Here is a 144,179-nt window from a genome sequence, read left to right on the forward strand (position 1 = left end):
TTATATTTATTGATGACCTACCCTCAGGATCGGTAATCAATATCAGATTGGTGGGGGTCTGACACCCGGCACTCCCGCCGATCAGCTGTTTGAAGAGAATATAACTTGAACAACCCCTTTAAGGGAGTGGGGTACTGTGGAGGTCACTGTTAAGGGGGCAAACCCCTGAGGAGGTCACTGTCAAGGGAGTGGGGTCCAATTTTAAAGTGGCGGGGCACTGTGTGAGGGGGTCAGTGTTAAGGGGTGGCGGACTGTGGAGTTCACTTTTAAAGGGAAATAGATGAAATATACCCATGCTTGCTGCCACCTTCTGGTGAACCAGGTAAATTACATGAACAAGAACAGTTACAGGAACTAGGAAATGCACATTTTAAAGGACCTGAAATAAATGCATAAGATGACATTGTATTAGCCCATAGGAGACGGTAGCGGGGTGCAGAAGTGGTAATGGCACTCCGGGACACCATTTTTCAGCACGGACCAGCTTGCAGCACGCACCATTCATGTCTTCTAAATCAGAGACTCATTCATTCTAATGAATGGGTCTGAAAGAAAAGGACATCTAGATACGTCCATTTTTTGCAGACGGAGATGGTAACGGCGGTCTGGACCCGGCAGGGCTATAATGCACACGTCTATATTCCCAGTATAAAGAGCCCTGAAATATGTTCATAGGAATAAAATAATTTCATAATAGATTATTTCACTGAAATATGTGTAATTGTGGATATCATGGTAGATATCAAACCCCAGATTATCTTTCAGGCAGTGAGACTATTGAGTGCAATATGAAATGTTGGCCACACGGTGACGCTGTGGTACACACAGGGCGCACGGCGCCGCCGCAGCCCGGACTGCTGGGTGTCATTCCGAGGTGCAGTGATCATAGCAGGAAGTGTGTGCGGCTCCCGCAGCAGGAAGCGGGGAGACTGCGAGCTGACACCGGGTGCATCCCATAGAAGAGCCCGGAGATGGAGCACATCCGGACCACCAAGGTACTGTGATGGATGCTGGGAGTTGTTGTGCAGTGTCACAGCGGGAGCGCTGCATTCACCACTATTCATGGATCTGGCTGCAGCCAATGCCAGGGCAGCACCCACCCGAGTGCCAGCCTTGGTTACTAAGTGTCATGTGCCAGGCTCAATGTACATCCTATAGATATAGGGGGGAGATTTATCAAAACTGGCTTAGTCGCCCTTAGTAACCAATCAGATTCCACCTTTCATTTTTCAGAGCCCCTTTGGAAAATGAAAGGTGAAAGCTGATTGGTTGCTATGGGCAACTAAGCTAGTTCTACTTTACACCAGTTTTGATAAACCTCCCCCGAGGTCTTTTCAGGGTAAACAATGGACCTAGTAATGTCCTCCACCCCTTTAGGCCTCATTCGCATTTCCGTGTCCGCTTGACATCCGTGAAAAAAATCAGTTTGTGTTTCATCTGTGTTTGGTACGCGTGTCTGATTTTCGCCCTCCGTGTGTCTGAAAATTAACTTCCAGAGCCTCTACTATCAGTGGTCAGCGAAAAACAGAGCAAACACGGGCGCCATCTGCGTGTCTGTCTTTTTTTCACGTCCCCATAGACCGCGCATGTCCACCCCATGGTCAAGTAAAAGAAATACTGATGTGTGAACAAACACATTAAAATCAATGGGTACGCGTGCTGTCAGCGGGAGGTGCAGCCATCACACCTCGGAGATGTGAACAAGGCCTTAGGGTTACCGTTCTGGTCCGGCTGATTGGCCCTGTGTATGGTCTTATGAGCCATGCTGTACCTTTAAGGGTCCGTTCACACGTCTGTATTGTATTGCAGATCCGGCCGGCACCCCCATAGAGCTGCCTATTCTTGTTTCAGGAGCCACGGACCGGAAGATTGGGGCCATGCTCCGGAAATGCGGATGCGGACAACACACCGTGTGCTGTCCGCCTCTCTTCCGGCCCCATAGAGAATGAACGGGTCCGGATTCGTTCCGCACCAATTCTACGGACGTGTGAATGGACCCTGAGGCCGTGTTCATACACTGGGGGTGGCAGGCCATAGCCCATTCTCGCTCCCAGAATGATGAATATTCATTATTGCCACTGATTCCAGGGTGAAAAGCTGTGATTTGCTTCCGTGGCGCCACAACGGGGGGTAATGACGGACCTGCTGGCCAATCTGTGATAGAAAGGCCTTAAATCCAAGCTGAATTTGCCTACAGTAAGGCACGGAGATTGTATGTTCCTTCACATGCTCCAGAAACATACGGGGGGGTTATCAAACTGGTGTAAAGTAGACCTGGCTTAGTTGCCCATAGCAACCAATCAGATTCCACCTTTTGAAGCTGTGCAAAATGACAGGAGCAATCTGATTGGTTGCTATGGGCAACTAAGCCAGGTCTACTTTACAACAGTTTGCTAAATCCCCCCCCACTGGTGCTCCCACCACAGACATGTATGTATCTTAGAGTCCCAAGGAAGCAATCGCAGGTTACATGCCAAAAAATGTCTCCAGGTCTGAGGACCTCCTGGGACTGGCTTGGTGAAGTGACTGCTGTATCCGTGCGTCTCTCTCTCCATTCACTTCTATGGGAGGTACAGAACAGCAGAGCCGCCTCGTCATCCACTCGGATTTCACCTGCTCATTATGGGGTATCAAGTGCAGAATGATGGGGAAATTATAATTTTAGCAAAAGGCGGAAAACGTGCCAAAATGTGAAATAACTGAAAGGGTCTGAAGAATTCTGGATGATTTGCTAGTAGCTTGCAGTAAAGGTACAGATGGGTGTTACCAGTTGTGGGTGTGTCCCTGCACCGTCTGACACTGGCAGCACTGATTGTGCAGAGTCAGACACACCCACTACTGGTAACACCCAGCAGTACCCTTACTGCAGACTTCTAGCAGGAATAATAGAGGAATGGCACAACATAGAGACATAAGAATAGATGCTCCAGAATTGTTATTACATGGGGGGATTCAAGTAGATACTAAAGCAGACACGTCAGGAGAGGGGACGGGTCCTCTTTAAACTTTGGAAACTGACCCGTGTTGAGGATTTTATGTCACTGCCAGTTCTGCGTCGGACCTTCCTGAGCTCTGACGTCTCAGTGGCGATGGTCTAGGAGGGTCCTCATGTAGCAGAGCTGCTGTTAGCTGCCCCTCTGATGAGTAAATCCATGAAGTGTCTCCACAGGCTCCGGTTCTCAGGGCAATGGACGGGGTTCCAGTTCCCCACAGCACCATCAGAGGGGAGCCTACATTTTAGAATCCCTCCTTAGGTCGTTGTCAGCCAGTGCCCGTATTGCGGCTCTCAAATAGCGGGTCCACAATATGTGGGCACCGTCCGTGTGCACCCTACATCACAGATGTGGAACCCACTCACTTGAATGGGTCCGCAATCCGGAAGGTCCTCATGTAATAACAGTTCTGGCGGATCTATTCTTATGACGCCTCTAAGATGTGCCATTCCTTTATTATTCCTGATGGAATTTATGAATGAATTACTGGCAGTTTGCAATCAAGGTGTTACCAGTTGGGGGGAGGGGGTCCCTATGCAGCACTGATTGGATGTTGTCAGACTGTGCAGGAACACATCTCCAACTGGTAACACCCATCTGGACCTTCATTGCAAACTGCTAGCAATTCATTCATAACTTCTAGCAGGAATAATAAAGGAAAGGCACAACAGAGAGACATAAGAATAGAAGCTCCAGAATTGTTATTATGTGGGGAATGCAAGTAGTTACTAAAACAGAGGTTACCGGTCTACTTGACAGTTTTACAGTCATCAATATCAGACCGGTGGCGGTCCGACACCTGACACCCCTACGATTAGTTGTTTTTGGTAGCTACCAGCGCCAGAAACACAACAGTACTTGAATTGGAGGTGAGCTGCAGTACTATGCCGTAGAAGGCTTCTGACTCCGCTCACTGTGTTATTACCAGCTGACTGTGGGGATGCCTAGTGTCGGCTAGGTCATCGCCGATCACGGACATTTAACCCCTCAGATGCTGTGGTCAATAAGACCACGACATCTGATGCGTATTTCCCAGGGAGCTCTGCACTTCCGGTGTCCAAACGGTTCCCCTACGTCAAGATCAAGGGAGCCGTTTGGTTGTTATGGTGACAGTTTTGGGCCTTCTGAAGGATCTGAAGCCTTCCACAGTGATGTTCTTATGGAGGCCCATCTGTCGCAGGGCTCTATAGGAACATTAGGCCGAATGCACACGGCAGTGTTCCGCGCTCCTGCTCTGAACAGGAATCCAGCCCGGCATACCACGGACCGCTCTCGGCCACGGAACACGGCCGTGTGCATTCGGCCTTAGTATGTTAAGGAGGACCTTTCAATCGCAGAGCTCACAGCCTGGGAGAAGGTGAGGTTTTTTTCTCCCAGGCTGTGAGCTCTGCGCTGCGATTGAACAGCGCTACAGCCAGGGAGAAGGAACGCCCCGGAGAAACAGGGCAGACTCCTCCCTGGTGAACCGATAGTAGCAATTACCATACAGCGCAGGAGAAGGTAATGGGGCCACAGCGGGTGAACGGAGCGGCGCCCAGGGATGATAGTAAGTGCAGTGAGATCCCTGGGCGCCGCTCTCCATGTCCATATACAATGTTCGGACTCATGAAAGGTCATCTTTAAGGTCTGAAAAATGAAAAAAGTAAAAAAAAAAAAAATTTAAATAAAAAAATATAAACATTCAAATCACTCTTTCCTCATATTAAAAAAATAAAAAATAAAGCTCATTGTAGTCATCGCATCCCAAATGCCCATACTATTAATATATAAATGTAAGAACGCTATAATTGGGGGAGGGGGAATGGCATTTGTTTCCGCCCCCTCGCCCAGTGAGACTTTTGAGGCTGTTGCTCTCAGGAGCTTGATAATCGCGCAGGCCGCAGATGAGATTTCTGGCGGCCGACAGGAAGAAGAACGGGGCATGTCTTGAAGGTAGAAGATAACGCGGCGAGGGGGCGGAACCGTTTGCCGCGGCTGTGGGAGGTTATTTCAGGATCAGGAGGTGTGCGGGCTGGGCACTGCAGGGGGGGCGTCACTGGGCTCCAGAGAGGAAAAAAAACGCCCCTCTGGGCACCTTGGAGCTTCATTAGCATATCAGAAAAAGAGCTTTTTTATCAAAATGACAAAACGAAATAAAGTAAGAAGAAGACTGCAGGAAATAAGGTACTTTAGTGAACATGGCGATGGTGACAGCTTAAAATGGTAAAAGCAGGTGACAGATTCCCTCTAAGTATTAGAAAAACCCATATAAATGTGGTATCGCCGTAATGGTACTGACTTGGAGAATGAAGAGCACAAGTCACGTTTTACCACATAGGGAACGCCGTAAAAAGGAAACCCATAAAACTATGATGGAATTGTGTAATTTTTCCAATTCCGCTCCATTTTGTATTTCTTTTCAGCTTTCCACTACATCATATGCAATATTAAATGGTGCCATTATAAAGTACAACTTCTCCCACAACAAACAAGCCCTCATAAGGCTAAGGGCTCATGCACACAAACGTATTTCCGTGGATCCGCAAAACACATACGGATGTGTGAATGGACCCTTATTCAGATGCGCAAAAACAGCAAGCTCTAGAATCAGAAGTTTCTTCCCTATTACAAAAACAGGTTATTATAAAGGTTCCAAAAGCCGAGAGGGGTCAGGGGGTTTACTCCTCCTTACTCCAAGTAGGAGGTTCAGAGCTATCTTCAATCTAAAAGAACTAAATCGTCTGGTCATTTACAAAAAGTTCAAAATGGAGTCTATAAAGTCGGCAGTGAACCTCCTTTTTCAAGATTATTACATGGTAACAGTCGATCTGGCGGATGCCTATTATCATGTTCCCATCCACAGAGAGAGTCAACAATTCCTCAGGTTCGCTGTCTACATAGAAGGAAAGCTAAATCACTTCCAGTATCAGGACTTGCCCTTCGGCCTCTCCAGTGCTCCACCTCTTTTTACAAAAATTATGGCCGACGTAGGTTTCCTCCATCTAAAGGGAATAATTGTTGTCTCTTATCTGGACGATCTTCTAATCGCTGCAGATACCTATTCTCATCTTCAGGATCACCTCAAAATAGTGGAGGAAACTCTGACTTCCTTAGGGTGGTTCATCAATCAAGAGAAGTCAAAGCTAGTTCCATGTCAGCAAAAACAATTTTTGGGTGTACTTCTGGACACCCATTGTCTATCTTCCTTTTTACCGCAGGAAAAGCTAACAAGCCTGATAGCTCAAGTGACAATCTTTTGTTCGGGCAGAACAGCATCTATAAGAGACGTCATGCGCTTACTGGGACTCAATACGTTTATGATTGGTGTCTAAGTATCGGTAGACCCTCTCATAAATAATCCTCAGTAGTCTCAAAATGTTTATAGGTTGTACTGAGTATGCCTTATTGTATTTAAATTAAGATTTAACTTTTAATTTCATATATATAAAATAAGTGAGACTGTGGAATCTAGTGAATTCCTGCCTGGTTAGGAAAAGAAGGATAGGTACTCTATTGGTAGGGTAGGGCCTGCTGGGGAGACTGAAGGGAATATTTGCTACATGTAGAAAGTGGGTCTGGGTGGACCAGTGAACTTTCCCTGTATGCTAACCCTACTTGGCCTAGTCTGGTCAATGAAATAGCCTCACTGGCTGTAGTCGGAGCACTCGTCCTGAAAAGGACGACCCCCAGCCTCATGAACCTCGCGCCTAGCGTAAATGTCCCTATGCTCTTACCTCCCTAATTGGTGTGATCTGTGTCCTCCTCCGACGCGTTTCACCAGGTAAGCACCTGGCTCTTCAGGGAGAGAAAAGGAAAAAATTCGGGCGCCTGGAGCAGTGGCTGTGCGCCTATTAGGATCAAGCGGCAGTGGCAATGTGGTAATGTAGTTCAGTCTTTTTATCTGCGTCTCGCTCCACCCCTAATCTAGTTGACCAATCGGTCAGGTTGTGGGCTGCGCGTTGTATAGTCGCCCTCCCTCCCAGTTACCTGTCAGATCGTGGCGGGGATACATACAGCTCGGTGCCGCTTACTTGCTTCGGCGGTCTCGCTGCTCTCCGCTGCTAGACGGAAGTGACATGGTGCTGGGGAGTGGCTAGTTGTCATGGGGATCTCACGCCGCGTCCCCGGCCGGCTCCCTGTGTTGCAAAATGCTGGTTCGCGCTGACTAAGTGTCATCTTGGGCTAAATGAAATTGAGAAGAGGTCATTAGTAATGATGCATACAGACATTATATCGTCCCTAGTTGATCTCAATCTAGTGTTATATTTCAGGACATTGTACTGTCTCCATTGGCATATTCTCCAGGGTAAATAAACCCTTGCATAGGAGAACATGTCGGAAGTGGATGGGTATATGTCAGACTACCATACAGGTGTCTATTCTAGATCATCAGAAATATATATTGTCTTTATATATTACTGGACAGTGGTGAATGTGGAGGTATATGGAGTTCATATGTGTGTGCACATACACGCGTACATGCATGTGGCAGGTGCCCAGGCACAGATACACGCATATATTCCATACATCATAGGAATGGTTTATAGGAAAGGTATTCGTTTAGACCGTTTGGAGTAACTGATTTCATTTTATATATCCACCTCGTTTCTGCCCTCAAGATCATTTTGTCCCAGTCTCCTCCCCTCCTGGGCTTGGGCACCTGTTGGATGCCTATGAATTTGAGGCAGTCAGAGTTTCCGCCATGACAGAGGTTGATATGACGTGCCACTGACGTATCTTTGTTGTTTTCAATGTCATTGTGGTGTTCTCTAATCCGTCGCCTGAACTCTCTTTTTGTTTTCCCTACATAGTCAAGGGGGCAGGAGCACTGTGCCAGGTATACTACACCCGTGGTTAGACAGTTCACATAGTCACGTATGACATACTCTCTGCCTGTACGTGAGCATGTGAAGGTCTTGGTCTTGAGCACCTGGCTACATGCCCTACATCTCCCACATTTGTAGGTACCCAGGGGTTTCCTTGACAGCCAGTTGCCAGGGTTGGTGGGAGGCTGGTAGTGGCTGTTGACTAGTCTGTCCTTGAGACTTCTTCCCTTTCTATAGGTGATCATAGGGTATGGCCCTATCATGTCCTCCAGATCTGGGTCCGTCCTAAGGATATCCCAGTGCTTAGAGAGTATCCTCCTGACCTCCTGATGAGCGTCATCAAAGGTCCCTATGATACGAGTCATTTTTGAGGGTATGATAGGTTCCAGTCTGCTTTTCTTGGGTATGAGGAGCATGTCTCTATTCTCCGCGCATGCTGCCTCATAAGCTACCCTGAGTACTCCGTCTGGGTATCCTCTTTCCCTAAATCTATACCGTAGGTCCTTAGCTGCACTTTTAAATTTGCTCATGGTGAAGCAATTACGCCTCAGTCTTAGGTACTGGCCTTTAGGTATGCCCTTACGTAAAGCATAGGGATGGGAGCTCTCCCAGCGAAGTAGACTGTTAGTAGCTGTCTCTTTGCGATAGACAGAGGTAACTATGTTATTGTTTTGGCCTCGCTCAATGAGTACATCTAAGAATGGTAGAGAATCGTGACTAGATTCAGATGTAAACCTTAGGCCTAAGGCATTATCATTAATTATCTCCATAAACTCCGCAAAAGAGTCTTCAGTCCCTCTCCACAGTACAAAGACATTGTCAATGAACCTCAGCCATAGAACTATTGTGTCTTGCCACTTCTCCATTTTCTCTGAGCCAATGACATTGGCCTCCCACCAGCCCAGGAGCAGATTAGCGTAAGAAGGCGCACAGGAACTTCCCATCGCCGTGCCGCTGAGCTGGTGGTAGTGGCGGTTGTCAAAGACAAAACAGTTCTTAGTGAGGCTGAAGTTCAGAAGTTCCAGTACAAATTGGTTGTGTCTGGATCGTCTTTTATCTCTCATGGATAGATAGCTTTCCACTGCCTTGAGGCCTAGCTCGTGTTTGATCGAGCTATATAGAGCCTCAACGTCAATGGACACAAACATGGTTTCGTTATCTATACATACACCACTCAGTCTCAGCAATAGGTCAGAGGTATCTCTTATATATGATGGCAGTGTTTCCACAAACGGTCTTAGGATTTTGTCCACATAAATGCCTATATTTTGCCCTAGGCTCCCTACCCCTGACACTATTGGACGCCCTTTAAGGGGTATAGTGCCCTTATGGATCTTGGGTGTGGAGTAGAAAGTGGCTGTGACCGGATATGTTGGAAGAAGGAAATCTAGTTCTGTCTGGTCAATTAGTTTTTCTCTCAGTCCCAGGTTTAATATCTCTCTCAGTTCTGAGAGAGAGAGTGGTCCAGGATCCTGTGATAGGATTTCATATGTTCCCCTATCCTGCAGGATGTCTAGACACATATTTTTGTATGCGCTTTGATCCATAATGACTAGATTTCCCCCTTTATCTGCCGGTTTCATTATTATATTGCGATCTTTTTCTAGACTGATTAGGGCTTGATATTCTTCATTGTTCATGTTTGATGCCCCCCTGGTGCTGTTTATTAGTTCAAGGTCCCTTGATACTAATTTGTAGAATATGGACACACTAGAGTCTGGTAGAGGTGGTGGCATCTGAGTACTTTTTAGTTTTAACTCAGTGAATGGACCCTCTGCTCTATCTTTATCTCCTTCTTCCATAAGTTCTACAAGGGTGCGTGTAGCTTCCAGCTCCCGGGGTTTCATATTAAGCTCTTCCAGTGTATTACGGTCTTGTAGGCAGAAATGTTTGTGCCAAAGTAGTTTACGTGTGAATAGAGCTAAGTCTTTGCTCCATTCAAACGTGTCATGTTTTACTGTGGGAACAAATGACAGGCCTTTGCTTAGGAGGGATATGTCACTGGAGGACATGTTATAGGATGAAAGATTGATTTGCGTCTTGTTTAATGTATTCACTGGGGGTCCCCCTACACTTTGTTTCTTAGTTGATAAGGCATCTGTGTGGGGGCCTGGGCCAAAAAAGTAGAGGATGATGCAGCTGAAGATGAGTGGGCAGGTATAGGTCCTGTAGTGTTGCATGTTTGATAGCTTTCCCCGTAGGTATTCCTAGCTATTCTGGGTCTCCCCCTGCCCCCTCTCCCTCTGTATCTCTGTCCTCTGCCTCCTCTTGTTCTACCTTGTTCACTTTCAGATCCCTCTGCTTCTGAGGAGGAAATCTCACTAGGTGTTTCTTTTTGTTGGGTTTTGCTCAGGAAAAGGTAAGCTCTGTTTTCTTTAAACTCTGTTGAGTCTCGTACGTATTGTTGGTGCTTACGTTCTCTAAAGGTAAAGTGAAACCTCTCAATAGTGTTTTGCAGAGTTTCCTCTTTGATGGCGAATTGGGCCTCGTCTTTAAATCTAAGAGCCTGCTCTCTCAGGTTATCCACCCTTTTCTGCTTGCAGTCAAGGTTCAGTTTTTCTTCCTCGAGAAGCAGGCGCATAAACCTGTGAGAGCTGGCTGTGGCTTCCTCCTCCCACTTTTTGATAAGGCTTGTATTTCTCAATCTATCTGCAGGGGTCAGGTTAATTCTTAGCCCTTTTGGAACAATGTTTTCTTTAAGGTAGTGGTCCAGAGATTGTATTTCCCACCATGATACAATTAGGTCTTTGTATGCTCCTGTTAGATCTTTGAACACGTTTTTAATGTTGGTAGTCGAGTGAGTCTGAATGTAGTCAGTGTCTGAAAACACGCTTTTAGCCTCTGTGGCCCACGCTTCCAGGTTTGGACTTGCAGACAGGAAGCCTGCCATTAGCGTTATATGGGTATTGTAAATATTCAATACGTTTATGATTGGTGTCTAAGTATCGGTAGACCCTCTCATAAATAATCCTCAGTAGTCTCAAAATGTTTATAGGTTGTACTGAGTATGCCTTATTGTATTTAAATTAAGATTTAACTTTTAATTTCATATATATAAAATAAGTGAGACTGTGGAATCTAGTGAATTCCTGCCTAGGAGTCCCCTGCCTACTGGGACTCCTAACATCAACAATATCCTCGGTGAGTTGGGCCCAGGCCCACACCAGGATCCTACAGTCTTTCATCCTGGGACGCAGAGTTCCTTAGGAAAGGGAATAAAGATTCCAAATCAGATAGAGAAATCCCTAGGTTGGTGGATGGTGGAGAAACATCTAAAAGCTGGGGTACAGTGGCGACCAAGGGATATAATTACAGTCACCACCGACGCCAGCAGCAACGGCTGGGGAGCTCATACTCAGCATCAGTAACACACGGGAGATGGAGCACGCAGATGTCTTCAGCCTCGTCAAATCTGAGAGAATTGGCAGCGGTCTTCCAAGCCTTCTTAGACTTGAAACCAGCTATCCAACACCACCACGTCAAGGTGTTGTCCGACAATGCAACAACAGTGGCGTATCTAAACCGGCAGCGGGGAACAAGGAGCAAATCCTTGGCGGCCATCTCAAGAAATATATTTATATGGGGAGAGGACAACCTAAAGTCTATTTCAGCAGTTCACTTAAGAGGAGAAGAAAACGTCTTAGCGGACTTTCTCAGCAGGCATTCTCTCAGAGAGGGGGGATGGTCGTTAAATCAGAGGATTTTCCATCAGATCACAGAAAAGTGTGGACTTCTGGTATTAGATCTGATCGCATCGAGACAGAACAGGAAGATTTCTACTCCATCTGCCCCAAGGAGAAGAAAAATCACGTGGATGCCCTCTCACTAACATGGCCCAGGGGACTTCTCTACGCCTTTCCACCATTCTCCCTGATTGCAAAGACCCTGATGAAAATACGAGAAGAAGGGGCACAAGTTAGGGATTGACCGATATTGATTTTTTAGGGCCGATACCGATAATTTGTGAACTTTCAGGCCGATAGCCGATAATTTATACCGATATTCTTGGAATTTTCATTTTTGAGAGAAAAAAAAAATTCCTACACAAATCTGCTGAAAATTAATATGTTTATTGTTAATGTGTTTTTTTTTTTGTAAATCTTTTTCATTTATACTTAATATTTTTGTGGGGTTTTTTTTACTAACTTTTAGCCCCCTTAGGGACTAGAACCCTTGTCCCATTCACCCTGATAGATCTCTATCAGGGTGAATAGGACATCACACTGTCCTTGCTGCTCTGTGCTTTGTGCACACAGCAGCATGGAGCTGAACATGGCAGCCAGGGCTTCAATAGCGTCCTGGCTGCCATGGTAACCGATCGGAGCCCCAATATATTGGGGCTCCGATTGGAGGAGGAGGGGATCCTGTGGCCACTGCCACCAATGATTACTGGGGGGGGGCGCACTGCGCCACCAATGTTTTTGCTATTGACTATTGGGATGGGGGTGGGGGGCGCACTGCGCCACCAATGATTAATACTGGGGGGCGCACTGCGCCACCAATGTTTTTACTATTGGGATGGGGGTGGGGGGCGCACTGCGCTACCAATGATTAATATGGGGGGGCGCACTGCGCCACCAATGAAGATAAGTCTCTCATTCATATACAGGAGGCGGGAGCTGGCTGCAGAATCACGTAGCCGGCTCCCGACCTCTATGAGCGGCAGCTGCGATCCGCGGCACCTGAGGGGTTAACTACCGCGGACCGCAGCTACCGCTCATAGAGGTCGGGAGCCGGCTATGTGATTCTGCAGCCAGCTCCCGCCTCCTGTATATGAATTAATGAAAGACTCATCTTCATTGGTGGAGCGGTGGCCACAGCCCCTCCCCTCCTCTTATCTTCTCTCCTCTCATTGGCGGCAGCAGCAGCACAGGGGGAGGAGACACTGCTTCCTTCTCCCCTGTGCTGCGGAGGGAACACAGAGAGCGATGACAGCAGCGCGTTCTGTTGTGTTCCCAATACGTTATCGGAATATCGGCAAAATAGATGCCGATACCGATAACTGTCAAAATCCTCAATATCGGCCGATAATATCGGCCAAACCGATAATCGGTCGATCCCTAGCACAAGTGATAATGATTGCTCCTTATTGGCCAAAAAGGTCTTGGTTTCTCTTGCTTCAAAACCTGGGGACAGATAAACCTTGGTTCCTACCCCAAAATCCAGACCTACTACATCAGGGTCCTGCCCTCTATCCCAATGTACAACATCTTCACCTAGCAAAATACATACGGTCGTGTGCATGAGCCCTAAGTGAATAGAAAAATAAAAAAGGTATGGTCCGGGAAGTAGGGAGTAAAAAGCAAAAGAAAAACTTTTTGACCATATAAACTTTTTTGTTCTGACCATATAAACTTCTACCAGTTTGGCTCCGTCTACAACATGGGGCTACCTGCATGGGGCTACATGCACACCTGACTAACTGGTCAGGTGTGCATGACTGCATGGAGATCGCCACGCCTCCAATATATACTGCAAAGAAAAAAGGTGGGTGATTCAGTCAGCACAACCCTGTATTATTGCTATTGCATTTGTGTTTTTGCGTTTGTATCTGTATTTCGCCATAGTGATGTGCACCTGCATACAGGGTTGTGCTGACTGAATCCCCCACATTTTTTCTTTGTAGTATATATTGGAGGCGTGGCGATCTCCTTGGAGTCATTGCACACCTGACCAGTCAATCTGTCCTGGAAGCTGGTTTTAAAGTCAGTATAAAACTGAGTCTGCTTATATAGCACCTACCAGTAGCCATTTGGCTCCAGGAGAAGTATATAGTGGGCTCAGCATGCATGTTGGTACTTGCATCCCTGCATCCAATGAAAGCTGTAATGGCACCGGACGGGGTTAAAAGCAGAGTGTGCTTGGCTTGCATGCTGTACCTGCACTCCCTGGACTTTGTGTGGCTGTCATGGCCCATAACAGGTAGGAACTAGTGTTAGGGACCACTCCATAGAGGCGACCTTGACGTGGTGAGTGGCTTATTACGCTTTGGCCAAAATGTACACCAATGCCTCATTCAACATCCAGCTCTATGCAGGGCAGAGTGCTGGTTGCAGAGTGCTATTGCATTTGTGTTTTTGCGTTTGTATATGTATTTCGCCATAGCGATGTGCACCTGCATACAGGGTTGTGCTGATTGAATCCCCCACATTACTTCTGGAACTTCCTTAGAAGTTAATGGAGAGCGCACAGCGCAAGCGCTGCCCCCTCTCCATTCACCTCTATGGCACTCCCATAGAAGTAAATGAAGGGTGTGCCCTCATTCACTTTGGGGGTCCAGTTATAGAGGTAGGTGAAGGTCCTACCTATCTGACATTGGTTGGATATCCTATGTGTGAGATGGGACAACCCCTTTAATATCAGCCAGCAGAATTAAAGGGGTTGTCTCATTTGAGTAAGTGGCATTTGTCATGTAGAGAAAGTTAATACAAGACTCTTACTAATATACTGTTATTATCCATATTGCATCCATCAGTGGTCGTGTTGCACACTATGAAAAAAAAAAAAACACCAGCCTCTCTGGTGGCCAGGACCATAGGAGTGCACATAGTCCAGCGCTTTTTCCTATAGTGTGCAAGCACGGCCACTGCTGCTGGATTGCAGGGTGGTGGTAAACATGGCAACGAGCAGTGTATAATGTGATGGAAAAAATGAATCCAGCCAGGAAAGCAATATGGACAATCACAATACATTAGTAAGTGTCCTGTATTAACTTTCTCTACATGATAAATACCTTGACTTGATGGGGTGAGACAACCCCTTTAAGGATGCAGCTGCTGATTACTGTACTACAGGCTGTAGCTCCGGATCGGTATGATCTGTAGATTACATCTACCTTGTGGTCATAGGTGAACCTGCACTGTGATGTGACTATAATAAACAGTGCCCCCGTGGATCCCGTTACATGGGGCGTTCCACCCTCCTTTACCTTTGTGCCTTGTGTCATATTTTATGTTATTTGATTGTGTCAATAAATTTCATGTATTTTATATGTTCTCTCATTCTTATGGGGTTATTGGTTTGTTTCGTTGTTTGGTTCAGTGTGTCACACTGCCATGACTTGTAATCCCCTGGCACGCTGTGAATGGCTCTGTGCACTTGGCATGGCCTCCTGCTTGTACGGTTGTGGCAGTGACCGCGTCTGTTGTTGGCCAATGCTTCCGCTTTCTTTGTTGTAATCTCAGCTGAATGTCCTCATTGTTGTCAGGGGGTGAGTTTTGTGAACAAATCGGCTGAAACAAGAGAAAGCTGGTCACGCTGGACCCGGGCACCTCGAACCCGATGGAGAGGCAACAGTTGGTTCTGATCATTATTACCAGTAAAAAATGGGCATAAAAATATGGTCAAAGGCAGTAAAGGTGTTAAAATGAAGTTATATTGACTGCAGGGGCGGACTGGCCATAGACCCTGCAGAGAAATTCCCCGGTGGGGACGTCCGAGCCCTCCTCATGGCCGCCAACTGTTTAATCAATGATTTCATGCTCTTAGCATTAGCTACTTATGCCCCTGGCCAGCAGCCGCAGGTCCCCCTCCTGAATTCAACTGTATCGCTGTCCTCAGAAGAGGGATACAATTGAATACTGCGATGCAGCGGTAGTATTTTATGCTGCACTGTGGTATTAGGTTCTGCTGGGGCGGTATTTTGTACTACTGGCCCCGCCTACTTGTGTTGGCCCTGCCTACATGTGTTGGTCCTGCCTACATGTGTTTTTTTTTTTTTTTAAGGGCCACTTTAAAGGGGTTATCCAACCCCTATAATTCCCCCCAAAATGGCCAGGCACCTCATACAGGTCATACTGCTCCCCGGCACCCGCATCACTCCTGTTGCCCGCACAGCCGCCGGTGCATGTTTTGATATGGGGGGGCAGCCAATAGCAGACCGTGACAGTGACTAGCCTCCCTACTGTCACCTGTGAGATGCAGCGGCGGCCGTGCAGGCATCAGGAGCTACGCAGGTGCCAGGGAGCAAGGTAAGTATAACCAGTGTGAGGGGCCCGGGCATTTCGGGGGGGGGGGGGGGCGCATTATAGGAGTTGGATAACCCCTTTAAGTTCCCAGTCCACTCTTAATTCACTGGTTCGAACCCCGCCACTGTAGCGCCATCACTGATTCTTCTCACTCTGCAGCCATCATGTTCATAATGTGCCTGTATACTAGTGGACATGACTGCTGCCACCAGTCACTGGCCTCAAGGGTATATGGCACGAGGCCACTGTGACCAGGTGACAGGAGTTACACAGGCACATCACTGCTGCAGCCATGTAAGCACATCGGGGTCAGGAGGACCAGAGACGGTTTCTTTAGTTTTTCCTTGCTCAGCAGTGCTCCTGACCTTTATTTCATTGGAGCTTACCCGTACAGCCGGTGAACAGGAGTGAATGCAGATGCCTGTACCGTCAGTGAGCCGGAGGACTAGAGGGTCCTAGAGGTTGAACCACCACCCTTAAGACTGTTGAAGCATGTCCTAGTGATATGTCTTAACTCAGGATGAGCAAGAGATCTTCACCTGTGAGGGGCCGATAAAGAATCTCACACCTGCTACTTGATTGATAGGGCCCGACATCTCGCGCCTGCACTGCTTTTCAGAGTAGCGCCACAAGCGCAGAGGCTCTGCTTCCACTACTGGAGCAGTGAGGGCACATGGACCGCTACACTTCCAGGTAGTAGCACATGAACAGTCGCTGCTCTGAAAGCAGAAGTAGAGCCGCTGCGCTTGCACCACTACTTGGAGAGGAGTCTGGCCTTGTCAATAGCAGCAGGTGGGCACTTCTTCACCTGTGGGGACAGCCCCTCACGATTTAGGGACTCCTGTAATGAGACAAAGCCCTAGTCATAACAGACAATATGAATGCATTTTTAAGAATAGAACATAGATTCATGTTCAGATGTAAGAACCATCCATAACAGAAAATGTATCATCAGAAAATGATAAGTCAGTCATTTTTTTTCTAGAATCTTTTTATTTTTAGTATTTTTGGTTTTCAAAATTGCCACCGGAGCATACCCAATGGGCTGACAATTCCAGTTTTCTGCTTCTCACTTTTCACTTTGCTGTGTAGACTGGGACAGAGTCTGCAGAGTTATTACATTAGAGGGTGAGATTATAAAAAGGTCCTGCCTCCTCTCCTGACATGTCTGTTTTAGTAACTGTCTGCAATAAAAGTTCATCTGGCTGTGTTCATGCACAGTCTGACATAGGCGGCACTGATTAGATATTGGCATCTTGCGAAGGGACCCCCCCCCCCCCCCAACTGGTAACACCCATCTGGATCTTTATCCCAAACTGTTAGCATTCATAGCTTCTAGCAGGAATTATAAAGTAATGGCACATTATACAGCAGACTAGATGCTCCAGAATTGTTATTACAATGCAGGTAGTTACTAAAACAGACATGTCAGGAGAGGTGACAGGTCCTCTTTAATGACAGATGGCGGCTTTATTGTACTGCAGGATAACACTTCACACTCATAAAAGGCTCTTTATAAAGCTCTCTCTGGCACGAGGGGGGGGGGGGGGTGCGTCCTATCTCTTCCTGAGGGTTGTATTATTCTTTGGGCACATTTGGCATATCAGTTCCTTTTCATTGCAGCTGCCATAAGGCAAACTTACTGCGGATCCGCACTTCTGCCCCGCAAAAAAATAGAACATGTCCTATTCTTGTCCGAAAGGCATTTTCTATGAGAGTGCCGGCAATGTGCGGTCCGCAAAACACATACGGACGTGTGAATGGACCCTAAGGCTCTGTTCACATTACATTGTAGCTCTACCTCTACCAGGAAAAGCTCCTGTTATATGTGCAAAACATGTCCTTAGGTCTCAATTCACCCGACGGAGGCTGGATCTCACACACACACACACACACATATACTATATATATAGTTTTAGCAGGGGAGTTGGGGCACAAGGTATCCTGTGTGCTATATGTCTGATGGAAGACTCTACCGCAGGGATGCCCAACCTGCAGCCCTCCAGCTGTTGCAAAACTACAACTCCCAGGATGCCTGGACAGCTTACAGCTTTTAAGGCATGCTGGGAGTTGTAGTTTTAAACCAGCTGGAGGGCTGCAGGTTGGGCATCCCTGCTCTACCATATGAGCAGAGTACCCGGCCTCGTCAGCTTTACCATCATCAGGCAGGTGCAAATATTTACCGTAATTTGTGCTGAATACATTATGTGTCAGTCATTTTTAGCCGCCATAACGATTGTTTTCAAATTGTTTTACCAGATGAAGCAGGGCAAACCAGGCTCCTGCATAGAGCCGCACGGTTCAGGGGCAGCCAGTAATTAGGCTTAGGCCTCATGCACACGACCGTTGTTCTGGTCCGCATCTGAGCCGCAGTTTCACTTCAATGGGGCCGCAAAAGATGCGGATAGCACTCCGTGTGTTGTGGCCCTGCAAAAAAAATATAACCTGTCCTATTCTTGTCCATTTTGCGGACAAGAATAGGCATTTCTACAATGGGCCGCCTGTTCTGTTCCGCAAATTGTGGAAGGCACACGGGCGGCTTCCGTGTTTTGCGGATCCGCAAAAAAACGGAACGGTTCTGTGCATGAGGTTTTAGGCCTCTTTCACACGGGCGTCATGTTTTTGGCCCAGATAGGATACGGGTGCGTTGTGGGAAAATGCGCAATTTTTCCGCGTGAGTGCAAAACATTGTAATGCGTTTTGCACGCGCGTGTTTGGTACCCAGACCCAAACCCGGACTTTTTCACAGAAGTTGGGGTTTTGGTTAGGTGTTGTGTAGATTTTATTATTTTCCCTTATAACATGGTTATAAGGGAAAATAATAGCATTCTGAATACAGAATGCATAGTACAATAGCGCTGGAGGGGTAATATTTAACTCACCTTAACCCACTTGTTCGCGCAGCCCGGCTTCTTTTCTGTCTTCTTCTTTGCTGTGCACAGGAAAAGGACCTGTGGTGACGTCACTGCGCTCATCACATGGTCCATCACATGATCGTTTACCATGGTGATGGATCATGTGACGGACCATGTGATGACCGCAGTGACGCCACCACAGGTCCCTTTCCTGTGCACAGCAAAGAAGAAGACAGAAGAGATGCCGGCTGCGCGATCAAGTGGATTAAGGTGAGTTATATTATTTTTTAATTTTTTTTAACCCCTCCAGCCCTGTTTTACTATGCATTCTGTATTAAGAATGCTATTTTTTTTTTTCCTTATAACCATGTTATAAGGGAAAATAATAATGATCGGGTCCCCATCCCGATCGTCTTCTAGCAACCGTGCGTGAAAATCGCACCGCATCCGCACTTGCTTGCGGATGCTTGCGATTTTCACGCAACCCCATTCACTTCTATGGGGCCTGCGTTGTGTGAAAAACGCACAAAGAGGAGCATGCTGGGATTTTCACGCAACGCACAAGTGATGAGTGAAAATCAACGCTCATGTGCACAGCCCCATAGAAATGAATGGGTCTGGATTCAGTGCGGGTGCAATGTGTTCACCTCACGCATCGCACCCGTGCGGAAATCTCGCCCGTGTCAAAGGGGCCTTAGAGTATTTTTCCTGAAGGGCTTCTCCAGAAGGGCTCATTCATTACGCCTGTTCAAACATGGGGGCAGATTTATCTTTTTGGCCATAGAATTAGACAGGCGTATTTCATTTGACTGTCTTTGTTTTGCCGAGTATTTATTAAAAGTCGCCCAGATTAGACTCGGCGTATTTTTATTAGTCTGACCTCCGGTGGTGGTTTTTCAGTAGGACAGGTTCATATTCACTTAGGGTCCATTCACTTGTACGTAGAATGGCTCTGCATCCGTTCCGCAAGGACCCATTCATTCTCTATGGGGCAGGAATGGATGCAGACAGCACACAGTGCGGCTCCGGAAAAAAATAGAACATGTCCTATTCTTGTCCGCAATTGCGGACAAGAATAGGCAGTTCTATGGGGGTGCCCGGCGGGTGTGTTGCGGATCCGCAATACACTACGGACGTGTGAATGGACCCTTAGACTGGTCTAATTTACTTATGCATGAAAAATGTCACATCTTTATGGCAAAAAATCGTATGTCTCACGGAAAGGGAGAGTTTTAATAAAAACGGACAAAGACAAGTAGGCCATCCCTGGGGTGAAGTCGAAATTAGACAAAATCAGGCGCAAAATAAGGTGCACCTTCATAATGATCAGAACAAAGTTAGACCAGAAAAAGTTAGAAAACATCTAAATTAGTAAAAAAAAAAAATCTAAATAGGTGAACGAGGCGCAAAAGTTTCAAAAACGTGCACAATTTCAGTAGTAAATGCGACTAAAAAAATAAGATTGTCCAAAACAACATTTTTAGACTAAAAACAGGTGCAAACACTTTAATAAACGTGCCCCGTGGCCTGTGCATCATTCTCGCTGCATTTTATTGAAAAAATGACAGAAAACATTAATACCACTTTAAAAAAAAATTGCTTCAAACCATTGGTGTCAAATAAGACGCCAGAAAAACCTCCCCCCGATTTACCTGCGCACAGTATTTGTTGTTAGGAAAGGTGACAACCCTAGGGCGAGGCCTTTGGCGGTTTTTTCCTGTACTTTGTGAGTATTTTCTGGTGCAGACGTAAAAGGTGTTGACTAAACCTCCCGTAACCAGCGTCTTAAGATTTACAAAGCAAAGAAAACAACTGCAACAATAAGAAAGTGTAAAGATCGATCTCTCTTACTTCCAGGGTGGAGCTGAGGTGCTGGCTCTCCTCAAGGCCTCATGCACACAAACGTATTTTCTTTCTGTGTCCATTCCAGTTTTTTTTGCGGACCGTATGCTTTTGCGGACTCCGTGTGCATTCTGTTTCCGTATGTCCGTTCCGCAAAGAAATAGAAGAGGAGGCGACGCTCCATGCGAGCTCTGCTTTCTGTTCATTACACTACACTGTAGAGACTTCCAAGATGGCGGGTAGTGTGATCATCAGGAAACAGCTGTGGCATGGAGCGCCGACAGATGATCGGTGGGGCTGCCGGGTGTCGGACTCCCACCAATCTGATATCTGCCAGTCGTCAAAATAAATGGCAGGACAACCCCATTAAAGAGACCAGTCCTGTATAGAGACTTAACATGTAGATTGTAAGCCCTCGCGGGCAGGGCCCTCTCTCCTTCTGTGCCAGTCTGTAACTCGTCTTGTTTATGATTAGTGCACTTGTCTGTATTATGTATGTGCACCCCTTATCATATGTACAGCGCTATGGAATGAATGGAGCTTTAATAATAAATAATAATTGGCAATGCTCCATGGGGAAACAATATGCAAAGAGGTATCTTCAATGGAAAGAGAACCATCTCACCAGCGCCACCTTGTGGAAGTGGCTCCCTATGAGTCACAATCCGACTTTTTAACAAGCCTTGGGACATGACAAGGGAAACCAGCTTAGGCTACTTTCACACTGGCGTTTTGGCTTTCCGTTTGTGAGATCCGTTCAGGGCTCTCGGAAGTGGTCCAAAATAGGGTTGGACGATATCAAAAATATTCAGACGATAACGATATTAAAAAATTTATCGCGATAACGATATATATCGCGATAAATACCCGTTTAAAAGAAAAAAAACACAAGGAGACGTTACACTGTATGGGGGCAGCCACAAGGAGACGTTATACTGTATGGGGGCAGCCACAAGGAGACGTTACACTGTATGGGGGCAGCCACAAGGAGACGTTACACTGTATGGGGGCAGCCACAAGGAGACGTTATACTGTATGGGGGCAGCCACAAGGAGACGTTATACTGTATGGGGCAGCCACAAGGAGACGTTATACTGTATGGGGGCAGCCACAAGGAGACGTTATACTGTATGGGGGCAGCCACAAGGAGACGTTATACTGTATGGGGGCAGCCACAAGGAGACGTTATACTGTATGGGGGCAGCCACAAGGAGACGTTACACTGTATGGGGCAGCCACAAGGAGACGTTACACTGTATGGGGGCAGCCACAAGGAGACGTTACACTGTATGGGGGCAGCCACAAGGAGACGTTACACTGTATGGGGGCAGCCACAAGGAGGCGTTATACTGTATGGGGGCAGCCACAAGGAGGCATTATACTGTATGGGGGCAGCCACAAGGAGGCGTTACACTGTATGGGGGGCCACAAGGAGGCGTTACACTGTATGGGGGGCCACAAGGAGGAGTTACACTGTATGGGGGGGCCACAAGGAGGAGTTACACTGTATGGGGGGGCCACAAGGAGGAGTTACACTGTATGGGGGGGCCACAAGGAGGAGTTACACTGTATGGGGGGGCCACAAGGAGGCGTTACACTGTATGGGGGGCCACAAGGAGGCGTTACACTGTATGGGGGGCCACAAGGAGGCGTTACACTGTATGGGGGGCCACAAGGAGGCGTTACACTGTATGGGGGGCCACAAGGAGGCGTTACACTGTATAAGGGGCCACAAGGAGGCGTTATAATAAGGTCTTGTGGCCACAGGCCACCATACATGCAGTAATACTTTGCGATATACTTTTCCCGCGGCTGCCTCGCTTGTGTGCTCTGATTCTGACATCAGATGCCGGTGGGCAGAGATTTGAATATGGGAGCAAGGAGGAGGGAGAGCCGGGGCGGCCGCTTGGGGAAGTAGTAAGTTTATAATTTGGTCACCAGAGCACAGACTAGTGAGGCAGCCGCAGGAAAAGTCTCTCCAGAGACACCAGTACTCACACAGGGGATCGATTCGCCACATATACAATAGAGACGGCACTGGTGGGTGACGACGGTGATGATGTCAGATGGTGGGTGGAGACTTGACTAAGGGAGGCGGAGCAAGAAGGAGCCAGGCCAGGAGCTAAAGGAAGTAATGTTACTCAGCGGCAGCGCTATGCAAGGTGCAGGGGCGGGCGGGCGCACGTTTAGAAGCGGTCAGCGCACAATGTGAGCTGACCGCTTTGATGACGTCACAAAATACTGCGGTATTTTGGAAACAGCGATATCGCCATATCGCCGTTTTTTTAATACCGCGGTATATCGTAATACCGGTATATCGCCCAACCCTAGTCCAAAACCGATCAGTTTTGCCCTAATGCCTACTGAATGGAAAAGGATCCGCTCAAAATACATCAGTTTGCCTCCGATCAGTCTCTATTCCGCTCTGCGTTTTGCTGTCCGCTTGACAAAACTGAGCCAAACGGATCTGTCCTGACACACAATGTAAGTCAATGGGGACGGATCCGTTTTCTCTGACACAATCTGGCACAATAGAAAACGGATCCGTCCTCCATTGACTTTTAATGGAGTTTATGACGGATCCGTATTGGCTATGTTACAGATAATACAAACAGATCCTTTCATGACGGATGCAGACCAGAGTACTGGCCTCCTTTAACCCCTTAGGGACTTAGGACGTACCGGTACACCATGTTAGCCGAGTCCTTAAGGACCCAGGACGTACCGGTACGTCCTAACTTTAAAACTGCATTGCGGCGCGGCGGGGGTTAATCGCAACAGGATGTCCACTGAAATCATTCAGCGGGCATCCTGTCACAACGCCTGGGGGACCCTGCGATTTGCGGTTTTACCTCTTATCCGGCGGGCGGCGGTGCCATCAGGTCCCCTTGCGTCTGTAGGGGGGACCCAATGGCATGGAAGGCAGCGCTGCCTTCCGGTGACGAGCCTGTGAGATCCAGCCCTCTGGATCTCACAGGCCGGAAGCTGTATGAGTAATACAAACTGTATTACTCATACAGCCAATGCATTCCAATACAGAAGTATTGGAATGCTTTGTAAAGGAGATTAGACCCCCAAAAGTTCAAGTCCTAAAGTGGGACAAAAAATAAAGTGAAAGAAAAAAGTTGAAAAAATAAAGTTTTCCCCCAAAAAAATTTAAAGTTTCAAGTAAAAATAAACAAAAACGTCATTTTCCCCGAATAAAGTAAAAAAAAAATTGGTAAAAAATAGGGGGTGGGGGGAATTTATACATATTGGGTATCGCCGTGTCCGTATCGATCGGCTCTATAAAAATATCACATGACCTAACCCCTCAGATGAACACCGTAAAAAAATAAAAATAAAAACTGTGTAAAAAATGCCATTTTTTTGTCACCTTACATCACAAAAAGTGTAATAGCAAGCGATCAAAAAGTCACACGCACCTTAAAATAGTGCCAATAAAACCGTCATCTCATCCCACAAAAATCATACCCTACCCAAGGTAATCGCCCAAAAACTGAAAAAATTTGGCTCTCAGACTATGGAAAAAGTATACATATTAGGTATCACAGCGTCCGTGACAACCTGGTCTATAAAAATATCACATGATCTAACCTGTCAGACGAATGTTGTAAATAACAAAAAATAAAAACGGTGCCAAAACAGCTATTTCTTGTTATCTTGCCTCACAAAAAGTGTAATATAGAGCAACCAAAAATCATATGTACCCTAAACTAGTACCAGCAATACTGCCACCCTATCCCGTAGTTTCTAAAATGGGGTCACTTTTTGGGAGTTTCTACTTCTACTCTAGGGGTGCATCAGGGGGGCTTTAAATGGGACATCGTGTCAAAAAAAACAGTCCAGCAAAACCTGCCTTCCAAAAACCGTATGGCATTCCTTTCCTTCTGCGCTCTGCCGTGTGCCCGTACAGCGGTTTACGACCACATATGGGGTGTTTCTGTAAACTACAGAATCAGGGCCATAAATATTGAGTTTGGTTTGGCTGTTAACCCTTGCTTTGTAACTGGAAAAAAATTATTAAAATGGAAAATCTGCCAAAAAAGTGAAATTTTGAAATTGAGGGGTGTAGTTTATAGAATGGTGTCATTTTTGGGTGGTTTCTATGATGTAAGCCTCGCAAAGTGACTTCAGACCTGGGTTTTTGAAAATTTCTGAAAAATTTCAAGATTTGCTTCTAAACTTCTAAGCCTTGTAACATCCCCAAAAAATAAAATATCATTCCCAAAATGATCCAAACATGAAGTAGACATATGGGGAATGTAAAGTAATTATTTTTGGAGGTATTACTATGTATTATAGAAGTAGAGAAATTGAAACTTGGAAATTTGCAATTATTTACAAATTTTTGGTAAATTTAGTATTTTTTTATAAATAAAAATTCAATTTTTTCTACTTAATTTTACCAGTGTCATGAAGTACAATATGTGACGAAAAAACAATCTCAGAATGGCCTGGATAAGTCAAAGCGTTTTAAAGTTATCAGCACTTAAAGTGACACTGGTCAGATTTGCAAAAAATGGCCAAGTCCTTAAGGTGAAATAGGGCTGAGTCCTTAAGGGGTTAAAAAAGCACCCCCACAAAATGTTTTATTCTCTGAGGTACGTGATTTAAATTGTAGTGAAGGTAATCTTCTCATCAGTTACTATATTTGTTATAACCTCCCTTCTGAGCCTCAGCTGTGTCATGTGACCAACTCTGTGATCTCTAACGGACGCAGGACAGGAAGTCCGTTACTTCCCTATTCATTCCTATGAGACTGACATTGAGGCTCCCATATGAATACGTAGAGAAACTGGCTTCCTGTCCACAAAGTTGCTGTGTTATTTGGAGATCAGAGTTTTGGTCACATGACACAGCTGAGGATTAGAAGGGAGGTTATAACTCACAACTACAGTCATTCCTTTCACTACAGTCATGTACCTTTCTAACAGGTCAGAGAATAACATCTTTTGTGGCAGTGCTTCTTTAAAGAGACCAGCCTGGAGCGGAGACTTACTGGAAGTGCTTCACAGTATGGAGACTTATTGGCAATGCTCCATGGGAAGACAATATAGAAAAAAGCATGTCCTGAGAAGAGCACTATCTTGCTGGCGCCACCTTGTGGAAGTGATTTCCTATGAGTCAAAATCCGACTTTTTAACAAGACTTGGGACAGGACAAGGGAAAATAGCCAGGTCAGATATCCATCCACGGACAGCTAAGTCTCCTTTCACACTGGCGTTTTGGCTTTCCGTTTGTAAGATCCGTTCAGGGCTCTCACAAGCGGTCCAAAACGGATCAGTTTTTCCCTAACGCATTCTGAATGGATAAAGGATCCGCTCATAATGCATCAGTTTGTCTCCGTTCCGTCTCCATTACGCTCTGGAGGCGGACACCAAGACGCTGCTTGACGAAACTGAGCCAAACGGATCCGTCCTGATACACAATGTAAGTCAATGGGGGCGAATCCGTTTTCACTGACACAATCTGGCACAATAGAAAACGGATCCGTCCTCCATTGACTTTCAATGGTGTTTAAGACGGATCCGTCTTGGCAATGTTACAGATAATACAAACTGATCCGTTCTCAACGGATGCAGACGGTTGTATTATCTGAACGGATGCGCCTGTGCAGATCCATGACGGATCCGCACCAAACGCGAGTGTGACAGTAGCTGCATCCCAGGCATCACACTCCTCCAGGCAGAACCCTACTCTGTACTGACGAGGGGGGAGCACCCCAAAACCGCTTCGGATGGATATTTGGCTTGGCAATTTTCCATTGTCATGTCCCAAGGCTTTTAAAAAGTCTTAAAAAGTATTTTCTTCTTATCCTTGACAGCACCTTCAACCCTGTGGGTAGTAATGTCAGTAAGCAGGGAGCGGCCGCACACAGCCACATGATGTTTCCAGGCTGTGCCTCCTGTAAAGTTCTACATAACAGCCTCGTCTTGTTTGTTCTTCTAGGTGGAGCAGGTGAAGCTATTGGATCGGTTTAGCCCAAGCAACAAGTCGACTTCTGGAACGTTGTACCTCACCGCCACTCACCTGCTGTTTATAGACTCGCAGCAGAAAGAGATCTGGGTATGTACCGCCAGTGTGGGTGCCGTGTGTGTGCGCCCGTCTTATCTCGCTCAAACACTCCCTTATTACAGACTGCTCACTGTTTAATTGCTCTGAATTGAAAATTAAAGGGGTCATCTCATCATGTCGTAGAGAGAGATCCCCCCCCCACTGAGGACCCGTGTCTGACCCAGTGTGCAGTCCGAATGAGCGGCTCTCACTATGGCAGACCTGACTTGTGCACGTGTTTCGGAAGCTGGAGCATTATGTGCCCTAAGTGATCGCTTGGTCGGCTACAGCGGGATAAGAGGCTGTCAAGGTGAAAAACTATTTTAACCCCTTCCCACAAAACCATTATGTCCTGATTATGGTGGTCTTAGGGGAGCAGAACAATGAAAGTAGTGGAAGAGCCGGATTTATGAGGATAGGTCATCAATACGAAAAAGCAGACAACCCCTTTAAGGCCTGCGCCAAGAGCTGACAGGAAAGGCACAGAAGACTGAGATACAAGGTGGAGCGGGTCCACATGCTGGGTGACAAGTGCTGATGGGGATGGTCACCGAGCTGTCCACAGATTCCAGATTGCCGGGTTTAATAAGGCCCTGCGCTGGGGATGGATCCATAACTTCGGCAGATCTACCGCTAGTCTAAATGTAAGACCGCTTCCTTGCTGTCTTACATTTAGACCAATTTCTACGCCTAAAACGCCTGTAGAAAATGGTAAATGAGATGGGCCTACCGTCCCGTCCCCACGCCCACTTTTTTAGACCTGGCGTGAGAGGGGAGAAGTCGCAGATTGTGGCGCAAAGGAGCTTTACACCGCCATCTGAGCCAGAGGTGTATTTCTGTTTTATAAATGACCCCCTGTGAGTCTAGATTGTTATGTGGCTGCATCTCCTCACTTCCCAAGTAAGAATTACTGAAGCTATGTAGTCCAAGCTTTATGTGCATGAATCAGGAGGATCAGGGTGAACAGTGCTATTTATTGTTCGTTGGTAGGGCTCTAGTAAACGATTATTTTATTGATTACTCGATTAATCATAAAAAATAATCTAATAAGAAAAAATGAATTAATAAACTGTTTTCCTTTATAAAAACTCATCAGACCCCCTGCCATCAGTCCCCAACACCCTTCGTGACCCCTGTGCGATCATCCCAAGTGCATCAGTTCCCCCAGTGCCTTCAGCTCCACTATCCCCCAGTGCCTTCAGCTCCCCCCACCCCAGTGCCATCAGCTTCGCTCCCCCAGTGCCTTCAGCTCCCCCCACCTCAGTGCCATCAGCTCCGTTCCCCCAGTGCCATCAGCCCCTCCATGCCATCCATTGCCATGTCCCCCACTCCCCCGTGCCATCAGATCAGCCCCTCCATGTCCCCCAATGCTATCAGATCAGCCCCTCCATGTCCCTCATGCCATCGGATCAGCCCCTCCATGTCCCCCAATGCCATCAGATCAGCCCCTCCATGTCCCTCATGCCATCGGATCAGCCCCTCCATGTCTCCCAGTGCCATCGGATCAGCCCCTCCATGTCTCCCAGTGCCATCGGATCAGCCCCTCCATGCCCCCCAATGCCATCGGATCAGCCCCTCCATGTCCCCCAGTGCCATCGGATCAGCCCCTCCATGTCCCCCAATGCCATCAGATCAGCCCCTCCATGTCTCCCAGTGCCATCAGATCAGCCCCTCCATGTCCCTCATGCCATCGGATCAGCCCCTCCATGTCTCCCAGTGCCATCGGATCAGCCCCTCCATGTCTCCCAGTGCCATCGGATCAGCCCCTCCATGTCCCCCAATGCCATCAGATCAGCCCCTCCATGTCCCCCACTGCCATCAGATCAGCCCCTACTCCCCCACTGCCATCGGATCAGCCCCTCCATGTCCCCCACTGCCATCAGATCAGCCCCTACTCCCCCAGTGCCATCGGATCAGCCCCTCCATGCCATCCATTGCCGGCTGTCCCCCTTCAGTGCCATGTCCCCAATAAAATACTTACCTTTCCTGTAGGGGCGCCTCTCCACAGCGCCTTCCTCTTCTTCTCCGCGCGCTGCACTGGATCCTGATGTCACACAGCGTTGGGTCATAGTCCGCGCTTACGTGCACTATGACCTGAAAATGTGTCAGGATCCAGTGCAGCGCAGTACGGGCCGGCGGGTGACCACGAAGCGGTAAGTAGTAGCAAGCGCTTCACTCCCACTCCGTGGTCACAAGACGCAAACGAATCCTCGATGCGAAAAATTTGCATCAATGATTTTTTGGTGTCAAATTACTCCATTCAATCGAGTAATCATTTCAGCCCTATTCGTAGGTAAGGGTGTGTTGTAGTGCATGGAATTATAGGAGGGCAGAGACCAAAAGTGACTGGAAATGACAGGGAAAATATAAAACCTCTTTCCGTGATTTTCCGTGCATATATATAAGGACGGTTTATGGAGGAAGTGTTCTTGGTTTGCATTAGATCTTACATCATCACATTGCTGCGGTGGAGAAGCTCGCCCTCACGACTACAGGCTGCCCCCTAGTGATCCAGTGCAAGAACTTCCGCGTGGTACATTTCATAGTTCCCAGGGAGCGAGACTGTCATGACATCTACAACTCTCTGCTCCAGCTATCCAGGCCAGGTAAGGCCAGATCCATGTCATACTGAACCTATAGGTCTGTGCCAGATTTTGGTTGTTACCGTTTTTCATTGAACCCCTGCACCCAAAATAGTAAAAGAAAATGCAGTCATTTTGCAAAATGAAAAATGTCAAGTTTCTCTGTATGTTCGCAATATATGCTCGGAAAGCTCCCATCATATACTTCAGATGTATCCATAGGCCCCTATTCAAGCGGCGGAAGTCAAAAGCATGTCCTATGAAAGGAAATGTCGTACATGGATAACAGCCGCCCATAGGTCACCCAGCTTTCCACGGTCACTGAATGGCATATAAATGTTCCCATTCTTTCTCTCCTTCTGCAGCTCTGCCTGCACGTGTCAGTCTTCACTGCAGTTCTGGCATTCTATTTATGAAAGGATGCTGGATGAACGTAAGCAATGCCTGTCATAATAGCTCTTAAAGTTTTTTTTATTTATTTAAAAAATACATTTGAAATACCATATCAGGGAATTCTGGGTTAAAGAAGTTTTCAAGTGTTTTATACCAATGACCTATCCTCAGGATAGGTTATCAGTATCTGATCGGTGGGGGTCTGACACCCGGGACCACTGCCGATCGACCACTATGCGCCATGGCCTCTTCGCAGCTCACCAAGCGCAGCATCATGACGTGACGTCGCTGGTCTAGGAAGAGGCCGCGACACTGACCACAATGGCCTCCTCAAACAACTGATCGGCAGGGGTGCCGGGTGCCAGACCTTCGCCAAACTGATACTGATGATCTATCCTGAGGATACTTAGAAAACCCATTTAATAGAGGGAGTCCATTGTTCGGGACCTCCATCAATTAGCCAAAGTGAAGAGTGGCTACAAATAGTGCCTCTCTGGAGGACCCCGCACAGCTAGACTGGAGAGCCGTACAATGGTATTTCCATCTGGGACATTGATGACCTATCGCTGGGATATGCTCTGTGTCAGATAAGTGCGGTGGCCATCTGTTGGACCCACTCCTATCTCCGCCAAAGTGTACAGAAACGGTGATTGGTGTCAGCCAATAGCAGGCGGTGACAGGGACGAGTGACGCTAGGGAGGCTCGTGCCGGGAAGTGAGGTAAGTACAACCTCTGTGAGGGGCCCGGGCATATAGAACTTGGATAACCCCTTTAATAAAAATGCAGTAGATCATGTCCCCGGTTCTGTCCTGAAGGAATTCATGTATCTAATAAATGTATCCAAAAAGCCTTTTTCAATACATTTATTAGATCCAAGAATTCCTTCAGATATGAACTGCAGACGTGATCTACTGTATTTTTATTAATGGGATCCTTTCTCCCTATTTATTCTTTAGAATGTTTATAATCCTGATAATATATGGTATCTACATACAACTCCATGCTAGCATCCAGTCATGGCGCTGCGAGCTTTAAACGTCCAGCCTTTGTAACGTGTCTTCGTACCACGATCACGCACTGTAGGTCAGCTGGACCTTGTTCTATGGATATTTTGATGCTTCTACATTTCATGAAGATTATATCCTTTTCCTTTTGGTCTATTTGGTGAACGCCGAGGCCGGGCGTGTGGATCCTGTCTTCAAGTGGCATGGGTGCGCTCCTATATGCACAACGTGGGGAGCTTTTTTTCGTTTGATTTGTTTCTGCAATAGTTGTAACGTGTCGTCAATTTTTTTAAAAAAACGTGCGTTTCCACGTTCCTGCGCTGCTACCCTACTCCTGTCGGCTTCTGGTCCGTGTATTACTATTACAGTCTGCTGTTTACTGATCTGAATTATTCCTTTTTCCTCTATTAGTCAGATACGAAGATCTCTACGCATTTTCCTACAACCCCAAACAGAAGGAGACGGAGCGGGTCCTCGGCTGGCAGTGCATCGACCTGAAAGACGAGTATAAGAGAATGGGGGTCCCTAATGCTTACTGGCAGCTCTCCGATGTGAACCGAGAGTATAAGGTAAATGGATCTGCGGGAAGCTCTCTGGTTATTGAGCTCTCCTCAGATGGAATCTTTTCAATAACTTTATATTGGGGAACTGCTATTTAAGGAATTCCTTAATAGTTTATTTCAGCGTTGTAGTTGTATCTGTATTTTCCCTTTCATTTACAGTGGGTCTTCCTTTCCATATTCTTTGCCTGAAAATTCCAAGTGGACAGAAGAAAATGTTTCACTCCTATCTCCATCTGGATTTTGGCAGGATATTTCTTATGTTTTTTAAAGGTATTATCCAGGCTACAGATGTTGATGACCGATCTCGCAGGATAGGTCATCAATATGAGATTGGTGGGGTCCAACACCCAGCACCCCACGATCAGCTGTTTCCTGCCGCCACTTCATCAGACAGTGTAGGGAGCTGAAGCAGAAAGCTATATACATTAGGTAGTTTCCGTCATGTCCACTGCGCCACGTACGGAGCCTTCTGCTTCAGCGCTGTACACTCTATATTTCTGCGCTTATCGGTGAGGGTGCAAGGTGTCCGACCCCCACCAATCTCATATTGATGACCTATCTAGAGGAATGTAGGGACGAATGTAAAACTAATGGTGCGGACCCCAAAAGTGTTCTCCGCTTTTGCTATATCCTCAGGATAGGTCATCAATATCAGATCAGCGGGGGTCTGACTGCCGGCACCCCCTTGATCAGCTGTATGAAGAGAACGCAGAGCTTGCACCAATGGAGCTGTAGGAGGGCTAGTTTTCTTGCAGGGTGAGCTCTAGTTTTTTTGTGCCATTGGGTTACAAATGACTTTTCGATCATTATTTTATAAAAAAAATGTGAGGACCATAAAAACAACATTTTTTTTTACGTCATTCATTTGATAAATGTGATATTTTAATATTTCTGGAGGCGGTGATGCCAATTATATTTATTTTTTATTTATCAATTTGATCAATGATCTTTTTTGTTTGTTTGTTTGTTTAAAATTGTTTTCTGACATTTAATACTGATGACTTATCCTCAGGATAGGTCATCAGTATCTGATCAGTGAGGGTCTGACACCGGGAGCCCCACCGATCAGCTGTTTTGAGAAGGCATCGGGGCTCCTGTGTGCGCTGCAGCCTTCTCTCAGTTTACCAAGCACAGCGCCGTCCATTGTATAGTGGCTGTGCTTGATAATGCACCCAGCTCCATTAACTTCTATGTAGAGTTGTTGCGATACCAAATATTTGATTCGGTTTCGATACCTTAAAAAAGTATTGCGATACTCGATACCATTCAATACCACGCAAAAAAATAAACCAAAAAAGACACGTGCATTCCGCATTTAAAAAAATGGCAAATCGTGCAGTTTTTATTTATTTTTTCTGTTCTGGCGTTCACCGCATAGATTTTTTTTAATAGTTTGGACTTTTCTGACGTGGCGATATGTAATATGTTTATTTATTGTTTATTCATTTTATATGTAAAATTGGGAAAGGGGGTGATTCATACTTAATATTTTGGTGTTTTTTTTCAAACTTTTTTTTTTTTTACACTTTTTATTTAAAGGGAACCGGCCGGCCGCGCGCAGTCCCGGTAGGACATCCGTATAAAAATGTTGGAAAACTCCTTTAATTTTTAATATATTTTTAATATTTAAGAGAAAAAAAACTTGAGTCTGCAGTTGGAGTATATAGAGATTTTACCAACAACCTATTATAGCCTAATAGAAGTTCTGGGGGGGGGGGGGGGGGGGGGGTTAAGGGGCTTCAGGAGGTCCCCAACTGCCATGACAACTTATTGGCTATCTGACCCGAACCCCCCCCCCCCCCCCCCCCGCTTTCCCGTGATTGCATTGCGGGGATGGTAGACCATTCCCACTGTCTAACCGTTGAGATGTCACACTTGTTATTGACCCCATGACATCTGAGGGGTTAAATGGAAATGAATTGTCACAGCATTTGGATGTATTTTGATTAAAAAAAATGAACTGGTTTTAATGACAAAACAGGAACTCTACCCAAAAGGTATTTTTGGGTGTATATTCATGAATATCATAGAACAAAGAGAAAGGTTGATTCCAGCTTCAGCATATAAAAAGTTTTCTTTATTCGGCTTGTAATAAAATCCAACAAAGATGTCACATGGAGAGACACAAGATTGTGACGCGTTTCGGGCTGTGGTATTAAGCCCTTCTTCAAGACAATACAAAAGTGTACTAAAAACAAATACTTTATATACCACACAAATGGGTTACTCCTCCCTCTTAGTTAATTGGAGACTGTGTCCCAGACCCAGGTGCTCCAAGATTAGGAGATCCTCCCTGGAGCACGTGGGTGGGGACGCAGTGCTTCACAGAATTACACACTCAGAGACCGCATATAAACATGTTGATGCACTACATATACTGCAGAGTTAAATCATGTTTTCTGTTCAAACCCTTTGGTATACAAGTGTCAAGAATGAACATCCAATATGTTTCCCTACTTAGAAGCTTCTGTTTGCGATCGCCTCCTCTGACAGGTGTGGAAACCACTTCCACTCCCTGTACAGAAAACGCAGAAATATCGCCCTTGTGAACAGTGGCAAAATGTCTCGTAGCCGCTGAGACATTACGGGACATAAAATGAGGGACATCGCTCAGATGTTTTCTTATACGCACCTTCAGTTCATTAGTGGTACAGCCCACGTATTGTAGGTTGCATATTTTGCATGTTATGACATAAACTACATGGTCTGTTTTACAATTTATATATTGCTTGAGTATGTGTTCTTTGTTATTGGCCCTAGATGTGACCTCTTTCGAGATGAGCATGTGTCGACAGCATATACATTTGTTGCTGCCGCATTTATAATTTCCGTTTGTTTTGGGCCAGCTGTTCATTCTGGGGAAATTCTCCCTATATAAACTGGGGCTGATTTTTTGCCCTACTGTGGGGGCTTTTTTTGCTACACATCTAATCCCTGTTGAAGCTATATTTTTCCATTCTTCATTGTAATTCAAAACATGAAGATGTTTGCGTATAATTTTGCAAATCTTAAAGTAGTCTCTACTATAATTAGTAGTAAAAGTGATGGGTTTTTCTTTATTAATAGTAGTGTCCTTAATCATGATATTTTTATTTTTATTCTTATTTTTATTTTTATTATCGTGTCCCCTGTCATTAATGTCTCCATCAGCATTTTTGTTCTCATTATCTATGTTCTTATTTTTATGATTTTTTGGAAAAATTAGGGTTTCTCTATCTTTTGATCTGGCAAAATTGATTCCTCTCTCAATATTGGTTTGGGTGTAACCCCTCACCTTAAGTCTGGCTGCAATATTTTTAGCTTCTCTTTCAAAGAGCTCTGGCATAAAAACTTTACATGGGTGACAGCAGATATCTCCTCATTATATACTAACATCCCCCACGAATCTGCTATTGTTGCTTTAAAATGGTTTCTGGAACATTATAGTAATTATACTCTAGAACTGCAGGAATTTTTATGTTTGGTTCTGGATTTTTTGATGAGACATAATTATTTTATGTTCAACAAAAAATATTACTTGCAGCAATCAGGAATCCCTATGGGAGCTAAATACTCACCGTTAATAGCAAATATATATATGGCGTGGTGGGAGAATAATTTTCTCTTTTCTGATAACAATCCCTATAGAGAAGATTTCAAATGGTACGGTCGTTATATCGACGATATGCTGTGGGTGTGGCAGGGGGACGCAGAGAGGATAGCTGACTGTATAGAATATCTAAATAATTGTACTACATCAATAAAACTCACCTTTTCCAGCGATCCAGGGAGAATTGTTTTTCTGGATTTATGTCTGGAAGGTGATAATAACACCAGCAGGGTGGTTACATACACCCATAGAAAGTCTACAGCTGGTAATACCATTCTCTCTGCCTCCTCCTGCCATCCACCACACGTCCTAAAAAATATCCCCAAGGGAGAAATGATAAGGGCGAAGAGAAATTGCTCTACCCCAGAGCTCTTTGAAAGAGAAGCTAAAAATATTGCAGCCAGACTTAAGGTGAGGGGTTACACCCAAACCAATATTGAGAGAGGAATCAATTTTGCCAGATCAAAAGATAGAGAAACCCTAATTTTTCCAAAAAATCATAAAAATAAGAACATAGATAATGAGAACAAAAATGCTGATGGAGACATTAATGACAGGGGACACGATAATAAAAATAAGAATAAAAATATCATGATTAAGGACACTACTATTAATAAAGAAAAACCCATCACTTTTACTACTAATTATAGTAGAGACTACTTTAAGATTTGCAAAATTATGCGCAAACATCTTCATGTTTTGAATTACAATGAAGAATGGAAAAATATAGCTTCAACAGGGATTAGATGTGTAGCAAAAAAAGCCCCCACAGTAGGGCAAAAAATCAGCCCCAGTTTATATAGGGAGAATTTCCCCAGAATGAACAGCTGGCCCAAAACAAACGGTAATTATAAATGCGGCAGCAACAAATGTATATGCTGTCGACACATGCTCATCTCGAAAGAGGTCACATCTAGGGCCAATAACAAAGAACACATACTCAAGCAATATATAAATTGTAAAACAGACCATGTAGTTTATGTCATAACATGCAAAATATGCAACCTACAATACGTGGGCTGTACCACTAATGAACTGAAGGTGCGTATAAGAAAACATCTGAGCGATGTCCCTCATTTTATGTCCCGTAATGTCTCAGCGGCTACGAGACATTTTGCCACTGTTCACAAGGGCGATATTTCTGCGTTTTCTGTACAGGGAGTGGAAGTGGTTTCCACACCTGTCAGAGGAGGCGATCGCAAACAGAAGCTTCTAAGTAGGGAAACATATTGGATGTTCATTCTTGACACTTGTATACCAAAGGGTTTGAACAGAAAACATGATTTAACTCTGCAGTATATGTAGTGCATCAACATGTTTATATGCGGTCTCTGAGTGTGTAATTCTGTGAAGCACTGCGTCCCCACCCACGTGCTCCAGGGAGGATCTCCTAATCTTGGAGCACCTGGGTCTGGGACACAGTCTCCAATTAACTAAGAGGGAGGAGTAACCCATTTGTGTGGTATATAAAGTATTTGTTTTTAGTACACTTTTGTATTGTCTTGAAGAAGGGCTTAATACCACAGCCCGAAACGCGTCACAATCTTGTGTCTCTCCATGTGACATCTTTGTTGGATTTTATTACAAGCCGAATAAAGAAAACTTTTTATATGCTGAAGCTGGAATCAACCTTTCTCTTTGTTCTTGGATTTATCAAGTGTGGCTAGGTTCAAGCCACTTCCCTTTCCGTGCTTCAGGCAGGTGACCAGAGGTGAGAGCTGCTAAAATCCTTTCCCTTATCATTCATGAATATCATGTATTGGCATTTGTATTTTTTTTTATTTTATTTATTTATCTTTGTTTTTTTTTAGGCTGGTGTGTTTGGAAACTGGAAGAGCAGCCATACTGGTTTTCACATCTGAACTGACTTCTTAGAAGCTGATGGTACCCAGTAATTCTCCCAGTGCGTTCCAGCAATAACAGATGGACAGTTTTATCACTTTAGGCTACTTTCACATTTGCGTTTTGGCTTTCCGTTTCTGAGATCCGTTCAGGAATCTCACAAGCGGTCCAAAACGGATCAGTTTTGCCCTAATGCTTTCTGAATGGAAAAGGATCCGCTCAGAATGCATCAGTTTGCCTCCGTTCAGTCTCCATTCCGCTCTGGAAGCGAACAGCAAGACGCTGCTTGTCTGATGAAACGGAGCCAAACTGATCCGTCCTGGCACACAATGTAAGGTCAATGGGGACGGATCAGTTTTCTCTGGCACAATAGAAAACGGATTTGTCTCCCATTGACTTTCAGTGGAGTTCATGACGGATCCGTCTTGTCTATGTTACAGATAATACAAACGGATCCGTTCATGACGGATGCATGCGGTTATATTCAGATTCATGATCTGCAAAAAATGCTAGTGTGAAAGTAGCCTTAATAATAAGTGCCATCTGAGGCGACAACCAATATGGCTGCATTTCCTCTTATCACTTTGGGGAAAAAATGGCCACCATGACAAAACAGAACAATGGGCCGCCACAACATCTAGTGTGAACATGGCCATCGCCCTAGAGGGAGTATTCTCAGCATTCTGATAGTTTGGTTGTGTTTTTCAGGTGTGCGAGACCTATCCTAGAGACTTGTACGTACCCCTTCCAGCCAGTAAGCCAATCATTGTCGGGAGCTCAAAGTTCAGAAGTAAAGGCAGGTTTCCAGTGCTGTCTTACTATCACCAGGAGACGCAGGTATCTCTTCACCTTCTAACGTAGAGCTCTCTGAAATGTATAAAACGTATGTTAAAGGGAATCTGTCACCAGAGACCTTCCTTATCCAACACATAGCTTTGGTTCTCCTGATTAAAACACTGTTCCTCTTACGTTGATCGGAGGCTCCGTTCCTGAATTATGATACTTTTTTTCTTGGTATGCAAATTAGGCCTTTGGTGCAATAAGGGAGTCATCATTGCTCTTGTTGCACCCAAGCTCCGCTCATTTTTGTGGCCAGCCCAGCCCTTCCCTTACTGCTTTGATTGACAGGGCCAGGCAGTGGCAAAGCAGACAGGGAGGTGCTGGCCACAGAAATGAGTGGAGCGTGGGTGCAACGGTGATGCCCTTCACTAGCTGCCAGTGATGGCGACGAATGAGAACATTTATCACCTCGCCTCTGCTCAATTCACTTGTGTGGGACTGCTGAGTACACCGTAAGACGTGCGCACCACCACTCCACACACAGAGGCCCCAGCGGTCGTACAGTTATTACATATCCTGTGGGTTGGGGATAAATGTTGCTAATGGAAACCCCCCTTTAAAGGGGTTTACCATCCACAGTATTTTATGATTTGTCAAAGGGAGTAGGGATCAGGTCTTTCGTATCTGGTGGTCTCCACTGAAGTGAATGGGAGCAGCGCTGCAGTAGCCTGGAGCTGTGTAGTCCTAATGTCAGAGCTAAACTCTGAAACGCCTGATCGGCGAGGGTGCGGGGTGTCAGAGCCCTGCCAATCGGATATTGATATTGATATTGAGGAAAAGTGGACAACCCCTTAAATTTTTTTTTACTATGAAGTAGGATTGGGCAATAAGGTCTAAAATTGAAATCTAATTTCTTTCCAACATAAGGATGATTCTGAATTCTAATATTAATTTTCTTGTATCTTTTTTTTCCTGCTCTCCACCAATCCTATAGTAAATGAATGGAGCAGCAGTGCACGTGTTTAACCCAACCCGTCTCCCCTCATTGGGACAGGGGAACAGGACTCGCATTCTGTGCCTCAGTGGAGGTCCTAGCAGTGCCCCGCTGATCATTTAGTCTTGCCCCATTCTGTGGATAGGGATCACTTTAATCCCTAAAGTACCGTTTTTGGCATTAAAGGGAACCTGTCATCAACTTGATGCTGACCTCACTGAGGGCAGTATAAAGTACTGACAGAAATGCTGATGTCAGCGGTGTGTCACACATCAGCTTAAAGTAAGTGGTTGCTGAGAACCAGCATCATAATCATTGCAGCCCGGGCCTGGAAAAGAGTCCAATCTACCTGAGAAGAGTCCTGGTTATTCATAATCTCCTGTTTTAAAGGGTATTTCAGTTGTTAGACGTTATTCCCTAGCCACAGGCGTTTTTCAGTACATTTGCATAATAATGGCGTCTCGTGCGAAGAAAAAAAAAGTCCCTGTTGCCGCATTCCAAGAGCCATAATGTATTCATTTTTGCATTGATGGAGCCGTATGCAGGCTTGTTTTTTTGCGGCAAGAAATATAGTTTTCATTTCTGCTTTTTAGGGCTCATTGGCTACCAATTATTTATTTTTTGAGGGGCGGGGACGGAATTGGGAAAAAAATATCAATTCCTTATTTTTATTTTTTTTGCTTATTTTTAAATTTTTAACATTGTGCCGTTTAAATAACATTATCTTTATTCTACAGGTTGTGACAAATGCAACTTACACCATATATGTGTGAATGGGATATTTGTACCACTTCTACAAAAATGGTTTTATTTTTTTTATTTTATTAACTTTTATTATTTTTTTATTTGGTCTCACTAGGGGACGTCTCAAAGCAATCATTTGATGTCTTTTATACTGCGTTGGTATACCTTGTAGACTGAGTTAGACTATAGTCTGTCTATTAGACCTGTGGCACAACCTAAGAAGTATACAGTCATGGCAGACCCCCAGCTGCCATGGCAGAGCATCATCACCCCACAATAGCATTCACCAGGGGGGGCAATGGGGACAGAGGTAGCCCCTCTCTAAGGCCGAATGCACACGGCCGTACAGCAGCGGCGGCGGCGTGAAGCGCACGGCGTCATAGCAACCAATGACGCCGTGCGCTCCTGCTCTGAACAGGAATCCAGCCCAGCATACCACGGACCGCTCTCGGCCGCGGAACACGGCCGTGTGCATTCGGCCTAACTGCTTAAATGCTGCAGTTGTTATTAGCCATGGCATCTTTAGTGTTGAACAGCCCGCATCGGAAATATCTTTGATCCCAGCCATTACAGCCGGACCCTGGCTTCAGTTACTCCAGTATTAGCCCCACATGTAAAGGCACGACTAATATCAATTTCATGATTCCGATCTCCAGAGTTGTGTTTCACTGCAATGGCGACTAATTGATTACAATAGATTTCACAGCTGTGAGGTTACCGGGGAAGACATTATCTGTGCCTTCCTAATAGATGTTACCAGTGATGTGTGTAGACAGACCTGCAGAGAAGATGTAGAGAATGCATGATGCCAAATTAACAAGCTGCATACACAGTGTCCAGTGTGGTCTTAAAAGGGTTAAAGAGATCTACAAACATGAATGATATCACGCACTGCAAATGGTTTCAAGAAGCAGAGGTCTGTTTTCCATTTACTTTTAGGTTCACAGTCCCTTTAAGAGAAGTGAGCAGTAAGGGGGTAATTGATTATACTGAATTACTCCTATATTAGGCGTATTTCAGGCGCAATCTATGACCTCTTCCCGCTCCTGCCGGGTCTAAAAAAAGTGGTCGGGGAAGGGGACAGGCCGGCAGGTCCGTCTCATTCATCATTTTCTATTCCTGGTTTAGGCTACTTTCACGCTTGTGTTTTACATTTTCCGGTATTGAGATCCGTCATAGGATCTCAATACCGGAGAAAAACGCTTCTCTTTTTGTCAATGGGGACAAAACGTAACTGAACAGAATGGAACACTCCAAAATGCATTCCGTTCCGTTTGGTTGCGTTCTCATACCGAAGAGCAAACCGCCGCAAGCTTCGGTTTTCTTTCTGTCATGGGATGCGGAGCAGAACGGAGACGGCATGACCCACAATGCAAGTCAATGGGGACGGATCAGTTTTCTCAGACACAATAGAAAACAGATCCGTTCCCCATTGCCTTTCATTGGTGTTCATGACGGATCAATCATTGCTATGTTAAAGATAATACAACCGGATCCGTTCATAACGGATGCAGACGGTTGTATTATCAGTTGCGGAAGCGTTTTTGCTGAACCCTGCCGGATCCATCAAGAACGCAAGTGTAAAAGTAGCCTAAGGTGTAGAAAATGGGCTAAATGTGAGACAGCAAGGAAGCTGGCTTAGATTTAGAAGCAGCGGTGGATATGTCGAAGTTATGTAGAGGCCAGCGCCTCTTCATAACTTCTACGATCCTCCGCCAGTGCAGGGGTTTTATTAAGCCCGGCGTCTAAAACGCTGGTCTTAATAAGTGACCCCCTTAGTGCAGGGGTCTAGTCATATGCGATTGCAGATTGAAGTGAGTTTCTGAAGCGGCCGATCAGTCATCCTCAGCTTGATGTGGCCTCCCTGGTTTCCTTCTGTGCAGGTGGTCATCTGCAGGTGCAGTCAGCCCCTGTCTGGTTTCAGTGCCCGGTGTCTGGAAGACGAGCATATGCTGCAGTCAGTCAGCAAAGCCAATCCTGAATGGCGGTCCATGTATGTGATGGACACCAGACCGAAGGTAAGTGCATAACTTCTCCATATTTGCTGTCACCTAATCCGCGTGATGTGTTCCATGAGAAAATATTCTGTCTCTTGGCAGTTGAACGCCATGGCGAACCGCGCGGCAGGCAAAGGCTACGAGAATGCAGACAATTACTCCAACATCAAGTTCCAGTTTGTTGGAATTGAGAACATTCATGTTATGAGGTCGAGCCTGCAGAAGCTGATGGAAGGTACGGGATGCATGATGTTGTGGATGATAGCGGTGTGTGGGGGGGTTCTCCAGTATATTGCACCTGTGCACCCCCCTATATCATCGAGGCTTCTGGGAACCTGCACTTGTATCAAAGATGCTCTATTGGGTTGAGATCTACTGTTGTTTTTCTTCGATTTGATTTCACCAAACGTTTAGTGATCGCCGATCACGATCATTCAGGATTTTTTTCCTGCCACATTTCTTCCTCGAATACGATGGGTCCCCACTATCCTTCTAGTTTTTAATAATGCATTGGACCGTTATTAACCCAATTTTAGTAGTTTCTGCAATCTCCTTTAGATGTTTTCTTTGCTTGATACATGCCAATGATTTGACCCTTCTCAAACAGATTAAGGCTACTTTCACACTTGCGTCTTTCTTTTCCGGCATAGAGTTCCGTCCTAGGGGCTCTATACCGGAAAAGAACTGATCAGGCATCAGGATGTCTTCAGTTCAGTCGTTTTGACTGATCAGGCAAAAGAGAAAACCGTAGCATGCTACGGTTTTATCTCCGGCGGAAAAAAACTGAAGACTTGCCTGAATGCCGGATCCGGCATTTTTTTCCATAGGAATGTATTAGTGCCGGATCCGGCATTCAAAATACCGGAATGCCGGATCCGTCCTTCCGGTCTGCACATGCGCAGCAGACCTTTAAAAATAAAAATAAAAATTCCGGATCCGTTTTGCCTGATGACACCGGAAAAACGGATCCGGTATTGCAATGCATTTTTCTGACTGATCAGGCATTTTTCAGACTGATCAGGATCCTGATCAGTCTGAAAAATGCCTGATCAGTCAGAAAAATGACATGCGTTTGCATACAGTTTGCCTGAACAGTCAGGCAGTTCAGGCAACGGAACTGCCTGCCGGAATCAAACAACGCAAGTGTGAAAGTACCCTTACATCTTTTCCGCGACCACGAGATGTGTCTTTCGACATGGTTGTTTAAGAAATGAGAAGCAACTCATTGCATCAGTTGGGGTTAAACAATTTGTTGCCAGCTGAAAGATAATCGCCCATGCAGTAATTATCCAATAGGAGGCTCATAACTATTTGCTTAGTTAAATCCAGGTGGCGACTTTTTGGACAGGCAGTGTATAAAACATCATTTTTCTCAGTAATGTGGGCACATACACTCACCTAAAGAATTATTAGGAACACCTGTTCTATTTCTCATTAATGCAATTATCTGGTCAACCAATCACATGGCAGTTGCTTCAATGCATTTAGGGGGGTGGTCCTGGTCAAGACAATCTCCTGAACTCCAAACTGAATGTCAGAATGGGAAACAAAGGTGATTTAAGCAATTTTGAGCGTGGCATGGTTGTTGGTGCCAGACGGGCCGGTCTGAGTATTTCACAATCTGCTCAGTTACTGGGATTTTCACGCACAACCATTGCTAGGGTTTACAAAGAATGGTGTGAAAAGGGAAAAACATCCAGTATGCGGCAGTCCTGTGGGCAAAAATGCCTTGGGGATGCTAGAGGTCAGAGGAGAATGGGCCGACTGATTCAAGCTGATAGAAGAGCAACGTTGACTGAAATAACCACTCGTTACAACCGAGGTATGCAGCAAAGCATTTGTGAAGCCACAACACGCACAACCTTGAGGCGGATGGGCTACAACAGCAGAAGACCCCACCGGGTACCACTCATCTCCACTACAAATAGGAAAAAGAGGCTACAATTTGCACGAGCTCACCAAAATTGGACTGTTGAAGACTGGAAAAATGTTGCCTGGTCTGATGAGTCTCAATTTCTGTTGAGACATTCAAATGGTAGAGTCCGAATTTGGCGTAAACAGAATGAGAACATGTATCCATCCTCTGATGGCTACTTCCAGCAGGATAATGCACCATGTCACAAAGCTCCAATCATTTCAAATTGGTTTCTTGAACATGACAATGAGTTCACTGTACTAAAATGGCCCCCACAGTCAACAGATCTCAACCCAATAGAGCATCTTTGGGATGTGGTGGAACGGGAGCTTCGTGCCCTGGATGTGCATCCCTCAAATCTCCATCAACTGCAAGATGCTATCCTATCAATATGGGCCAACATTTCTGAAGAATGCTATCAGCACCTTGTTAAATCAATGCCACGTAGAATTAATGTAGTTCTGAAGGCAAAAGTGGGTCCAACACCGTATTAGTATGGTGTTCCTAATAATTCTTTAGGTGAGTGTATGAACATGGAACCAACACAGAGGCCTTCAGTTCAGGTCAGCCAGTTTCATAGGGACAGATCAGAAAAATCTACAAAATCCCTTTAAAGAGCATCTAGGTTTTATTTCTTTGGGAAAGAAATAATACTTCCCAGCTAACTACTGCCCCCTCCCCCAATGCAAAAGGTACCTGTTTTCATAATGAGTTGATTATTATACAGAGCATTGCTGTATGTCCTATTTCATCCACTAGATGGCAGTATGCACCGCTGGTTACTTTATCTGTGCTGATAAGACATCATGGGCAGTCAGTAGAATTGTGTAGTATATAAAAAGGTTGTGTACATTGATAAGGTAATGGTTTTATTATACCATCCTGCCTTTAAAGGTTCCTACCATCAGATTTGGTGATTTGTAGCGGACTGACATTAGCGATGTGCTAGTGTCAGCACTACATAACCGTGTTCTTTGTTCACTTCTGTCTGCGGCCGTTCACCTAAAAAACGTACTTTTATCAATATGCTAATGAGCCTCTAGGTGCTATGTGGGCGTCGATTCAGCACCTAGAGGCTCTGTCTACTGACCATTTATGCCGCCCATGTCGACCGTCTAGCCCGCCACACTCCTCTTGACTGACGCCCAATTTCCCTGCACCTCAGTCTAAATCCCGCGCCAGCGCCGTCCGCTTCTGTATTCTGCACAGGCACAGTGAGGAAGCTGGCGCTAGGAGCGCGTCCGACAGTCACTGCGCCTGCGCCGAATACAGAAGCGGATGGCGCACTCGCGGGATTTAGACTGAGGTGCTGGGAAATTGGCCGTCAGTCAAGAGGAGCGTGGCGGGCTAGATGGGCGGCATAAATGGTCAGTAGACGGAGCCTCTAGGTGCTGAATCGACGCCCACATAGCACCTAGAGGCTCATTAGCATATTGATAAAAGTATGTTTTTTAGGTGAACGGCCGCAGACAGAAGTGAACAAAGAAGACGGTTATGTAGTGCTGACACTAGCACATCGCTAATGTCAGTCCGCTACATATCACCAAATCTGATGGTAGAAACCCTTTAAATATGGTCATTGTTAAATGTGTATTTTATTAAATTCAGAAACTCTACGTCTACCTTAACCAGTTCAAGACCAGGGCGTATTTGTCTTTGAAAGGCATATTTGTTTCTTCTGTTCAGTTATGTAACACATTTTTGGGGCTTTTTTCGTGATGCATGGGGCTGTTTTTTTTGTCATGTGGTGTCTTACAACATCTTTTGGGGACCGTTAACATTACAGTTATTTTTGTGTTGCTTATTTCTCCTGTAACTTGGGCTGACATTAGCCTCAGTGATGTTGGAGTACAGCCCCCAGACATTTTAGCAAGGCTGTTGAGCCTCACTGTGTAGCTAATCTGGGTCCGATAAGACCCAGGAGCTCATGCAGATACCCCTTCCCCCAGCTTTCTCATGATTGCTAGAACCGATGCGTTGCGGCTTCCTGACCTGTATATGCAGCGCTCATTGAGCATTTTGTATACAGTGTTTGAGAAGGTAAAACATATCCCTGCCCTCTCTCCGGAGAGCCCAGCTGTCAGTGGCAGCAGATTGCCCGCTCCTGCAGTTGGATGGTTCTCTGTGCAACTGCTGTCTCTGCAAGGATGTTCAGGTATGTCCTTGCTGAGAGAAGTGTGGACCACCCAGTAGTTTATAGACAGTTAAAAATCGACATTTGAATATTCAGGGATGCAGTGTGACCTTTTCGGGTGTAGTATAATGTACATGCCCTCGGGTGGTGGGTAACTTTATACATACGTTTCGGTTCTTACCATGCGCTGATCTGTAGTCTGGATTATAGTCCGAAGCGGCGGTCAGCATTCTACGAGTTGTCATTGGAAACAGTCAACAAGTAAAATCCCTCCCCAGCCCCATTTTCTACAATTTATACACTCTGCTCAGTGGAGATTTCTCTGCTCTCTTGATTTGGTAGAATATCACTGCCATAGTGTTCATTTATTTTTATCTTATTCTCTTTTTGTTACAGTTTGTGGATCAAAGAACTTATCTGTAAATGACTTTTTGAGTGGCCTAGAAAGCTGTGGATGGCTGCGCCACATCAAAGCCGTGCTGGACGCTTCTGTCTGGCTGGCAAAGGTACGAGAAGCCCATATTCTTCTACAGATTGACTTGGTGTTCCCATCTCGGACCCTGGTAGCATACCGCTAGGATATTTTAATGTACATTGCTTAGTGCTCCCATGGGTTTTTATCTAAAGATATGTACTTATGTATTAGTTCTGTGCTTGCGAACAGTGAACGCAGTCATTGATTGTTTAGATTCACACAGCTGCAGGGTTTGTAAAGGCCCCTTTACACTGCTCTATAGCATTCCTTCCTGACAATCGCCTGCTCGTCAGTGGAGGAGACCGCTGCTATTACATGTACCGCAGTCTCCTCCACAGATTGCTCGTCCCCATACAGAATCATTGTTTGCCGGCAGCAGAGTGCTGATTACACGGCACAATCAAGATTTAGGTGACTGTATAAAGCAGGGTTTCTCAACTCCGGTCCTCGGGGACCACCTACCGGTCATGTTTTCAAGATTTCCTTAGTATTGAGCAGGTGATATAATTAGTGTCCGTGCATCAGGACCTACCACAGGTATTCATTCTGTGGGATATTCTCAAATCCTGACCGGCAGGTGGGTCCCGAGGACCAGAGTTGAGAAACGCTCGAGCATTTTGCTCGTTCATCTGGTAATCAGCGGCCCCTTTACACCGGCAGATCATCACAAACGCTCGTTATAGATAATCTGCCTCACCATCGGGCAGTGTAAAGGGGTCTTTCATACACTGTAGTCCACCTTTTTCATTTTTAGGAACGTTTTCAGCCCCTGTTTCCCAATTTTCCCTGGACTCTGAAAGGCAAATCTGCCTAACTGTGGCACTTTTTAGGAATAAGGAGGGAATTTGTCTTGGTAGATTTAGTATTCTGCAGTCTATTACAGCTCCACATGGTTGTAAGCAGGTTTCCTTGAAGGCAAACCTGCAACACTATGGCACTATTTAGGGATGGGGCCCGAGGATTTATCTTGATAGATTTGGTATTCTGCAGTCTATTACAGTTCCACATTGCAGTAATCCAGCTTTCCTTGGACCCTGAAAGGCTTTGGATTTGTTACTAGGATTCATACTCAACGTTTGAGGCCGCTGTCGAACAAATCCAGATGGCTATTCTACAATACTTGGCCTTTGTTAATTCTTAAATAGGCTGATCTGGCATTCTGCAGTCTTGGAAAGCTGGGTAACAACCTCTGTGGGGCGGTGATAGGGGCATTTTGGTTACATATAATGCACACAATGCCAACCTGATGTGCTGTGTGCATCTGTCATATGGTACCCGGGCAACATAATCTGTTGTCACCAATTCAGCTTGTCACCCAGCTTTTCCAGAACCATGATTGGCACCTTGGTCCAGTTTTCCTCCTACAGCCTCCTACTAGAGTGAGATTGACACTGTTTTTGCAACTTTTTAAAAAGTCTCAATGATAATTCGGGAGTGAAACTCATTAAAGGGGTTATCCAAAGTGTAAAACATGCCCCTCATATAGATTATACTTACCTCGCTCCCGACACCCGCGTCTCAATTGATCCCTGCATGGCCGCCGCTGCATCTCCCTGTCGCACGGATCAAAACATCTAGGGATGGGTGGGGGCAACCAATAGCAGGCCGCAACGGGGACAAGTCTCCCTAGCATTGCGGGTGACGCTAGGGAGGCTCATCCCCATCGCGGCCTGCAGTTGGCTGAAACTACCTAATCCCTCCCACCCCCGTCGCCATTTGTTTTGATTTGCGTGACAGAGAGATGCAGCCGCAGACACATCAGGAGATTGTTCGGTTTTTTGGTTGTTCTTTTTTGTGTTTGGATTCTGGATTTAGTTCCCCTTTAAGATTTCCTGTTATCGCTACAGAAGTGTTACTTACATAGTTACCAGTGCCAAAATTGCCGGATTATATACATTTTTATTAAATATAGATAGTGACATGGAAACATATTTTATTTTTATTTATTTTTTACTCACTAAACATTCTAAAAACATAAAAACCTGATTTAAACAATAGGTCATTTTCTGATGACACATTCCCTCCAATGATAGATGTCTTATAATACCATACTGCGGCTCTGAATGTATCCAGTCGCTCGGGTCTGTGGTTCTGTATGTGGTGCAGGTGCTCATTATCTCAGCATTGGAGAAGTGGGAAGAATCTGCCTTTTGTAGGCAGAAAATAATGGTTCTCTTTTGTTCGATGGCAGAGAATAATCCTTTGACTCCCACACACTAATGTCCCCTACATCGGAGCTGTCTGTTAGTCATCGGTCTGCTCCGTCCTGCCATTAGCTGGCCATACACTGCAGATAGCTCTCAGCCGAACAGCTATCCCTCCTGCATGTTTAAATTTTGAATAGTGGGAGGGGGGGTCACCTACATATTTCAGGACCACCTGACTATCCCTTCATGCGAGATGTTAAGGGCAAGAGAAGGACCGGGTCCACAGGAGATAGGTCGCTGCCAGAGGAGACTGACGGCAAGTTGTTACCCTCTCAGTAGGAGTGGGCATTTACCGGTAATTAAAAAATAAAACTAACCGAAATCAAAATGCAACCTCATTAACTGACATCATTTTGTCAATTTCAATAATTTCAATTATTCTGGTTGCAGCCAGTGCTGCTCTACTCTGAGTCTCTGCACCCTCCGCTCTGTGTCCCCCCCCACTGACCACTGATCGCTATGTGCTCAGCGACAGGCTCTGTGTGCTCAGCGACATGCTCTATGTGCTCAGCGACATGCTCTATGTGCTCAGCGACATGCTCTATGGGCTCAGCGACAGGCTCTATGGGCTCAGCGACATGCTCTATGGGCTCAGCGACATGCTCTATGGGCTCAGCGACATGCTCTATGTGCTCAGCGACATGCTCTATGGGCTCAGCGACAGGCTCTATGGGCTCAGCGACAGGCTCTATGGGCTCAGCGACAGGCTCTATGGGCTCAGCGACAGGCTCTATGGGCTCAGCGACAGGCTCTATGGGCTCAGCGACAGGCTCTATGGGCTCAGCGACAGGCTCTATGGGCTCAGCGACAGGCTCTATGGGCTCAGCGACAGGCTCTATGGGCTCAGCGACAGGCTCTATGGGCTCAGCGACAGGCTCTATGGGCTCACTGCACTGATATCGAGGAGAGACAAAAACATTTCTGCTTTCGTTCTGGTGATTGGAAAGGTTAGCAGCACCCGGTCTCACACCGATTTATTTAAAAAATAATAATAATAATAAAAAAAACATTTGACGAGTCACACTATGGTGCATTGTCCCTTGCTGAGCGGCAACTTGCAAAATTGGAACTCTTCTCCAAGCAAGTTCGGCTACTTTCACATCAGCGTTTTTTTTTAGTTTGTGTCTCAGTTATTGCTAATAGACATTTATAAATGAATTGGCAGCCGTCTGCAATAGTTCCAGATGGGGGTTACCAGTTGGGGGAAGTGGGTGTCTGACACTGGCAGCACTGATTGGATAGTGTCAGACCACCAACTGGAAACATCTGGTTGGATCCAGGGGCGGACTGAGAACCCTCAGGGCCCCCGGGCAAAATAAATCAAGGGCCCCCTTACAGGCCCCATCCATGTTCTGCTGCAAGCCGCACCCTTGTCCCGCCTCCATGCCCCGCCTCCAGCCACACCCTACACAATCTTTAATAAGATTTCAAAGTTAAAGTGACACAAAAGGCACCCAGACCACTTCAGCTCATTGACGTGGTCTGGGTACAGTGTCCATTTTGCAAATCGAGCTGCAATGTTATAGAGAAACTGCATTGTTTACGTTCCAGCAATAAGTCGCCTCTAGTCGCTGGCAGCCACCTGAGGGCTTCCTGGAGTGAAACAGACCTTTGGTCTGGTATCTGACGCTGGACGTCCTCACACTCTGCATGATGACCTCCAGGGTCAGATTTTTCCCCATAGGAAAGCATTGATTCAATGCTCTCATATGGGGTGATCTGATCTCAGCGTCCATTAGTGAGCTTCTGTTAGAAGCAGTGTGGGCATAACTACTGTGAAGGGGGCACATATCTGGGCATAACTACTGTGAAGGGGGCACATATCTGGGCATAACTACTGTGAAGGGGGCACATATCTGAGCATAACTACTGTGAAGGGGGCACATATCTGGGCATAACTACTGTGAAGGGGGCACATATCTGGGCATAACTACTGTGAAGGGGGCACATATCTGGGCATAACTACTGTGAAAGGGGGGGAGGCCCTTCACAGTAGTTATTAATCCCTTTCAGCAGTCCCCCCTTCAGTGAATGGGGGACTGCTGAAAGGGGTTAATAACTACTGTGAAGGGCCTAGCCGCCTGGGCAACCCCACAGATCATCCCCCCACCCACCTTGTACTTGTTCCACTGATCCGCTACTTGCGGGCTACGTGGGCATGAGTTCAGTCACTTCGGTGCGCAATCCTATCCTGAGGCGCGTGATCCCGCGAGACCCGTGACCTACAGCGGCAGGTCTTGCGGGATCACGCGCTGCAGGACGGGATTGGCCACCGAAGTGACTCAACTCATTCCCGCGCAGCCCACAAGTAGCGGAACAATTACAAGAGGGGTGGGGAATAGCCAAATCAAAAAATATTTTGAACCAAAAGGTGTTATGGGGAATCTGTGGATGGCACTGTTGTGGGGGGATCTGTGGATGGCACTGTTATGGGGGCTCTGTGGATGGCACTGTTATGGGGGCTCTGTGGATGGCACTGTTGTGGGGGGGGATCTGTGGATGGCACTGTTATGGGGGCTCTGTGGATGACACACTGTTATGGGGGCTCTGTGGATGACACACTGTTATGGGGGCTCTGTGGATGACACACTGTTGTGGGGGGGGGGATCTGTGGATGACACATATATAGCAGCATATACAGTGTCATCCACAGATCCCCCATAACAGTGTCCCTGTGAGTGACAAATGACCTGACTCAAGAGTGAGTCAAAAGAAGCCACCCCATAAATGCACATCCGACCATGAAGACATATTAAAAATATATATAAAGTTTATTAGACACGACAACAAAACACGCATTAAAAAATTGTTTGAACAAAGTGCGGTATGCAATAAGATATATATAACCGACACACACAGGTCCACTGAATTACCACAAAATAGGTGTATACGTTATCAACCAGCTTATAAAGAAATGTAATAAATACCATGAAGCAAATGCAAGGTAAGGTAAGACCACTAGCAATACAGATAAAAACAGACCAACATGCGGTCAAATGACAAGAGCCAAACCTACGTAGCCAGCTGGTGCAGTGGACCTGGAAAATGACAAGCGCCCAACGCGTATCGCCGGAGCAATCCGGCTTCCTCAGGGGTAAAGAACTGTATGTTGGGGTGTCACATTATAAAGGGTATTAGGTAAGATGTAATTTCATTCACCTGTGCAGTAGGAAGAGCTGTGGGCGGTATGTGAGCATATCCAATCATCAAACCGGAAGTGTGGAAGTCACATGATCGGCTGGTGGAACACTTATGCGTTCCACCAGCCAAAACTCAGCCATATAATAAGCAAGGGAGAAGGGGCACTGGAGTAATACATTGGCATAGATACATACAGCCAATTAAAATCACAATAACGATACCAGACAAGCTGGTCAGCAGAGGAGGCGGCATTCCCGAACCGGAAGTGAGTCATCACCTGACCGGAAGTCGGGTGCCGCAGTGGAACGCATGGTGGAACGCATAGTGCGCTCCACTGTGACTGGTGGAGCGCACGATGCGGCCAGCATCCGTTTGGAGGCATCGGAGGCATCTCAGCACACTGGAGGGGATAGAAGGAGCAAGCATATGTAGAAGGGGGCAATATGATGTTATACTACAATAATCATAGACAGGCCAAAACCTAATCTGTGTACCTGTCTCTACATATAGCTGGGGCAGAAGTTCTTGTATACCCATGAGTTCGAATATCAATAAATACATAAATCATATAATATAGCAAATGCATAGAAATGTGGGCACAGATGGACAAACAAACATAAAATACAGAATATATACAGGTTCTGGATCTTATACCAGAACATGTATACAATACATAAAGGAAAAACATAGATATGTATTATATATGACACTGTCAGCGCATATAACAGCGTACAAATATATATGAAAAATACACACATTCAAACACTGAAGCTCATGGCATTGCCAGTAATCACAATATACCTCTCTACAAGGACATATAAGTGGTTAAGAGTGAACAATGATGCACATAATTATTATGCAGTATGCGTGCACTATGATGGATGACCCTAATAAGAGATCCAGAACCTGTAAAGGACCTATAGAGGGAAGGAGAAAAAATGATGATAATAATGATTATTGAGTGATGAAGACGTGGGAAAGACCACGAGTGTGGAAGTGAAAAGAATGGTGGATAAAAGTGAAGTGTGTGTGAAAGAGTGAATGAGAGTGAATAGGTGAAAGAGACCTGTAAGAAATGAAATTGATAAGTCAATACATACATGAAATATAATCGTTATAACACTAAAGCACCGAAAATAGTGATAGACGCAAGCCGTATAGGTGCTTGCTCCCATCTGCAACCCCCAGCTTAAGCCCCCATACAAACAATGGATGCCCAATGCCCAATATATGCCACAATTTGTGGCTAATGCCAGCCTCAATGCGATGCCTAAACGACGCGCTATGGAAATAAACGCATGCACATAGAGCAGGGACCCCCTAATCTACCCCCACTATTGATACTCTGGTGGCCAACAGAGAGGTTGACCAATATGATATGAACCCAGCATGCTTTTTATCATGGACCCCAGATATCAGGATGTGAAAGTAGCGACATCAGTCAAAGGCCCCACCACAGGGTTCAGAAGCGAGCCCCGTATCAAGTATGGTAAAAGCCAGTAAACGTAAGTTCCTCGTTTAATCCACGAGGGGCGACTGTGTCCAAGTTGAAGATCCATTTGGACTCGAGACGCAGTAGCTGAGAGGTGGCCGATCCTCCCCTCAAATTCATGCGCACCAAGTCAAGTCCCGCAATCCTAAATCCAGAGATTATGCACTGATGACAATCCAAAAAGTGCGCAGCGACCGAAGTTAGCGGTTTCTTTGCTTGGGTCCGATCCCGTCGAGCCAAGGCTATATTTGATAGATGTTGTTGAATACGTTTCCGTACCTCCTGGCCGGTCTGGCCCACATATAGCTTCCCACATTCACAAATGAGTGCGTAGATCACATTTCTTGTGCGGCAGTTGATATAGTGATCCAAAGATATCATGGCCGGGAGCCTACAGGTAGAGAAGGAGTCAGCACAAATCATAAATTGGCAGATGTTACAATTTCCGCATGGGTATGTCCCACGCATTCTGACACCCCTCCCCAACCCCAGTGTAGGCCTCTGAAAATGGCTACGTACCAGTTTGTCCCGTAGATTTGGGGCTCTGCGTGCAATGATCTTCGGACTTGGATTCACATGCTCACTCAGCTTGGGATCCGCCAACAAGAGATGCCAATGTGCATTTAATATTTTGTATAAATCACGCCATTGCTTATTATATTTGGTGATAAGATGGACCTGAGTGCTCCCTGTGAGTGAATGATCCCCAATACACTGCGCATGCGCGAAAAAGACGACTTGGCACAGGCGCAGTACAGGGAGTGCAGAATTATTAGGCAAGTTGTATTTTTGAGGATTAATTTTATTATTGAACAACAACCATGTTCTCAATGAACCCAAAAAACTCATTAATATCAAAGCTGAATATTTTTGGAAGTAGTTTTTAGTTTGTTTTTAGTTTTAGCTATTTTAGGGGGATATCTGTGTGTGCAGATGACTATGACTGTACATAATTATTAGGCAACTTAACAAAAAACAAATATATACCCATTTCAATTATTTATTTTTACCAGTGAAACCAATATAACATCTCAACATTCACAAATATACATTTCTGACATTCAAAAACAAAACAAAAACAAATCAGTGACCAATATAGCCACCTTTCTTTGCAAGGACACTCAAAGGCCTGCCATCCATGGATTCTGTCAGTGTTTTGATCTGTTCACCATCAACATTGCGTGCAGCAGCAACCACAGCCTCCCAGACACTGTTCAGAGAGGTGTACTGTTTTCCCTCCTTGTAAATCTCACATTTGATGATGGACCACAGGTTCTCAATGGGGTTCAGATCAGGTGAACAAGGAGGCCATGTCATTAGATTTTCTTCTTTTATACCCTTTCTTGCCAGCCACGCTGTGGAGTACTTGGACGCGTGTGATGGAGCATTGTCCTGCATGAAAATCATGTTTTTCTTGAAGGATGCAGACTTCTTCCTGTACCACTGCTTGAAGAAGGTGTCTTCCAGAAACTGGCAGTAGGACTGGGAGTTGAGCTTGACTCCATCCTCAACCCGAAAAGGCCCCACAAGCTCATCTTTGATGATACCAGCCCAAACCAGTACTCCACCTCCACCTTGCTGGCGTCTGAGTCGGACTGGAGCTCTCTCCCCTTTACCAATCCAGCCACGGGCCCATCCATCTGGCCCATCAAGACTCACTCTCATTTCATCAGTCCATAAAACCTTAGAAAAATCAGTCTTGAGATATTTCTTGGCCCAGTCTTGACGTTTCAGCTTGTGTGTCTTGTTCAGTGGTGGTCGTCTTTCAGCCTTTCTTACCTTGGCCATGTCTCTGAGTATTGCACACCTTGTGCTTTTGGGCACTCCAGTGATGTTGCAGCTCTGAAATATGGCCAAACTGGTGGCAAGTGGCATCTTGGCAGCTGCACGCTTGACTTTTCTCAGTTCATGGGCAGTTATTTTGCGCCTTGGTTTTTCCACACGCTTCTTGCGACCCTGTTGACTATTTTGAATGAAACGCTTGATTGTTCGATGATCACGCTTCAGAAGCTTTGCAATTTTAAGAGTGCTGCATCCCTCTGCAAGATATCTCACTATTTTTGACTTTTCTGAGCCTGTCAAGTCCTTCTTTTGACCCATTTTGCCAAAGGAAAGGAAGTTGCCTAATAATTATGCACACCTAATATAGGGTGTTGATGTCATTAGACCACACCCCTTCTCATTACAGAGATGCACATCACCTAATATGCTTAATTGGTAGTAGGCTTTCGAGCCTATACAGCTTGGAGTAAGACAACATGCATAAAGAGGATGATGTGGTCAAAATACTCATTTGCCTAATAATTCTGCACGCAGTGTAGAGGTTAACAAAAAGCAAACAAAAATAAAGGTTAACAAAATGCAAATATCTAGACCTCTTCAGCACCTCTGTGTGATGTTTAATTGACAGTACTCTATTATGTCTATATCGTGGAAAATAGTTTTAAGGAAATGAAATAAAGATTTAAAATTTTATATTAGTCAGCAGTTCAAGCTAGACGTAATGCAAAACTATCTCCCACGATATAGACATAATACGGTCAAGTAAACGGAACACCGGCATCTGGTGTTGTAATGGCAGCGGGGCCCGCTGCAGTCACTGTATTCTATTACACCGGGCCCCGCTCACTGTAATACTAATATTCCGATGTGAACAACTTGAAATCCTCTGCGATCCTCTCCCTCTCTGTACTCACAAACTCAGTAGCAGGCCGGGCGGCAGCGCAACTCACTGAGTTTATGAATGAAGCAGGAGGAGCAGGCGCGGGACGTCAGTGAGTTGCGCTGCCGCCCGGCCTGCTACTGAGTTTTAGAGATGGGAAGTTCATTCAAAAGAACCGATTCATGAATCGGATCTTCGGTTCACTTCCTGAGCCGGCAGAAGCAAGTGAACTGAAGATCAGTGCGCATGCTCAGCTCATCGAATCTTCGGTTCACTTGCTGAGTCGGCTCTCAAGTGAACCGAAGGTCTGGAGGGACTCGCTCCTGGCAAACACAGCTCTGCTGCAGTGGAGCAGACTGATGTAATTACACTGTATAGTTATTGCAGGGATTTAGATAATGGCCTAAGAGTTTATTAGTTAAAAGAATCAAATGAGTCAGAGACGTGTCACCGAGTCCCTGCCAGGCTTCCTGCTCTGCTACATTGCTGCAAGCACCCTGTACACACACAGCTCTGCTACATTGCTGCAAGCACCCTTCACACACACAGCTCTGCTACATTGCTGCAAGCACCCTGTACACACACAGCTCTGCTACATTGCTGCAAGCACCCTGTACACACACAGCTCTGCTACATTGCTGCAAGCACCCTGTACACACACAGCTCTGCTACATTGCTGCAAGCACCCTGTACACACACAGCTCTGCTACATTGCTGCAAGCACCCTGTACACACACAGCTCTGCTACATTGCTGCAAGCACCCTGTACACAGATAAACATATGATCCAGCTCACCTCCGTGGTAAAGTATATGGTCCCGGCTCCAAAGGCCCTAGGGGAGTGTTCCCGTGGCAAGCTGCAGATAAGGAAAAGGAAGGTCCCGGAGACAAATAGAGTTCCTCTATCAGCTTTCCTTTAATTTTCGCATAAAGTTGACAGACATCACCACCCTCCACATGACATAATATTGACGCGTTTCGGGTAGACACCCTTAGTTCTGCTACATTGCTGAAAGCACCCTGTACACACACAGCTCTGCTACATTGCTGCAAGCACACTGTGTTTCAAGTTGTTCACATAGGAATATTACTATTACAGTGAGCGGGGCCCGGTGTTATGTTATTCTGGGGCGGGCCCCCATCCCGGCCGGGCCCTCGGACCATGTCCGAAGTGCCCGACCGGTCAGTCCGCCCCTGGTTGGATCTGTATTGCAGGCTGATGGCATCGTCTTGGAGGAATAATAGAGGAATGGCACAACAGAGTCAGGGGAATAGATGCTCCAGAATTGTTATTACATGGGGAATGCAAGTAGTTACTAAAAAAGACATCTCAGAAGAGGGGACAGGTGCTTTTTAACAATGCTCAGCCAGTATCTAAATGAAAGTTGTGCATCTTTCTAATGAACTTTGTTTCAATCTTCAATCACCATTTTTACGATATTGGTTTGCTGTCAGTGAATAATAACACTTGTTTGAATGCAGAAGCTGAAAACCCCATGTATAACCTAATCCCGCTCTCAGCTTGGACGCGGAGTCCATTATGCATTGTAGTGGTGGTGCAGAGTAAAATTGCGGATTCATTCCTGTCGAGTGCACTTGCCCCTTTAAACAACTGATCGGCGGCATTGCCGAGTATTGGACCATCACTGATCTGATATTGATAGCCTATGCTGAATATTTTGGAGCCAGAATACCCCTTTCTAGGAGCACTGTTTTTTGTTTTATTTTTACTTTTGATATGTCATAGAGACATATCAAAAGTTTTGATCGGTAGGGGCCTGAGTGTTGAGACCACCACCAATCACTATAACAAGGAGAGAAAAGTGCTCATATATCGCGCTCTCTCTCATCAAGGAGACTCTCATGATTCTCACTGACTTCTAATACTCTTAAAGCATCACTGAGTTTTTCTAAAACTTTTGATATGTCATCGAGACATATCTAAAGTTCTGATCAGTGGGGGTCTGAGTGCTGAGATCGCCACCGATCACGGAGAGAGAAGTGCCTACATATCTCTGCAGGAGACTGAACCGAGTCAGGCCTATAGACTTTCTTTTGAGTCCATCTTGCTTGCTGTCCTGCAGTGAGGAGAGAGAGCATAATATGTCAGCACCTCTCTCTCCCCGTTCCCGCGATCCTAGGGTCGCAGCACTCAGACCCCACTGATTAGAACCTTTGATGTCTCAATGACGTAGGAAAATTTTTCTAAAAACTGAGTGACCCTCAGACGTCAGTGTGGTCTGTATGAATGGACTCCCCATGAGCATATGGTCGTGGAATCCTTTGACGACCTCTAATATTCTCATATTTACAGTAGGGTGTACATAATATGTATAATAGGTGTGCTGCATTAGGAAATGGATGACTACTATTTCTCAGACACCCGCAGCAGTGTTACTGACCACCGATAGCCGTCCTTGCTTCTGTTGTACTGTGGCCATTTAGTCCCCGTCTAGAATATGATGGAAAATCCTCCATAAAGTCTCCTGTATAGCACAAGCCGTAGTGAGACCCCCAGGAAATAATAAAGGGTAGCACACGTCCAGTGAGCAGTGTGTGCCTGTCCAATGAAGAGCTATGTGGGGCTGTAATGGGAAATGAGACGGATTACGGATTATTCCAGGCGGAGTAGCCAGGGCTTTCACCTCCTCTTTAGTATGTACGGAGGAATGTGATGGCTGTTCAGTGGTCTCAGGCGGGGGCTACGCTCGTCCCTGCCTGGAATGACAATTAGCGAGAGAATGCCAGTGCCCGTCTGCTGGCCTCTTCTCTCTATAGTGATGACGCATCCGTATATAGCAGTTACAACTGGTTTTTAGATATTTTTAACCATGTTGATAGCCTATGCTTAGGATAGGTCATTAATATTTAAAGGGGTTTTTCCAGGACGCGCACTGTGCAAGCGCAACCTCCCTTCATTGTTTACCTGCTCACCGTCGACATCGCAGCAGTGAGCAGTGTAATTACAAGTAGGGATCGACCGATATTGATTTTTTAGAGCCGCTACCGTTAACCTGTGAACTTTCAGGCTGATAACTTATACCAATATTCTGTACATTTTCATTAAAAAAAATAATAAAAAAATTCCTACACAAATCTGCTGTTAAATGAACATGTTTTATAATATAAATCTAATGCAAATAATTACACCCAGAGCTTTATTATAATATATAGTGCCATATCCAGCAGCAGCAGCACCCCCTCCCCCCTCACTGACTACCATGGCCTGCTTGTTTATTATCATTTGGTATAGTTGCTTTATTAATTTATAATTTACATTTATTTAATACTAGTGCCAAATGGCAAAAAAAATATATATATATATATATATATATATATATATATATTTTCCATCAACAGTGTTTTTATCTCCAAATTAAAAAAAAAATAATTTCTATCGACATAGCCATAGGAGGACTTGGTACATATACCCCTCAATGCCCAGTAAGTGTCAGTTAAAGGGGTCCTCTCACTTCAGCAAGTATCATTTATCATGTAGAGGAAGTTAATACCAGGCACTTACTAATGTATTGTGATTCTCCATATTGCTTCTTTTGTTGGCTGGATTCATTTTTCCACCACTTTATACACTTCCCATTTCCATGGTTATGACCACCCTGCAATCCAGCGGCGGTGGTCGTGCTTGCACACTATAGGAAAAAGTGCCAGTCTCTCTGGTGGCCGGGACCGTAGGAGCACGTACAGGCTAATGCTTTTTCCTGTAGTGCAGGGATGGCCAACCTGAGGCTCTCCAGCTGTTGCAAAACTACAACTCCCAGCATGCCCAGACTGTCTACAGCTATCAGCCTACAGCAAGGCATGGTGGGAGTTGTAGTTTTTCAACAGCTGGAGAGCCGCAGGTTGGCCATGCCTGCTGTAGTGTGTAAGCACGACCACCACAGCTGGATTGCAGAGTGGTCGTAACCATGGAAACAAGCAGTGTATAATGTGATGGAAAAATGAATCCAGCCAGCAAAGGAGGCAATATGGACAATCACAATACATTAGTAAGTTCCTTGTATTACCTTCCTCTACATGATAAATGCTATTTGCTGAAGTGAGACAACCCCTTTAATGAGTTACTTTGTGCTTCTATTCGGGGCCTTGTCTTTCTCTCCCTCCAGGCTATACATGATGATAAGACCAGCGTGCTAGTACATTGCTCTGACGGCTGGGACCGCACCTCACAAGTCTGTTCACTGGGATCTTTATTACTTGATCCATTTTACAGAACCATCAAGGGATTCATGGTAAGTCCAGCACCACCTATTTTATGTTGCCACCTAGAATAACAAGTAGAAAAGAATAATTGGGTCACGAAGCCTGAAAGAAGAATAATAATAAAGGGCTGCCTCCGTCTCTGCCTTCCATGGCCAAGATGGGAATAACCATAGTAAGCTCCAGCCAGAGGAGTCTGTTAACTGATATGGCTGATCCTCCAGCCGCTCCGATATTTCCGTAATTCCAGCCACCCTGGGCCAGCGCTTCCTGTGGTTATTCCCATCTCTTGTCATGAAAGGCCAAGATGGGACAACCCCATAAAGGCAGTTTGTGACAGTCTTATTTTTGGCTCAGTGAGAAGATAAGAGTAAGGGCTCGGTCACACGAACGTTTTTTTGCGTTCCATATACGGGCCGTTTTTTTTTGTTCCATATATGGTCCATATACGGAACCATTCATTTCAATGGTTCCGCAAAAAAAACGGAATGTACTTCGTATGTATTCCGTTTCTGTATTTCCGTTCCGTTCAACGATAGAACATGTCCTATTATTGCCTGCAAATCATGTTCTGTGGCTCCATTCAAGTCAATGGGTCCGCAAAAAAAACTAAACACATACGGTATGTCTTCCGTATCCGTTTCGTTTTTGCGGAACCATCTATTGAAAATGTTATGCCCAGCCCAATTTTTTCTATGTAATTACTGTATATGCCATACGGAAAAATGGAACGGAACTGGAAACGCTACTGAAACGAAAAACGGATTAGTTAAAAACATCCCGCAGAACACTGAAAAAGCCATACGGTCGTGTGAAGAAGCCCTTACGCTGTGTGTTGAGAGATGTGGGACATTTCTATTGATGGCTTATTATTGCACGGCACTTATTTTGGGCTAAAAAGATTTAGTTTAGTTACAGTTTTCAGCCGTTTGCCCTCCTCAGCCTTCAGGTTTCCCTGACTCTGCAGACTGTTCTTTCTACTTCACACTGAAATCCGTCAGAGAGCTGCTCTGATGGCTCAATCTGTAGCCATTACCTCTTCGCTCATAAACAATTATTTAAGCTGCAGTCTTATCAAATTGGCCCTAATTTAGCCTAAATGAGTGTTTATGAGCTTTTCGGGGACCTAGTGATAAGGGCTAGTGGTGGAGCTGTCAGAAGGAGAAAGAAGTCAGTGAAACCTGAAGGCTGCAGAGGACAAACTCCTGAACGTTTCTAATAAAGATCAATTTGGAAAATGCTTTTGAGCCCAAAATAAGTGCAATGCAGTAATAAAAAAAAGCCACCAAAGGTGTCCATATGATCTTCATTATACACGGCTCTTTTCTGCAGGTCTTAATTGAGAAAGACTGGATATCCTTTGGGCACAAGTTTGCAGACAGGTATGTAAAGTCATGCCATCTTCTAATATAGCGCTGCGGTTCAATTCACGACTGTTTCAAGCTGCATTCAGTGAATATTACAAGACTGAACAACCTGACACAGTTACATGACTCGTTCACAGACTTTATCTCTTTGTCCCTTGAACATAAGGTGAGAACCCCAGCAGCAATCAACTGTCATTTGCTGGGCAAGCGGGGAGAGTGTTTGGTTGCAGCGCCACCACAGGGGAAATGAAGAATTACAAAGCTCCCATTGTAGTCAGTGCGTCCATGTAATGTGTGTTGGCTCCTTTGGAGAGAAAGGAACCCTTCATAGCGACTGACAGATAAGACACCCACTTCTGCTAATTCAGACTGACCCGATAGGATGTTTTTAAAGTAGGGGCCTAAGACTACTTTCACACTGCCGTTTCTGGGTCCGCTTGTGAGATCCGTTTCAGGGCTCTTACATGCGGCCCAAAACTGATCAGTTTAGCCCCAATGCATTCTGAATGGATAAGGATCCGTTCAGAATGCATCAGTTTGCCTCCGATCAGTCTCCATTCCGCTCTGGAGGCTGCTTGCAGCCTTTTGATATCCGTCTGACAAAACTGAGCCAAACGGATCGGTCCTGACTTACAATGTAAGTCAATGGGGACGGATCAGTTTTCACTGAGACAATATGGTGCAATTGAAAACGGATCCGCCTCCCATTGACTTTCAGTGTAAGTCAAAACGGATCCGTTTGCATTATCATGAACCAAAAAAAAAAAACACGGATACAAGCGTTTGCATTATAGATGCTAATCCGTCTGTGCAGATACCAGACGGATCCGCACCTAACGCAGGTGTGAAAGTAGCCTAAGGCAGTTTTGCTGCATTTACATGAAGTGATCACCTCTGCTGTATCAGGGTGAGCGATGGCTAGTGCTATCACTCGTCCACCTACAGATGCATCGTTTCTAGGCAGCAGATCACTGTTCACACAGCACGATCTGCTGCCATGAAATGATGATTGAGGTATTCAACAAAATGAAAATTACTACAGATCGTTATCAACTGTTTGCATGAGCAACAATCAAGGAAAGCTGAAATTGGTGGACATTTTTCTTACGCTTATAGGTTTTAGCAGTAGAGAACTAGACGCTCTGCTAATTAAAATACAGGTTCACTTTTGAGCAGTGAAATAATTACAGCTTTTATAGTGTTTGAGAGGGGGTAGGGAATCGGAGCCAGTTTTCCCAGTACGAGAGACGAAAGCTGCTGACTGGTGCTGGGATTTCCTGCTCTGAGTGAGACCGGTAGAGCGGCTTCATTCGGTTTTGATCACAGATCTTATTTTTAAAATGTACAGAGAACATGATGTACCGAAATATTGATGAAATATATAAGTAGAACCTGATGATTTTGCAGTGGTACAGAATAGTCCCCTTGCATAATACATGAAAGACTGGACTAATACAATATTAGAGTTTTAAAGCGTACCTGAGTTTGCATAATGGCTGTGCTTCTTTTTACAATCATAACTGTGAAGGAATAGGTTTATTTTGGGCTTCCCTAAGGTCTTTTCAGCCTGATTGTTCCCGTCTTTAGCTGCTGCACAGCTAGATACATTTGTCTCAGAAGCAGGGGGTTCTCTCTTCTGTGGAATCTGACAGCACTGCACTGCTAGGAAGTCTTTTTTTCTTACTTCCCAGTATGTTTGTTTGCATCTCTGGAGCTCACAGAACACATATGGAGGGGGAGATCACACTTAGGCCTCATGCACACAACTGTATGTATTTTGTGTTCCGCAAAACACGGATCGGCAAAAAATACGGATGAAGTCCATGTGTATTCTGTATTTTACGGAACAGCTGGCCCCTAAGAGAACAGTCCTATCCTTGTCCTTAATGTGGACAATAATAGGACATGTTCTATTTTTTTTGTGCAATGCACACGAAGTAACTTCGTTTTTTTGGGGGTTTTTTTTTACGGACCCATTGAAATGAATGTTTCTGCATACAGTCTGCCAAAAAAACGGAACGGACACAGAAAGAAAATATGTTTGTGTGCATGAGGCCTTAGGCACACAGCAGGCTCCTCTGATGTTCAGCAGCAATGTAGAAGCAGTTCTTCTATCAGGCTCAGGAACTCAGCTAGCTCTGCCACGCCTCCACTTCCTCTCTGCCACGCCTCCACTTCCTCTCTGCCACGCCTCCACTTCCTCTCTGCCACGCCTCCACTTCCTCTCTGCCACGCCTCCACTTCCTCTCTGCCACGCCTCCACTTCCTCTCTGCCGTCTTCTGTCTCTGTTACTAGGGACGGATCTTGCCTGACAACAGGCAGTGGACTGAGAATAGGATGGAAGTGAGACCCCTAGGGGCCATGACTTTACAGCTTTTTTTTCAGGTGGATGCAGGCAGATTTTTTAAATGAAGTGATTTATAAATTAGCTTTTTACACCATTCTCTATTAAATGAAATTGTGTGAAAGTACAGGGACTCTATTAGATTGAACTAGAGGAAAAATGTTGAATAGCAATCAGTATGGCCGCTGCTGTGTGCAGACCATCCGGGTTACACAGTGATACATTCCTGTGTCCCATAGTGTGTTAGAAATAGGAAGACTTGCTATTCAGTATTCTCGTTAGGTTGGGAGATTACCTTTTTCTAACCTGATCAGCCATATTGGTTGGCATCTAACCGCCATTGTTGTTATGCTGTTTGCAGTCTTGGAAAATGAAGAACTATGTATTTGGTTCTAGGTGCGGACAGCTGGACAGCGACTCCAAGGAGATCTCACCGGTGTTCACGCAGTTCTTGGAGTGCGTCTGGCATCTGACCGAACAATTCCCTCAGGCCTTCGAGTTCAGCGAAGCTTTTCTACTCCAGATACATGAACATGTACATTCCTGTCAGTTTGGAAATTTTATTGGAAAGTGTGAAAAAGAGCGGGAAGAACTAAGGTTGGTTCTTACTTAAAGGAGTTATCTCATGATTGATGTAAAAAATGAAAATTGAACAGCGTATAGTACACGACTATCTCTTTCTAAGGGTACTTTCATACTAGCGTTTTCCCTTTCCGGCATAGAGTTCCGTCCTAGGGGCTCAATACCGGAAAAGAACTGATCAGTTTCATCCCCATGCATTCTGAATGGAGAGCAATCCCTTCAGGATGTCTTCAGTTCAGTCACTGAACGGCGTTTTGGACGGAGGAAATACCGCAGCATGCTGCGGTATTCTCTCCATCCAAAATTTCGGATCAGTTGCCGGAATGCCAGATCCGGCATTCATTTACATTTGAAATGTATTAGTGCCGGATCCGGCATTAAAAATACTGCAATGCATGCGCAGACCGGTAAAACTGTGGAAAAAAAATAGAAACGGATCCGTTTGTCCGTATGACAAACGGAGGGACGGATCCGTTCTTGCAATGCATTTGTGAGATGGATCCGGATCCGTCTACAAATGCTGTTTGGCGACGGAACTGCTTGACGGATCACTCTGCCGCAAGTGGGAAAGTAGCCTAACAAAGCTAGAACCAGCCCTGTACCTTACATGGATCCAGAGATCTCCCCATTCATTTCAATTGTTCTGCTAGATTATCTTCAGCCTAGCAGCTCAGGGAGTGTGTCCTTTCTGCTGCAGCTCTTTCCATGTAACTGTCACAGCTTGTAACAGAAGATGTGGCAGTTGAAGATCTAAACTGAGCGAGGTGGACACAAAATAAAAAGGTTAACCAACATCAGGTAGCACTATACCGATGGATTTCATTGCATGCAATTACAAAAGTATTCAAAACCAGGTGCTGGTTTAAAAATTTTAGAAAATTTTTCGTGGCACAACCCCTTTAAAAAAAAAAAATGCTACCTCTCAATTTTTCCATATGTTTACAGATGTAGCAGTGCTTAACTTGTCACTGAACTGCTCTGTTAATTTCCTATGGGAAACCACATATCAGAGATGGTGTTTGCATTGCGAAATTGTGCCAAATTACAAAGTTGGCATAGGCTCTTCTGTATTTGTGCCTATAAACTCATGTGCATATCTTTATTCATAGCATACCCATACAGTTTAGTGGTGAACTTTCATCCTTTATCGTCATGGCGTTTTTTTTTTTTTACATTTTTTTTTTTTTTTTTACAAAGCACTGTATTCCAGAATACAAAAGAATATAAAAAGTACGATATTTCACATTGATATCCCCCTAAACCCGCAACCCTTATCACCCCCCCTTCTCCTGCAGCAACCACCAGCAAATGAGAAAAAAAAATGAAATAGGGAATAGGTTATAAATCGGTCAGTAGTCCCTATTATACTATAGAAGGTCAAATCTCTATAGTACTTCCTAATACACTGAGATTGTGTGCTTCCGATTCCAAGGGCAGACAATCCATTATATTCTATCCATGTTCCCCTTTTGATGACAATTCCTTTCTCTAACTTGAGTAGTAGGGCGCAGAGAGTGGGGTCCTCCGGGACTTTCCACAGAGATGGCCTGGTATATAACACCTTTGCCTAGCCATTTTATCACCGTCGTGCAGGGGTAGGTTGTCCACATATCCCAACACACATGTTAAGAGATTCTGTGGTATAGAGACCTGGTAAACTCTTCTGAGTTCCATTATCAATGCGGACCAAAAGACTAACCGCTTTGGACAGCTCCAAAAAACGTGTAATAAATCTGCCGGGGTTCCTGCACATCGTGTACCCCAATTTTGTGTAAATAAAATATGGGGTATTGTACGCTCTATGGAGTAAAAACAGTTGAGATCCACGGTGTGCAGGACTGATGGACAGATACTTAGTCTGTTGTAGCACCCAGTCCCAAACTTCGAGAGATATCTCCCCAACACCCTTTATCCATGAGTTCCTGACTTCCTGTAGACACGGGGCTTGTACAGCGCAGAGATCAGCCCAGTTTTCAATAAGTCCTATGGAACACATTTAGTTGGGAGAATAGATCTACGTTTATTCTGGGCCTGCAGGACACGCCTAACCTGAAGGAGGTAGTAAGATGTGGTGTGGGGTATCTGGAACTCCTCCTGTAACTGGGTGAATGATTTAAGAACCTCATCCCTATACAGATGGCCTGTGATCGCCAAGTATCAAGTTGTGATAGTTCATACACCTCCGGAAATCTGGCGTTATTCCAAAGAGGCGCACAATACGTACTGCCCTCTATTCCCAGCTCCTGTTTGCCCCTATCCCAAACCTTGTACATCAACTGAAAAATTGGCCTTCCTATTCCCGCCTGTTGAAAAGCACATGTCTCAAGTTTTAGAAAAATGGGACCGTAACCTACCACCTTCTGGATGATAAAGGCATTAGAATCTACAGAACTGGATGAGCCCCACTCAGCAAAATGGAGAAAATATCGCCACATATTAGGCAGCGCTGGACCCCCCTCCTCAATTGATGGTTGCAGGTTTTCTAGCCTAATTCTAGGGGGGCCAGCCTTCCATATTAATGAACGAAACAATCTATTTATCTTTTGGTAGATGTGACCTGGGACCCAAACTGGGGAGTTATATAAAAAATGTAACCTTTGTGGCATAAGTATCATTTTAATAAGGGGAGTCCTACCCACGATTGGCAGCGAGTTTAGCTTGCCACCTGTCCAGGAGAGCTTGTATATTTAAAGGGATATACTCTTTAGGCTTCATGGATACCACTACTCCTAAATACTGAAATGAGGTGACACACTGTAATTCCTCCATTACGGGGACCCCATGCTGCTGCCAAGGGTCTGCTTGCAGAAGAACCCACTTTTCCCAGTTAATGTGCAGCCCTGAGTAGGCGCTAAAAGTACGTATAGTGGACATAGTATGCACAAGTGAATCAGCAGCATTTGCAAGAAATAGTAACATATCATCTGCATAAAGAACTATTTTTTCCTCCCTGTGACCGTGCCTAAAGCCCTCTATAGCCATGCCCCCTCGAATCTGGGCCACCAGTGGTTCAATAGCTATAGCAAGGAGTAAGGGGGGAAGCGGACAGCATTGTCGTGTCCCCCTACCCAGTTGAAGATTTCAAAAATGGAACCATTAACTTGCATACATGCCTGTGGTAGTGAATATAATAACTGCGCCATATAATATACTTAGGTCCAAACCCCATCTTTTTCATGACGCCCCATTCAGTGCTGTCAAATGCCTTAGCGGCATCTAGTGACAATACCACCCGGTCTCCCGCATTGTCCGAGGCTACCGGGAGTTTCTGAAAAAGTCATCTAGTTCCTCTAACCGAAGAGGGGAGTCCAACTGTACCTGATGTTCTACAGATAAAGCAGGCAGAGATATCCCCTCTAGGTAAGTTTAAATTTATTCTGTACTAGCCATAGGCCGTGAGGCATATAAATTCATATAGTAGCCTTTAAAGGGGTTGTCTCATCATGGAGAATGGGGGCATATCTCTAGGATATGATGCCCCCATTGTCTTATAGGTGCAGGTCCATCCGCTGTCGACCGCACCTATATTGAGAACGGAGCCCCGCAAGTGAAGGATGGCGCAGCCGCCCTCCATTCATTTTCTATGGGGCCTGGCGAAAATCTCCGTCAGTCCCATAGAAATGAATAGGAGCAGGGCTGCGCATGCGAGGTACGCTCCCGTTTACTTCTATGGGACCAGAGTCCTTCAGCCACTACCTTGCAGGGCTCCGTTCTCTATATAGGTGCGGGTCCCAGCAATCTTTAAAGATTGCTCTTTTTCCCTTGTTTTAGACTTAATACTCACTATACCCTTCATGATCACCCCCCGCAAGAACGCCTGTAGGGGTTGAAGCGGATCCCACATTTAAGACAAAAAATTCCCTCAATGAGGCACTCAACGGATCGCGGGGAATAAGTCGCAGCCAAAATGGGTTTACCCTCCAAGCAGTACGCCGTAGCAATGGGGAGTAGGGAATCTGCGGGGTAACTAAAAGTGGGGAGCGATCAGAAGGGGTGCGGGTACAGTAACTTACGCCGGAGACCCAGGGCAGAAGCTGTTCCGATCCCAGGGCTAAATCAATACGAAAAATGGAGCTATATGTACTAAATTGGCATGAGTCACTTCACTTATTGGGGTGTCTAATGCGCCAGTTCCTGTAGGAGTAGGCCAAAAGTAGCCAATTATAGCATTGGAACACTCGAAGGGGATACTTCTATGAATTAAGAGACTTACACCTGTGGAGTGTGTGGTATGGGTAGAATGAAAACCGTGCCCTGTCCCAGCCCTATTAATCAGATGACCGGTAGCAGATGGAAGATGTGTTTCTTGTAAAGCGATTGAAGCTGGATGAAATAGTTTAACTTCATTAAATATTGCATACCTTTGTTCATGCTACCCATACCATGCACATCCCAGGACAGCACATTTACTCTCCCTCCCATACTAATATATATATATAGCCATAGCAGGGGAACCAGATATAGCACAAGGCTCCACCATAAAACGTAACACACTAACGGACGGCGCTGCACGATGGGGTCTTCCCCCCAAAAAAATAAAAATAAAACACATGTCTAGCATTTTGTGCTGATTCATTTCTTAATATCAGACTTTTTTATTTCTGATACAAAGCTCCTAGTACCCTTCATACAGGTGCCACTAGGGGGCACTGATGAGTTTATGCCAGGGGTGGGCAATTATTTTTTCGATGGGGCCACATGAGAAACTGAAAATATTTTGGAGGGCCGGGCCAAAAGGCTAAACTCAATACTGCATAAAATCACCGCGTCCTGGCACAGGCGGGCGTGATGACATCATCATGCCTGCCTGCGCTGGGATTTCACTACCAAATAGACCTCAGGCCTGTAGCCTATGACAAGTCTTGTCGCCATCTGCAAATTTTAAGGCGCATTGGCGACCATTTTGGTCGCCATCTGGAGCGCTGTATTGCATCAGTGACATGAACACTCTCCACATAGAATGTTATATTACATCAGTGACATCACCGCTCTCCACATATAAGTGATATTTTACATCAGTGACATCACCGCTCTCCACATATAATGTTATATTACATCAGTGACATCACCGCTGTCCACATATAGGCGATATATTACATCAGTGACATCACCGCTCTCCACATATATGTGATGAGCGGTGATGTCACTGATGTAATGTATTACTTACCGGTATATGTGGACAGCAGTGATGTCACTGATGTAATATATTACTTATGTGTGGAGAGTGGTGATGTCACTGATGTAATATATCACTTATAAGTAATATATTACATCTGTGACATCACCGCTCTCCACATATAAGAGGCATATTACATCAGTGACGTCATCCCTTGGCGCTGGGGTGCGCAGCCAGGGCCGGCCTTAGGTGTTCAGGCGCCCTGTGTGAGCTAACCTTGTGGTAGTGTTACCTGCAGTCCTATGTAAAACCACAGATAACACTAGTGCTAAATAATGTAGTAGTGTTACCTGCAGTCCTATGTAAAACCACAGATAACACTAGTGTAGATCATGTGGAAGTGTTACCTTCGTCCTTAGTGTGCCTCCCTGTGTCTATCGCACAGACTCCATGCTGGCGCTGCCTCCTCTTCCATCTTCTTCCCCGCACAGAACGTTCTGAAGCAGCTGCGTCAAGACATAGGAACACTGTGGGCAAGGTGATACACACAGGGAGAGACATACACACAGGGACGGGGACACACACAAAGGGACAGACACACTCACACACACACAAAGGGACGGACACACACAAAGGGACAGACACACACGGACGGACACACACAGGGACGGGGACACACACACAAAGGGACAAACACACACACACAGGGATGGACACACACACACAGGGATAGACACACACACACACACACAAAGGGACAAACACACACACACAGGGATAGACACACACACACAAAGGGACAGACACACACACAGGGACGGACACACACACACACACACACAAAGGGACAGACACACACACACAGGGACGGACACACACACACTGGCACACTCAACATCAGCAGCAAGTCCAACCCTTAATGACCCCCACAATCCCTGGGGGGGGGGGTGATGTAGTAGCAGGCAGGAAAGCACACACTGTCCCCCTGTCCTATATGAGCCCCCCCCACCCCCACCAAATACCTGTAAGTTCTGTTAGTTGCTTGGCTTTAGCTGTGGCTGCTGGCTGGGGCTCCGCCTCCTTCCTCTTTCTGCCTGTGCGGCAGCTGCATCACGCTCCAGCAGCCACTGGTCTGCTCTGTTAAAGAGACAGGCAGGCCAGGCAGCAGAGCGGAGCGCAGAGCGGCCGCGGGCCCCGCCCCCTCCTCACTCCGGACAGTGACTCCGTGCTGTTACAGGGCCGGCGGCGGCGGCGGCAACAAAAATGCCGGGGGCCGGATTAAAAGGTCCGCCGGGCCGTATACGGCCCGCGGGCCGTAGTTTGCCCAGGTCTGGTTTATGCCATACTCTTTTACCATGTGATGCTTATTAACACCATAAAACCAAAGTAATTAGCGGTTCGTTTTTACACCACACAGAAAAATACTCTTCACAACTGCACCATCTGAATAGACCCTAATAGCCAATATGGTGATGTGTTTCCGCTGCGCTAACACAATCGCAGAGGATACATTCACGTGACACAGTCACATTGAGATTTTTGCAGCGATCACCTCTAGGAGGCCACGCCCCTTTTCTCACCATTTTGGAAAAGTAGCGAGAGAAGTGAAAAGATGCAAATATCCAGTGCGCCATTATTTGCAACTTGGTGGCGTAAACCATTTGATAAATGTTTAAGGGTTATATTTTTACATACAGTATTATTTCTATTTCTCCGCCAGCAGAGCGGTATGACTTTTTGATTGCTTTTAATACACTCTTAGGAAGGTCCAAAAACCGCTATTCTGGCATTGTGTTGTTTTTTTTTTACAGTGTTTATGTAGGACAAATAACGACAATTTCAACGTTTTGGTTGATCTGACTGCTGCAATAACAATAGGGAAATCTTGGATTTTTTTGTAACACTTTATTATTATTTCAACATTTATCAGTCCTACAAGTGTACTCGGACATGCAATTGTTTCTTCCCCTACGCAATACGCTGCGTTACTCTGGCAAGGCCCAGTAAGCCTCCATGCATGGTAGATCTGGAGGCCATGCTTAGAACTTCATCTGCCATGGCAACCCATCAGCACCCCATAATTTCATCACAGGGGTAACAGAGGGGGCCCTCCGACTCCACCCACTTGGATGCTGCAGTCACTATTGACTGCTTTGGCATCTAAAAGGTTTAAAGGGAATTTGTCACATACAGTGTTTTTCTTCCAGTTAAAACCAGATAGCGACATGTATCATTTTTTCTAATCTGTTCTGATTTGTACATTTTTTTTAAATTCTATTTCCTGAAACTGATTACAGGGGCGTCCATCTTGCCTGAGCTGTTGATAACAGCAGTTAGAGATATGCTTTACAGCAGCCACAGACACAGTGGACAGGAGGGGACCTCACTGACTTCTATGGGAGACCCTTCTAGGCATGATCTGTGACCTGTGCAGAGATCAGGATGGAAACACTTTGACAATCACCTATTGTGAATAGTGGATCTAGTGTTATCTGTATATATAGGTACTATCCGTCATTCTAATCCTGCCTGTAATAATAATAAGATGACTGCAGGAAAGTGTTCTGTACAGACCAAGAAGTGGTGCCTATTATTTGACTTAGTGGCCAGTGCGAAAACTGCAGGAGTTTATGGTTTTTGTTTAAATGTAGATAATGACATGGAAAATTAAAAATAACATCATCCAAAATCTTTTAAAAATATCTTTAACATAAAAACATTATTTAAACAACAGGTCATTTACTCATGACCCATTCTCTTTAAACGTCTAGGCTCGGAGGTTCCTCCAATCCCAGCCATTATAGCAGGAATCTGTCATGGTCGAGCATCCACTACAGCCATCGTAAAAAGAAGCATCAGCAGGTTTAACGTGTAACTGCCATTCATAGTATAGTATATAACTCTCCCTATATACTGGAGGACAGCATCTCCCTGCCTTCACTATAGAATGACTGGACCGATTTGCACCAAATTTGGCACACAGGTACATCAGGTGTCCGGGAAGGTTTTAGACCGGGTCTCAGCTCTCTAGGACGTACTGTTCCTGAAATTATATAAAAAAAATAATGTATTCGCCAATAGGAGCTGGCAGCTGCACTCCCATTCTATCTGCTATTCACACAGTCACATGACCCTTATTATCCATTAGCAGCTCGCAGGTCCTTCAGTCTTGACATACACAGTTACACCAGGTTTCTATAACAACTCAGCCATTTATCTTCACTGTTAGGGTGCAGGGTGCTGTGGAGGTCACTGTTAACAGGTAAGGTACTATGGATGTCACATTTTAAGGGGGCAAGATGCTGTGGAGGTCTTATATTAACCACCTCCGGAGCGCTTAACGCAGATTCGCGTTCCGGAGGTGGCAGCCCTGCGCTCAGCGACGCATATACGCGTCATCTCGCGTCAGCCGAGATTTCCTGTGAACGCGCGCACACAGGCTCGCGCGCTCACAGGAACAGAAGGTAAGCGAGTGGATCTCCAGCCTGCCAGCGGCGATCGTTCGCTGGCAGGCTGGAGATGCGATTTTTTTAACCCCTAACAGGTATATTAGACGCTGTTTTGATAACAGCGTCTAATATACCTGCTACCTGGTCCTCTGGTGGTCCCCTTTGTTTGGATCGACCACCAGAGGACACAGGTAGCTCAGTAATATGTTGCACCAAGCACCACTACACTACACTACACCCCCCCCCCCCCCCCCCCGTCACTTATTTTTTAAATCAAGTCGTTTTTATTGAAACAATAAATACAGAGTGTTACAACTAACAATTCGTTGTTTTTTCTTTCTTGCTTTATCCACCGTGTGGATTCAGAGTACAACAGTAACCGTACCAATAACGACACACAGTTTATCCAATATCAGTGCATAATGTGTATACATGCTAAAACATAGATTTGAAACAAAGAATTATAAATATCTAATCCCCCCCAAAACCCTCCCCCCCCCCCCCCCACCTTGCCTTAACGCTCCCCTCCCTGATAACTAGTCTTGATCTTGACGAGCCTATATAACCACATGAGTGTGAGATAACCAATCACTTCACAATTTATCAAACTTTTGCGGACATCCTCTCATCACATACACCCCTTTTTCAAGTATCATCATGTCATTCACCTTCCGTTCAAACTCACTCAGTGTAGGCGGACTTCCCTGGATCCACCTCATAGCAATCAGTTTCCTGGCCACATATAGCAACCTCCCCACAGCTACCTTGACCGGTTCAGTCCCTCCAATCTCAGACACATATCCCAGTACACACACCCTTTGGGTCCTTTTGGCTTTTCAATGTCATTCTGCTATTAATCATATTTCTTACCTCCTCCCAATAATTACCAATTACTGGGCAAGACCACAGCATATGTAACAAATCCGCCCCATCTTCCATACATTTTGGACACCTGTCATCAATTCTTACTCCAACCTTTTTTTTTAGAAACACCGGTGTTTTGTACACTCTATGTATAATAAATAGCTGGGATAGTTTGCCCTGTTCGCTCAAGGACTCCTTGGGGACCCCTTCCAATATATCTTCCCACTTGTCTTTAGACATAACCCCCACGTCAGCCTCCCATTTTTTCATTCTTGAGAGCGGAAACCCCTCCAGGAATTTTCCCAGTAAAAGAGCGTACACCTGTGATATCAGCCCTCTTCCCCCCCCCCCCAGTCGGGAGAACAAGCTTATGAACCACCTCCATTTGAGCTATCACACATCCTTTCCGCAGTGTGACCTCAAGGGCATGCTTCATTTGGAGATATTTATAAAACCACCCCCTAGGAACATTAAATTCCTGCTGCAGGTTTTTTTTTTAAATCAAATCGTTTTTATTGAACAATAAATACATAGTAAAACATAGAACAATACGTTGTATTTTCCTTTCTTTGCATTATCCACCGTGTGGAATCAGTGAACAACAGTAATCATAGAGATACCAGCACACAGTTTTATCACGTATCTGTACATTACGTGTACATATGCTAAAACAAGCATTTTAGACATAGAATTACCAATATCTTACCCTTCCCAACATCCCTCCCCCCCTAGCCCTGCCCTAACCCCCCCAACCCTGCCCTAACCCCCCCAACCCTAACAACTGGTCTTGACCATTACGAGCCTATATAACCACATGGGTATGAGATAGCCATTCACTCCACATTTTATCAAACTTCTGAGGACACCCTCTCTTCACATACACCCCTTTTTCAAATATCATCATGTCATGCACCTTCCGTTCAAACTCACTCAGTGTAGGCGGACTTCCCTGGATCCACCTCATAGCAATCAGTTTCCTGGCCACATATAGCAATCTCCCCACAGCTACCTTAACCAGTTCAGTCCCTCCAATCTCAGACACATACCCCAGAATACACACCTTAGGATCTTTTTGAATTCCCAATGTCAGTTTGCTATTAATCATATTCCTAACCTCCTCCCAATAATTACCAACTACCGGACAAGACCACAGCATATGCAACAAGTCTGCACCATCTTCCATACACTTTGGACACTTGTCATCACTTCTTACTCCTATCTTTTTCAGGAACACCGGTGTTTTGTACACTCTATGTATAATAAATAGTTGGGACAGTTTGCCCTGTTCACTCAAGGACACCTTGGGGACCCCTTCCAATATATCTTCCCACTTATCCTTAGACATATCTCCCACGTCAGCCTCCCATTTTTTCATTCTTGAAAGCGGATATCCCTCTAAGAATTTTTCCATTAGAAGAGCGTACACCTGCGATATTAACCCTCTTTTCCCTCCACCTGTCGGAAGAACAAGCTTATGAACCACCTCCATTTGAGCTATCTCACATCCTTTCCGCAACGTGACCTCAAGGGCATGCCTTATTTGAAGATATTTATAGAACCACTCCCTAGGGATATTAAATTCCTGCTGCAGGTTTTGAAATGACTTACATATCTTGTCCTTAATTAATTGTCCAATTCTCGTCACTCCATAAGTTTCCCAGTTCCTAAGTCCTGGTATGGCAAATAGTTCTGGCAACAAGTGGTTCTTTCCAATAGGAGAAAGTTCACTAATACCCCCCACTCCTCTTAGCAGCTTCACTTTTGCCCACACTTTTTTCATAAGTTCAATAAGAGGAAGTTTTTCCCTCCCTGCATGCATTCCTGAGCCTTCCAGAATGCCCATGAGGTCACGACTGCCCAGCCAATGCTGCAATATCTGCCCCGTCATGTCCGGTGCCTGTAGATCAATCCATCCCTTAAAATGCTGACATTGGGAAGCCAAAAAATAAATCCATGCGTTAGGGACAGCTAGGCCCCCTTCCGACTTAGAATACTGTAATGTCTCCAGTTTGATCCTAGCCTGTCCATACTTCCAAGTAAGATCTCTAAATATAGAGTGAATTTTCTTGAATCTATCCAGAGGGATCCAAACTGGAGCATTATTCAGTATATATAGCAACTGGGGCATCATAACCATTTTTAAAAGGTTAACTCTACCTACCACCGAAAGAAAGAGTCTACACCATGACCTCACTTTAAGCCTAAAGGTAGCCAGCAATGGGGACAGATTAATCCTGCTGCAGGTTTTAAAATGACTTACATATCTTGTCCTTGATTAATTGGACAATTCTCGTCACTCCATAAGTTTCCCAATTCCTAAGTCCTGGTATGGCAAAAAATTCGGGCAACAGATGATTCTTTCCAATAGGGGAAAGTTCACTAATTCCACCTACACCTCTTAGCTGCTTCACCTTTGCCCAAACTTTTTTCATAAGTTCAATAAGAGGGAGTTTTTCTCTCCCAGCATGCATTCCTGAGCCTTCCAGAATGCCCACGAGGTCCCTACTGCCCAACCAATGTTGCAATATCTGCCCTGTCATATCTGGAGCTTGCAAATCAATCCATCCCTTGAAGTGTTGACATTGGGAAGCCAGAAAGTAAATCCATGCATTAGGGACAGCCAGGCCCCCTTCCGACTTAGTATATTGCAATGTCTCCAGTTTAATCCTAGCCTGCCCATATTTCCAAGTAAGATCCCTAAATATAGAATGAATTTTCTTGAATCTATCCTGGGGGATCCATACGGGAGCATTATTCAGTACATACAGCAACTGGGGCATCATAACCATTTTTAAAAGGCTAACTCTACCTACCACCGAAAGAAAGAGTCTACACCATGACCTTACTTTAAGCCTGAAAATAGCTAGCAATGGGGATAGATTAAGGTCTTCAAAATCCGATAGTCTCGGTGTTATATATAGTCCCAGATATTTAAATTTATCCACCCATGGCACCAGGCTATCTGCTTGTCTGCCTGACAAGGCCTGCCCATCTATTGGCATCAAAGAGGATTTTTGCCAATTTATCTGAAGTCCAGAGAAGCTACCAAATCTGTCAATCAATGCCATGGCCGCATCCAGGGACGCACCAGTATCGCCCATAAAAAGTAGAGTATCATCAGCGTACATAGCCACTTTATTGTGCAGCCCACCATATCTAAACCCCACTATATTTGTTGATAAGCGAATATGCGCCGCAAGCGGTTCTATTGCGAGAGCAAACAATAAGGGCGACAATGGGCATCCCTGTCTGGTGCCCCTGGCAAGAGCGAAACAATCTGACAACCCTCCATTAGCTCTGATTCTCGCCTTAGGACTAGAGTATAGGACCTTTAACCACTGAATGAACCGTGCTCCAAAACCCATATTTTTCAAGACCCCCCACAAGTAACTCCACTCCACACTATCGAACGCCTTAGCGGCGTCAAGAGCAAGCAAGGCCCTGTCTCCACAGTTATCCGCCGGAATATTTAAGCTAGCATACAGCCTACGGAGATTAATAGCCGTCGATTTCCCAGGCATAAAACCCGTCTGGTCCGGGTGAACTATAGTCAGAATTACTTTGGACAGCCTGTTCGCCAACACCTTCGCCAGGAGCTTAACATCAGCTGTGAGAAGCGAAATTGGTCTGTAGGAATCCGGTATTTTAGGATCCTTCCCAGGTTTAGGTATAACCACTATTATAGCTTCCCGCATCGAATGTGGTAACGAACCTGCCTCCAATGAGTGCTCAAGCACCTTAAGTAATTCAGGAAGTAATATCCCCTGCAGCTTTTTATATACCTCTACTGGGAGGCCATCAGCTCCAGGCGCCTTACCATTCGCCATACCCCCAAGCGCAGCTTCCAGTTCCTCCAGTGAAATCGGCTCTTCCAGCCTTACTCTATCCTCCTCTGACAGCCTCGATAACTGTGCCTCCCCTAGAAATTCATTAAGAGCCTCCTCAGAACTAGAGCCAGTGGAAGCATATAGAGATACATAAAAGCTTTTTAGAATATCTAATATTCCTTTCGTATCCTGGCTACTATTCCCTCTGCCATCTCTTAGTTCCTGAATACAAGAGGAGCCTCTCTGAGCCTGTGATACCACCGACAACAGATGACCCACCTTCTCACCTTCTTCAAAGGATCTCTGACAATAGAAACTTCTTTCTTTCTGCGGCCTGCACTAAATGACACCTCAGCTGCTCATGAGCAACCGCCAGCGCCTCTCTATTAATCAGGGTGGGGGATCTACCAAACTCTCTCTCCGCCTCAGCCACCAGTACATGCGCCTTAACATCTGCCTCCCTAGACCTAGATTTATGCTTATTAATTTCTTTCATCAAGACTCCCCTCAGAAATGCTTTCATGGCGTCCCAAACACCCGGTACCGAGGCCGTCCCTGTATTGATAGCAAAAAACTCCTTAATTTCAAGAGAGATCCCGGACAGATCACCCAGCACATTTAGCCAATGTGAGTTACACTTCCACAGCCTCGGTCCCTGTCTGAGCACCCCCAGGCACAAGTCTATCTGCACCAAAGAATGGTCAGACAGCGACCGAGGATGATAGACAACCTCCCTAACCAGTGGCAGCATTATATCATTAACAAGGGCCAGATCAATACGTGATAGCGAATGATGCGTGGCTGATCTGCACGAGTATTCACGCTTATCAGGGTTACGCAATCTCCATACATCATGCACACCAATTTCACACATAATATTTCTGAGAGCCGCGCTCCCCGGTAAACCACCTGCTCCTTCCACCCGGCATCTATCTAGGGAGTCATTCAGCGTGCAATTAAAGTCCCCAACCAATAGCCACGGCAGCCCAGGGAAGTCCGCCACAAAGTCCATGATCTCTCTTATCAATGGGGATGCAAATGGTGGGGGCACGTACACAGACACCAGCACCACCTGTATTCCGTCCACCTTACACACAACACACACATATCTACCATCCGCATCCACACATTCCTGCATATGTTCATACCTAATGCTACTATGCACAATCATGCTTACACCTCTAGAGTGAGAAGAATGAGTTGAATGTAACGCATATGTCACCCAATTTTTACTCATCCAGTGTAGATTTTCTCCAATCAGATGCGTTTCCTGAAGACAACATATAGCCGGCTGAAACCGCCCCAAGTACTGAAAAACACACTGTCTCTTTCGTGCATCTGCCATTCCTCTCACATTCCAGCTTAAAACTCTAATCACCTGTGACATGGTAGAACTTCAGACCATACTTGGATCTCACATCCCACTCCAACTTCCTCAGCTCATATTTCAAGACCTTATCTCTTCCCCCCAACTCCCTACCCAACCTCCCGCCCCCTTCCCCCCCTTTCCCAATCAAATTCCTATACCTGGGGAACATTTTCCCTATGATATCAACCTCACACATTAAAACTGGGCCATCTGAGAGCAACTTACCCCCCAACATATAATAATCATAGCAGATTATAACAACATCCCTCAGGTAGAGAATCCTCTCCGCATCTGAGAAGTCCATTTTACTCTCAGCAACCTACTCCCTCCACAGGATCTACCTCGTGGTAGCATTACATAATACACTTCTTAACTGGTGCAACCTTAGAGTGCAAATAAAAATTGAACATAAGAAACTATATCTTAGCCTCCTTCAAGTGTTCAGGGCCCCACTTCTCAATTGTCGCTCGTGGACGTCCAGCCACTGCGCCGCCTCCTCCGGATCTTCAAAAAATCTGGTGGATCCCAATGCCACCACACGCAGTTTAGCAGGAAACAACATAGCATATTAAACTTGTAGACTTCTCAGCCTTTTCTTTATGTCCATAAATCTGCTTCTCCTCCGCTGCACTTCATTGGAATAATCCGGAAATATGGACACTTTCACCCCATTCAGGACCATCTCCTCATTGTCCCTCGATTGCCGCAGGATAGTGTCCCGGTCTTTAAAGTGCAGGATCTTCGCCAGTATAGGGCGAGGTGGTCTGCCTGGCGGAAGCGGCCGCATGGGGACTCTGTGCGCCCGCTCCACCGCATACAGGGAAGATAGACCTTTCTCATTAAATAGCTGATGCAACCATTTCTCCACAAACTCTGTAGCGTTATCTCCCTCCGACTTTTCTGGCATTCCCACAATCCGCAGGTTGTTCCTTCTGGACCTGTTCTCCAGATCGTCAGTTTTAGCATATAAAGCAGCTATGTCCTTAGCAGTTGTTTTTGCCGCCATTTGCAGAGGCCGAACCTCATCTTCTATAGTAGACACCCTCTTCTCCAATTCAGAGGTGCGTTCAGATATCTTGTGTAGGTCGTGCCTAATTATAGACACATCTGACCTCAGGCTACCAACTTGTACAGAGAGCACCTTCAGGGTACTGTTACAGCTGGCCACAGCAGCCATAATATCTTTTAACGTGGGCTCTTCATTAGCCGCATCTTTGGGGCCTACCGTGCTTTTGGCTGGACGTGCAGGGGTTAATGGCGGCCACTCCGCTGCATCCAGGGTCTCCCCCTCCAGGGATCCGTCCTCTTGTTCAGAGGAATTATGCACGTCTGTCTCCTTCTCCTCTGCCCAGTCTCCCACACCGCTATCAGCGCGGGCAAACTTGCTTAACTTTGCGGCCGCACTCTGGCTCAGTTTGGACTGGGAGGCCGGCCCCTCTTCCTCCTCGGCGCCATGCTGGCTCACCTCCGGCCTATCGTATCGCGGCCCTTTGTTGGATTTTCGCGGCATGTCGGAGCTTTCAAAATCACCCCCGCACTCTCCGGTCTTCACTCACCCACCAGGTAAGAAAGATTACTCGAAATAGACGTAGCTACCACACTTATAATCAGGATGCCGGCAGGAGCTGTGAGCGGTGCGTCCTCCATGCGCTCTCAGGCCACGCCCCCCCCCCCCCTGTCACTTATTAACCCCTTGATCACACCTGATCACCCCATATAGACTCCCTGATCACCCCCCTGTAAGGCTCCATTCAGACGTCCGTATGATTTTTACGGATCCACTGATACATGGATCGGATCCGCAAAACACATACGGACGTCTGAATGGAGCCTTACAGGGGGGGATCAATGACGGGGGTGATCACCCCGTATACACTCCCTGATCACCCCCCTGTAAGGCTGCATTCAGATGTCCGTATGTTTTTTACGGATCCACTGATACATGGATCGGATCCGCAAAACACATACGGACATCTGAATGGAGCCTTATAGGGGGGTGATCAATGACAGGGGGGTGATCACCCCATATAGACTCCCTGATCACCCCCCTGTCATTGATCACCCCCCTGTAAGGCTGCATTCAGAGGTCCGTATGTTTTTTATGGATACATGGATCGGATCCGCAAAACACATACGGACATCTGAATGAAGCCTTATAGGGGGGTGATCAATGACAGGGGGGTGATCACCCCATATAGACTCCCTGGTTACCCCCCTGTCATTGATCACCCCCCTGTCATTGATCTCCCCCCTGTAAGGCTCCATTCAGATATTTTTTTGGCCCAAGTTAGCAGAAATTATTATTTTTTTTTCTTACAAAGTTTCATATTCCACTAACTTGTGCCAAAAAATAAATCTCACATGAACTCACCATACCCCTCACGGAATGCAAAGGCGTAAAAATTTTTAGACATTTATATTCCAGACTTCTTCTCACGCTTTAGGGCCCCTAGAATGCCAGGGCAGTATAAATACCCCACATGTGACCCCATTTCGGAAAGAAGACACCCCAAGATATTCGCTGAGGGGCATAATGAGTCCATGAAAGATTTAAATTTTTGTCCCAAGTTAGCGGAAAGGGGGACTTTGTGAGGAAAAAAAAATCGCCATGCCCCTCATTGAATACCTTGGGGTGTCTTCTTTCCAAAATGGGGTCACATGTGGGGTATTTATACTGCCCTGGCTTTTTAGGGGCCCTAAAGCGTGAGAAGAAGTCTGGGATCCAAATGTCTAAAAATGCCCTCATAAAAGGAATGTGGGCCCCTTTGCGCATCTAGGCTGCAAAAAAGTGTCACACATCTGGTATCGCCGTACTCAGGAGAAGTTGGGGAATGTGTTTTGGGGTGTCATTTTACATATACCCATGCTGGGTGAGATAAATATCTTGGTCAAATGCCAACTTTGTATAAAAAATGGGAAAAGTTGTCTTTTGCCGAGATATTTCTCTCACCCAGCATGAGTATATGTAAAAAGACACCCTAAAACACATTGCCCAACTTCTCCTGAGTACCGTAATACCACATGTGTGACACTTTTTTGCAGCCTAGGTGGGCAAAGGGGCCCACATTCCAAAGAGCACCTTTCGGATTTCACAGGTCATTTACCTACTTACCACACATTAGGGCCCCTAGAATGCCAGGGCAGTATAACTACCCCACAAGTGACCCCATTTTGGAAAGAAGACACCCCAAGGTATTCCGTGAGGGGCATGGCGAGTTCCTAGAATTTTTTATTTTTTGTCACAAGTTAGCGGAAAATGATGATTTTTTTTATTTTTTTTTTCCCTTACAAAGTCTCATATTCCACTAACTTGTGACAAAAAATAAAAACTTCCATGAACTCACTATGCCCATCAGCGAATACCTTGGGGTGTCTTCTTTCCAAAATGGGGTCACTTGTGGGGTAGTTATACTGCCCTGGGATTCTAGGGGCCCTAATGTGTGGTAAGTAGTTTGAAATCAAAATCTGTAAAAAATGGCCGGTGAAATCCGAAAGGTGCTCTTTGGAATGTGGGCCCCTTTGCCCACCTAGGTTGCAAAAAAAGTGTCACACATGTGGTATCTCCGTACTCAGGAGAAGTTGGGCAATGTGTTTTGGGGTGTCTTTTTACATATACCCATGCTGGGTGAGAGAAATATCTTGGCAAAAGACAACTTTGTATAAAAAAATGGGAAAAGTTGTCTTTTGGCAAGATATTTCTCTCACCCAGCATGGGTATATGTAAAATGACACCCCAAAACACATTGCCCAACTTCTCCTGAGTACGGAGATACCACATGTGTGACACTTTTTTGCAGCCTAGGTGGGCAAAGGGGCCCACATTCCAAAGAGCACCTTTCGGATTTCACCGGCCATTTTTTACAGATTTTGATTTCAAACTACTTACCACACATTAGGGCCCCTAGAATGCCAGGGCAGTATAACTACCCCACAAGTGACCCCATTTTGGAAAGAAGACACCCCAAGGTATTCGCTGATGGGCATAGTGAGTTCATAGAAGTTTTTATTTTTTGTCACAAGTTAGTGGAATATGAGACTTTGTAAGAAAAAAAAATATATAAAAAAATCATCATTTTCCGCTAACTTGTGACAAAAAATAAAAAGTTCTATGAACTCACTATGCCCATCAGCAAATACCTTAGGGTGTCTACTTTCCGAAATGGGGTATTGTGGGGTGTTTGTACTGTCTGGCCATTGTAGAACCTCAGGAAACATGACAGGTGCTCAGAAAGTCAGAGCTGCTTCAAAAAGCGGAAATTCACATTTTTGTACCATAGTTTGTAAACGCTATAACTTTTACCCAAACCATTTTTTTTTTTTACCCAAACATTTTTTTTTTATCAAAGACATGTAGAACAATAAATTTAGAGAAAAATTTATATATGGATGTCGTTTTCTTTGCAAAATTTTACAACTGAAAGTGAAAAATGTCATTTTTATGCAAAAAAAAGGTAAAATTTTGATTAATAACAAAAAAAGTAAAAATGTCAGCAGCAATGAAATACCACCAAATGAAAGCTCTATTAGTGAGAAGAAAAGGAGGTAAAATTAATTTAGGTGGTAAGTTGCATGACCGAGCAATAAACGGTGAAAGTAGTGTAGGTCAGAAGTATAAAAAGTGGCCTGGTCATTAAGGGTGTTTAAGCTAAGGGGGCTGAGGTGGTTAAGGAGGTTTGGCGCAGTGGGGGAAGGGGGGGGGGGTCACTGTTAAAGGGGAGGGACCCTGTGCAGGTAAATGTTAAGGGGGTGGGCTGCTGTGGAGGTCACTGTTAAGGGGTAGATCGCTGTGGAGGGTCACTTAAAGAGTGCAGGCCATTGTGGAGGTCAGTGTTAAGGGGCACGGTACTGTGGATGTCGCTGTTAAGGGGGAGGGTTGCTGTAGAGGTCACTGTTAAGGGGATAGGCGCTGTGGAGGTCACAGTTAAGGTGGCGGGGTACTGTGAAGGTCAATGTTGAGGGAGCAGGTCACTGTTAAGCAGGTGGGTGCTGTAGAGCTTACTTTCAAGTAGAGTTGTTGCGATACCAAATTTTTGATTCGGTTTCGATACCATGAAAAAGTATTGCGATACTCGATACCATTCGATACCACGCGAAAAAAATAAACAAAAAAAGCCACGTGCATTCCTCATTTTTAAAAATGGCGAATCGCGCAGTTTTTATTTTATTTTTTCTGTTCCGGCATTCACCACCTAGATTTTTTTTTAATATTTTAATAGTTTGGACTTTTCTGACGTGGCGATGTAATATGTTTATTTATATATTTTATATGTGAAATTGGGAAAAGGGGGGTGATTTATACTTCATATTTTAGTGTTTTTTTTTTTTTCACTTTTTATTTAATAACTATTTCCCCCCTTAGGGGCTAGAACCTGGGATCTTTCATCCCTTTTCCTATTCACCCTGATAGATCTCTATCAGGGTGAATAGGACTCCACACTGTCCCTGCTGCTCTGTGCTTTGTGCACACAGCATCAGGGATGTTACCATGGCAACCAGGGCTTCTGTAGCGTCCTGGCTGCCATGGTAACCGATCGGAGCCCCAGGCTTACACAGCTGGGGCTCCGATCAGAAGCTGCCACTGCACCACCAATGAGGGGGAGTGGAGAGGTCCCTGTGGCCACTGCCACCAATGATTTTAATACTGGAGGGTTGAGAGGGGCCGGCGCACTGTGCCACCAATGATTTTAATGGGATGGGGGGATTGAGGGGGGGGGGGGCACACTGCACCACCAATGATTTTACCCCTTTATACAGGAGGCGGGTACTAGCAGATCAGCGGCAGTTAACTGCCGCTGATCGCAGCTCCCTGTCAGGGGCAGGGTGCCGGCAATGCGATTCTGCTGACGGCACCCGCCTCCTGTATGAGTTAAAGACTGACTACTGTATATGAGTCCAGACTTTCACTATTAGGCCACACAGAGCGGCGCCCAGCGATGTCTCAGCACTCACCATTTAGTCCTGGGCGCCGCTCCGTTCGCCCGCAGTGCCCCATTACTGTCTCCTCTCCTGCTCCACATGCTGCTGATTACTATCGGAGCGATGGGAGGAGACATCAGCTTCACTAGTGGGCGTTCCTTCTCACTGGCTGTAGCGCTGTCCAATCGCAGCGCAGGGAAAAGGAACGCCCACTAGTGAAGCTGATGTCTCCTCCCATCGCTCCGATAGTAATCCTATCATTGGTGGCGCAGTGCGCCCGCCCCTCTCTTCTCATTGCCGCCCCTCCTCCGCCCCTCTCTTCTCATTGCCGCCCCTCTCTTCTCATTGGTGGCAGCGGCAGCAGCACAGGGGGAGGGAGGACAGCTTCCTTCTCCCCGTGCTGCTGAGAGAGAACATGAGCGCGCCGATAGCAGCGCGCTCATGTTCAGAGATACTAGACTGCGCAGAAGCGCAGCCCAGTATCGAAAAAACGGAAATCCCGGTATCGTATCGATACCGGGACAAAAGTATCGATTGGGTATCGAAATTTCGATACCCGCAACAACCCTACTTTCAAGGGGGTGTGCCACTGTGGAGGTCACTTTTAAGGGACTGCCACTGTATAGGTCATTGTAAAGGGGGCAGGGCACTGTGGAGGTCAGTGTTAAGAGGCGGGCTGCTGTGGAGGTCACTATTAAGGGTACGGCAAACTTTGGAGGTCACTGGTAAGGGGGCAAGGTGCTGTGGATGTCATTGTTAAGAGGGCAAGCCGCTGTGAAGGTCACTGTTAAGGGCCCCGACGGAAATAGTCGAGCCAGCGCCCAGGTATTTTCGGCGGCCCCGTATAAATGAATGGAGGGCGGCTGCGCATGCGCAGTACGCCCTCCACCACTTTCGGGACGCCATTTAAGAGATAGTTGCGGATCCAAGCGATGAGACCCGCACCTATCGGACAATGAGGGCATATCCCAGCGATATGCCCCATTGTCTCAGATGAGACCACCCCTTTAAAGCAGAGAGATATGTCTACCATGACTAGAGTTTTTGGTGCCGTTTTTTGCCATTTTTAAACACTTTGTATCTTATAGCACTATAGATGAGTCTTCTCCATTGTTATTTTACGAAAATCCCAAAATTGTGTGTATCCGTGGATCCCGGCAGCAGCTCAGTGCATGGTATAATGGATCTATCTGTGATTTGGGATCAGCACAGTTACAGCCTCACGAGTCTCCGTGATGTGACCACATGGCCTATTGGTGATCACATCTATCTTATCACACTCCTTATTTCTAGATGGCGGGGCTGATTGGCTCCATTTAGAATGATTAATGTCCCTGTTTTGACAATTGCCATTAATTAGGCTAATGTGCGACAACGATAGGTTTCTGGATTAATCAAGGCTCAGATTAAGGTCACGCTATCCCAGCAGGAACAGGCTAATAGTTTAATTAATTGGATGATGATTATGGCAAAATTAAAGGAAAAGCTTTACATAACCAGCAAATAATATACATCTACACACACACATACATTCTGATGCTATTTTCAATCTCCTGTAATTGGGTGAATAGATTAGAGCTAGTGCTTTTATTTTTCAGATTAAACATATGTTTTAATGAATTTATTAATTTTTTGTTAATTTCCATGTCACTATCTACTATGCTATTGTGGCTCTCTGGACACTGAGCCCCATAACAGGCTGACACATCCTGTTCTGGAGATATCTCTTCTCAGCAGTCATCTCATTATCATTACAGACAGGATTACAATTACAGACAACATTTCTATATATATACGGATCCAGCATTCACACAGTTGACAACCACAGCTCAACTTTTCCCTTATCCTGCACAATGAGGTTGTTTTAGCGGCATGTACATGCTTTTGTGCAAGCCCCATTTAGAATTAACGGTTTCTCCGTGACCAGAACCTCCTTTTGGTATATGCAGGCTGGGTGCAAGGCTAAAAAATGTCACTAACTCCAGCGCCAAGATCCCTTCTCCTCCACTTTCGGTCCTCAATGGACCAGAAGACTGCACGTCACTGCTGCTGACCAATCAGTGGATGATGTGTGCAGGCATGGCCCCTGGTCGCCGCCACAGCAGAGGCTTCTGATTGGGCCTTACACTCAACCTGCACATGTGAAAAGGGGTTCCTAGTCTTGAACCGCTTTAACTAGTCCGTCTGAGCGATTAGGGGCACCTGTGACTATACCCGTATAGGAAACATCGACCCACGCACCCTTCCTCACTTCCTGGACTCATCTGAAAGGCTCTGTTCCCACTTGCCATTTTTAATGTTTATTGTGCGGTAATTTACTGCAGTGGCCTAACCTGCCATTCACACATTTCTTGGAAACCTCAGACACAATATAGTAAAGTCCCCTTTACACGACTATGTAATTGATTTGATCGAGCAAAGAACGAGCAGTTATTCGATTTGTTAAAGGGGTTGTCCATGGGTCGTGTCTGTCATTGCAGCTTAGCTCCATTGAAGTAAATAGAGCAGAGCTATAATACCACACACAACCCGTGGACATCTTTTTCTAGACCTTTAACATTCGATCGACAATCCTTTATCATGCAATCGTGTAATAGATCATTAGTCAGGCAAACTGTTGCATTTCCACCCGCTGTGGAATCGTCTGTGCTGTGTGTTTACATTTGTGGAGTTCTGGAGACAGAACGATGATTTAGGGGTCTGCTCGTTTCCAGGGCTTACGACCACCCTGCAATCCAGCAGCTGTGGTCGTGCCTGCACGCTATAGGAAAAGGTGCCGACCTTTCTGGTGCCTGGGACCGTTTGAATGCCTTTCCTGTAGTGAGCAAGAATGACCAACGCTGGAACTCGCACATATATCGGGAATGGAGCCCCGTAAGGTGGTGGCTGGAGGACCCCAGTCCGGCCACCACCAACCCGGCTTCCCATAGAAGTGAATGGGAGCATACTGTGCATGACCGGCCACTGCTCCCATTCACTTCTATGGACCCAACAGAAATAGCCGAGCCAGCTCGGCGGCCCTATAGATAATGAATGGAGGGTGCACTGCGCATGTGCAGCCACCCTCCATTCATTTTCTCAGGGCTTCTTTCTCAATATAGGTGCAGGGCCCAGCAGTGGGACCCGCACCTATCACGCAATGGGGGCATATCCTAGCGATATGCCCCCATTGTCTCAGATGAGACAACCCCATTAGCTTGATCTACATCAGGGATCAGCAACCTCCGGCACTCCAGCTGTTCTGAAACTACAACCTCCAGCATGCTCCATTCACTTGTATAGGAGATACAAGAACAGCCAAGCAAGTGTGAATTCTGGGAATTGTAGTTTCACAGCAGCTGGAGTGCCGAAGGTTGCTGATCCCTGATCTACACGACAAATGGCATTTGCTGAAGTGAGACAACCCCATTAGCACCTCACTGTCTTCCTGCATGATAAGAGCTGTGCTGCATGCTTAGGGGTGTGTACATTTATAAGCAACCAACAGAATTATGAATGCAGCTCTGAACTGTAATATAGGCCGCAAGTCCGTCTCAGTGCAAGAGAAGTAATGTAATAGACTTACAGAGTAAAGCCTCATGCACATGACCGTGTCCGTGTTGCGGTCTGCAAACTACGGATCTGCAAAATACATTGACTTCAATAGGTCTGTGGTCCGCATTTTGCAGACATATTCTATCATTTGAGGAGCAGACACAGTGGATGCGGAAAGCTCATGGGGGGGCCCGTGTCTTTTCCACAGCCACATGTCTGTTCCACAAAAAGATAGAACATGTGCGATGTACTTGGCCACAAAATGCAGACCACGGACCCATTGAAGTCAATGGGTCCACAAAAAATGCGGGTGCAACGCGGACGCTATCTCCGTATTTTGTGGATCTGCAATTTGCAGACTGCAAAATATATACAGTCGTGTGCATGAGGCCATACTCGTGTATTTCTCTATGTTGCATCAGTATCAGCTATATGCTGTATATTCCATAGTGAATGAGGATATTGTTAGAAAAAAAAATCATTTTTTTAGCTTTTTTTTTTTCTTGGTTATAATAGATTTCTGTTTTTGTAACACCTGTGTGAATTGCCATCTAGAGTTCAGCTAAGTGCGGTGGTAATTGTCACAGTGACCCAGTATCCGCCAGCGTACAGACAGAGCAGCGCGATCGTCTATAATGAGGCCTTTGACAACGCAGGAAGGATAATTCGGTCTTTATGACCCTGCCCAGCTGCGTACACAAAGCTCTTCTCTTCATATAATCAGACTGTAATAATCTCCAGGGTCCCTGTCAATTACCTTTTGGAATAAAAAAAAATGTGATTTTCTAAACAGTATATTATAGCTGCTCTTTATTAAAGGGAATGTGTCATCAGATAAAGACCTATTGTTTGAATCAAGTTTTATGTTAAAGGGCTATTCCCATCTCAGACAATGGGGGAATATCGCAGGGATATGCCCCCATTGTCTTATAGGTGCGGGTCCCACAATTGGGACCCGCACCTATATCGAGAACAAAGCCCTGAAAGTGGTAGATGGCGCAATCGCCCTCCATTCATTTTCTATGGGGCCACTAAAAATAGCCGAGCGCTGGCTCGGCTATTTCCTTCGGGCCCCTAGAAGTGAACGGGACCGGTGGCCGATGCTCAGTGCCCCCCCATTCACTTCTATAGAAAATAAATGGAGGGCAAGTGCGCCCTCCACCACTTTCGGGGCTTCGTTCTCGTGGAACCCGCAACTATAAGACAATGGGGGCATATCCTAGCGATATGCCCCCATTGTCTGAGATGAGGCAACCTCTTTAAACATATTTTTTGAGAATGTTTTGGTGCTTTATTTTCATTTTCCATGTTTATATCTATATTAAAAATTAAAAAAAAAGGAAATCCTGCAGTTTTCACACTGGTCATTAGACTAAAAGGGGTTTTCTGAGACTTAAATACTGATGACCTATCCTCTGGATTGCCGCCGGTCAGCTGTGTGAGAAGGCAGCGGCGCTCGCAGTAGCTTCTCGCTGCTTTCCCTAGGCCAAGTGACAACACGTTGATCAGCCACATGGCCTAGGAGCAGCTTGGCCCCATAGAAGTGAAGTTCAGCCTCTATACAATGGACGACGCTGAGCTTGGTGAGCAAGGAGAAGGCCATGGCGCTCACAGGAGCACCAGTGTCTTCTCAAACAGCTGATTGGCGGGGGTCCTGGGTTATCAGTATTAAAATCTCAGAAAAGCATTTTAAGCTATGTCAAAACGTCCTGTTCTTTGAGAGCAGCCACACGGGCCATAGTCACAATGAACAGGAGGGGACCTCATTGACTTCTATGGGAGAGTTTTCTAGACATGCTCTGTAACTATTGTGAATAGTGGATCCTGTGTAACCTATAAATTCTGTCTATGATCATTATATGATGGCTACTGAATACATAACAGGAAGTCTTGACATATTGTTAGGTCTAGCGGTCTGTGTAAAGAATAGGGACATGGACAATTAAAACAAAAATCATCAAAGATTCTAGAAAAACATGTTTAACCCAAAAAATGTAATTTAAACAATAGGTTATTTTCTCATGACTCCTTCGGTGTCGGGGGGCAGCCAATGGCAGGTGGTGATGGGGAAGAGCCTCTCTAGCGTCACCCGCGATGCTAGGGAGCCCCATCCCCGGCTGCCACCCCTCCCCCCGAGACCGGATGTTTTCATCTGTGCACGGGCAAAAGCAGCGGCAGCTGTGCGGGGAACAGGAGCGGCGCGGGGAACTAGGTAAATAGAACCAGTGGAGGGGGCCCGGGCGTATGAGGGGGCATTTGCAGATTCGGATTACCCCTTTAAATATCTGGTACTTACTGAAAACCATGCAGTTTCTGTGGTGCAGTGGTGGTCCTACCCACTGCTGAACCAATACCATTACATGTGACGCAGGTTTGGTGTATGGTCATGGAAGTAAATTCCTTGTAGGATAATTTTGCCTCAACATCTTAATTCTGCAGATTAAAGGAGAAAACGCATTCATTATGGGCTCATCTTCTGAGCGAGCAGAGCAAGTATCGGAATCCAATATTCGACTTACGTTCCTTGAAGACCCAACCAGTTCTGGAACCAAACAACGTCTTCTTCAACTTCAAGTAAGCTCCTTTTTTTTTTCCGTCCATATGTCACATTCCACGTAATTATTACATGGATATCATCTGTGTCCCTCTTCACTATACGCAGGTTTTGGAGGAACATGTATCACCAGTTTGACCTGATGCTGCACCCCAGGCAGTCCTTCCCCAATCTTCTCGTGAAGATATCTTCTGAAAACAAGGAATTGGAGGATGAACTGAAACAACTTCAGCTGGTAAGGGTCATGTCATTCTAGATCCCTGTTCTTGTAAGGCTAGGGCTCAGTGGTAAGTTCTGGTGACACGATTACCCCATTGGTACCATTATTGATTACTACAGTCTTTCCCTACTAGGGGAAAAGTCATGGGTGACTTGTGAAACTCGCAAAAATTCTTACCGTGTTGGATTTTTTTCAGTTGTTGCACAATCTAGCAAAGCTGGGTGACCAAGGTTAAAATTCTGCAATTTTTAGGTGACTTTTTAACCCTTGTCTTTGCAGACAGTGATATTCCTGTATATTGTGTGTACAATTTGCGCAACTACTGTAAGGAAAAAGCTTCTGAGTCTGTCTGTCTGTCTATCTGTCTATCTCTGTCTGTCTATCTCTGTCTGTCTATCTCTGTCTGTCTATCTCTGTCTGTCTATCTCTGTCTGTCTATCTCTGTCTGTCTATCTCTGTCTGTCTATCTCTGTCTGTCTATCTCTGTCTGTCTATCTCTGGCTGTCTATCTCTGTCTGTCTATCTCTGGCTGTCTATCTCTGTCTGTCTATCTCTGTCTGTCTATCTCTGTCTGTCTGTCTGTCTATCTCTGTCTGTCTGTCTATCTCTGTCTGTCTGTGTCTGTCTATCTAATATCTGTCTCACCAGGTTTCAGACTTCAAAATCCAGTTTTGTGACAACGCCATTGCTACTTTTTTTAGTCACATCTGGCGATTTTATGCTGTCCTCACCATTTTACCTAAAAGTGGCCATGGGGGGCCCTGGAACATTTATCATTAATTACACTATAAGCTAGTGTAAAGAATATCTGAAATCTATGGCAGCTCAGAGATGCCGTACATTTTCGTCTAGTGCACAGACTGTCGGAGAAGGCATTTAATTGATTACGAGGCCTGCTCGTTGTCCAAAATTAAGTCTTTTTGGTGGTGCAGGGCCCTTCAAGACTGTCGTAGCGCCTCTGGTTTCATAAATCGGAGCCTTTTTTTTTTTTATACATGAATGTTAATTTGTTTTTAATAATCTACTTTTTATTGTGTTCTTTTTAATGTTCTTATGTAGAAAATCAGTAACCTTACAAAAGAAGGAGAATATGCCGGCATCAGCTCCCCTACCACCCATGTGTCTCCCAAGCAAAAGGACTCTTCAGGTTACAAGAAGGAAAACGTTCTTCACCCCCTGCAGGACCCTAAACAAATCCTAGAGGGCAGTACAGCTGAAGACAACCGCTATACTGACTACTCAGAGGAGATCACCAAAGCTGAGCCCTCCATTGTCAGCCTGGAGTTCGGAGTTGCAAAAATGAGAGTTAGTTAAAGTACAACTACGTTGAAAATGCCTCGTGTACGTGACGCCTATAGGGTGCAGGGAGCGCCTCTGTCTTGCTTATGACGTAGCATGGAAAGTGATTGTCTATGTGAGAATGAGAGGAAGAAGGTAGGAAAAGTGTAGGGTGAATGGTAGGAACCTGTGAGCAGGTCATTGAGGGCTCGTTATAGGATGATGATGCTGCTACTATACAGGAATGGTATACTGTATACGGTAGGGCTCAAATGTTGCTTGAAATTTCAGACAAGTGAACTATTACACGTGTAGATAATAAAGCTGTTGGTTCTAGAGAGACACTTTAATGTAAAATATATGTTCTATTTAACCAAGTTCTCCTACTTATTTTTGTGGAGCCATTTTGAGGGCCCCTGGCAAGTACCTCTGGAGTGTGTTTCACTTGTCCGGCTAGAGTATATTTTATATCCGCGTTATGTCGTTTTAACGGTAACATAAGTGCATTCACTTGTCAAGAAGGGTAACTTTATAACATGTCTGTAATATAGTATACATATATAGGCTAGAAGTCGTCTTCACACAGTCCATCATCATTCATGGAGACCACTGCTGTGTACCTGGAAAACATTAACGTGGCTGGCCCATCTCGCTCCTTGGTGGCATATCGCTAGCATATGCAACCATTGTCCGGTAGGTGCGGGTTCCACCTCTGAGACCCCCACCTATCTCTAAAAAGGGCCCCGGAAAGTAAAGGAGAGCCCACCGCATGCTCTTCATTTACTTCTAAAGGAGCGAGCGCACTCAGCTATTTCCCGAATTACCAGAGAAGTGCATTGAGAGAGCACCGCGCAAGCGCGGCCACCTCCCCATTCACCTCTATGGCAGTTCTGAAATAAGCCAAGCCAACGCTCTGCTAATTGTGGCACTCCCATAGAGGTGAATGGATGGTGGCTGAGCTTGCGCAGTGCGCTCTCGTTCATTTTGGGGCCCCTGTTTTACAGATAGATGTGGGTCCCAGTGGTGGGACCCGCACCCATCGAACTGGTGACATATGCCACCAAAGTGCGAGGTGAGCCAACCCCATTACAGATGTTTCAGTTTTTGTAAGCCAGAAGTCTTACAAGGTACAATGTCTACATTTCTTCTGGCTCGTCTGTAGGATTAAGGTCAGTACGTAATCTAAAAGTCCTCTAACTCTAGCATATCGAGACACAGCAAGACCTTCCTAAAAAAGATCAAGCCTCTAAATGTCTCATGAGGACAATTCCCATCTGTCTGGACCCCTTCTCTAAGCCAGAACAGAAAGCCACTATGTAAGCTCCCGCTCTGGCTTGTTAAAAGGGTCCCCTGACTATATGCTGTTGGGAAGCCCCTGCAGTGCTACCACTGGGGAAATAAAGCATTACAGGGTGCCCATCAAAATCAATGAGCTGTCCATGTGACTCATGGACGTGTCAGGTCCTCCAGAGAGAAGGACGCTCTTTATAACTAATCTCTGCTTTGGCTTATAGAGGAGAGTCACAAACTATTAGGATATGTGAACATGTATCTATAAGGGTACTTTCACACTAGCGTTTTTCTTTTCCGGCATAGAGTTCCGTCCTGGGGGCTCAATACCGGAAAAGAACTGATCAGGCATATCCCCATACATTCTGAATGGAGAGTAATCCGTTCAGGATGCATCAGGATGTCTTCAGTTCAGTCTTTTTGACTGATCAGGACAAAGATGAAACCGCAGCATGCTACGGTTTTATCTCCAGCCAAAAAAACTGAAGAGTTGCCATTTTTTTTCCATAGGAATGTATTCGTGCCGGATCCGGCATTCAAAATACCGGAATGCCGGATCAGACCGAAAAAAAGGTGAAAAAATAAATGCCAGATCCGTTTTTCCGGATGACACCGGAAAGATGGATCCGGTATTGCAATGCATTTTTCAGACTGATCAGTCTTACAAATGCCATCAGTTGACATACGTTTTGCCAGATCCGCCAGGCAGTTCCGGCGACGGAACTGCTTGCCGGATCACTCTGCCACAAGTGTGAAAGTAGCCTAACACAGACAACCCCCTTAACTAGGGATTGCCTTTGTGAGATATCCTCTTTATGTTATGAGTCCATTATTACAACTAGAAAAGACATCAGTTTGTCTTATTGTCCCTCATTAGGGCATACCATACTTATATACAGTGAGCCTGGATAAGTAGGTGGCTATAGGAATGCGTCCACCTCCTGACCATAAATTCAGATGACCCCATTCTATTTCAATATGTGATGGACGGCAGTAAGTTATATACTGTACATATATGCTGTATTAGGAAGGTCTTGCTGGGTTTAAGCGTCTTCTATAAAGGGAATTGTTTGCACTACAAAACTTTAGTCTCCCATGCTGATAGCGAGTGTTTCAGGTATTGTATGTACTGGTACATACTGCGCTGTTTCTTTTGTATTCATTAGCTGTAAGGGGCTCTGGCATAGGGAGGGTGTCTGGGATTTAGCTCATTTTGCTGCTTTTTATCCTTTTTTTAGCTGATTTTTTTGCTTTGATTTGTATGAGTGATCTGGATAACTGTTGTATATAGTTTTTGTTCTTATTCAAAGAAATAACTGTAGTCTGAAATGTTGTCTCTTATAATACGCTTATTATATCCAGTTTTGGCTGGAAAATGTATGGGCCCATCCTCTTTTCCTATTTTTCTTCAGTTCCATAATTTTTATGTAATGTCCCCGGCTTTGTAACATCAGCCTTCCCCATAATCTCTCTTGGGGGTTTATTCGAGCCCCATAATCTCCTCTGGGGTTCATCATGTGCCACCTCTTCAGGCCCTGAACTATGTATAACACACAGCGCACACAGACCCATTTATTTTACTTTTCTTGGTGGGACTGTCCCGTGATGGTACTGGGCGAGTTTCCTAGGATCAACTTGGAAGGGTCTTAACATGTCCTATAAAGAACAAATCCAATAGTAGACTTTTGTCCTGTTGTTGTCATCTCCAGAGAAAGTAAGAAGGGACTATAATATCAGCTGCCAGAGGGGGAAGCAGACTGATTCTGCTAGAAACACTGTAAATTACAAACAGGATGGGGTTAAATGGGTTGGGCCACAAACAACATTTATCAGCTAATCCACAGGGTAGGTGATAAATGTATAATTTCTTGGGCTGTTGCCTCTGGGACCCTCACCAGTCACAATACCACGGATCCCTGAGTCTCTTGTGTGATTCTTTCATCGTCTTTGATACTGACGGAGACAACCAAATGCTGCGTTCCTCTATTTCTGTGAGTCCTGTAGACAGTGTTTGGGGTTGACTGAGCATGCGCATTAACAGGAAGGCTTGTTCAGGGGGAGGTGATATTGTATGTGCTACTGTTTTTAGTCTCTAAGGGCTCTTTTACACCTGCGTTCTTTTCTTCCGGCATAGAGTTCCGTCGTCGGGGCTCTATGCCGGAAGAATCCTGATCAGGATTATCCTAATGCATTCTGAATGGAGAGAAATCCGTTCAGGATGCATCAGGATGTCTTCAGTTCCGGAACGGAACGTTTTTTGGCCGGAGAAAATACCGCAGCATGCTGCGCTTTTTGCTCCGGCCAAAAATCCGGAACACTTGCTGCAAGGCCGGATCCGGAATTAATGCCCATTGAAAGGCATTGATCCGGATCCGGCCTTAAGCTAAACGTCGTTTCGGCGCATTACCGGATCCGACATTTAGCTTTTTCAGAGTGGTTACCATGGCTGCCGGGACGCTAAAGTCCTGGCAGCCATGGTAAAGTGTAGTGGGGAGCGGGGAGCAGTGTACTTACCGTCCGTGCGGCTCCCCGGGCGCTCCAGAGTGACGTCAGGGCGCCCCAAGCTCATGGATCATGTGATCACATGGATCACGTCATCCATGCGCATGGGGCGCTCTGACGTCATTCTGGAGCGCCCTGGGAGCCGCACGGACTGTAAGTATACTGCTCCCCCGCACCCCACTACTACTATGGCAACCAGGACTTTAATAGCGTCCTGGGTGCCATAGTAACACTGAACGCATTTGGAAGACGGTTCCGTCTTCAAATGCTTTCAGTACACTTGCGTTTTTCCGGATCCGGAGTGTAATTCCGGCAAGTGGAGTACACGCCGGATCCGGACAACGCAAGTGTGAAAGAGGCCTTAGGCTTTGTTCACATCTGTGTTGGAGGTTTCATTGCATATTCCGTCCTATTTGATGGGAAGAATGGCGCAGCATGCAGCCCTATTTTTCCCGTCACTATGATTCCAGTATAAGTGAATTCCGTCCATGGAGTCTGTCCAGTGCCTTTGGTGTCTGTCATGCGACTGATCCAGGACTACGTTGTGGTTCCTGTTTAAAGCGGAAACGACACCATAAATGTGAGCAGAGCCTTAACGGCGTACTTGAAATGATAACCTGCAGGGTGGACGCAGAACTGCAGTTTTTAGTTTGCCTTGTAGTCATAGCGTGTTTGGATTTTCTGGGGTCAGTTGAAGTGGTTTGATTTCTATAAAAACCTTGGCAGGTTGCCTGATGTTTGGTTTTTCTTTTTTAAGGAACGGTGCCACTGTTGTCTACAGGTTGTGTCTGGTGTTTGCAGGTTGACTTAGTTGTCTTTAGATCTGCATGTGTGAAAAAGGGTTCTGTAGGACATGGCGCTATAAGGTTAGCACGCAGGGGGATGTGCATAGCTTTTAATCTGTTCAAACTACTCTAGTTTTAATGGGGTCGGTTAGGGTTGGTCTGTAGTGTTGAGCGAACTTCTGTTTTAAGTTCGGCTTCCGGTTAGCGGAGAATCCCGATATGGATTCCGAATTCCGTTGTGGTCTGTGGTAGCGGAATCAATAATCGGCCATTATTGATTCCGCTACCACGGACCACAACGGAATTCGGAATCCATATCGGGATTCTCCGCTAACCGGAAGCCGAACTTTAGACGCCGAACTTAAAACAGAAGTTCACTCAACACTATTGGTCTGTTCAATGTATATGGAGGCCTCCTGACTTCCCTGGACAGGGGGACATGAGCTTAGGTCACTTTTCTTCTCTTTGCAGATTAAGCGGAGATAAGCCTATATCCAATTTAAAGGTTTATTCTCATCTTGGACATTGGGGGCATATCGCTAGGATATGCCCCCAATATCTGATAGGCGTGGGTCACACCTCTGGGACCCGCACCTATACGCAAAGTGCCAAAGGGCACATGCACGGCTGTCCTTCATTCATTCCTATAGGAGCGCATGCTCTGTAATTTCTTTGGAAGTCCCATTGAAATGAATAGAAAGCGCACCGTGCAAGCGCGGCTACCGCTCCACTCACTTCTGTGGGGCTTATGGAAATAGTCCAGCCAGCGCTTGGCAATTTTCAGGGGGCTCCAATAAGAATGATTCACGCGCGGCGCGCCCTTCAGCTGTTTGCAGGCTCTGTTCTAAGTATAGGTACAGGTCCCAGAGGTGAGACCCGTACATCAGACATTGGAGGCTTTATCCTAGCAATATGACCCCAGTGTCCAAGATGGGAATCACCCTTTAATTGAATGGATCTTGATGCTTGGCACACATTTTTAAGAGGTTCAGAGATAAAGGGGTTGTCCCGCAGATAATAAAAATTTCTGACGTGGGGCAGAATGTGTAAAAAAAATAAAAATAAAACAAGTCATACACACACCTCACTGATCCCTCGCTGCAGCTGTCCTGATGCTTCCCGGGTTCCCCACCGGCTTCACAATACGCAGGAAATGACTACTCCGCCAATCACTGGCTGAGGTAGGTGATCGCTGCGGCCTTTGGCTGAGAGGTTGTTTGGAAGGCGCCAGGAAGTACAGACCAGCGCAGGATCGGGAAAGTGTCATACCTGCAGCAGCTGGGGATCTGTGAGGCGCGTATTGCATGTTTTATTTTATTAACCCATTCTGGGTCTGACATTCACCTAAAGGGTATGGCCATTGTTAGGGTTCGAACAGAAGAACGTATTGCAGAAATCATTCCCAGACTCTGGATTCTACTGAACCAAACCTAGATTTGCATACAACCTTGTGGTTGGTTTTGTAGAACCACAGAAATCCATATGTTACATCACTAATATGAACAGTTAAAGGGGCTGTCAACCCCTTTAATATGAAACCCGAGACCTTCTGCCAAATCGGACATTTATGCATTTGTAGTATAACAGTCAGATTGTCAATCTCGGGTGGTCTCATTGACATCCATGTGACCATAGGAATATGGATAGGGGTTGTACTGACAGGTGCAAAACACCCCTCTGTAGAAGCCAATAAAAAGATTAAGTCTTTGTCTGTAATGGATAGATAACCATAGAGAAGATCCACTTTATGACAGGGCAGACAGTGAAAACGTCATCACACCTGGCGCGGACAAAGTGCAGAGGGCGCGGCATTTGCAGAGAGCTGAGCCTCTAAGTGTAACGGCAACACCCCTGTTGCTCCTAGAGACTCATTTGCATATATTAAACATCATGTTTCTCAGCAAAGCAGGCAGATATGAACATGGGACCAACACAGAGGCCTTCAGCTGCCAAGCGCACATGTAACAGGTCAGCCAGTTTCTTAGGAACAAAACTGCTGACAGATGCCCTTTAAGTGTTTTGTATAATACATGCTCTAGGACTGTCCCTTGACAGTTCTTCTTAAAAGTTGGCTTGACACTATGCTGACACGAGGGGAATAGAAGCACAGCGTGGCGGTAGTAATGCTATGTCATTCCCCATCTCCACCGTTCTACATTGTTAATCTGATTTATTAAACCTTAAAGGGGGTGAAGCGTCTGAAAGCCGATGAGTGATCCTTATTGTGTTAGCATTTGATGTGCCAAAATGTAATAGGTGATCTATGTGTGGTCAGCTCTACATCACCATTTTTCTCTCAATATCTTTTTATAAATGTTTGCCAGTGGGCAAAATGACTTGATCAGTAGCTGCTTTATGATATTTGCTTATCCATTAATAATACGTTGCTTGGGGGGGGGATGAGTGGTGCCTTACTAAAAGGGTATATCTACATTTGGACACCATTTTACAGTGTGAATACATAAATATCATCTACGTCATCCAGATATTTAAAAGGGTTTTAAAGATGGCAAAAGTAAGCATTACTCCCCTCTCCGACCCTCCACCATTCCGACCCGACACTGCTCTCCGCTTCTCAACCAATCACTGACTGATGCAGGTCATTGCTGCCGCCATTGACTGGCCGATGTGGGTGCTCCGAGCCATTTCCTGTGTGTGGAGCCAGAATCAATAAGTGGAGAGCAGTGTAGGAACGGCAGAGGATCGGAAGGAGGTGTGTAATGCTTATTTATTTTTAACCCCTTGAGAATTAAAAAAAAAAAAAAATTATCATATTGCTTTATCCTGAGATACAAACTGTTAGAACCCAGAGCTGTAGTCACATTGCTGCTGGTTGCTATTGGAAACAGTCAACAAGCTTGTTGACAGACACAACCCTTACACCTTAGCTACACTCCTATAAAACAATGGGATGGAGAATACTTTGCAGAATGAAAATCCCCTGCAAGCTGTGTACAGACCCTGAGCCAGTGCTGGGCAATTTACACTCTGGAATATTATACAGGCGGTAACTCTGGATCAGTACACGATAAGTAATGCATCATCTATACAAAGTGACTTTCCATTTTATGTAGATGAATTCTATATGTTAACTGGTGCATCCCATCCGAGACATTGGGGTCATATCTCTAGGTTATTCCCCCAGTGTCTGATAGGTGCAGGTCCCACCTCTGGGACCCGCACCTATCCTTAGAATGGAGCCCACAAAATGCCAGAGGGTGCATCGTGCATGCACAGCCGACCTCCATTCATTCATATGGGAGTGCCCGGAAATAGCCAAGTGCGCCGTCCCATTGAAATGAACAAAAAGTACACATGGAGAGTTTCTGAGCGGCGTGCAATGTGCCTTGTATTTTACCTTCCGTTATGTTAAGAGCCTATAACTGCACATGCAATGTAAGGCGCGGCCATGGCTGTGTGGGTACATGGTATAGTGTCCTGTTAATAAACTTTTACTGTAGTTTTCTCTGTTGTGTTGATCTGAATGTTACTTGTATATGTTCTCAAATACTGAAAATGTGGTAATGATGTGGCCGATTTCTATGTCGATTTTATTAAACATATAAAATGTCAGACTGAACCCCGCTGTCCTGAAATATATGACTGGAAATGTACTAATATAATATGAGTGTGCTTTTATCCGTAGATATTTTTTTCTAGGGTTGTCCCGATACCGATACTAGTATCGGTATCGGGACCGATTCCGAGTTTTCTCGGCGGTACTCAGCCGCCGATACCCCGCCCCGATACATAAATAGAATACTTTTTTTTTTTTTTTTTTACATCAAGCGGGCTGGTGAGCGGTGCATAGAGGGGGCAGTGAACGGCAGCAGAGAAGGGGTGGAGAGAGCCGGCAACGATAATTATTGCTGGTATGTGACTGGGTATTACTTACTGCATGGGTGTCATCCGGCCCGCAATGAATATTTTTGCGGCCCGGCAAAGATGCAGCATCGGGAGAGAGGAGGGGCTGGAGTCCGTAACTAGGGGCGGGGCCCGGTGCAGTCACTGTACTCTTACACCGGGCCCCGCCGCTCACCAAAGTATTTATAAACGTGAATCCTTATCCTGTTATTAAGTTGAACTAACGCTGCCCTCTCCCATGTTCCCATGTTCCCCTGTATCCCCCTGTAAGCTTCAATAGCAGGCAGAGCAGACGGCAGCAGTAACGTCACTCACTGACGTAGAGCGCCTGCTCCGCCCACTTTATGAATGAAGCAGGCGGAGCAGACGCGCGACGTCAGTGAGTGACGTTACTGGTGCCGTCCGCTCTGCCTGCTATGGAAGCTTAAGTAAGTGCTGTGGGGATACAGGGGGATACAGGGGAACATGGGAGAGGGCAGCGTTAGTTCAACTTAATAACAGGATAAGGATTCACGTTTATAAATACTTCGGTGAGCGGCGGGGCCCGGTGTATTGGGGGACACTGTTATGAGGGGGATCTGTGGATGACATATAGCAGTGTCATCCACAGATCCTCCCCATAACAGTTCCATCCACAGATCCTCCCCATAACAGTTCCATCCACAGATCCCCTATAACAGCACCATCCACAGATCCCCCACCAAATAACAATGCCATCCTCAGATCCCCCATAACAGTGCCATCCACAGGTCCCCCATAACAGTGCCATCCACAGATCCCCCACATGACAGTGCGTCATCCACAGATCCCCCAAAACGGTCACATGACATTTAAAAAAAGTATCGGTATTCGGTATCGGTGACTACTTGAAAAAAAGTATCGGTACTTGTACTCGGTCCTAAAAAAGTGGTATCGGGACAACCCTATTTTTTTCCCTTTTAAATCATTGCCATGCCCGTTTATGATGGAATCGGGAGAATTCTGCCAGTCACCATGTCATATGTATGCAGACCTAACATTTGAGTCCATATTTGCTGGGCCTCAAGCCTTTCAAACCCAGGAACGACCAAAAAACCTCCCAGAATGAGCCATTTTGGGGCATGTTTGTCTATAAGCCCCATCCGTTTTTTTTGTGTTTTAGTACAAAAAATTCCAATAAGGCCTCATGCCACGGTCCGCAAACCACACATCCACAAAATTTGGATCTGGTCAGTGTGCTACGGGTTTGTGATCGACATCTTTTGGACAAATATAGAGAGAGAACATGGATCGTACATCCACATGCCATGCTAATTGGTTCTTAGTAATTTAAGAACTGTATACAAGGCATTTTGTATACCTTTTAATCAAAATGCATAAGCCTGCTCACCACATCAAGGTGACCTCTTCCAAGTGGGACCCTACTGTAATTTGGTGCAGCACCACATGGCGACTACTGCCACCACAATACAGTGTCAGCAGGCATTCTAGATTAAACACTGTGTCCCAGCTGCTGCAGAACATTATAGTGCAGACCTTCTTTTTGAAAGTGTTTCATAGCAAACAGTGTTGGGCAGGGAATTTGAGGTTCCCTGGGAATTAAGAAAATGAAAATACTTAAATATTACTTTATTATAAATATGTTCCCAAATACCTTTCATTAGTTATAATGGCTCGTTTTATCTACAGAGCAATCATTAGGATAATAAATAAAATTGTTGCCGTCCTATTAGTACACACAAAACCTGTCCTAATCATAGCAGGATAAGTTACTTCAGAACACTAAGCTAAAGAGCTGCCTCAGCCTCCTCTCTGCTCTGCTTGTCAGGGATTATGATCCTGAATACAGCTGATAAGATCTTCAACTGAATATCTGTAGGAATGGAGTTCATGAGGAGACATGAAGTGCAGAGAGGAGGTTGGGGATGTGGCTAATTAGCAGCAACACTTGTATTCAGTCGGGTACATTACTACAATCTGTCCTGTCCATCCTCTGTACTTCATGTCTCCTCATGAACTACATTCCTCAGAGATTCAGCTAAATTCTTATCAGCTGTATTCAGGATCATAATCCCTGACAATTAGGAGATGAGGCTGAGGCAGCTCTTTAGCTCAGTGTTCTGAAATAACTTGTCCTGCTGTGTGATTAGGACAGGTTCTGTGTGTACTAATAGGACGGAGGCGATTTTATTTCTCCTAATGATTGCTCCCTAGACAAAACGAGCCATTATAACTAATGAAAGGTATTAGGGAATATATTTGTAATAAAGTAAGATTTTAAGCATTAAAATTTTCTTAATTCCTGGAGTACTCCTTTTAAAGAAGTATCCTCAGGATAGGTCATTAATATTAGATCGGTAGCAATCTGAGGCCTGGGATGTCACATCTGGCTTTCCTGACGCTCAGTCCCGTTCAAGTGAATGCGACTGAGTTGCAGCACTAAGTACAGCTACTATGCAATGTAAAGCAGTGTGCTTGTTATATAATAAAGAGGCTGCAGCACTCATCCAAGCGCCACAGCCCTTCAAACAGATGAAATGATCAGTGTGGTTACCTTTTAGGTGGACCACAAATTCAATATTGATAAACTATCCTGAGGATAGGTTATCAATATTTAAATAGTCACTAACTTTTCTCGTTTAGTGAGAAATGTCTAGGTCTCCTGTTATCAGCAATTTACCAGCCACTCCGCTGCCCCTGCTAATTGCTTTTCACTATGAAAAAGGCCTGTCTGCTGTCCAGGACTGGATCATCTCTGCATGAGGATCATATTTGTCAATGCAGGTCTGTGGAGGGGTGAGGGGGGAAGAGTGAGCAAGAAATGAGTGAGGCACACACAGCAACATAGGCAGTTTATATATCATCACAAGTGCTACATTCACAAAAATACAGGTCGGTAGTTCTCTGTTATGTACTGGAGCTGCTTCTGAGTGACTGTGAAACAGTTAGGAAGGAGATTTTCATCTACTTTCTGTGTGTGCAGTGGATGGCGGCTAGCTTTCACCCACAAAGGCTGAGAAAACTGCAAACCAGATATTCAGCAAGCGCAGAGGAAAACAGCTACAAAATGCCAGAAACAAGTTGTATAATGGCCAGATATAAGTGTGTTACACACACTGTACTATTATAAATGCCAAGTTTTTTAAGAGCTCAGTTCCGCTTTAAGCGCTGGACAACCCATTTAATCTTAAAAAAGAGGTTCTGCAGTAGCTGATGTAAGAAATAATTCCTCCCCTACTATAAATTCTAAGAATAGATAGAAGTCACCTCGTAATGCCATAACCTGTGTACATGCACTGAGCCGGTGACCTTGTGCTTTTAAATGGTAACGGAGTTCCTCTGACTTGTAATATTCTTATAATTTACAGTAGAGCGGACATTATCACATATGTCACGATCTGACCCTAAACCAGTATAATCATCATATGTGCAAACTGTAGGCTTTCACTAATGTGCAGCAAGACAGAAGGGGCTCACCCAGAGACAATAATGTTAATAGCAGACACTAAACGATGTGGAAGATGACATGATAATTTTCTGATTTCTAAGATCTCTTTTAGCCAATCTAATGCTATTAGAGAATAGGCGGCTGAGATAAGATAATAGCGCTGCTTTTCATGTCTGACTGAGCTGTCTCTCATTTGACAGGTTAATTATAGAAGAGCGCGCTTTTTTGGGGGGTGTGAAGGGGGACATAAGTTATCAGAAAAAAATACATATTACAGCCCTAAAGCAAAAAAATAAATTAAAAAAAAGTTAGTTTATCACAGACCATTTTGTTTTCAGTTCTTGTGAATTATTCCAGAGCAGCAGATGTTAAAGTATTCAGAGGGTGGAGCACAAGACGACACACGAGTGCAGTATTATACTAAACACTCCTGTGGTGCTTTCACCTACATATTGTTACCAGTGATCTGTGGCAGTATGTGCATAATAACCACTTCAAATATAATATACTGCTCAGAACGTATGTGGCAGGATAGAATATCAAAATAGTTGTCCCACGAAAAATATTCTACAGTTTTCAAACCAGCCCCTGGCTCTGAATACTTTTTAATATTACGTGGAATAAAAAATGTACCGTATTTTCAGAGGAAGACAATAAGAAAAAAATATTTTTCATTAGACCTCAGCTCACATCCCCAATCAGACCGCAATGTTAATCAGACCACAGCTCCAATGAGACCCCCAATGTTAATAAAACCCTCAATCAGACCTCAGATCAGATCCCAGGTGATATTCACCATACCTCATATCAGCCCCCCTGCGACATTTCATCAGACCCCAGCCTCAGATCACATAAAATAAAAAATCCACTCACCTCTCCTGCTACGGACGCCACTGCTCCTCACCTCCAGCGCTCTCTCTTCTTCCTGTTGTCGGCTGTGAGCGCCCTCACATTGTGCGCAGAGGACCAGGAAGCGGTGAGTACAGAACCTGGGGAGCGCTGCATTCACCGCTTCCTGGTCCTCTGGTACTAATGAGCGCTTCCCTATGCTGCACAGACTGCGATTTGCTTGCAACATGCAATGCGCCGGCCATTTTTTCCCCCTGCACTGTATTTTCCCCATAAGACGCAGTGACATTTTCCCCCCACTTTGGGGGAGAAAAAAAGTGCATCTTATGGGGCAAAAAATATGATATTATTCAATTAAATCTATATAGCGCCACCTGCTGTTTGCTCTTTTTCTAATTTCTATGACCTGTTCACTGAGACAGGAGCACTTGCTCAGTTCCATTCCTAAACTGCCACCAGCTGCAGCAGAAAGGACACGGCCTCTGAGCAGCCAGCTTGAAATAAATCTAGCAGAGCAATTGAAGCAGTGAATAGGGAGATCTCTGGATCCCCGTGAGGTACAGGGCTGGTTCTAGCTTTGTTAGAAAGAGGTGGTCATGTACTAGATGATGGATAACCCCATGAAATAGTGATACAACCTACTGCCTTTCATAAGAATGGTAAAGAAGCCTTAGACCTCTTTCACACGGGCGTTGCGGGAAAAGGTGCGGGTGCGTTGCGGGAACATGCGCGATTTTTCCGCGCAAGTGCAAAACATTGTAATGCGTTTTGCACTCGCGTGAGAAAAATTGCGCATGTTTGGTACCCAAACCCGAACTTCTTCACAGAAGTTTGGGCTTGGGATCGGTGTTCTGTAGATTGTATTATTTTCCCTTATAACATGGTTATAAGGGAAAATAATAGCATTCTGAATACAGAATGCATAGTAAAATAGGGCTGAGTGAAATAGAGAAAGGCGATTCCGGCACTTATTTTTCTTCCCATAAAATCTTCCTCTTTATTAAATCACATCATATGCGGGACAGTATCACAAACAAGCTGTTTACGCGTTTCGGAGACCTTCTCCTTAGTCGTAACTAAGTCGTTACGACTAAGGAGAAGGTCTCCGAAACGCGTAAACAGCTTGTTTGTGATACTGTCCCGCATATGATGTGATTTAATAAAGAGGAAGATTTTATGGGAAGAAAAATAAGTGCCGGAATCGCCTTTTTCTATTTCACTTTGTCAACGTCCAGGAACTTGCTGGCTTGACTCCGTGCACACGGGATATCATACGCTGACCAGGTGAGCTGGATAACAGTACCTATATACAATAGGGCTGGAGGGGTTAAAAAAAATTTAACTCACCTTAATCCACTTGATCGCGCAGCCGGCATCTCTTCTGTCTTCTTTTTTGCTGTGTGCAGAAAAAGGACCTGTGGTGACGTCACTCCGGTCATCACATGATCCATCACCATGGTAAAGGATCATGTGACGGACCATGTGATGACCGGAGTGACATCGCCACAGGTCCTTTTCCTGCACACAGCAAAAAAGAAGACAGAAGAGATGCCGGGCTGCGCGATCAAGTGGATTAAGGTGAGTTTAATTTTTTTATATTTTTTTTTAACCCCTCCAGCCCTATTTTACTATACATTCTGTATTAAGAATGCTATTATTTTCCCTTATAACCATGTTATAAGGGAAAATAATAATGATCGGGTCCCCATCCCGATCGTCTCCTAGCAACCGTGCGTGAAAATCGCACCGCATCCGCACTTGCTTGCGGATGCTTGCGATTTTCACGCAACCCCATTAATTTCTATGGGGCCTGCATTACGTGAAAAACGCACAAAGTGATGCGTGAAAATCACCGCTCGTGTGCAAAGCCCCATAGAAATGAATGGGTCAGGATTCAGTGCGGGTGCAATGCGTTCAACTCACGCATCGCATCCGCGCGGAATACTCGCCCATTTGAAAGCGGCCTTAAGGCTCAGTTCACACCTGAGCATTTTACAGCGCGTTCCTACGCGCTGTAAAACGCTCAACAAGGAGAAACCAATGCTTCCCTATGGGAATGGTTCTCACCTGGGCGTTTTACAGCGCGTACGATCGCGCTGTAAAACGCCCGACGCTCACACAAGTACAGGAGCGTTTTTTTGGGCGCTTGTCGCGCGTTCCCGTACATAGACTTTCGGGAACGCGCGACACTGTGTGCACACTTGTCTCTGTATGCGCGCTTGTAAACGCCCGTACAATCGCGCATACAGAGCGCTCCTTTCAGAACGCTCAGGTGTGAACTGAGCCTAAAGGCAGTTTCACACACAATGAAAAAGCCACAAATTATGGTGCATGCCATATTTGTGCCATAATTAACGACTTTTATCACCTCTCTACACTTTCCAAACTGGTGAGAAAAGGGGTGAGGCCTCTGCCGCCTGATAGATTTACTATAATTTATGTAAATTGTAGCCTTAATTTTGTCTTATGGAAAACCTGCTTCTTTAAGCAGAAGCATAACATGTGTGTATGTGTGTGTATATATATATATATAAATAAATAATGTGTATGTAGGTCCACTAAAGGAATTTGCACCGTTGCATTTACAATCAAGAAATTTGACACATAGGTACATCAGGTATCCGGGAAAGTTTTAGACCGGGTCTCAGCTCTCTAGCACGTACCGTTCCTGAGATTTTCCCAAAAAATGCATTAGCCAATAGAAGCCTGGTCACATGACCCTTATCAGCCAATAGAAGCTTGCAGGCCCTTAGTCTCCACATACACACAGTTTTACACCAGTTTTCCACAACAACCCAGACATTTTTCTTGACTGCTGTAGGTCAGCTTTAAAGGGTCAGGGCGCTGTGGATGACACTGTTAAGGGAGCGGAGTGCTGTGGAGGTCACATTTTAAGGGGGCGATGTGCTGTAGAGGTCACTGTTATGGGGGAGATTGTCAATATCTTTTAACGACACACACAAACATTTTTATTTTTATTTTTTTTTATAGAATGGTGGAAACATACCCGTATGAAGCCGGGTCATCCTTCTAGTCTAATATTTAAAGCTGAGTGTATATTTATGTATGTCCGCTAAAGTAATCCACACGTCGCATTTACAATCACAAAATGTGGCACACAGGTACATCAGATGTCCGGAAAGGTTTTATGTTTAAACAAATTTTATTGTTCATTTTTATCTCAAAAGTGCAATCATATAAAAGATCAGTTTACAATTGTCAGTAAAGGCATATATGACATCTTATACATTGTATATTATTGTCTCAGAAGTGCAAAAGTATGATATATCAGTTTACAGTTGTCAGTAAAGGCATATATGACATCTTATACATTGTATATTATTGTCTCAGAAGTGCAAAAGTATGATATATCAGTTTACAGTTGTCAGTAAAGGCACGAATGACATCTTATCTATTATATGACGTCTTATTACACTTGTAGCCAAAAGTGATAAATGTAATATTATAACACAATAATAGAAATAAAAAGGGAGGGAAAGGGGGGAGGGGAAAAGATAGGGATGGAGGGGGGAAGTGGATAATTGCAGCAGACGTTTCAACATCTCCTTATAAATACTTATTTATTTATTTATTCTCCCAGACCATAAAAAGGAAGGTGACCGAGCCCCCCTATGTGGATTGGAAGCCTCTATATGTTGCCCAAGGGCCCCACACTTTTTGGAACAAATGAGTGGATCTACTCTCCCATCCCGCAATTTGTTCCATTCTATATATATCGTCACACCTAAGTTCCCAGTTTCCCTATAGAGGGGGGGATGTTTTCCGCCAATTAACTGCGATTAGCACTCTAGCCGCTGCAAATAATTGCGTGATGAGACGTTTGGTAGTGGCTGAGCATTTTATTTGGTCTAATAAGTTTAACAGACAAAACTGTGGAGAAGGTTGTATATTAATCTTACAGACCTTTGTGATTACTAAGCAGACCTGTTCCCAAAATTCTTTGATTATCTCACATTTCCACCAGATATGAAAAAAGGTGCCCTTTTCCCTTTCACATCTCCAGCATCTCTCACTGACCTCGGGGTACATCCTATGTAAAACCTCTGGTGTATAATACCATCTGGTTAATATTTTAAAATAGTTTTCTTGCAGCCGCACACAAGTTGAAATCTTCGGGGTCAGCGAAAGACACTTATGTAGAGACTTTTGATCTTTATCCAAGCCTAAGTCCAATTCCCATTTCGCTAAATATGAGTTAACATCTGGGCTTGTAAGTGTGATTATCATGGAGTATAATATAGAGATTTTTTTAACAGGTTCCTGTTTCTGGAGGACTAGTTTCTCAAACCTTGTTGGGTCTATCTTATTTATTGGTGTAATTGACTTTAAATAATCTCTCACATATGATTTTTGTAGAAAAGATAAAGAGGAAATATTTTCCCCCCTATCCCACTCTTTTCTCAGTGTGCCCCACTCGTCTAATAAATCCACTGCTGGCATAGTGATTGCTTTCGCCCCTTCTGAGAGCGTTTGTATAAATTGTGGGGATGCATCTTGTAGAATATCCCTCAGCTGTGTCAAAGGGGAGATTGTGGCAGTGAGAAAGTTATTTTTCAGTTTTTGTCTCCATAGTCGTGTCGTATTCTTGGTAATGGGATTTCCAATATGTTTCATTAATACACTTTCCGTGTAGAAGTAGGGGTCGTATTGCAGATCGACTAATGGCGAACTCGGACTGAATATCAAGTCTGTCCCCCTGATAGCGTAGCCATTCTAGACACCTCATCCCATGAACTGCCAAGTAATATCCATAAAAGTCTGGCACTCCCATACCACCTTGTTTGACGGGTAAAGTAGTGTATTGTTTAGGAAGTCTGGGTTTCTTCTTGTTCCATAAAAACTTAGAGAGAGTTGACTCTATTCTGATAAAAAAAGAGCGAGGTATAAAAATAGGGAGGGTTTGGAGGAGGTACAAAACTTTGGGTAATATGATAGTTTTGATTAGTGAACGTCTCCCAAACCATGATGTGAATGGTATTTCCCAAGAATCCAATGTACATCTAATGTCATCGGATAAGCCTAGATAGTTTTCCTCAAATATCCGGGTAGGATCGGATGTAAGCTTAATGCCCAAAAACTTAAGACTTGAAGCTGACCATTGATACGGGGTATTGAGCTCCAGTCTTTTCTGCCGCTGTGTGTCTAATGTCACATTTAAAACTTGAGACTTTGTGGGGTTAATCAAGAAGTTAGATAACTCCCCAAAAAGATCAAATAAGGATTGTATAGCCTTAAAGGCTACCTCCGGATTCGTAATCAATACCAATAAGTCATCAGCAAATGCTGCCAACTGGTGATAAACCCCCTGTAGCTCAATACCCCGTATTCTGTCATCTTGTCTTATAGCCTGAAATAGACACTCAACTGTCAAAACAAATAGCAAGGGTGACAGAGGGCAACCCTGTCTTGTCCCATTAGAAATTTGTAGAGGGGGAGAGAGCGCACCATTGACCACCACCTTAGCAGATGGCTTGGAATACATGGCCATGATAGCGTTGACAAATTTTTCAGGAATTCTGAATTTCGTCAAAGCTTTCTGCATAAACAACCAATCTATTCGGTCAAACGCTTTTTCGGCGTCTGTCCCCAGCAAGACTAGAGGCACAGATCGGCTACGTACATGATGTATAATGTTGATAAGACGCGTAGTGTTCATTCTACCCTCTCTCCCCGCCACAAATCCCACCTGTCCGCTATGTATGAGATTTGGCAATAATGGTTTTAGCCTAAGCGCCAAGAGTTTGGCGAACATTTTTAGATCATTGTTTAAGAGAGATATGGGCCTATAACTAGCACACATCGTCTCGTCTTTCCCTTCTTTAGGGATAATAGTAATGTGAGCCATTAACATCTGTTCTGGCAAAGATTTCCCTTTGAACGTGTCATTACATAATGCTAAGAATTGGGGAAGAAGGATTTTTTGAAACGTACGGTAATAAACCATTGGGAGACCATCAGGGCCCGGACTTTTATGCATCGGGATTGACTTAACCACTTCTATCAATTCCTGTATTGTGAAAGGTTTTAATAGAGAGGCAACCTGTTGGTCTCCAAGTGTGGGAAGATTCAAAGATGCTAGCCAATCATCAATACTTTTGGATCTCTTTTCTCTATCTTGTAATGTATCATTGGAACGGATATTATATAGTGACTCATAGAATTCCTTGAACCGTATCGCTATCTCTTCTGTATTTCTAGCTAGTGAGGATGTTATCGTACGTATCTTTTGTATGTATGATTTAGCTTTCCTCTTTTTAATCTGTGCGAGTAAGAATTTCGAAGCTTTATCTCCATGCGCATAATATTTAAAGCGCGCAGAGAGAAAAAGCTTAGCCGTTCTTTGGTTCAGGATATTTTTGAGGGAGGAACGTGCTTGATTCAAATGAATCAGATCTTCCTCAGATCGGGTTTTTTGTGGGAAGTTTCTAAAACTGGTATTTTCTTTGTTAGGGATAATACCTGTTCTTCCCTTTTCTTTTTAAGTAAGGAACCCAAACTTATAAAATGTCCTCTTATCACAGCTTTATGGGCCTCCCAAATCATGCCTTGTGCCACATCTGGGGTTGCATTAAAGGGTTTCTGTCACCCCATTAAACCGTTTTTTTTTTTTTTTCTTTAATAATAATCCCTATAGTGCGATCTCATGATACATAATCAAATTAATAATTTTGGTTCAGTAGTAATAGACTTGTTGAGTAGTTCAGTAGTAATAAGTTTGGTTCAGTAGTTAAAATATGCTAATTACCTTGCTACCAGCAAGTAGGGCGTCTACTTGCTGGTAGCAGCCGCATCCTCCTCTGGTAATGATGCCCCCTCGGCATGCTGATTGACAGGGCCAGGGAAGGGAATCCTTCTGTGCTGGCGCTGTTAGAATTTGAAATCTCGCGCCTGCGCCGTACCTGGCTTCAATCGTTGGTGGTATAGTGTTAATAATTGTAATTTTGATAACAATTATTTATTGTTTTTTAGTCCCATTTCGTTGGTGGTTTTTGTGGCAGCATGCTTAGTACATACATACTTACCCGATTCGAGCATCCAGCGACGTCACCAGACTCTCCGCCTCCTTCCAGCGATGCCGGCGTCTTCTCTTCCGGGTGTATGCGATGGCGTCATCGACGCAGGCGCATTGAGGATAGAGCGGTCGAGCGAGCGGCCGCCTCTCAGTGCGCCTGCACCGATTGAAGCCAGGTACGGCGCAGGCGCGAGATTTCAAATTCTAACAGCGCCAGCACAGAAAGATTCCCTTCCCTGGCCCTGTCAATCAGCATGCTGAGGGGGCGTCATTACCAGAGGAGGATGCGGCTGCTACCAGCAAGTAGCCGCCCTACTTGCTGGTAGCAAGGTAATTAGCATATTTTAAAAATCGTTTTTTATCAAAATCTACTGAACCAAAATTATTAATTTGATTATGTATCATGAGATCGCACTATAGGGATTATTATTAAAGAAAAAAAAAAAAAACGGTTTAATGGGGTGACAGAAACCCTTTAAGCTGAAAATATTCCTCTAATTTTTCTGCAACTTTCTGAATATGATCCGGTGAGTCTAGCAATGTTTCATTGAGCCTCCAATTTGACATAGGTTTAGGCACAGACTCGAAACCCATTTCTATAAATACCGGAGCATGGTCCGAAAGTAGCAAACTACCAATAGAGGCACCAATACACGAGGTCAGTTTATGAGTAGGTACGAATAAATAATCAAGTCTTTGATATGACCTGTGGGCTACCGAATAGTGAGAGTAATCTTTAACAGTGGGATTTAGTGTCCTCCAGACATCTACCAATCCTAGGGAACTGATAGCTGAATGAACTTTTTTCAATGCCATTCGCGAGGTAGACGAGGTACCTGTCGAAGAATCTAGTAGTGGGAATAATGTGATATTTAGGTCTCCACCTAAGATCAAAGTACCTTCCGTAAAATCCCTCAGGAGGTTTAAGGTAGCACCTATCCATTTTGTTTGCACAGTGTTTGGTGCGTACAGATTGCCAATTGTATAGGTGCTGTTCCCTAGTATGCCTTTGATAAAGATGAATCTACCCTCAGGGTCTGCTAATGTGGAGCTCACATCTAAAGGGAAGTTTTTGTGTAAAGCAATTGAAACCCCTTTTGAAGCCGAGGAGGGCCATGTACTGTGGTACCACCTATTATAAGTAAGATGGCTTAACCGCGGCACGTGGTCCTTCTTGAAATGTGTTTCTTGTAGCATTAGTACGCTCACCTTTTGTTTACGCATAAGCTGAATTATCTGACTTCTTTTGGCAGGTGAGTTTAACCCTCTGACATTGAAGGAACATATCTTTATAGTAGCCATTTCATCTCTTCTTGTAGGTTCAGTGAATAACCGTTATGGCCTAAGAGGGAGGAACCCCGAAACGTCTGCTGCAGGGGAAAGGGTGGGACGGGAAGAAGGGGAATATGGAAAATGCAATCCCAAAAAATAAAAAGAATAACATTAGTAAGTAAATCCAATGATATATCTGAACATGTAGCACATATGGTGGGTACTAGTAAGTTAACCATACTAATAAAATAGTCTCCTCATAAAAGGAGGTAGTTTGAGGGGAGAGAATTGGTCCGAGAACACGGCTAATCCGTGCACACGAGCAGGTAGAGCTTCTGTATGTCACAACAAGAGAAAGCAATTTAGATACAGGCAAACAGGTCTGTAGATAGTAGACATGTCTAATAAATCCAACATAACTATAAAGGGATCTGAGCGTAGTAGCTCATTAAAAAGGAGCATTAAGTATAAGGGAAGAAGGAGAGATATATAATTCCTATGATTCCTACCCTTTGATAAAACATCTATAGAATCATCATTAGTTTTAACTAGCTTGGAGAATAGATGAAAAACATAATAACAGCATCATAACTTGTCCCCTAGCTATTCTCAAGATCTGTATAGTGCTCCTCTGCGCCCCTTTACATAGATGTAAAACATAGCATCAGAAATAACCATACAGTCTCAATCTGGGTGCAGTGGTAGCCTCTTTGGAGTCATCTTAGGAGGATTCTTCTTATGCCTTTTGAAGTCTGGAGGAAGAGGCAGGGGTCCAAGCAGCTAACGCCGGAACAGCCGGGAGGTCTGTAAGATTTCTTACAGTGGTCCAGTCCTGGATCTCTAGTGGCTCTATTTCCAGGGTATTGTAGATCTGGATAAGGTCTGCAGGAGATCTGATTACCGCTTTACGTCCTGGGGTATTCACCAGCAGTCCAAATGGATGGAGCCAACGGTAAATAATGTTCCTACTTTGCAGGATTTCCAGGAGCGGCTTCAAAGCTCGCCGTTTTTGCAATGTCATAGGTGACAAATCTTGAAATAAGGTAATTGTAGAGCCGAAACAGGCTATTGGATGTTTATCCCTTGCAGCTTTGAGCAACTTCTCTTTAGTACTGAAGCTGGTGATTCGGCATATTATGTCCCTTGGAGCTTCTTGAGGCTTAGGGGGAGGACGTAATGCTCTATGGGCCCTGTCCATAGTGAAATCATCAGTGGCGTCCGGGCTTAGTATCGTGTGAAAGAGTTCCACCATTGAGGCCATGATGGCGTCTGAAGGCAGAGTCTCCGGTACACCTTTAATGCGTAAATTATTCCTACGCCCGCGATTATCTTGATCTTCAATAAGATTGTACAATTGGTTAATATGGGCTTGGGCATGGTCAAAGCTGTTGGTAACCGCCGAGTTAAAGGCAATAGTCCCTTCCCAGCCTGCCTCAAGGGATTCAACCCTGTCTCCCACCTGCTTCAGGTCAGATTTAATATCCTGCAGGTCTTGTCTCACCGGAGCTAGTGCAGCCCCTAATGCTTTTGTGATAAAGTCCCTGGATACTGGGAGGTTATCTCTGGGACATCTGGTACCGGTTTCACTGTCCCTACCTCCATCAGAGTCGACTGAGGCGTCGGTTTGCTCTCCTTGTTCAGAGGCTTCTCTTTCCGGCGCCATCTTGGATTCGGCTCTAGTCGGCCCGGCTCCTCTTCTCAGGAATTTCTCCATTTCTCCGTGGGAATGATGAGACCCACTCGTGCCCGGGGTTTCTTTAGCCTTATCCCTGCCGATTTTCCCCATTTCTGAGCGTTCGTTGTGGCTTAAAAAGCTTGTGTGCACGCAGCCGATAGCAGAGCTCACACAGGCATGTGCGTCTCGCTCTGCAGCCAAGCTCCGCCCCGTCCGGAAAGGTTTTAGAACAGGTCTCAGCTCTCTAGCACGTACCGTTCCGGAGATATTCCCAAAAAAATGCATTTGCTAATAGAAGCCTGGTCACATGGCCCTTATCAGCCAATAGAGACTCGCAGGTCCTTAGTCTCCACATACACAGTTTTACACAGGGCCGGCTCCAGGATCATGTGGGCTCTTGGGCGATAAAGTCTCAGTGGGCCCCCTTACACAGTGGTAACTCTCTGAGTACAGATAATACAGTAGATATCACCTGCAGTCCTATGTAACAGCATAGATAACACAGTCATGGCTATCTGAGTACAGAAAATGTAGTAGTGTTACCTGCAGTCCTATGAAAAACTACAGATAACACTAGTGCTGATAATGTGATAGTGTTACCTGTAGTCCTATGTAAACCACAGATAACACTAGTGTAGATCATGTAGTAGTGTTACCTGCGTCCTTAGTGTGCCTCTACCACGGACTCCATGCTGGTGGCGCTGCCTCCTCTTCCATCTTCATCTTGCCCCGCACAGAATGTCCTGATGCAGCTGTGTCAAGACAAAGGGAACACTGTGGGCATGGTGATGGTGACACACACACACAGGGACAGACACACACACACAGGGACAGACACACACAGGGACAGACACACACACACACACAGGGACAGACACACACACACACACAGGGACAGACACCTGTGCAATTCACCAACTTCTATCTAAAAGGGAATTCCACCTTACTTTGTTACCTTCTATGACCCCCACTGATTCCCAGTACTGAGGGGACATGGACTGAGGTTTAAAAGGGAATTATCAACATGTACCACAAGGTGGTCTAAACCGTAACCCATTAGGCACTGGCTAGACTGTGGGATGGAGTCTAAGCAATGCCTCAGGCCTCATGCACACTGCCGTTATGCGTCCGTTCCGTGCATTGGGGACGTCCGTGCAGCGGCCGGGACAGATTGAGACCCATTCAACCTGAATGGGTCCATGATCCGGCCGCACCGCACAAAAAAAATAGAACAGGTTCTATTTTTTTGCGGTGTGGAGGCACGGACGGAAACACCACAGAAGCACTCCGTAGTGCTTCCCATTGAGCGATTGCGGACCCATTCAAGTGAATAGGTCCGCATCCGTGATGCCCACGGCTGGTGTGCATGAGGCCATAGACACAGAAAGGGGCACACACACAGGGACAGACAGACACACACACAGGGACAGACAGACTGACACACACATCATGGCCCTCAGAATACACCCAGATCTGTATGATAAACCCCCTTAATTGCACCAGATTCCACTCCACTTGAACCCCACTGCCCCCTCATATCTCAGCTCCACCTGCCCCCTCATATCTCAGCTCCATATTCTTCCCCTCACAAAGTTCTGGTTCTCCAGCAGCACATCCTACCTCACTCTGCCTCTTGCAGGCACACACAGCCCCTCCTCCTTCCACAAGCTGCTGCTGCCGTCAGGGTTTGTCATGTGACCAGTGATGTCACAGACCTCCTTCTAACAACTACATTCTAGCATAGGATCGATCATCTACCGAAACTCCATCTCCCCTGTTCTGAGTTCTGGGGCCGCTTACCCCAGCAGTGCACATGGCGAAAATTGTCTGCATTGCTGGGGTAAGCTGCCCTAGAATTCAGAACAGGCAGGACACAGCTGCAGGAGTAAGTGGGCCCCCCCAGGACCAGGGGGCCCCGGCACTTGCCTGGGTTTGCCGGGTGGTGGCGCCGGCCCTGGTTTTACACTAGGTTTCCATAACAACCCAGCCATTTTTCTTGACTGCTGTAGGTCAGCTATAAAGGGGCAGGGTGCTGTGGATGACACTGTTAATGAAGTGGAGTGCTGTGAAGGTCACAGTTCAGGGGGCAGGTAGGGTGGCCATTTAGGACACCCTCAAAAGATGGACTTAAAGACCCCGCCCCCAGGTCCCGCTAAGCCATGTCCCTGACCTGGTTATCCCATGCCCCCTCCCACACCGCAGCCAACGGGGATTGAAAAAATGAAGGTAAAAATCTACTTCTGTCAGCTGCAGGGGTGGGAGGGAGGGTGGCTTTCTCTCTGCAGCTCACATTCAGACAGCACAGTGCTGCTATCTGAGAGTGAGCTGTTCAAAAGGACATCCCTGTGTCCGTCCAGGCCCTGCGCCAGACGGAAGACAGGGAGTCTGAAAGCCGGACTGTCCGACCTAAAACCGGACCTCTGTCCACCCTAGGGGCAGGCTGCTGTGGAGGTCACAGTTAATTGGACGGTCCGCTATGGAGGTCAGTGTTAAGGGGTAGATTGCTGTAGAGGCCACTGTTAAGGAGATGGGGTACTGTTGAGGTCACTAATAGAGGAGTGGCTGCTGTGGAGGTCACTTTTAAAGGGGTGGGCTGCTGTGGAGGTCACTGTTAAGGGGGCAGGATGCTGTGGAGGTCACTATTAAGGGGGCAGGATGCTGTGGAGGTCACTGTTAAAGGGGCAGGCTTCTATGGCGGTCACTGTTAAGGGGGCGGGATGCTGTGGAGGTTACTGTTAAAGGGACGAGCACTGTGGAGGTCTCTGTTAAGGGGGCAGGGAATGGTGGAGGTCACAGTTAAGGGGACGATCTGCTATGGAGGTGCAGTGTTAAGGGGCTTGGTGCTGTAGAGGTCACTGTTAACGAGATGGGGTACTGTGGAGGTCACAAATAAAGGGGCGGCCAATGTGGAGGTCACTGTTAAAGGGGCGGGGTACTGTATATGTCACTGTTATAGTGGATACTGTCAATATCTTTTAATGACACACAGAAACATTAAATGAAATAGATTAAATATACCCGTGCGAAGCCAGGTCCTTCTGCTAATATATATATACACTCACCTAAAGAATTATTAGGAACACCTGTTCTATTTCTCATTAATGCAATTATCTAGTTAACCAATCACATGGCAGTTGCTTCAATGCATTTAGGGGGGTGGTCCTGGTCAAGACAATCTCCTGAACTCCAAACTGAATGTCAGTATGGGAAAGAAAGGTGATTTAAGCAATTTTGAGCATGGCATGGTTGTTGGTGCCAGACGGGCCGGTCTGAGTATTTCACAATCTGCTCAGTTACTGGGATTTTCACGCACAACCATTGCTAGGGTTTACAAAGAATGGTGGGAAAAACATCCAGTATGCGGCAGTCCTGTGGGCAAAAATGCCTTGTGGATGCTAGAGGTCAGAGGAGAATGGGCCGACTGAATCAAGCTGATAGAAGAGCAACGTTGACTGAAATAACCACTCGTTAAAACCGAGGTATGCAGCAAAGCATTTGTGAAGCCACAACACGCACAACCTTGAGGTGGATGGGCTACAACAGCAGAAGACCCCACCGGGTACCACTCATCTCCAGTACAAATAGGAAAAAGAGGCTACAATTTGCATGAGCTCACCAAAATTAGACTGTTGAAGACTGGAAAAATGTTGCCTGGTCTGATGAGTCTCGATTTCTGTTGAGACATTCAAATGGTAGAGTCCGAATTTGGCGTAAACAGAATGAGAACATGTATCCATCCTCTGATGGCTACTTCCAGCAGGATAATGCACCATGTCACAAAGCTCGAATCATTTCAAATTGGTTTCTTGAACATGAGTTCACTGTACTAAAATGGCCCCCACAGTCACCAGATCTCAACCCAATAGAGCATCTTTGGGATGTGGTGGAACGGGAGCTTCGTGCCCTGGATGTGCATCCCTCAAATCTCCATCAACTGCAAGATGATATCCTATCAATATGGGCCAACATTTCTAAAGAATGCTATCAGCACCTTGTTGAATCAATGCCACGTAGAATTAAGGCAGTTCTGAAGGCAAAAGGGGGTCCAACACCGTATTAGTATGGTGTTCCTAATAATTCTTTAGGTGAGTGTATATATATATATATATATATATATATATATGATGAAGACGCCCTAAATTAGAGCGTTTGAGATACACTCTGGTGCTCCAAATCAATGTACCCCCAGGGGGTTAATATCCACGCGTGGTTGAGAGACTGGACACTGACACAGAAGCTGGTCAAAGCAATCTCTAACTTTTATTGCATGGGGTAAGCGGTATATACAGTACAGACCAAAAGTTTGGACACACCTTTTCATCCAAAGAGTTTTCTTTATTTTCATGACTATGAAGGCATCAAAACTATGAATTAACACATGTGGAATTATATACATAACAAACAAGTGTGAAACAACTGAAAATATGTCATATTCTAGGTTCTTCAAAGTAGCCACCTTTTGCTTTGGTTACTGCTTTGCACACTCGTGGCATTCTCTTGATGAGCTTCAAGAGGTAGTCCCCTGAAATAGTCTTCCAACAGTCTTAAAGGAGTTCCCAGAGATGCTTAGCACTTGTTGGACGTTTTGCCTTCACTCTGCGGTCCAGCTCACCCCAAACCATCTCGATTGGGTACAGGTCCGGTGACTGTGGAGGCCAGGTCATCTGGCGCAGCACCCCATCACTCTCCTTCATGATCAAATAGCCCTTACTTTCAAAGTTTACCCAATTTTTCAGCTGACTGACTGACCTTCATTTCTTAAAGTAATGATGGCCACTCGTTTTTCTTTACTTAGCTGCTTTTTTCTTGCCATAATACAAATTCTAACAGTCTATTCATTAGGACTATCAGCTGTGTATCCACCTGACTTCTCCTCAACGCAACTGATGGTCCCAACCCCATTTATAAGGCAAGAAATCCCACTTATTAAACCTGACAGGGCACACCTGTGAAGTGAAAACCATTTCAGGGGACTACCTCTTGAAGCTCATCAAGAGAATGCCAAGAGTGTGCAAAGCAGTAATCAAAGCAAAAGGTGGCTACTTTGAAGAACCTAGAATATGACATATTTTCAGTTGTTTCACACTTGTTTGTTATGTATATAATTCCACATGTGTTAATTCATAGTTTTGATGCCTTCATAGTCATGAAAATAAAGAAAACTCTTTGAATGAGAAGGTGTGTCCAAACTTTTGGTCTGTACTGTACATCTTCAGAAGAGGGCAGTCCTCTCTGAGGCTTAACATTGTTTCATTGGTCACAAAGGAAAAAGAGATAAGAGAAACAGAGATAACACTCCAACATCTGCGCAGTGGGCACCACTTTGGAATGTGAACTAATGTAAACATCTAAGTATCCGCCATCTTGTAATGGCTTCTATTCTAACAATAATACTGCATACGTCATATGTGACACTTCAAAGAGGTGCTTCTCTATAGGCAGTGAATAATATATACATATCATCAAGCCATATGATTGGCTTACGCATTCCTCCACATTCCATATACCTCCCTTGGGACACCTGTACAAGGATGAGAAATCAGACACTTCCCACAGCACAGCTCTTTGCCCCCCCCCCCCCTCTCTTCTCCAGTCTTCAGACAAAGAGGGGGGTGGGAGGCACTTAAAAAAGAAAAAGTTAACTCATTACAGTCCTAGAGATACAAAATATAGAATAAAATTCACACATCTTTAACATATATATATAATTATTATTTTTCATCTGGTAAATCAAGGGTTAACTGAATACAATGGGATCTAGCTGGTGTATGTGATTTCTTCCCTCTGTCTTTATAGATTAGTGATCTCTATTGTTTCATGCACTGTCCACAATGTGATATTATGTAATAGATTCCCTTCATAGACCACAGCACAATGTTCCCAGTGTGTTCCTTCCAGGCGAGTGACACCATCACCTCCACTGCTTGTCACAGCTCCATGTAGTGTAGTGGAGACTGGAAACATCAAGGTTATTGTGCCGCTGAATGCATTGTGTCAAGTACGATTTATGTGGCTCTGAATAAGTCGATACAGTGTAGTGAGGGCCATGAAGGGCAGAATCTGCTGCCTCCCACACTCCTGGAGGAATCCACGTGCCAGCTCAAGGCATACCAGCCTATGTATCAATCACGTGGTAAAAGGCAAATAATGCCAGTCCCAGGCTTAATAAGCTATGAGTAACAGTCCCGGCCTGTGGCTTAAAACGTGTGAGGTTTTAATACTTTTTCTTGGAAGAATGCTGGGGAATATTTTTCTTTTGGAAATATGTGTGTACATGTCCGTCACTGCACCTTATCCTACACAAGAATGTTAAAGGGGTTCTCAGGGCATTTCATCTAATCTGTAAATGTTATTAACCTGTGAAAGGAAGATCTTTTACATAGTACTTACCCATCCCTCGCTCTGGACTCTTCCGCCTAGGTCCCAACCAGACGTAGCCGCTTATTTTCCTGTTCAGCTATATTTATTACTATGCAGTTAAACAGGAAAAGATGTGTCCCCATCCGGTCACTTGTCTCCGCTGCACTCTTGCAGATCGCTGGCTCTTCCAACCGGTGCCAGAGCTGAACCCGGACATAACCTGTTCTTCACCCCTCCAGCCCCTCTGAGTGGAGCTCCGATGCCCCACTTGGAGGGGTGAAGAAAGGGTTATGTCCGGGTTCAGCTCTGAACCCGGACAACTTTTCTGGGTTCAGGACTAAAACCGGATATAAGCTGTTCTTTATTCTTTTACTATATACAGTTGCAAGAAAAAGTATGTGAAGCCTTTGGAATGATATGGATTTCTGCACAAATTGGTCATAAAATGTGATCTGAACTTCATCTAAGTCACAACAATAGACAATCACAGTCTGCTTAAACTAATAACACACAAATAATTAAATGTTACCATGTTTTTATTGAACACACCATGTAAACATTCACAGTGCAGGTGGAAAAAGTATGTGAACCCTTGGATTTAATAACTGGTTGAACCTCCTTTGGCAGCAATAACTTCAACCAAACGTTTCCTGTAGTTGCAGATCAGACGTGCACAACGGTCAGGAGTAATTCTTGACCATTCCTCTTTACAGAACTGTTTCAGTTCAGCAATATTCTTGGGATGTCTGGTGTGAATCGCTTTCTTGAGGTCATGCCACAGCATCTCAGCGGGTTGAGGTCAGGACTCTGGCTGGGCCACTCCAGAAGGCGTATTGTCTTCTGTTTAAGCCATTCTGTTGTTGATTTACTTCTATGCTTTGGGTCGTTGTCCTGTTGCAACACCCATCTTCTGTTGATCTTCAGCTGGTGGACAGATGGCCTTAAGTTCTCCTCAAAATGTCTTGATAAACTTGGGAATTCATTTTTCCTTCGATGATAGCAATCCGTCCAGGCCCTGACGCAGCAAAGCAGCCCCAAACCATAATGCCCCCACCTCCATACTTCACAGTTGGGATGAGGTTTTGATGGTGTGCTGTGCCTCTTTTTCTCCACACATAGTGTTGTGTGTTTCTTCCAAACAACTCAACTTTGGTTTCATCTGTCCACAGAGTATTTTGCCAGTACTGCTGTGGAACATCCAGGTGCTCTTGTGCAAACTGTAAACGTGCAGCAATGTTTTTTTTGGACAGCAGTGGCTTCCTCTGTGGTATCCTCCCATGAAATCCATTCTTGTTTAGTGTTTTACATATCGTAGATTCGCTAACAGGGATGTTAGCATATGCCAGAGACTTTTGTAAGTCTTTAGCTGACACTCTAGGATTCTTCTTCACCTCATTGAGCAGTCTGCGCTGTGCTCTTGCAGTCATCTTTACAGGATGGCCACTCCTAGGGAGAGTAGCAGCAGTGCTGAACTTTCTCCATTTATAGACAATTTGTCTTACCGTGAACTGATAAACAGCAAGGCTTTTGGAGATACTTTTATAACCCTTTCCAGCTTTATGCAAGTCAACAATTCTTAATCGTAGGTCTTCTGAGAGATCTTTTGTGCGAGGCATCATTCACATCAGGCAATGCTTCTTGTGAAAAGCAAACCCAGAACTGGTGTGTGTTTTTTATAGGGCAGGGCAGCTGTAACCAACACCTCCAATCTCATCTCATTGATTGGACTCCAGTTGGCTGACACCTCACTCCAATTAGCTCTTGGAGATGTCATTAGTCTAGGGGTTCACATACTTTTTCCACCTCCACTGTGAATGTTTACATGGTGTGTTCAATAAAAACATGGTAGCATTTAATTCTTTGTGTGTTATTACCGTAGTTTAAGCAGACTGTGATTGTCTATTGTTGTGACTTAGATGAAGATCAGATCACATTTTATGACCAATTTGTGCAGAAATCCATATCATTCCAAAGGGTTCACATACTTTTTCTTGCAACTGTATTAGTGGAGCATTTCTTTGCTCTGATGCTGCCCCTTGCCTTGCTCTGATCGCGTGGGGAAAGGTCTGTTTGTTTACTGCTGGTGATGTACCAGGCTTCACAACACTATGCTAGGCGTAGACTAGCAGTGAGCCCGGTGATGTCACCGACACAGATGGGCGATCTACAGCACTGCCCTAGGCTGTTTTGGAAGCAGGTACTATGCCACTTTGCAAGGGCAAGGCAAGGGAGAGCATCGAAGCAAGGAAATGCTCCACTCATATATAGTAAAAGAATAAAGAATAGCTTATACCTGGGTTCAGCCCTGAACCCAGAGATCCCTTTAAGCTACATAATCTAATATATAAAACTGAGTCTATGTAGGTATGTCTTCTAAAGGAATCTGCACTGTCGCATTTACAATCACAAAATGTGGCACACAGGTACATCAGGTGTCCGGGAAGGTTTTAGACCGGGTCTCAGCTCTCTAGCACATATCGTTCCGGAGATATTCCCAAAAAATGCATTAGCTAATAGAAGCCTGGTCACATGACCCTTATCAGCCAATAGAGGCTCGCAGGCCCTTAGTCTCCACATACACACAGTTTTAGACCAGGTTTCCATAACAACCCAGCCATTTTTCTTGACTGCTGTAGGTCAGCTATAAAGGGGCAGGGCGCTGTGGATGACACTGTTAAGGGAGTGGAGTGCTGTGGACGTTCAGGGGGCAGGTAGGATGGCCATTTAGGCCACCCTCAAAAGATGGACTTAAAAACCCTCCCCTCAGATCCCGCTAAGCCATGCCCCTGACCTGGTTAGGCCACACCCCCTCCCACTCCGCAGCCGACGGGGATTGAAAAAATGAACGTAAAAATCTACTTCTGTCAGCTGCAGGGGAGGGTGTCTTTATCCCTGAAGCTCACACTCAGACAGCACAGTGCTGCTATCTGAGAGTGAGCTGTTCAAAAGGACATCCCTGTGTCCGTCCAGGCCCTGCGCCGGAGGACAGGGAGTCTGAAAGCCGGACTGTCCGGCCTAAAACCGGAACTCTGTCCACCCTAGGGGCAGGCTGCTGTGGAGGTCACAGTTAAGGGGACGGTCCGCTATGGAGGTCAGTGTTAAGGGGCAGATTGCTGTATTACTGTTATTGGGGCAGGGTGTTGTGAAAATCCCTATTAAGGAGACGGTACTGTGGAGGTCACTAATAAAGGGGCTGCTGCTGTGGAGGTCACTGTTAAACGGGCGGGCCGCTGTGGAGGTCACTGTTAAAGAGGCAGGATGCTGTGGATGTCACTGTTAAAGGGGGGGCGCTGTGGAGGTCTCTGTTAAGGGGGCAGGGAATGGTGGAGGTCAGTTACAGGGACGGTCCCCTATGGAGGTCAGTGTTAAGGGGCAGGGTGCTGTAGAGGTCACTGTTAAGGGGGCGGTGTGTTGTAGAGGTCACATTTTAAGGGAACGGAGCTCTGTGGAGGTCACTGTTAAGGGGGTGGGATATTGTGGAAATCACTGTTAAGGAGACAGGGTACTGTGGAGGTCACTAATAAAGGGGCGGCTGCTGTGGATGTCACTGTTAAAGGGGAGGACGCTGTGGATGTTACTGTTAAGGGGGCAGGCCGCTGTGGAGGTCACTGTTAAGGGAGGAGGGGACTGTGGAGGCCACTATTAAAGGGGCAGCGGGGTACTGTGAGGTCACTGTTAAGGTAGCGGGGTACAGCGGAGGTCACTGTTAAGGGAGTGGGGTACTGTGGCAGTCGCTGTGGAGGTCACTGTTAAGGGAGTGGGGTACTGTGGCAGTCGCTGTGGAGTTTCTGTTAAGGGGGCCGGGAATGGTGGAGGTCACAGTTAAGGGGACTATAACCTATAGTCAGTGTTGAGGGGCGGGTGCTGCAGAGGTCACTGTTAAGGGGGTGGTATGCTGTGGAACTCACTGTTAAAGGGGCAAGCTGCTGTGAAGGTCAAAGTTAAGGTGGTGGGCTGCTGTGGAGGTCTGTGGGGGGGCTCAGTGTTAAGGGGTGGGGGGCTGTGGAGGTCACTGTTAAGGGGGCGGGGTACTGTAGAGGTCACTTTTATAGTGGATACTGTCGATATCTTTTAACGACACACACAAACATTAAATGAAATAGATTAAATATCCCGGGTCCTTCTGCTAGTAGTAAATATAGCTGAACAGGAAAAGAAGTGGTGACATCTGGTTGGGACTCGGGTAGATTTGTCCACAGACTGCACAAGTGCAGCGGAGACAGCGGTATTGGGGGAGAGCAAGGGACGGGTTACTACAGTGTAAAAAATCTTCAATCCTCAGGTTAATAACTACTGATTAGACATAATGCCTTGAGAACCCTTTTTTATACAATCAGATCATGAGCAAGCGATAGTGGTGTTACTGTTTAAATGGGTTTTCCGCTTTGAACAATCCCTACTTGTTAGAATGGTCCCTTGACAATATGCAGATCACAGAGTGTTCCCCAACCGGGATCCCCCCCAATCGTTTATAATTAGATAATAAGGGTTCAATTTCCTGTAGCGCCACCACAAGGGAGATGAGGCATTACACAGCGTTCATTCACATTAATATGTTGTATGTGTAAGGCTACTTTTACATTAGCGTATTTTGCGTATCCGTCATGGATCTGCAACAACGCTTCTGTTACAATAATACAACCGCATGCATCCGTCATGAAAGGATCAGGTTGTATTATTTCTTCTATAGCCATGATCCGTCCCCTATTGACTTTCAGTGATGTTCATGACGGATCCGTTTTCTATTGTGTCAGAGAAAACGGATCCGTCCTGGCACACAATATAAGTCAATGGGGACGGATCCGTTTTCTCTGACACGATAGAAAACGGATCCGTCAATAGCGGAATTGAAAAAGCTAGTGTGAAAGTAGCCTAACAGGATATAATCCAACAGATCCAAGTACCCACTTAAGTATTGTCTTATAATAACAATAAACTGTTGGTACGAAGACATTTTGTGCATGTGCCCCAATGATCATACTGTACCTCCCTCCCAACATTGACAGACTGCCAGCGGACCTAATAAAACAGAACCTTTATAAAATTGTGTTATTTCATAGTTTTTATTCTTGTCTAGGGTACCATGCAACCAGTCATTATTTTGTGTATTAGTATAGAAATCGTTATCCTTATGGTCCATATGGTCCAAATGTATAGATGTATTTCTGGAGTGTAATAATATTACAGGCTATAGCTACTAGAGAGGGGTCGTTGATCCAGGGAGTTATTCTGATTGCCTGATTGGAGTCGGGAAGGAATTTTTTATTCCCCTAAAGTGAGGAAAATTGGCTTCTACCTCAGAGGTTTTTTTTTGCCTTCCTCTGGATCAACTTGCAGGATAATAGGCCGAACTAGATGGACAAATGTATTTTTTTCACCCTTATAAACTATGTTATTTAGTGACCACACCTACCCCATTGTGAGCATCCCAATTAATATATGTCCCCAGTGTGTATTTTTTGTTTCAAACTGGGAGAGACTGAAGACCACAGGTGGCGATAATCTGTAACTACTCCTCTATCTCCTAATGTGAACGATCACCCCAAATAGTGGTGACCCCCTTCCCTCCACACCAACATTAATAGGCATTTTACACATGTAGGTACAAGGTATTGTTAGTACGGTGTGCACATTCGCCAGCTTCTTATGGGATGAAATTCTGTCATTGTGTTCAATGGCGGTATATGTTGCCCCCTTCGGCACCCCCCAGACACCCATATATGTCCATGTAGGAGACATTACTGAAAATAAATATTACCCCAGATGAGTGGAAACTAATATGGAGGAGAGCAGCACTAACTTCTAACTGCATCACCCATAAGGAAAACTCCTACAAAATGTTTATGTTTTGGTACCACACCCTGCAATTACTAAGACATCTTGACCCTAGAACCTTGGAAAGGTGTTGGAGATGTGGAACGGGGATGGGATCACACCTACATATTTTCTTGGAATATCCTTTGATAGAATCACTCTGGAAAACAACACAGGAAATCCCTCTAGATCCTTACATACAGTATATCTGTTAAATATGCCTCCTGTTTCCTTAAAAAAGCACAGCCTCCTACTGACGCTAAATATACTGACAGCAACTAGGCGTCTTATTGCCAGTTTCTGGAAAAGGAACGATCAGCCTACTCGCCTTGACCTTATAACCAGTATAATTGACACTAGAAAAATTGAAAATTTTGTTGGTCTTACGACCAATCAGGTTGCACAGTTCGATAGAATGTGGCAGATATGGGATTAGTACATTGACTCACTCACATGATATTATATATTTTTCTTTTCTTTCCTTTTCTAATATGCCCTCCCCCTTGTGTCTTGTCCTGTTTTAGTCTTTCTTATTTTTCTTAGTGCTTTGTATACGCTTGTTAGCTACTTATTTTTATTTGTGGCCTATGCAATAAGTTCTCCTAGAATAACGTGCCTATTAGAACGATATTGGTAATATACTGGTTATCAAAATCTTATCTTCAGGGCCGTCTTTAATATTGATTGGACCCTGGGCAAGAGGGAGAACACAAGTGCCGCTTCCGCATTCATAGGTCCATACTTTATTAACTAAGTAGAAGGTCATGTAGGGCATACATGGGGGATGTCCCTGCACTTACTATTATTTCTGGGCGCCACTCCGTTGCGCTGCTGTGGCCCCCGTTACATTCTCCCGCGCTGTATGCTAAGTAACAGCATCGGAACCCCAGGGAGGAGACATCAGCTTTTCTGTCTGGGAGAAGGTGAGTTTTTTTTTCTCCCTGGCTGTGACGTTCTGTGCTGCGATCTCTTAGGGAAAAGGAACGCCCAGGGAGAAAAAGCCGATTTCTTCTCCCTGGTGTTCCGATGGGACATACCCCATGTATGCCCTACATGTCCTGCTACTTAGTTAATAAAGTATGGACCCATGAAAGGACCTCCAGTGGCCAGCGGGGTTCAAGAGTCTGTTTTCTTGGGCCCCCCCCGGAGCAACTTGGCCCGGGGCAGCTGCCCCTTTTGCCCCGCGTTAAAGACAGCCCTGCTTATCTTACATTTATATAGGTTTCTTTCAACACTATTGTGATTCCATGTTTGTTAATATGCGGACCATGTTCTTCCCTAGAATGTATTTATTCAACATTCTTGTTCTCATACAAAAATGACAATACTCTTGTATGCTTATTTTTTGAAGCTTCAATAAAAAGACAATTATAAAAAAAGAAGAAACAAAGGACATGCATTATATATAATGTCTATATGCATTGTACAGTGTTTAGAAAAAGCAAAGTGTGATGTGTGATACAGCTCCAACTATTATTCTGCAGTATGGAGGGGCTGAGTAGTCATGTGAAGCACTCCGCGCTGAGATGTATGTATGCATTATTTAGTTACACTAAGTGCTGTCCTCAGGAACGTTGTAGTCTTTACATTCTGCATCTGCTATGATAAAGATTAGAACTACTGGCAGATTCCATATACACAGTGATCAGATATCAAGTGTATCTAAAAGGGAATGTATCATCAGAAAATGACCTGTTGTTTAACCTCTTTAAGACCGGGCGATTTTCTGTTTTTTCGTTTTATGAGGGCCTGTTTTTTGCGGGACAAGTTGTACTTTCTAATTTACATTTGCAAACAATGTAGTGGAAAGCGGGAAAAAGATTCCAAATGGGGTTGAATTATAAAAAAAAAATTCCGCCACAGTTTTATGAACCTTATTTTTATAGCGTTTCCTATGTGGTAAAACTGACCTGTTACTTTCCTTCTCTGGGTCAGTACGATTACAACGATACAACATTAGTTTCTTTTGTGTTTTAATACTGAAAAAGTAGCTGCCTCGTTTAGATCACATATGCCCAACCTGCGGCCCTCCAGCTGTTGTAAAACTACAATTCCCAGCATGCCTGGACAGCCAACAGCTATGAGCCTACAGCAGGGCATGTTGGGAGTTTTAGATTGAGCACTCCCCGCCCATCTGCCCAGAGTATAACCATAGCTGTTTCCTACACTGCCCTGAACATTGTAGGCTTAGTTTAGTCCCAGGATAGGCAGTTCTGTTAGTGTTAGGTACCCATCTGCAGAAGCCACCTTAACGTTGGTAGATGGGCCCGACACACGTTTGATCAAAAATGTGTGCGAAGAGCTTTCATTTTTCCTGTATATTAGGTATAGTACCACTTTAATCCAGAATATCCCTAATCCCTAGTTCTATTGTTTGCATGTATAACAATGTGCTGCCATATTTAGTTTGCTATCTGCATGCTAGCTTTATGGATGTGCATCTGTGACTTTGGATGTGCTATTCGAAATTTTCTTGCACTTACGACTGAAAGAAATATAATCTTTAAAAAATAAAAAATAAATCTTTGTATCACCATATTCAGATCCCCTTAATTATCTTATTTTTATGTGTACGGAGCTGTGATCTGTACTTGTGTGTGTATGACTTTTTGATCACTTTATATAGAATTTTTTTGTGGGAGGCGAATCGCGCGCTTCCGGGTTTTTGCACCTTCGGATGCCATGGTCACGTTTGACAACAGCATCTGAGGCGTTAAAAATATGTGATCGACATTATCGTCGATCGCATACATTAGTCCTGGGTGCCTGCTGGTTAAGCGGGCGCCATTTTTAAATACCCGACCACCGACGTAAATTTATGTTAGCTGGTCAGGAAGGGGTTAAATCAAGTTTTCATGTTTAAACATATTAGGGAAAATTTATTAAAGATTTTAGGCCGCTATCATAGTATAAAAAGGTCTTAAATTATGTTGCAAGCCAGATTTGCATCATAATTTGTGACTTTTTGAGCTTCTCTCCACTTTTCCGAAGTGGTGAGTAGTGATGAGCGTAGGGACCTTTGAATTAAAGATCCGAAATCGCTTCGCTCCAAACTTTGGACTAATGCTGTACAGAGATCTGTCTCCATACAGCATTAAAATGTACAGCCTACGAGGGGCGTAGCTTGCCAATGGCGGAGTAAGCAGCACGCTGTCTGAGCTCCTGAACACCTCCGGCTATCGCTTCGCAAACAGAGCGCACAAAGCGGCACAACCTACCAGATGGAATGCAAGAAGGCACCCCCCAACACTCCCACACTGCCAGAGAGTGATCTGGGAGACTTATCCCGCTTCTTTGGGCCTCCGAGCCAGCAAGGGGACTCCGGCACGGGAAACGACGCGCCCAAGATGGCAGAGCCGGCATGTGAGCTTGGGGACTCTGCGCCTGAGATTGGAGGAAAGGCGCACGCATCTAGCTCCTGCACTAAGGGAGGCAACAGGACCGGCGCGTCGCCGACTACTTACGCAGCAGGGGTGAGTCCTCACTCGGCACTCACGCTATCTCCCTTCCACCCCAGCAGTGCGGAGGTCTCACCGGGTGCCTCTCCCCACTAGCACAGCTCTCCGGCCCTGTCACCTGGCACAGGCAGATCGCCTGTCTCACCCAGCCAGTCAGACGATTGGGACTGAAAACTGCACTTAAAAGCGCTTCCCACCAAAGCTGAGGTTGACGCACTCCTCAGCAGAGTTGAAGCTTCCCATAAACAAGACATGGCGGCCCTGCGCCAAGACATCAAGCATGTGGGCTTGAGAGTGGAGGAGATGGAGAACTTACAAAAACATGTCCTTGCAACCCTGGACTCTCACCGAATGGTCATTAATGAGCAAGCTACACAGCTCCAGAACATCTTGGTGCATATAGATGACATAGAAAACTGAAACCGGAGGAACAATCTCCGCATCAGGGAAGTCCCTGAATCAATAGCTGCACCAGATATTGCTTCCTGGGCTCAGGAATACTTCCACAAACTAATGAATACAGACCCCAGCAAGCCCATAGAAATTGACCGTATACACAGTGCACTGGGTCCTAAGCCATCAGACCCAACTCGACCTCGGGACATTATATGCCGTATTCACTTTTATAAGGAAAAGGAAGCCGTCCTTAGAGCTGCTCATAATGCAGAGAGGTCCCCCTCCGGTTCAACTGGCATCCTTATTCTTCCGGATCTTGCGAGGCGCACGCTGATGCTTTGAAAGGCCTTAAAACCCCTCCTATCTGTCCTACAGATGGGGCTTCCCCTTCCAGCTCATCGCAAATAAAGATGGGAAGACGGCTGTTTTCAAGTCACTTGTGGACCTTCCTAAGATCTTAGATGCGTTTAACCTGCCTCCAGTTGAGCTTCCGGACTGGCCGAGACCTCTTCTTGTGCAACCCACCCAGGAGCGTGAGGAGTGGCGGACGGTGACACCCAAATCCCAGAGGTCCTCCAGACGCCATCAGAAGCCAAATACTTAAGACTTTGACCTGCCTCTACTTGTGCTACTTTGTTATACCTTGTTATACTTTTTTCTGATTATGTTTTATATGCTCTGTTCTTTATATACCTCTCTTCATTTATGCATCCGGAGAGTGGTAGGGCTGCTGTTCTGCCTTTGACCTCTCCTTCCCTCACTTAGGGACCACGGCACTCAGTGTCGGCTGTGACTATAGTCACTACTTAGTTTACACTTGAGCCAGTGTTCTAGGCTCACTCTTGTTAGAGTTTAATTCCTTGTTGTCTTACTGCTGTTTGTCTCCCCTACCCCTCTTGCTCCTTCCTCGTGTCCTTACCTTTTTTCATACCTGACCTAGGTACGCATGACTTCTATATCTTGATAGTTGGTTACTTGCATGCCAAGTCTGATGTCTCACTTTACCTTTTGCACTTATAATGCCAGGGGTCTCAATAAGCCAGAAAAACGCAGTCAGATCCTATACCGCTTTCATCGGAAGCGTGTTATGCTAGCAATGATCCAGGAAACACATTTTAAAGCTAACTCAGTTCCTAAATGTGAACGTGGCTTCTACACCACGTGGTACCATAGCCCCAACCCTTCCAAAAAAGTGGGAGGGGTATATATTGCTTTCCACAAAAACTTTCACCCTACGGTCATATCCTCAGATATTGATCATCTCATCAAAGGCCGCTATGTTTTCCTTAAACTATCAGTTGACCAGTTTATTTATACCATTGCTAATTTCTTTCCCCAATCAGGGACAGGTGTCTTTTGGTTCTGCAATCCTCAGATCCTCAGAAGATTGTCCCGTTTCGCAGATGGCTCTTCTATCATACTGGGCAGTGACCTCAACAAGGTGATGGACCCCTCCATTGACTCATCGGCTGGTAAGTCCTCGATTTCCTTAGTGTCCCAACTTCAACTTAAGAAAGACCTCTCGGCCCTCCACCTAGTAGGAGTCAGGGACTTTAGCTTCTATTCACAGGCCCATAACAGTTATAGCAGGCTAGACCACCTTTTCATTTCACAAAACTTACTAGACTCAGATCCACCTTTGGTCTGACCATTCTCCCTTTTATGGGTTTTTAAGCTTCCGGTCTATAACCTACCATCCATTTACGTGGAGACTGAATGACTATTTGCTGAACAATTTGGCCTGTATGTCAGACATCTCGGACTTCACCCTACACCACCAAACGGACCCTATCCCCCTCCGGTTAAATGGGAAGCGCTGAAATGCGTACTCAGAGGCGTTTTTATCTCCCATGGGGCCAGACTTAAGAAAGAACGCACTTTTAAACTCTGCTCATTGCTCACAGAATTAGATAGTAAAGAAGCCTTAAACAAAGCCTTCCCTGCTGATCAGTTTAAAGCTGACATATCCTCCATCCGCCAGAAGATACTCCAGATCCTAGATCAAAAAACACTTTGTCTCCGAGATCGAGTCAAATATGGCTTTTTTGAATATGGCGACAAAAGCGGGAAATGGCTAGCTAGAGCTTTACACCCTCGTCTTCCCCAATCACATGTGTCGTCCTTAAATACCTCTTCTGGGGGAATCGTGCACGCCCCTTCTGAAATAACCTCTGAATTCCAAGCTTATTACGGGAAACTTTATAACCTCAATCCTGGGAGGGACCCTGATTCAGAATCGTATCTAATGGATACACGTAGTTATTTGCATCAGTTTGGTCCTGCACGTATTCCCGCCGAAGATACCTCGAGCCTAGAGGAGGACTTCTCCGCCTAGAGGAGGACTTCTTCCCCTCGGAACTCAAATGCGTCATAACGGGCCTTCAGAATGGGAAGAGTCCGGGAACAGATGGTCTAACTTATCGTTTTTGCAAATTGCTGCGTGAAGAATTGTCCCCTATCATCCTTCAGGCCTTTAATTCCATCTCAGGACACCCCTTTTCCATCTCAAACCCTGCAAGCCCACATTAATGTCATCCCTAAACCGGATAAAGACCCCTCCCAATGGGCCAATTATCGACCAATTTCCTTACTTAATGTGGACTTGAAAATTTACAACAAACTACTAGCTTTAAGACTTTCCCCACACATTCCCAAGTGTATACACAGGGAACAAGTTGGGTTTGTACCTGGTAGGGAGGCACGGGACAACACCCTAAAATCAATTGGCATAATAGCTAGATCTAGACTCTCCGGTGCTCCTCTGGGCCTCCTTTCAGTGGACGCAGAGAAGGCCTTTGATAGGGTTAATTGGCATTTCCTGCTACAAACCTTAGAATGTTTAGGACTGGGGTCTAAAATGATTAGCCGGATCATGGCGCTTTATTCCTCGCCTTCAGCCCAAGTGCGGGTCAACGGTACGCTATCGGCTTAATTTCATATAAGGAATGGGACACACCAAGGTTGCCCTCTATCCCCTTTCCTGTACATACTAATGATGGAATCTCTAGTCAATGCCCTTCGGAATAATCCAATAATTAAAGGCATAAAAGTGGGGAATGTTGAACACAAACTTTCTCTTTTTGAGGACAATCTTTTGATTTATCTTTCCGACCCGAGGTTAGGGCTCCCTTCAGTACTTCGGGAATTTGAAAGATTTGGAAGTCTTAGTAATTTTAAAGTGAATATCCAGAAATCTGAAATCCGAAACTCCCAACGAGAGGTTTCCCATATCAAAGATACATTTTCATTCAAGCTGGCTTCAAATTGCATCAAACACTTGGGAATATATCTCCCTGCAAACCCTGCCCACCTTTTTAAACTAAACTATAAACCGCTGCTTAGATCTATTGAACAAATCTTCAGAAATGGTCCCCCCTACAAATTTCCTGGTTTGGCAAAATCAACTCCCTTAAAATGGACACTTTGCCCAGACTCCTATACCTATTTCAAACTGTCCCCTGTGATATTCCCTACACATTTTTCACTCAACTTCGGAAATTGGTCTCACACTTTATCTGGAGTGGTTCCAGTGTACGGATCAGCTATAATACATTGTCCCGACCAAAAAACATGGGTGGGGCAGGCCTACCTAATTTCCTCTCTTATTATAGAGCTGCTATCGCAAGCCGTGTATTAGAACTTTTTCACAATCACGATACGAAGCTATGGGTGGACATTGAACATACCCCGGAACCACTTCTAGCAAAGGGAATTTTTGGGCTCCCCTCCACCTTTCAGAGACAACTTCCCCAAAACCTACACTCCCCGCTCCTCCAAATTTTATCAAAATCGTGGGGTAAATTTGCTTCAAAAATTAAACAAGTTACCTCTCCTGGTCCACTAATGGCTCTTTCTAGCCACCCTGACTTCCCCATGACCCTCAAACACCTTTCAACGTTCACTGTTTCTCACCCTAATCCGATTAAAATACGGGATCTCTGCAATGAATCAGGCCTCCTTCCCCATAATGACCTCTCTCACATTTTACCACACTCTCCGGGTCGCTGGTTTCACTATTTCCAACTTCGCAATTTCCTTAGGTCCCTGGCTCCTGGATCACAACTATCTGCTCCCCTAACAGCTTTTGAAAAACTTTGTGTGGCACGTTCGGGCCCTTGTCATACTATTTCTCTGGTATATGGTCTGTTGGGCGCTGGGGAAATCGGGGACGGCTCACTGAAGGACCAGTTATGTATAACTGGATTCGCCCCTGATTGGGAGAAGGAACTGGCAGTCTCCATAACTGCAGAACAATGGGGTAGATCTCTTCTATTTACTCACAAATCTACTGTATCTTGTCGCCTCCAGCAATTGAACTACAAAATCCTTAGACGCTGGTATAGAACACTGGTTTTATCCCTCTGTCCCTAACACCTGCTGGCGATGCCTAACAGCAATTGGGACAATGCTGCACATTTGGTGGGACTGCCCGGGAGTCTCTCCTTTGTGGCAGGACGTTTTCGCCTTGTACAATGCTCTTTACCGGTCAAATATATCACCTTCCCCGTTGATAGCGTTATTATCTATTTATCCAGGAAGGATCCAACAAGTCAGGAGAGGTGCCCTCCGAACCTTCATGCAATCCATGAGAAAGATAATTCCCCGTAATTGGAAGTCTACTGATAGTCTACAGAGAATTACCTGGGTGTCTGCTATAGACGCCCTGGTTTGCATGGAAGAATTGGGAGCAGAGTCTCATAACCAATTGTCTGTTTTTACTCAGACTTGGGAACCCTGGTTACACTTTAGAAGCTCCTCCCGATTCTTGGATTGGCTAGCGAATGGCGTTATTAACCCCTTGACTGCCTACTTGCTTGCACACTGCATTTCTTCCTCCCTCATCTCCCCCCTCTCCTTCCTGCTGTGTCCCTGTTGTGCCCCCCCCCCCCCCCCCCCCCATGTCTTGTCTTGGTCTACCCACATGTTATGCTTGTTATTTGGACAATATAATGCATCCTGAATGTTGACAAAATTCTGGTAGGATGTATCATCTTTCTTTCACTTGTTTTTTCTTTTTGCCCAATAAAATTGATTGAACCATAAAATGTACAGCCTCCAATGAGGCAAAGTTAGTTATTTGTGAAGTCGTGCGAAACTTCGTTAAATAATTTCAGTATTTGATTTTTAAATTGGGAAATCACTTTAAAACTTGGATCCTAACTCAGCTTTGGTTTCCAAGGTACCAGTTGGAACCGAAGCTGAGTTTGGATCCAAGTTAGATAGAGCTAACATCCAAAATAGCTTCCCTCGAGAAAGAAGAAAGCTTGACTGTCAATGCCTAACCCAAGCCTTCGAAATGATGATACAACTAGCAGAACTTTGAGTGCAGCTCTGGGCTGTTATACAGACTGCAACCCATTATTATTGCAAGATAAACAATGTAATATATTTACTCTACCTTTTATTGTAGACTATATCAATATATGAACTGTAAAATACTTTTAGAACACTTCTCGCTTCTCTAATGTTTTCTACATTTGATCGAACCATGCAGTGACTTATGGTCCCCATACACATAGGAGAAACTTCAGCCAAACACAACAATTTTGGTGGCAACAGGCGACTATCTTATGTGTATGGGGTCTCCTGACTGTCAGATGATCTGGCATGTTGGATATTCCTTTTGTTACCAGGGGAGATAAGCCTCCACTAGAGATGCTTTTATATGAGGCAGAGGGACCATTAACCCCCTTCAGGAAACAGGGCCCAGGTGAGACTGTAGAGGTAGCAGTCACACCTGGGCCCTTTAGCATGAGGGGACCCAAAAGCTTCTCTGCCACATAAGAAGCTACCACTATCAAAAAATTATACATGAAAGGTGGAGCCCTGTTACTGAATTTATATTTAATTTGTGTCTGTGAATGGGATCTACTTGGGTGACATTTTGGAGGATATCTGCTACCTCCTTGGATTCTTCATGAGATCAAGAAGGCATTCATGCAAGAATGGGACTCTGTAACATGAGTGCTGCTAGAGACTGTTGGTAAATAGGGATAAAACCCCTGGGGGATGGGCCACCCGGTCAGGCCTACATACAACCCATTCCCTTAAATAAGAGACCGACAACCATTTTACTTTTAATGCTGGGTGATGATCGGCCACAGCTTACTTTATTTAATCATAACACCATAACTGTAAATGGCGCAGTATGCCAGCCGCTGGCCTCCCAGCGGGCAAGTCTGCCTTGTGCCATAACCAAACTCCATACTGAATTATATACCGCCAGCTGTGACTTGTTTCCATAACTTCAAAAACATCATTTATATTTCCATCATCATCCTTCTTTCCTTTTTTTTTTTTTTTTTATTTTATTTTTTATTTCTTTTATATATTATTATTATTATTATTATTTTTTTATTTTTTTTAAGTTTTTTTTTTTTGAATACCTCGCGTGAGGAAAACGGATGCAATACATCAAAACCATCAACCTTTTCGGGGAGGGCGGGTGGGAACCAGCACATCCACCGTCAAGAGGAAGTGAAACGCTCACTCCCAGGAATATATAGCCCCTCAGCACCGCCCCATTCCCACTGGATCATGGGAAGGCCTCTGCTCACAAACCCTTAAAGGGGCCATGACCCCATTATTTACTCGGGGCAAAGGGGGATCAGGAAGTACCCCCAGTCTCTTATCACCCTCCATAGGCTGTCGGGCGCTCCCCAAAATCTTACTTCCTATGCAAGCCAACCCTACTGCATGTGTCACACCCAGGAATTAGTGATATAGCACATGGGTATATAGCATATGGGTATTCACCTTCAGACAGGGTCAGAGGTTTCTTTATATTCTGCGTATAGTGGTAGTCAGGAGATTACCTAGTCACTACCTATAGGTGATGCTGCTCTCTCCCTACAAACCGCAGCTCTGGCTCCTCAGATTGGCTGCTGTGTATAAGCACAAGCCCATCCTAAACTTACCAAGAAGTCAGTGCATGAAATGCTGATTCCCTGTGATGCCAGCAGTCCATGGCCGTTGGCACGCACTGTCCACTCCATAGCTGGTCTGCAGTCTGCTCTGGGCATGCAGTGCCTCTGCCTACCCATAGGAGTCAGTTTCCACTGGTTCTTAAAGGGTCAGCACACACACATCCTAAACTGTTCAGCCTATAGCTAGCCTTCCGAGAGCATTTAAGGCAACTTCCCCTATGGGAGGGTGCCTGAGCAATAGATTTTCTTGTCCACCTGCTAAGTGTGCTGTATTCTATCTGACTGCTCATGTGTCACCTCAGCCTGACTACTGGATTTGCACCCTCTGCTGCCTCACCTGAGTTATGCTAGATTCCAGGATTTGAACCTGTACTGCCTGCCATGACCTTTGGCCTTATTACCAGATTGAACGACTGACCTCGGCTTGTCCCTGACTACAGTTTTGCCTGATCCCTTGGTGCCTTGCGCATGCGTCTCTTGATCCACATGGGTCAGCAATCACTCAACAGAAACTACTCCAGGAGACAGTGGCATAGTGGTTCCCCTGCAGCAGAACAGGCAACTTAGATAATTCCCTTATGAGTATCCCCAAGCCAAATCTGTTCAGTGGCACAGTAGATCCACATCCTCTTTGGTAACATGTCCATTACAGTAACAACAAATTATTATAAAGTACAAACTACTAAACCACTAGTAAGAAAAAGATGATCAGCAGGTAATTGTCACAGAAGCTGAGGCAAATAAGACTTAGTAAGGGGGAGCCTTGAGGGTCACTTTAATTTTTGAGCAGTAAGGTACAGTATGTAGAAATAATTCATGTTGAAATAATGCTAGAAAATTAATGTCTTTTAACTGTACTACCTATAAAGTGTTTTAATGCAGATTTTACTGTCGTTGAAAGATGGTAATAGACCCTGGAAAGAGCAGACTGGCAGAACAAATAAAAAAAAATTATTAAAAGATGCAAATAATGGATCCTGTAGGCTGAACCTCTGCTGCGCTTTCATTTGCTAATTAGCCCCATGATAGAGCAATGTTCACATCATTATCCTAAGGACGTATCTTTGGGCTGATGCCTGCTTATACAAATTCAGCTTGTTAAAATTATAGATAATCACTCAAATGGTTGCATTTTTTGGGGGTAATAGACGCTGGACATCCCCTTTTAATGTTCTACCTCATAAGCTGATCTCATATTGAAATACTTCTAAGTGTGATTTAAAGACCCTCCCCCACCCAGCGGGTGCTGTCAAAGGAAACATACCTGCTCCCAGACACTTGATTCAGGCTGCATGGGTCCACTGCTGACTTCACTGTGCTTCAATCCCTGCCTATAAACTTCCAGCAATGATGGGGGTGATATGCCCCACTACAGTGACTAATATAAATTGGGTATTTTGACACAGCAGACACCCAGTGCGGATATTTAACCTTTTAGATGCCATGGTCAATTTGTGACCACGGCATCTGAGTGTTGAATACTTGGGAGTGCTGCTTTCCCAGGGTTGGAACGGCTCCCCCGATCGCCGAATGTTTACTTCTAACACCCTGGGTCTCTCTGAAGAAACTGGTATTAACTCGTATCATGTGTTGGTTTTATGAATGGAAAAGGGTGAATGAGGGGATTGTCATTAGTTCTAAGTATGGGGATTACGAAGACAAGCAGGATTTGTAGGAATACATAGAAAAGGAGAGAAAGAGTGCTCCCTAGGTATTTTTATGTATTTATGTTTTTTATATATAAGTTTTATGTGCATCTGTGATGTTTTAAATGTGGGCTTGCCACTACAGTGGGTGGCAATGAAGAGAGGAGTTGTTAAGTCCTACCCCTATAAAATATATGCCCTTTGAAGGGCAGGACACTCGCCCCTGAAGAAGCAAATAGGCGAAACCTAGGTCGGGCAGATCAATAAGGCTGGATGTATTTTATTTCAATGCTTGTTGACATACTTCCTTTGTGAGTATAATAAACCTTTTTATGACCATATATAAGGTTGTACTTCACTATGTGCGCAAACCTCTAACTTCCACAGAGGGATCGTTTTGTGAAAGACTATCCCGGTTGGTTACTCTGATGTTTGGCTGCATCAAAAAAGCTGCAATAGTCTGATGATTTTCGAATGCATTTGATGAGTACGGCAGCGCGATCACCTTTATAGAGAAAAAGTATTGTGCAGCAGTTGCGTGTGGTTCTGCTGAGATACCGCAGCTAGATAGAGGGACAAACGGTATTGGAATAACTAATTGCAACTGGTGTGATATACCTGTTGCCCCCCAAAAAAACTGATTAAGGGGTGCGATATACCTGCTTCCACAAAATACTGATTAAGGGGTTTGATATACCTGCTTCCACAAAATACTGATTGAGGGGTGTGATACACCAGCTTCCACAAAACATTGATTGAGGGGTGTGATACACCTGTTTCCACAAAATACTGATAGAGGGGATAGATATACCGGCTTCCACCAAATATTGATTGAGGCCTGCGATATACCAGCTTCCACCAAATATTGATTAAGGGGTTTGATATACCTGCTTCCACAAAATACTGATTAAGGGGTTTGATATACCTGCTTCCACAAAATACTGATTGAGGGGATAGATATACCGGCTTCCACCAAATATTGTTTGAGGGGTGTGATATACCTATAATATACCTTCTAACATAGAAAGTATATTATAGTGCATTTGTATTGTGCAGCAGTTGTGTGCGGTTCTGCTGAGATACCGCAGCTAGATAGAGGGACAAACGTTATTGGAATAACTATATGCAACTGGTGTGATATACCTGTTGCACCCCAAAAAAACTGATTAAGGGGTGCGATATACCTGCTTCCACAAAATACTGATTGAGGGGTGTGATACACCAGCTTCCACAAAACATTGATTGAGGGGTATCACACCCCTGTTTCCACTAAATACTGATAGAGGGGATAGATATACCGGCTTCCACCAAATATTGATTGAGGCCTGCGATACACCAGCTTCCACCAAATATTGATTAAGGGGTTTGATATACCAGCTTCCAGCAAATACTCAGTAAGGGGTTCTATATACCTGTTTCCACAAAATACTGACAGAGGGGATTGATATACTGGCTTCCACCAAATATTGATTAAGACCTGCAATATGCCTGCTTCCACAAATACTACTCTTCTATAGGGACTCTGTCACAGGGTCATTTTGAAAATGACAGGCAGAGGAAGAGGCAGGCCATTCCGCAGGGGTGGTAGGGATCGGGAAGGTGCACCAGGCCGGAGCCTAAGTGGGAAGTTGGAGAAGGTGCGTGCGATAACATCAAAGGACGCACCAGAGTTGGTTGAGTGGCTCACTCAGCTTTCCGCTTCTGCAACAGCAACCGGCCCTTGATAAGGTGGTACATATAGTTGTGTGTGCTCCTTCTCCCACCGGTTGCTGTTGCACATGGAGGTAACTAGGAGCAACACACTATATGTGCAGGGTCTGTGCTCCTGAACATAAATGCATAACGGAATATACAGGTTTAGCGTAGGACCCGCCTGAACTGAGACCACCTTGTCGATTGGTAGGTGGGCTTAGATGTGTTTTGATCAAAATGTATTGGCAAAAGGCAGGCTTCGGTGGCCCAAATGTTCGAACGTGAAAAGTTGATGCCGGATAACCCTCTTGCCCAACGGCTGACCGCTGGCTTGTCGGAACTGCTAGCCCGCCAACTACTGCCATATAAACTGGTGAGCTCGGAGGACTTTAGAAAATTTGTGGCCATTGGCACACCGCAATGGAAGGTCCCCGGAAGGAAATATTTCTCCCAGAAGGGCATCCCAGAGCTATATGGCAACGTTCAGCGGCAAGTGAAAGTGAATGTATCTCTGGCACACAGTGTCGGTGTCAAGATACAGTACATCTGACCACAGACACGTGGTCTAGCAATCACGGGCAGGGAAGGTGCATAACTTTTACTGCCCACTGTGTGACCCTTCTGACGACTGTTAAGCATGCAACCTGTGGCACCCGTGTGGATTTGGTGTTACCACCACGGATTGCATGCAGGCCTGCCTCTTCTCCTCCTCCTACTCCATCCTCTGTCTCCTCCTCAGCTGACTCCTCCTTTTCCACTGCTACCGCCTCTTCCGCTGCACCCCAGAACCTATTCGACGTGCCAGGTGAGATGTTGCCATACTGTGCTGCGGCTGTTGTGCCTGGAAGCCAAGAGCCACACCGGTCCTGCACTGCTTTCAGCTCTGCGGTCACAGGCCGATCAGTGGTTAACTCCGCTCAATTTGACAGTTGGTAAAGTGGTGTGCGACAACGGTGCCAATCTGCTGAGCGCGCTGATACAGGGCAAAATCACACACGTGCCGTGCATGGCACACGTCCTGAACTTAGTCGTGCAGCGATTCATTGTCAAATACCCTGGGGTCCAGGACATCTTGCGGCAGGCCAGGAAAATCTCTGGCCATTTTAGCAGATCTTACACGGCCATGGCTCGCCTTGCTGACATTCAGCTGCGACACCTCCTGCCTGTCAGACGTCTGATTTGTGAGAGCCCGACGCACTGGAACTCCACCTTGTATATGCTTGGTAGGCTGCTCCAGCAGCAACGGTTCTGGGGAGCTTGGTTTCTTTTCACCGCGCCAGTGGCTGCTCATTCGCGACGCATCCAGACTTCTGCGGCCAGGGCGCCATGAGTGACATCGTGCCTTACGCTTTCTTTCTGGAGCGTGCATTGCGTCAGTTCATTGATCAAGCCGTCGAGGAGCAGGAGCTGGAAGATGAGGAAGTCACAATGCTGAATGAATTCCCAGGGGGGCTACTCCATCTAAGACAAGTCAGCAGGAGTCTGAAGAGGAGTCAGAGGAGGATGGTGCCTGGGGGGAGGAGGAGGAGCAAGAAGAGCAAGCTTTAAACTTTTCGGGGATCCCTGGCGTCGTCCGTGGATGAGGGGAGGAGACCAAGGACGACATTCTCCTGGGCGATGAGCAGGAGTCAGGGCGCTCCACCGCTTCCAATTTTGTGCAAATGGGTGCCTTCATGGTCCAGTGTTTGAAGAGGGACCCCCATATAAAAAGCATAAAGGGCAAGGACTAGTACTGGGTGGCAACGTACTTAGACACCCGGTACAAACACAAAATGGCAGACATGTTACCAGCATCACAGAGTTCTGTCAGAATGCAGCATTTCCAGGCCTTGCTGCGAGAGATGCTGCATTCTGCTATTGCGGGCACTGGCAGACGAATTTCCACCCACAGAGAAACAGTTGCGGGTTCCAATCCCACCGCGCATGCAAGAAGAGGGCGGTTTGAAGATGTGCTGGTCACTTCAGATATGAGATCATTCTTACAGCCAACCCATCGACAGCCTTAGGGAACGCCTAGACTGACAGGTGTCCGACGATGTGGATGCTCTGAGAAGCGAGAAACCCCTGGACTACTGGGTGTGCAGGCTTGACCTGTGGCCAGAGCTGGCACAATTTGCCATGGAACTCTTGACTTGCCCTTCGTCGAGTGTCCTGTGCGAAAGGACATTCAGCGCAGAAGGGGGGATCGTGACTGATAAGCGCACTCGCCTAGCTCACGACAGTGTGGACTACCACACATTTCTAAAAATTAATGAGGCATGGATCTTGGAGGAATTCAACACCTGTGACGACCACATTTAATTGAATTTCCTCATGCCAGCCGACACATATCCTCCACCACCCAGAACAAAGAATGGTCCTTGTCTTATGTAAATACAGCGGCATAAAAGGCCTTTTCTGTCCGGTGAATGCCTAATGTTTGGGGCCTACACTCCACTGGCCTGCAGTAAAATTGATATCCAATGACCATCTAATATACCTCCAGCTACATAATCACTTGATCTTTTCTGTACGGTGAATGCCAAATTGTTGGGTCCTCGGAGGAATTCAACACCTGTGACGACCACGCCTTATCGAATTTCACCTATTATCATTTGCGGTTTATTTAAGAGGGGGGATATCGTTAGCCATGTTTTTTTTTTTATTGTCATTTTCATTAGAAAACAGGGGGAAACAGGGTTCCAAGGTGTGGGCACGCAGGCCACAGAGTCATACTGATAAGCACATTGTAAGTACAATTCAGGTACAATGCTAATACATGTTAGTTGTAAGGCAAATAGATAGATGCATAGTTGAGTAAGTATATCAGCGGGCAAGGCATCTAGAGATTGCAATATTGGGAGAATGCCTTATAATAGGGGTAAACAATAACATCTCAGTTAGCGCTAGCTGCATAATATTAATGCAGGTTACCCACAACGGAAAGGTAGGGTCAGAGTCTTTTATTTAGTGAGTTGAGAAGGCCGATAAGGGTCTGAACTAGCCTGTTGTCTTTCCATAGCAAGCTCATGGTATATGAGGTTCAGGTGTGATTTTTGGGGGCTCTGTATGTTGACCAGGGGAGCCATTTTTTTAGTTGGCCATGTTTTTAATCCAATTTTATATTTTTAGTTCTTTTAAACATATGTATTTGACATGTATTTGTACTGGCCAACAGTAAAATTGTTATCCAATAACCACCTAATGTACCTCCAGCCACATAATCACTTGATCTTTTCTGTCCGGTGAATGTCTAATGTTTGGGGCCTATACTCCACTGGCCTGCAGTAAACTTGTTATTCAATGACCGTCCAATATACCTCCAGCCACATAATCACTTGATGTTTTCTGTCCGGTGAATGCCTAATGTTTAGGGCCTGTACTCCACTGGCCTGCAGTTAAATTGTTATCCAATGACCGCCTAATATACCTCCAGCCACATAATCACTTGATCTTTTCTGTCCGGTGAATGCCTAATGTTTGGGGCCTATACTCCACTGGCCTGCAGTAAAATTGATATCCAATGACCGTCTAATATAC

The 144,179-nt window shown here is 45.2% G+C and overlaps 1 protein-coding gene across 1 annotated transcript; it reads left to right on the forward strand.

Moving 5' to 3' along the window:
• The first annotated feature begins 868 nt into the window (after positions 1 to 868).
• On the forward strand, positions 869 to 93,326 carry MTMR6 (myotubularin related protein 6). Its single transcript, XM_040426192.1, has 14 exons — positions 869 to 995; positions 26,415 to 26,531; positions 28,963 to 29,125; positions 30,910 to 31,067; positions 37,201 to 37,329; positions 40,894 to 41,028; positions 41,110 to 41,242; positions 45,453 to 45,562; positions 59,157 to 59,282; positions 60,583 to 60,632; positions 63,359 to 63,559; positions 90,059 to 90,193; positions 90,282 to 90,408; positions 91,453 to 93,326. Exons 1-14 carry the CDS (start codon positions 972 to 974, stop codon positions 91,705 to 91,707), a joined length of 1,863 nt encoding a protein of 620 aa, XP_040282126.1. The 5' UTR covers positions 869 to 971; the 3' UTR covers positions 91,708 to 93,326.
• The last annotated feature ends 50,853 nt before the right edge of the window (positions 93,327 to 144,179 follow it).

Source organism: Bufo bufo, chromosome 3, assembly GCF_905171765.1.
Source record: "Bufo bufo chromosome 3, aBufBuf1.1, whole genome shotgun sequence".
Classification (NCBI taxonomy): Eukaryota; Metazoa; Chordata; class Amphibia; order Anura; family Bufonidae; genus Bufo; species Bufo bufo.

What these genes read in the sequence shown, in the direction of transcription:
- MTMR6 (XM_040426192.1), top strand. Translation starts at nt 972, where the DNA reads ATGGAGCACATCCGGACCACCAAG. An exon ending in CCTGCAGAAGCTGATGGAAG is followed by an intron (nt 41,243 to 45,452) that starts GTACGGGATGCA and finishes TTTTTGTTACAG; the next exon opens with TTTGTGGATCAAAGAACTTA. An exon ending in AACTGAAACAACTTCAGCTG is followed by an intron (nt 90,409 to 91,452) that starts GTAAGGGTCATG and finishes GTTCTTATGTAG; the next exon opens with AAAATCAGTAACCTTACAAA.